Genomic DNA, 144,179 nt, shown 5'->3' on the forward strand with positions numbered 1-144,179 from the left:
GTTGGTTAAAGGTGTTTTTTTTTTCCGGATGGCATTCATTTTCTGCCATGTAATTCGTCCCCTTGGAATTATAAGGTTCTATCTGACATTTTTGTCAAATTGAGTTATTCACATATTCTTATTCTGTGACAACTTATTTACATTATGTGATGTTTTTTTTTAAGTTGTGTACATTCTGGGACTTTTTATTGAAAAAACAAAAAGGTTCGATCTACAAAGTCGAACTCTAACTTGGCTCTATAAGGTTCTATCTGCGTTAGCCAATCAGCACTTCGAATGAACAGAAGAGGACCAATCAGGATCAACTTTATATGTCGTGTCTCCGGCTTTTTCCTTGAATACAGAAAAGATCGCAGAAACAAAATATCTGAGAGGATAATGGCACGCAACGCAAAATTTTTAAGAAACCTCAAGATCGACAATGAAATACTCTACTCCAGGCCACTCCGCGAGTGCAGGAGGTAGACAATATGCACAGCCATATTGAAAAGGCAATGGCAGTGTCTGAATTCTATTCACCACTGTCTTTCTTGCGCATTTTACTAAAGGTGAACAGGAACAACCCATATGAAATCATACAGATGAAGAGAATAGATTTCTATGACTTTCAGGCATGTTCCAAGCTGTTTCAGTACAAACAGGTTCCATTTTTTGAAGTGTCACAGCTTGTGTTTGGTCAGTGTCCATATACTCTTCATTACACAAAATCACATGCAGAGCCAAGAGTTAAAGTAGACATAAGAGGACCAAGCAAACACACGAGAAGCCTGGCACCTACATCCATTTTACCCAAACCAAGGGTACTCCCCAAACAGAGCATCATCTCAGAGGCTGAAGATGAGTGACATTAAGTCCATGTTTAAATTCATGGCACTAGCAGATAGAGAGTATTATAAGTCTGTGTTTTAAAAAATGAGTCACAGGGAGTATTATAGTTCTGTGTTTTAAAAAATGAGTTTGTGATTTTTTTTATATAGTCAGTGTATAATTTTTCAATGATTATTAAACTTAATGAATTAATTTGCTGAAGCATGTCTGTTTTCTTGCAGTTTTTAAAGTCTTAAAATGTCTTAATTTTTACAATATTAAGCCTTAAAGGTCAAATAGTCAACAATTGAATTCATGGGGTCTTAATTACAACAATAAACGTTACCATGTTATTTCAGCCATACTGATGTCTAGAGAGAAAGCCATTTTACCTGGCCCACTATAGGTGGAATAAAGTCCTGCTTAGATGTATTACAGTAGCTGCTTTCTGTCTAAACAAAAGAAAAATTAAAGTAACAATTTCTGCAATAATGTGTTTAATTACCCACCAAATTGGTACCAAAAATTAACTGCTCTGGACAAAATATTTAGACCTACCTTGCTTAATTTGAAATGTCCTAAATGCATGAAAGTGCTAAAAATATGAAATAAATGTCATTATAAAGGATAACATTTTACTTTCTAACACATATTGAGAAATTGTTACAACATTAATTTTATTTTAATGTTCAAATAATGTTTTGGCAGATAGAACCTTATAATTCTAAGCGAAAAGTGTTTTTTTAGAATTATAAGGTTCCATCTGCATTTGACCCATTCCAAAAATCCCCATTTACAAATTTGAGAGGATTTTGATATTGTATATTTAGAATACATATAGGGTCCCTGTTATTTTCATGTTTGAAAGAAACTTGTTCCCCATATAAATTTTCCTATATGTAATGCAAAATCTTTAAAGCTCAATATCTCAAAACTGCTCAGAACGCAGATAGAACCTTATAATTCCAAGGGGACGAATTGGCTTAGGCCTCAAAATATTCAAAAGTCGTTGCAGTAATATTTGAATTCAAACTGAACTACAGAATAAAAACAGCTTACTCCTCTGTTGAACAATACAATCAAATAAGATCTAAATAAACTGAACATCAGCTTGGCCTGACCGGAAGACCAGCTAGGCCAGCCTAAACCAGCAAAATCCAGGAAATCATCTTAGGCTGATTTAAGCTCTTTTTACAGCAATTTAGAGCAATTTACAGCAATAAGTAACCTTGTTATGAGCACACTGGTAAAAGGGTTGTAGAGATATTCAGTTCATGGGCAGTTACCCCAGCATTTAAATCTAATATGTTTATATTGTCAACCCAGATTTGTAATCACTAGACCAAATACAAAAGAACACATTCACAAGTACAAAAATATACTTTCTTTACAAAAGAGTCCAAGAGAAAGACTCAAATACATAACACACAGCCTAGCCCACACCCTAAACCTAACCATAACAGAAAACATTTAGCATTTTTAGAATTTTAAAAATCATTATTTAATTTATGTATGGATTGTTTTTTCAAATGAGGACATTTCAACATGTCCAGGTTTGCTCACTTCTTGGAACACATATGATCCCAAACTATAGCTAAGTACACATGCCTACCTACAACGTCCATCCTGCATTTTCATATATTAGCCCTGAGCATTTGAGAAAGCATCTATTCCTATGCTTTATGAGAGAAGTAAAGTGAGAGCGAAAACACAGGGGAGCACACTGAACAGAGGCAAGGCATGAGAAATGTGAAGCTCTAACTAAAGTATGGAGGAGTTGTTCAGAAGGGAGGCTTCAGATGTATGAGATAGATTGATGTGAGTAGGCCCATGTAATATCTTTAAAGTGGCAGGCGGAGGCCATTCTTCATTTGTCTTCTTGAGAAATGCTCTGTCAGGGCAGCCAAAAGAAATTGGAAATGAATGTCAGTTCCCTTGCCTTTCAGAGACGCCTGTGTTATGACATCCCATCATACCCGATTTAATTATTATTATTTAGGATTTAGACTGCTTTGGTTTACGAAGAGTAGCTGGCTGCAGAGAAGGGGCATTCCCGCACTTTGTGATTAAGTGAAAGAGTGAGGGCAAAAAGAGAAGAGGAAAAATTGTCAAGGGAATGAAGGATGAAGTGGAGCTATTGAGCAATATTGCTGAGCAGCTCCCCAATTGGTACTTGAGTGAGGTTGAAGATAGGAGGTGCTTGGGTGAGAGAGCGACAGCTTGGAGAATAAAAGGCAAAAAGCAGACATTACACCTTCCTTCATTCCCCTAGACTTCATCTTGGCACATCATGAAAGTGTGATGTTTATCTCCTCTGCATAAATTCACATTTCCCTACAATCACTTCTGCATAAATTCACATTTTCTCTACAACTTTGTCTGAAAACAGGTGTTTGAAATATGCGTTTAGGGCTCCCGCTAAGCATGGGATTATGGCTTCTTGAAGAGGCAAGCAGGTTGACACCATTAGAGATTAAAGGCACGCATTGTATTCCTCCCTCTCCCCGGGGGCTAACTCTGTCATTCAAAGCTGTTTGAGATATCTGTGTTTACAATACAGGGACAAGAGCATCGCTCAGTCACGGCGATGCCGTCACTCATGCTTTAAGGCCAAATAAATCTCCAGCTTGAGGCACGGGGTGGCTCCTCCGAACCTATTATACAAAGTACCTCAAGAACACTGCAGTCAGTGCCATTGTATGATTGATTCTCTAATCAGAAGCTGATTATGTTGAAGCCCTCCTACGGAGAGCCATTAAATGAATGAAAAAGCACCTTTGATGAGAATCAATAAAACCGTCCTGAACATAATGCAGTATGATGATGCTAGGTGACACTCTCTTTTCTTACAGCTAAGATCAGATGGTCTATTTGTCACTGGGATTTAAAGGTAATAAGTATGGATTCACACTTAATAGTTTGCATGTTGCCAGCTTTTTCTCATCGCGTGGGCTAAACCTGAGGGATGCCACATTCCTAAGGTACTTAAACATTCTTGGCTGAACTGTTCTTATGATATGTGGCAATGTTTTGCATTGGGGTCAGCATACCTGTGGCTTGTACTTTTTTCAATAAGATAATATAATAATATAATTGGCTGTAGAGAACACTGTGGCAGATCTACTGGGATTGCCCAAATTAGACACATTAGAAATGGTTGTGCACTGTCCAAAACTGACTGCTGATATACCCAAAACCCATTATCACCAACCATTACAATGTCTGAAGGTTATCATATCTAATGTCCACATCAATCAATTGTTTGCAGATGCTTTTCTGCTTGTTGCTTGATAAGAAGCGGTCTTTGTGGTCTGATGGATGCTGATGGCTGCAGTTCTGTCACTGGCTATCGTCTCCGGGCTGCCTCCATCTGCTTGGAGTGGGGAATTGGGAGGAATGAGCTGGGTATTGCAGGTGAGATGTGGTCCTGAGGTTTTGGCATTTTGTCTATGTTTATCGTGTTCCCACGCTGTTCTTCCTCATTGCCTCTCTGTAAGGCTCTCCCTGGTGGCCTTGCCACTCTAATTAGGTGACAGACGGCAGCAAACAATATCCCTCATTACTGCTGACATGGGCGACGCACATAGCCACACACAATTGAGTTCCTTCTCATATACGGTACACAAACAGAGAAACACACATACGCAGACAAGGCTAAAACAAAGATACTCACAGTGACAACTATGTGGCCAATCAATCCAATGTAATTTCTCTCTTTTTCTCATCCTGGAACAATCATGCCAGAAGTCGAGCCCATCCTTAGCTAGGGTTAAGCAGATGTTGGAAAAGCTGCCCATTATTTTTGTTATGCACCTCAAAATAAATGTGAACATAATGCTAGTCCTTCTCCTGTCACTATGGTGATTGGCACAGTTGTGGGTACTGTGATATTTGTGGCATTTCAGAAAGCTAGCTTTACATTTAAGAAATAGTTGAATGTAAACACCCAAAAATGAAAATGCAGTCATCATTCACTTACTCTCATTCCAGTTTGATTTTATTTCTTTCATTGAACATAACAAGTAAAAGAATTTCCAGGCTGGGGTGCTTTTTTCCAAAAGCATTGTTAGCCAACTATGGTCGCATGTTCCATCGTTAACAAAGTTAACTGATTTGGTGCTTCTTGAAATCCAAATGTGGTTAGCAGCATAGTTCATTGTTTGTTGGCAGTGTTGACATCATTTGCCTTTGCTGAGGCTTCTATTTATTGTATTCCATATATAGTATATATTTCATTTTGTCAAGACCATGACCTTCAGAAAACTGCTTACTCAAGGTTTTTGCAGAAAGTGGTATTCTGAAAAGTAACGTAAACACAAATTCAGCCTTTTAAGTAATTAGAGGGCTTTTAAAAGAAAGCACTTAAAACACAATTTTCTGACATTAAGCACAGCTCATGTGTCCATGTTAACATATAAGTGAAGTTCTTACATGCTTTTGATAGTGCACATGTGCGTATATGTATAAATGCTTCCGGGGAACCCCCAAGTCTGATTTAGTGGGTGATACAAGTGGCTAGAGACCTTATATTTTACTTATATAGAGATCTTATATTTGCTTATTGATACAATACAAGCATATTCATGTATCAACATTTACTCAACAATAATCAGAATATAATCATATACTTCACATTCATGTAATCAGCTTATATGACATTGTCACTGTTAATAATTAATTTTCCCTATCAAAAGCTACACTTAGGTGCTGCGCTTGATTTATTGCTTTGGGAACATCTCTTAGGAGAGACCAGCTGTGAATATGTGTGCAACACATCAGTGAAATTGACTGGAATTTATAGCCTCTGCTGGTAACATCATCAGGATGCACTGGTACCAGGGGCTATAAATAGATGCACCACAGGTGCATCATCATGTCTTTTGTCTTCAGACCATTCTGTGTGTGTTGTGCTTCTCAAGCCCGTCATACTTTCTACTTTCCTCTGATAGGAGTTAGATTTGTTAGGCAGTGTGCAGAAAACCGTTTTTCCTCCTAAATATGAAAAATAAGACAAACGGTGTGTGTTTCCGTGTTTACGCCATATTAAGCGGACGCACACTAGGTTTGTTTTGTGTGTTTGGGGGAAGAGCATGCTGCACTTGCATTGGGGCAGGGTGGGTGCGACCATTGCAAGCTGTTTACAGTGAAAATGCTTCGCACTTGTCTTGCTTACTTCCGAGAGCCAGCGGCCACCCTTCCATCATTGCGCTCTCGTATGGATGTGGCTGAGAAGCGAGAGACGGGTCCGTCCCTATCGCTTGTTCTCTCTCCAGATCCAACTGGTCCTACTCATGATCTCAAAGCGTGCCCCGGTACCTCTTCAGTTCATGAGGGGGATGTTGAATCTCTTGAGTCTGCAGACTTTGAGCTACCTACCTCTGAGCGTTTCTCACATGATAGTTGAGGAATTACTCAAGGTAGTTACTCATGCAGTGGCCAGATTACAGATAGACTGGCAACACGAACAAGAGACCCCCAAATGCTGTCTGGTAGCTTGGGGAAGGGAATGCAAAATCAGTCCTTTCCCTTCTTTGATGACCTCCATTATGAGCTTTCTCATTCATGGGGGAAACCTTATACTTCCCATATCTTTGTGTCTTCGACGTCAACATATTCGACCATAATGTGTGCTGATGCATGGGGGTATTCGATGATGCCGCAGGTATAAGAGACACTCGCGGGTTATCTCTCGCCTGGCTCGGCCTCGTCATTAAAAACACCTACTCTCCCCACAAAGCAGTGCAGGACCACCCCTGCGCTTGTGGGGAAAGCTTATCAGGCAGCAGGTCAGGCTGGTGCTGCCCTACACACCATGGCAGTGTTACAGGCATACAAGGCTGATCTGTTGAAGGACCTGAGTGCGGGCAGTATGATCGATGAAGAGGCTTTTTCAGAGCTTCATCGATCCACAGATCTGTCTCTCCGTGCGGCCAAACAGATGGCTCGCACCATAGGCTGGTCGATGGCTGCTTTGGTTAGCATGAAGAGACATTTATGGCTGAACCTTTCGGGCATCACATATAAGAACAAAGTGTTCCTTCTTGATGCCCTGGTTTCAACTTCAGGCCTGTTCTGTGACTCGATGAACACAGTCATCACCAGGTTTCAGGAGGTGAGGAGTCATGAGGAAGCCTTCGGACAATTCCTTCCTCACCGCACTCAGGGGGAGGGGCCGCCAGCCACCCACCCTCATCCTGGTCCTTCTAGAAGGGAGGCTCAGAAACAAAGCGTGGTGGATCGCGCTCCCCCTTGTAAGGACATGGGGATAGGTTCATCACCAGCAGCAGCCTCCAAAGCTTAGGACCATTATCTCCAGAAAGAGAAAGTCCTGACGGTCTTGCGCCCAGCCTTGTGGGGGTAGCCCTCCTTGGGACAGGTCACGTGAAACATTCACATTCACCTTCCCGATACCCCCACGAAACCTCTCCATTCCCGCCGGCTCTGGTGTTTCGGGAGTTAGCGGTTTCCAGCAAAATGTTGGGTGTTCTTTTGCTTCCTGCTGTAGTCCAGGACACGGAACACTCGACATTCCCTCATCAGGAAGTGTCAAAATGTATACCCATCTCAGAGAACCTGGCAGCATGGAAGCTTCTACCGGGTGTTTCTATGAGGGTCCTAAGGACAGTAGAAAAAGGTTACAGAATTAAAATCGTTCGCCGTCATCCATGTTTCAACAGCGGGCAAGCTCCTGTCAATCAGAGCAGTTTATATCCCTGGATGCCTGAATGTGGGAGTGGATTTACTGTCCAGATGAAAATACCGATGGGGGAGTGTAAACTCCACCCGAGGTAGTGAAACAAATCTGGTTAAGATTTTACAAGGCAGAAGTGGACCTCTTCACCTCCCTCAGACAGCGCAATGTCCCCTCTACTTCTCCCTGAGTCACCCAGCCCCACTGGGTCTGGACGCGATGGCAAATACATGGACCAAAATGCGCATGTATGCTTTTTCTTTGTTTTCTCTGCTCCCGGGAGTTCTGGCCAGAGTTTGCCAGCAAAGGTCTTGCCTCTTACTGATAGCGCTACATTGGCAAACAGGGTATGGTTTTCGGAGATAATATCTCTCCTTGACGGCTCGCCTTGGCGATTCCGGACAGGAGGGACCTTCTGTCACAGGTGCAGGGGATGATTCATGTTTGGCCCCTGAAGGGTACCAACTAAGGGACACTGGGCTTTCACCTGAAGTTATCAAGACCATTCTCAGGGCTCCTTCCACTAGGAAAAGTTATGCCAATACATGGGGTGTCTTTGAAAGGTGTTGCACTGCACGTAATGCAGATCCTGTTAACTGCCAGATTGCTTAAACCCTGAGAGTGGCGGGGCGTGTGCCTGCTGATAATTTCTCCAGCAGGAATTCCAGAACTTATGTGTCCGCTCTGTCGGCTTGCCACGCCTGATTGGCGGGGTACCACTGGGGAAACATCCTTTGCCCGCTCACTTTTGTTCATGAGGCAATGCGACTGAGGCCTCCCATTAGAACCACGATCCCTTTATAGGACTTAGCTATAGTCCTTGAGGGTCTGGTTGAGACCCCCTTTGAACATCTAGAGTCAGCATTTTACAAGCTTCTGACTCTTAGATGGTTTTCTTATGGCTATTACTTCTTTAAGAAGAATTGGGGATTTGCAAGCTCTGTCCGTCTTGCCATTCTGCTTAGACTTTGCCCCAAATGCCGAAAGTGATATTGCATCCTCATCCTGACTACCTGCCTAAGGTTCCTTTCTCGACCATATATCTGGTCACTCTTGAGGCCTCCTGTCCTCCGCCGTTTACAACGTCGGATTATGAGAAATTTCACAGACTGTGTCCAGTCCATGCCCTTCAGGCTTACGTCCACCGCACTAGCCAGTGGCGTAAGTCAGGGCAACTATTAATTTTTCATGGGGACCGTAACAGTGGGGCGGCCACCACCAAACAAACAATGTCACATTGGGTGAGGGATGCTATTGCCCTGGCCTATTAGGCATGTTTTCAAGCTTCACCAGTAGGTATCAGGGCTCATTCTACCAGGGGGGTTGCTTCCTCTAAAGCTTTGACTGGAGGTGTCCCTCTACAGCATGTTTGTAATGCGGCAGGCTGGTCCTCTCCGCATACATTCATAAGATTTTATAGTTTGGATATTCATGCCACTCCGGGCTCTTACGTCCTTGAGTCAACATCACAAGCTCATGTCTGAGACCTCTTGCGTTCTTGTAGGCTAAAACTATACAACCGTAAGTGATCCAGACATTCGCAGTGTGGCGGCATGGGTATTCTTGTTCCAAAAGCGCTAAATCAAGGGCAGCATCAAAGTGTAGATTTTGATATGGAACATCTCGGTTACTTAACTGTAACTCTTGTTCCCTGAAAAAGCGGAACGAGATGCTGCGCTTCATTGCCGCACTGAGGATAGCCCAGGACTGCTCTTCAGACAAAAATACCTGACGATGCACCTGTGGTGCATCTATTTATAGCCCCTGGTACCAGCGCATCCTGATGATGTCACCAGCAGAGGCTATAAAGTCCAGTCAATTTCATTGATGTGTTGCACACATATTCTGGTCACTCCTAAAATATGTTCCAAAGCTAGCGCTTCAAGCGCAGCATCTCGTTCCACTTTTTCAGGGAACAAGGGTGACAGTTAAGTAACCTGAGATGTATTCCTTCTAGGCCCATCTTTGACTCCTGTGTTTATACATGCATGTTTCCAGACTTAAGCCTTATATGTTCAATTTGTGTGTTAGAAGATTACTTCATGCTCCTTCTCTATCCTTGTAAATGGTTTGTGCTTTCTGTGCCCAACGTTTCCGCGAGATACTGGAGCGCTGTATGCGACAAAGTATATTCATTTTAGACTCTTAGTATATGAACTTGTTGCCCTTTTGACCAGATGAGGTTTCAAAGCAGGGTTTCAGAGAGAGCTAAGTTTTAAAGTTGTTATTGTTCACAACAGTCTGCAAACAGACAGGATGCCTTTTTAGACACCTGTGTGTGCACTTTGCTGAGCATGATATTTACGAGTGCTTTGGCAAGAATATATGCACAAATTATTCTGGAACATATTCCTTTATGGAGCCATAAATCTGACAAAACAATTTGAATTTGAATTGTGTAAATTTGAATTATAGACTTTTGAATTTGAATTATAAGTGATTTGTCCAAATTTAATATTACTTTGTATTTTAAATATGTTTGAATTTAAAAATGTTAAATGCCAATCCTGGACATTTCATATTTAACAAAGTTGAATTTTTTTTTTTTATGGCACAATTTTATAAATGTGTATTTTCAAACAACACATTTTTAGTTCTGCATTCTTACACTGTAAATATTCAGTTTTAAAAAATACAGCTTCAAGTTTTCAAGATGAATGATCATTCGTGATGTTTATGTCTTGAGCTCAAAATGCACTTACAAATGCCAACAAGTGTTTGAAATAAAATCAGACTTGGATCTGATGTGGATTCCGATCACAGAATGAAGCAGAATTAATGTGATGCTAATCTTATGCATACTTTCATACTAAATATAACTTTTTTAAATGTAACTTCCCTTTTGGCGATATGTAAAAAACATTTGAATGATAATCGCATTTAAAATATCAATATTATATGGTCAATCCCCAGGGTCAGTGAATATTTTTGCCTTATTGATTTTGCTTTAAAAATGTTATTAATTTATTGAAACACAACAAATTTAAACAAAATACATTTCTAAATTCAAATTGAACTTTATACGAAATGAAAAAGCCATACAAAGAATTAAGTGATAAAAATAATGAAGTGATGAAAATCCTCTATATAACCACCTCCCCAAATTCAAACATTAACCATCTTGGCTCCATTTACCCTCACGCAAACATCAGTATGCAGCGACGGGTGAAAATTACTAGAATACAACTTAAGAACTAAAGACAATTATAAATGTAAACATAATTATAATAATCATCATAATAAATAAGCCTAATAAATTTGTGTGTTCCCAAAAAATGTGTGTTCTTATCAAATGTGTTTGTATTCCGTTTTGGTCATTTATGCTGCCTAAAGAAAAAATATAGAACTTAATTTAGATTCAAGCTGAACGTGTCATGTATTACTTTATGATTTAATCACTTTCGTCTTTGTTTATTTAATACAAAGATACCTGTATATATTTCTGAACTTGCAGAGTTGCGTTCACAATGTGTAAAAGCGAACTGAACTCGCAGTACCTCGAAGAGATCATTTTCAGCATTCTCATAGACTACATTATTCTTGCAAACAGTTTTCAGTTGGATGAAACAGGGAAAAAAGAGTGATAACTCTTTACATGCGCTTGTTTCACGAGACAGGCTCCAGTTGCACGCCTCTGAACAGTGAATCAGACACGGGCATTGACGGCTTTTTTTTTATCTGTTCTTAAAAATAGAATAAAGTGTGTTTCTTCAAGCACGTCAGCATTTCTTGTCACTCCGAGACACCTTTTGCAGGTAGATGAGCAAAATTACTCGTGCATGAAATGCATTTGGAAAGAAGCTCGCAAACTGTATTGAGTCTCGTCGCATTTTGCGGGTGCTATATCACACCCTGGTTGCACATAAAAATAATGAACGTTCATAAAATCGCTTGAAAATGCTCTTAACAGCTAAGATCAATAGTTATTGGGAAACGAGTCCCAGAACTCTATGAATGTTCGTGTTTTGGAGAAGCGCTTTCATTGTACTCAGAGCTCACTGCACACACATCAAATCAGACTTGCATCGGCGGCTTTTCTTTCGTCTGGTCGTCAAAATATAAATCACGTTTCGTCAAACGTGCATTTTTGTGTCTTAATTTATTGTAATATAACACTCCAATAAGTCTTACAGGTCACCTTCCACAGGTAGTGGAAGCTGGTACATCAGCAAAATACTCGGCATGAAAAATCCGCTTTTGGCGGGTGTTAATTTCAAACCTTGTTGACTAGAAGTAGGCTTTAAAATTCGTGGGAAAGGAAATCAAAACAGTGTCATTGACTTCAAGCTTTGCAATTGCACCCACACTTTCTGTTGGAAAAGTATCTCTATAAAGTTTTAAACGTTCATGTGTTGGTGAGAGACCCAGCGAGCCACCTGATTTTTAACAAAGAGCCACATGTGGCTCGTGAGCCATATGTCACCGACCCCTGGCTTAGACAAATGTGTCATGTGCTGAGAATGTGCTAACGTGCTAACCATAAAAATATAAATCATAAAAGTTTAAGAACCACTACATGTTCAGAATGGCGACCTTTGAATCACGCTGGCTCCAGAGAATTATTGCACCTCACCTGTAATTTGCTAAAATGCTCCGTTCGAATTTTCCGAAACCCTCTACTTTTCCCTGTGGAACGGAATCTTGAACTCTGACCCACTTTCTGTAGATCTGAATTTATGCGGTTTGAATTTGGTGTTCTGAATTTCTTCTTCATCTTGAATTTTTTTTTTTTTGAAACTGAATATTTACAGTGTAAGAATGCAGAACAAAAAAATTGCTGTTTGAAAATACATATTTATAAAATTGTGCCATAAAAAAAAACAAAAAAAAAAAAACATTTCAACTTGGTTAAATATGAAATGTCCAGGATTGGAGTTTAAAAATTTCAAATTCAAACATATTTAAAATACAATGCAATATTAAATTTGGACAAATCACACTTATAATTCAAATTCAAAAGTCTATAATTCTAATTTACACAATTCGAATTCAGATTGTTTTGTCAGATTTCTGGCTCCATATTCCTTCCACTTAACTGCAGCTTTCGCACTTCAATAGGTCATAACAATATGACCTGACACCTTGAGTTACAACTGCATCAATTGTGCAGAACCCACTGTACCAAAAAAGGAAGTCTTTCTTGGCACAGCCTCAAGAAGGTATAAAGACCTTAACTTCAATTTTGATCTTCAGACCAACATCTGAACCCTATAGCTCTTTGCTTCTGATCTCCGAATTTGAGGCCTCATCTTGACTCTGTACTTTAACTTTTTTTTCCATTTACTTAGTTCATTAGACAAAGACAAGACTTTGTATTATTAGGTTTATTCCAGGACTTAGTCCTTGGATATATACTTAAGATATATCTACTGAACATTATATAATCCAAAAAATATTTTTCTGTATTGCATTTATTTTAAAATGATTTAATTAATTTTTACAAATTAAAGATTGTTATTCCTTCTACAAATCATCTGATTCATTGAAGTCATTTTTCATCTGATGGATCTCACTGCATCTGTGGGAAAGCCCACTATTGCACCAATGTCTTCATCAGCTTCTGTGCATTAAAAAGCTTTCTGAAGTATGTTTAAACAAGCTATTAAAATTTGATATTTACAGAACTTATCACCCCACCCACTGTATTAACATCAGATATATTGTTGGACCAACATGGTTTGATTGATTGATTGATGTGAGACATAGTTTCTATGATTTCAGGAAACAGTTATGACTAGTTAGTAGATTTCTTCAATGATGCACCATACTATCGTTGTTAAGCAGTGAGTTATGTTGTTGTACAGGAAATGCACCCCTGGTCTTTTCAGTTAAATGAAAGTGAAAAATTACAGGGACAAAAATAAAGCATCATAAAAGTACAAGCATTTGTACAGTATATGTGTTATACTCTGAATTTCATTGAGGAAACAATGTTAAACATTTTTTTTAAATCTAGTTGAAACCTTTCAACCTGATTTCAGAATCATGTTACTGTACCTGCATAATAATTTTTAATTTCCTCATTGTACCTATTGCTTTAGTTCCCTGGTTAAATGTCTGATATTTATTTTTCCACTACATAATTAACTAAATGTTCAAGCATGCTCAGGTGATCAAAGTGTTAACAGTTTGTTAACAGTTTGACAACTGGTACAGTGTTGCACTTGGAATGCATAGGACTGAGCTACGGGTCAAAAGAGCACATCAACACATTAGCTGAAAGTATCATAGAAGTAGTACAAAATGATGTGTTCGCTTCAGCAATTGCGTTTTCATGTCATATTTGCTTTTTATTATACTATAGGGTAGGTTTAGTGTCAGAGCGATAGTGAGACACGACACGTGGGCATAGACGAGGTATCCTCTGTGGAAACCCAGCTCACACGCAACAAACTGGAAGGCAACCACACAACCGACATACGGGCAACCAACAGATACACGAGACAGGACCAACTAGGTAGAGAGCGAGGTTAGTTACTTAACACCAAACAACACTCTATCAAAGGTACTGATAACACGGGAAAAAGGGAGAGAATTAGAGGGGAACCAGGGGTTGCTCGGCACCCTAATTAGTGGCATGATCAGCGTTCACCTGGGAAAAATGTATGTTCCCATGGAAACACTGATCATGCATGCCGGCCGCGCCTGCGAGACATGACAGATTAGGCTTACGGTTTAGGGTAGGGAGGTAGGTTATGTTGATTTAAAACTCAATGGTTCATTATCTTTCAAAACCGTTTTAGCACCACACAGTGGATAGTACTCAAATTACTCTGTACTGGAATAGGTGCTCCGTAGGTCGGGCCTCCATGTGGACTTGTCCCCCTGTGTGTATTTTCCGTGGTACGGTCCCCTTGCGAGCGGACCCGCGTCTCCCTTGTGCAGTCCTCAGTGCCACCCGGTTGCCATGTTTGTAGCAACTCCTCCCTCCCAATGAGGATGAATCTACCACCGTGCCATTCTCCACATGCTACCTATAATCCCATGTGATGTATTCCACCACTCTTTACCTCCCCCAGCCTGAGCAAGTGTGGTCTCCGCAGGGTCTTTCCCCCCTGAAAGAATAGAAATTGGGAAAGAACGCCTTCCCCGATGCGTGTGATAGCGTTAAGATGGCCCCAGCACTTTAACTCTATGCGAGAAACATAGAGAGAGAAAAGGTTCAGCTGGTGCAGCTTGTTCCCCCCCATGTTGGGGTGTAGGGAACCAAAAGGTTATGACGATCTTATGGGGCTTTGGGGAAGGGTACATAAAGTCTGACATGGCCTGTTGTTTTGGCACGCAACTGCCTGCCCGCACCTGTGTCAGCAGAGCAAATACACGGTTCAGCTTATGGCGTAATTAAAATTGGACCCCTAGTGTCACTTCTTCGACACAATGTCGAAGTGAGCGACATACGGGGAACGTCTAGGTTACTGTTGTAACCTCCGTTCCCTGATGGAGGGAACGAGATGTTTTTCATAATTTTTTGGTTTAATTATTTAACTATCTATCAGTCCCTCTTTTTACAATGATGTGTAGATGTGAACATGTGGCTTTTTGTTCATCTGTCCGTCACAAATTTATCTTGAGTTTGGTATAATGTGCTCTGGTAGGTAATGCTTTTCCAGTCAGCCTGTCTTTCACACATTAATTATGTCTATTCTCTGCTAACATGCAATTTGCATCTATTGACCTTATGACAGAGGAGGGTCTGTTTATGAAATGTGGTATTATTATAACCTATGGAGACGGCCCTTTCCTGCTGTTCCTGCCCAGGCTGCCAGAACCTAAAAGACTCCTCAATACAGGTTACAGGGTATCCAGTGCTGATGGCCATTTTGGGTTTTTTATGGTTCCTGTTTTCTGTGACAGGTTGTGCAATGTCAAGGCTGTTTGTTTTGCTGTTATACACTTGACATACAGTAATTTTTCAATTTATTAAAGAAAATTGGCAAATGCTGCAAAACACCTGGGTTTCCAAACTCTACAGTAAAGTAGATGGGAAAAAAGCATTCAGCATTCAGAAAAGCCCAAGAGAAGAAATGCATTGAAAATATAGTATATTAAATTTCACACCATAAAATGTTTTATTGCATCTTATTTTTGCCTCACACTGATTGACAATATGGCAATCATTTCAATAAACCATCCCTACTCAATGAGATTACACCAATTACATTGCAATGGTTTGAGGCTGTCTATAATGTTGACTACACTGTTTCATAAAAGTATAATTTTATAAAAATAAAATCACACTTCATGTTCAACAGAACTTTACTGGTATAAAAAGTGACTTTGAATGGGTTATGTTAAAATAGCTAAATAATTAAAAAAAAATAATATATCATATAATGTTAGTATTGCTAAAACTGTTAATACATGTGGTTACAAACAAAAGATGATTTAAATTACAAGGGCCACAGACAAAACAAAAAAACACTGTAATAGAATAAAAGAACACCACCTTTCTTCTGGTAAAGATAGTTCTCTCTATGTCTGAGAGAAGAATAGAGAGCACAGCTCTGTCTCATGCTGCGAAGCTTGTCCTTGCTTCTTTGAGTTCCTTTATTTTCTCCGTGAAAGGAAATGTTGCAAAAAAAGGCTGAGACAGGAAGAATTCAAAGCCTCCAAAACCACAACATCAGCCACTAAAATAGCTCTTTTATGAATGGCGTTCAGGGGCTGTTTGCTCCCTGAACCACTTTAGCATGTGGTATTTCACATCCTGTTTACCAAGAATACACAATCCAGTTCAAGCAGGTGCAAAGTGCGCTGTAATAGCGCTGTGCTGTGAATATTTTTTCCATCAAAGTTTTGACTTGTGCTGTTTAGTCCTAGTAAAATGTGCGCACATCGAGGTAGTTTACAACCAAGCACTCTGAAGCGAACCCCAAGACTGGAAATTGACTGTATTTGCACCATTAACTTATTTGCATAATGTCTTTAGTGAATCGATTAATACAACAATACAGACAGCGTGTGTAAATAAAATATGCCATCAGCGGGCAGAATTCATTCTTACTGATTTCTCTCCTGTATTTATTTATTTTACTTGCTGGCTCATTCTGCCTCAGTTATCAAACATACAATTCCAGATTATATTTGATGGTAAGATTCCACACATTATACACTGTGAACTACATAAGGCTGTTTTCTCATAGTCATTCTCCAAAGCTCCTTATTCAGTTGCCAGGCCACACAAACCTAAATCTCAAAACTCTTAGCCAGTGGCATTATGAATAAACCGTTAGTCAAAACAAGGACTTATGGTCAGAAAATATATTTCTCTTTGATCTTTTATTTTCTCATAATACTCTCCCACAGCAGTATCATGTAAATCAAGGAGTGTAATGCTTTTCTGATTGACTGAACATGCTCAAGCAGATGGGAGGATGTGTGCTCTTGTGTGTGTGAGTGCATGTATATGTGTGTGCGCTTGTTCTCCAGGCGGCTGTTCTGGTGGCATACAGACCCTCAGGCTGTGTGTGTGACCTTAATGTCTGCAGCATATGTCATCAGTAATCTGATTTGGAGATTGGGAAAGAAGAAATGGGAGGAAAAGCAGAGAGAGAGAGAGGGAGAGGGAGGGATAGAATGAGAGCTGTTACTCTGGATCTTTCTCTCAAGGGACTTCCAGATGTAATATTCAGATCTAGGTCAGGACTAAGTATATAGTTCTTGCCAAAGCATGAAGTAAACATAGTGTTTACTTTTAATTCATTGTTTTATCTGTTGTCTCAACAATACTTTTTATGTAAAAAAAAATCTTAAATGATTTCTATAAATACAAGTTGAGTCAAAGCATAAATATAAACACAACTAAGTTAAGTTGTGTCAACACAATTTCTTTACCTCAGAAAAAATTAACTTTTAGGGCAAAAGGTTCCCTTAAAACTTGTCCAGGCTTATAGTGTATATATTAATGTATAGATATATACTGTATACACATAACTTTTATGATTAAAAACATACTCGATGAAATTAACATTAAGATCAAGATTATAAGTGATGTAAAAGCATTATTCATTGTAAGTTCATGTTAACTAATGCTAATGAATATAACCTTATTTTAGTGCTACTGTATTTTTCATGTTCCACAGGGAAGTTCCAAGTGCTTGTTGACAGAAAGAAGATTATGAAGTTATTGCAGCAGCATAACTAAACCTATCAATGCAGGTATTGCTATTAATCACAATAAGGTATTATGTGGTATTTTGCATTCACAATCAAATAGATGTCAGTTGCTCAATTCTGAAAATAGATAAATATAAGGAACATTTATGTGTTTTGGTGGTGCTTGGATGCAAGTTGATCAAAGGAGGTACTTGGCCTGATATGTTTGAGAACCATTGGAAAAAGTCTGAAATTGTGTAGAGCTAAGATATAAAGTTGTTAAGTATAATTGTGTATTGTGTACTGAAGAATAACTGGAAGTGTTACTGTAAACTATAATTGTCTACTAGATTGTCTAGTTATTGTATTCAGTCTATAATTACATAACCCAATAAGCAATTCTTATGCATACTTTGAAACAATTTACAATTTAATTGTGCACATTACATTTATAGTGCAATAGTAAACATTAACTAACATTAACCAAGATTAATAAATGTATACTAATCATGTTTTTTTTTAGCTATAAACGTTAGCATTAGTTAATGCACAATTACCTAATATGAACAAGCAAATGCACAGTTGCATTTTAATACATTAACAAAGATTCATAAATGCTGTAAAAAAAAAATGTATTCAAGAAACCTAAACCAGCATTAACTTATGTTAAAGAATAGAACCTTATTGTAAAGTGTTATCCGTACTGTAATCCGTAATTGTTTTGATAAATTAGTCTGTTTTTCTCTCTATTTCATTGCAAACTGGAGTAGGAAGACAACAAGCTGTCGCAATAAATACACATTCAGAGTGTTATATCACAAGCTTGCTCCCCATCTTTCCCCGGAAAAAAATAAACAGGGATTATACTCTGCTATGTACAAACAGTTAATCTAAAGTAATCCCGCACATTAGATAGCATTCAACACCCCTTTCCCTTTAGCTGGCATTCAGCCACTGTGCATAATGGCATTCTGTGGATTAAGTACACTAACAGTAAGCCATTTCTTTCTTTAAAACCCTGTGACTGAAAAACAGCAAGTAAAGACCGGAAAAAACATATACAGAGCTTTAATCCTAAATGACGAAAGAAATATACATATTAAAAGCTAATAAACAAGAAACTGGAACATACAAATTGTGTTTGTGTTATCTGTTGACAGCAAAGTGGGAACAGAACCAAAGTGGCTTGTGGAAAACAGCTATGGCTTACCTATACAATGTGTTTAACCTCAAAAATACAACATTTTAACAAAACACACATTCCATATTACATCAAAGGGACTGTGCTGACCTTGGAGTGGTGTCTGTGAGCCTGACAACTTTTTTAATAATTACAATTGGTGAGATCATCTAAAGACAGGCACATAAATACGGTATTGTTGCCCAGTTCATGACATGTGACACACACCTGAGGCTCCTGGTATTGGTGTCAGGGCCAAGGTCAGCTACAAATAATCAGCCAATGCCTTTACTCCAAGCAAGGAAGAGAAGTAAATGCATCTCATTAGTTGATCTGGATCGCTGGTTTTCAATCCTTTTTCTCAGGGCACCCTTAACAGAATGTTTTTGTTCCTCTTCTAGCCTTCCATGTCTCACTCAATTAATCAAGTGCCGACTGAAGGCTTGAGATTGAACCAATTGATTTAGCTGTGTTAGTTTAACACTGCAACTAAAAGCGATGTCTTGGGATGGGCTTTCAATTTAAAAACCGACAGATTTAGACACATCCTAGCACTTCTTTCAAACACATACAAGTGCATATTCCATGTAAGAGCTGTCTTTTTAAGTCAACATGAAACTGATATTGACTGTATATCCTTAATGCATATTCCAATTGTGAACAATTTATTGTTAGTTTTATTCTAACAAATAAATAAATACAAATATCCATCCTTCTAATATTTAATCTAAACTTGCTCTTCCTCTAAAATTATGTTTCTTTTTAACTGATGTCACTCAGGACATTAGATAATTTGAACCAATATTTAAATATCTATTAAGGCATTGCTTTTGCCAGCTTGCATTTGATCTGGCTACATTCTGGAATGCAACGACCACTTTTCTCAATCCACTTTCAATGTTCGATTACATTCAGTGTATGATTACAAAACCCAATTTTCAGCATTTAATACTCAAGTCTACTATGAAAACAATGTCACATAACCTTTAAGAAATTATTCTAATGTGCTAATTTAGTCCTGAAAAACTTTGGCAGTAGAAAATGGTTGCAACTTAATGAAATGTGGAAATCCCATTACAGTCTTTTTTCAGTTGCTGAGGTGTTGAGTACACTCAAGTCAATTCAAGTCAAATTTAGGTTTTAAATATGGTCAAAAAGCAGCTTGGATGTGTGGCTTTCACTTCCCAATCTATCACACTGGCCAGGACCATCCGACTCGGTTATGCAATACAGTTTGCCAGATGTCCGCTTTACCGCGGTGCATGACGAAGACGTCAAGTCCCTGCGCACGGAAATCGTGACTCTCTTACTCAAAGACGCGATAGAGCCTGTCCCTCCAGCCGAGATGAAGAAGGGTTTCTACAGCCCTTACTTCATCATACCCAAGAAAGGCGGCGGCTTATGACCGATCTTGGACTTGCAAGTTTTCAACCGGGCCTTGCACAAACTATCGTTCAAAATGTTCAAGCAAAGACACATCTTAACTTGCGTCCGGCATCTAGATTGGTTCGTAGTGGTAGACCTGAAGGATGCGTACTTTCACGTCTCAATCTTGCCTCGACATCGACCCTTTCTACGGTTCGCGTTCGATGAAATCACATTACAGTTTTTCCAGTTGCTGAGGTGTTGAGTACACTCAAGTCAATTCAAGTCAAATTTAGGTTTTAAATATGGTCAAAAAGCAGCTGACAGCTACAATGGACAGTACATGCCATACACCTGCATTGCTGAAAGTAGAGGATTCTTGGATGAACAGAAATTTGGAAGAAAACAGCATGCATTTTAACTGAAATGTGTAACATTATAAATGTATTTACTGTCATTCTTGATCAATTTAATGCACCTTTGGTAAAAAAAAAAGGCATAATTTTTTTTTCAAGAACAAAAATGTATTAGTTTTCTAACACTTTTTATCACTACCGTGTCATATTTGGAAGAAAAATGGGTTGTGAATGGCAATTCACATTGATTTTGTTTCCAGTTGATGCTCTTCTTTGTAAATGTGGCTATGCCTACAGTATGTGGTGAAGCAGTTTTGTCTGTGCTAAGCACACTGTAAACACTTGCAGCAACTGTAATTTTAAACAAGAGCACATATCTCTGAGAAGTTTGTTTTTATTATGCCTTGTGCTTACCTTGTCTAGAGTGAAGCATGTACTGAAAGGCAGACTGTCAAGGTCAGACAGTGATGCTTTAAGGACATCTCTATTTCCTCTACGTTTTCTGTCAATCCATCCTCCATCTCTCTAACTCACTCTAGCTTCTTCTTTTTTATTCTCTGTCTTCGTATGTCTTGGACCCAAATACAGATTGACAGCCTACAAATTGCTTCAGGACTGGACAGTGAGGTGTTTTAATAGACATCTCTTTTTAAAAAACAACTATTGAAATTACTCCTGTGTGCAGATGACTGCTTTAGCCCATATTAAGACTTTCTTTAAAAAATGCAAAACAAGTCATCCCCAAGACAAGCAGTATAAAGAGTGTGCAAGGGGGGTCTTATTCTCATAATTGTCTTATTTTCATGCAATTTGTTGTTTTATTACTTGGGTTGGTGCAAAATACACATTGAATACTCTGTAATTTGTCAGCTTTATTTTGAATTCAGCATTGTTTGTTTAAAATTACATCTTATTTAAGGCTACCATTCAATAGGCTACTGATATGATTTTATTGAAATCATAGACACATCTCTTTGTCATTTATGACAAAGTGGCATAATTATATTGATATTGAAAACATTAAAACATTACATTTTGGAAACCTTAATCAAAGCAATAATGATAAAATAATAATAATAATAATAATAATAACAAAAAAGCCTCTGCAATGGATCATGAAAAAAAAAAAATCGAACTGGTGTGTAGATGCATTGTTGCATTGATTGGTTTTTAAATCCTATCGTTCTTGTTTTTAAAATGAAAATTAAGACTTTTGTGTAAATGCTAAAACCAAGAATGTCAGATTTGGTTGCCGGTGTGAGCTGCTTTTTGAGACTATTGTGTTCCCCTCAATTGGTATTTGTTTGTTAAGTAAGGCCTGCTATTTTAAATTGTGGACATTTTTAAAGGTGCACTGCATTATTTTCCATGCAGCAAAAAGTTTTACACAGAACAAAATGAAAATTAATTTCAATACATATGGTACAACGGGGCTAAAGGAACTAAATAAAGGAAAATTATATTTTTTTCTGTTCACAAAGTTATCAAGATTCAAGAAATGCATTTAATTTTATTTATAATGACAGAAGATTGTTTAAATAAAATTAAAACAAATAAAATAAGGTGGTGAGGGGGCCTTTTACCCCATACTTCTGTGTACGTGCGAGCTTTGGTTTATCTGTATGTTTTGTTCTAGCAGAGAATGCCAACATTCAGCCTGGGTCTCTATGACATTCAGCATTAACATGATTGGGTACAATTTACTGATCCAATTACAATGGAGATGTGATTGAAATGAACAGAAAATGGTTAACCCTTAATTTGTTACTCGACAAAGCATCTTGCTGTCTGAAATGCATTTGCATAAGTATATGCATTGGAAAACTGTGTGACTTAGCTAGAGGAACTGAGCTCTAAGTGTATATAAGAAGAATGTTCTGAATTTATTATTCACCTCTGAACCTTATCTGCTGACCAACTGAGAACTTAGCGTTTCAGAATAATCAATGTCATGTCTCTAAGTAACAGCATTTGAAATGTGGAGAACTGTCTTCAGTAAACTATCTCTCAACTGATTTAAACTCAACTTTCACTCCTGGTCTTAATTGTTCATACTGGTCTCCTTAATAGGCCTAGCTACATTCCCTAAGGGAATACAGCTAGCTAGCTAGCTAGACAGACAGACAGATAGACAGACAGACAGGCAGGCAGGCAGGCAGGCATACATACAGACATTTAAAAGGTACTTTTTATGCACTGAGAATATACTTTAGTTTAGAGTATGCTTAATTTGTGTCCACAGGAATCATAAGGCTGATATTTCATTGACACTTCTCTGCTCTCCTTTGTCTTTCATCTTTACAACATGCCAGTTACTAGAGCTGAGGGGATGATCAAATTATCCATTGAAAATCCTTTTGAAGTAGCTCTATCAAATATGAGGAGATTAAAGGAAGACAAAGAAGTGTTTTTCTCTTTCACTCTCTTCTGACACTGTACATGCTATGAGCCATTTAAAAGGAAATGGACACTGGAACCAACAGAGACACTACATCTAATATCACATAAATTTGAACTGAATGAATGGAATAATGTGAATAATTGGGAGGTAGGGATAAAGTATAAGGGGTGGGATAGATGGGTGAAATACCATGAAAATTAAAATAAATGGGAATATCTAATTTCCTGTATTAAATTGGATTTAGTGTGCCTGAGGAGTATCTTTTGCCAGATGACCAGTCCCTCATTTTACAAAGCTGGCTCACTTTAGGTCACTATTAGATAAAAACCACTTTAAAAAAAAAAAAAAAATCATTTTTCTTTCACTTTGTGTTTCACTTCAACAGAAAAAGAGAAAAGCTCAGCACACGCATCTCACAAAAACTGTGAATCAAGAAGCACATTTTTCTCCTTCCCCACTGAGTCTGTCTCCGTTCACAGTTTACACTCATTGCCCTTGACATCCTTGACATGGCTTCAGGACATATTACATTCTGACATCTCACTGTATTCTTAATGACACAGTTTTTTTTTTTTACTCACCTCGTCTGTCTGGTGTGTAAAAACAAGAAGTCTATCAACAGCTGAACATACACAAGTTAATATCCCCAGAGATTACAGAAGCTAGTTTGTGAAATGTGGTAGCACAAAGATGAAAACATAAACTCTTTCCTATTATTGATTAACACATTGGGGTCATTCTAGTGTACCTCAGGGCCCTCATTTTTTTTTTACTGTAGTTAGTAGAGAGAGAGAGAGAGATACTTTAATTTGAAAGCTTGTACACCTTCTATAACTCCTTAAATATCTAGCATGCCCTTCAAAAAACAATACATTGACATTGCTTCCCTGAGACGAATATCAGTGTACTTTTACAATACAGTGTTTGTTGTGGACCGTTTCAGAGTCAAGTCAATCTCGAGTTTGAATCAAGCAATCAAACCAAATGTGAAAACAACTTCAGGTTAGTAGTCTTAAAATCTACTCAAAATCAATACGTTTTCCTACCAATTACAATATATATTTTGTCATCTTGCTTTAACATCAATCATCCTGCATCCTCGACCTTGGTAATTGTAGCTTTGGACTGTACTGTGGTCTTGATCCCGCTATCCATAACTATGAGCTGTAAATCGCTCCTTATTTGTTCAGATTTCTTTCTCCTCTGTTTATGCCAAAAAATGTACAGCCTCCCTTAAAGTCTACTAAGCCTTATATTACAGAATAATCAGTTATAAACAGCTCTTACAGCTAATTCGTCCCACTGTGTGTGCAACTGCCACTTACAGTTAGCATATTAGTTTAGTATGTGGCCTTTTCTTTTCTAAAAAAGAAACATCCATCTCTGGGGTATCTAGCCTCACAGTTGTACATCAATAGTTATCTCCCTCTTACACAAAGTATATTCTCCAGACACATTTGGATACTGCATACCTGTAATATAAATTTAAAATCTAACATATTTTAAATTGACGTTTTTACCTTTCAGGAAAAAAAGGAAGATAGAATTTGAGCTACTCAGACCCTCTTCCTTTCATATGTTCCATTTCCTTTGTACTCTTTTATGAAAATATTTCAGCTGTGTCCTGAAGAGCCATCAACTGTCATTATCTGCCTTCATCATATCCAAGCACTCTGCCCTTGATTTGCTTTTAAGAGATAAAAAAAACACAAGGCCAGATCAAAGCTCTAATATTGTAATCCCTGCATATTCATATCTGCCTGAGGGTGGCTTGCTTAGGTCCCTGAAGACCTGGTCTTGAACCTTTTCTGTTGTATGTTCAGTTTTAAGCAATATTTTAATTGCAAGCATCAGGACTCAAAGTCTATAAAGCAGAAAGCATTTTCTCCATCCATCATTGCTGATTACTCTCTGCTGGCCTTGGCAGGCATACCATCCCTGAAGCCTTCTTAGGGTGCTAAACAGACCACCTTGCTATCTTAACTGCACCATTACTGTTATCATATAACAGTGCATCCCAGGCTAAATGCCTTAAATTGTACATTGTATACAGGCACCAGCCTAAAGCCAAATCTCAGACCACATGCATTAGATCCATAAAGCCACCCCTGAACAATATTTAAATAATGTGCACTACTAGTGGAATATTTGTTTTGGGGTGAACATGAACAATTTGCATTTCCCTTTTGGTCATCCAAGGAAGCATTAGCCTATTATAAATGTTTATTAAAATAAAATAAAAAATAAAAAAAACAATAGCTCACTGAGCAAACTGAAATTATGAGGCCATTTAAACAATAGTGGCCTCCTACTAACAGCCGAATCACAGCCATGCTAAAAAAAAATCAGTACAGTGGCACTATGTGCATGTGATATTGCTTTCCTATATTTATTTGTGTTGTTCCATAAACAATAACTTAGTGTTGAGCAACTTACATTCTAGACACAATATGACCAGTTACTTAGTCTTAATTTTGATCCGCTAATGAAAATAGTTTCAAATAAAGCTAAACCAGAATCAACCATTGCATGCAGGACTTTCACAATTATGACATTTAGGATAACAATGAATTGTCATACAGATAATTGTGATTAACAATTCAATTGCCTGTGTTATTTATCTTATTGACACTGTGAGTTTTGTACACATACAGTGTATTCATATAGTTCGTTCAACTCTGACCAGTCCCTCCATCGCTGCAGCCGAAAAACACCCAACACCATGATGCTACCACCACTATGCTTCACCGTTGGTATGGTATTGTGCAGGTGATGAGCGGTGCCTGGTTTCCTCCCAGACATGTGCTTGGATTGAGGCCAAACAGTTCAATCTTCATTTCATCACAGTCTGAGAGTTCTGCACCTCAGAAGTGCTTTTTTGCAAATTCCACATAGGCTTTCATGTGTCTTGCACTGAGAGGCTTCCGTCTGGCCATTCTGCCATAAAGCCCAGATTGGTGGAGTGCTGAAGTGATGGTTGTCCTTCTGCAAGTTTTTCCTATCTCCACACATGATCTTTGGAGCTCAACCATAGTAATCATAGGGTTCATGATCATCTTTCTTACCAAGGCCTTCCAAATCTTGTCCAATCAATTGAATTTTCCACAGGTGGACTCAATCAAAGTGTAGAAACATCTCAAAGATGATCCAGAGAAATGGGATGCACTTGAGCTAAATTTCAAGAGTCATAACAAAGGGTCTGAATACTAAGGTCAGTGTGATACTTCAGTTTTTTATTTTTAATACATTTTCAAAGTTATCAAAAATCTGGATATTGCTTGTCATTACTGGGTATGGAGTGTAGATTATAATAATAATAATTTGAAGCATTTTATAATAATTAATCATTTTAAAGCAAGACTGCAACATAACAAAATGTGAAAAAAATTAAAGAGTCTGAATACTTTCTGAATGCTCTGTACATTTATATGTCATTTATTCATATTTATGTTTATGCATTTATGTATTCATAATGATATCATATAATCAAATAAGGATATTTGGTCAACTTTAGTTTTATTCCACTTTAAATTCACACTTTTTGAACCCAGACAACCTATATATTTATATTATATTATATTATATTATATTTCTGACATTCCTAGTTCATATGGAGCACTCACATATTGCTCAGCTGCATTGGAAAAATAGACACAGAAACACACCATTTATAGAATTCCTATATTCACAAAAATTCCCTTATTTAGATAGCAAAATGTTCAGAATTAAATGTGCAAAATAATTACGGTTATATATATATATATATATATATATATATATATATATATATATAAAAAAGTGGTTAGATCAAATAAACATGACAGGCCTAGTTGCATATCTCAGAGCAATGCACAAAGTGACTTTCTGGCCGCAACCATGGACAAGTGGAGTCATACAAACAGTGAAGCGTCCCAGTACTGTTAAACTTATTATGAGCACTCTTGCATCACTGGTTGTCTAGTCTGATTAGAGGACCGGAACTAAATGTTGTATAATAAAAAATAAAAAATATTTTTGGTGTTCTATTTTTCATGTTATGAGCCTAAATTAGTCCTTGCAACTAACAGGCAATTAGTCACTCACGCACTGCCTTACACCCCATGGTCAGTCAGACGGAGGTAGATTGGGTCAAAGAGCATTCTGGTGTTCAGTTCTGGCTCTTCATCAAACACTTAGCATGGCCAGAGCAGTTTGACACCTACCAGCTGCTGTGTGTCATCTTTTGCTCTCTCTTACTCTCTCCCTCTTTCTCTCTCTCTCTTGCTTGCTCCCTTGTTCATGGACATAGTAGGCTCTACTCAGATTACTGTTACTTTGGCAAACCTTCATCCATCCAAAGCTGTTTAATCTTTTCCAGTAGTGAATCTCTTGCAGCAGCTTCCTGTCCTGAGCTACTTTGATCACTGGCAAGCACAGTGTGTGTTTTTTTACGCCTTTTCTGATCACAGCTGTCTCTATTGGATGTGTTCTCTAGTGCTGATGAAGAGCTCGGTCCATAAATCCTGTGAAGTATACAAGACTGCATCCAAATTCACATTTACATGACTTAGTTATGTTCCATTGTGTGCTGAACAAGATTTAGTACCAAGAACCAGTTCTTGTGTGCATTCTGTCCATTCTAAAATAGTATGAGAGTTTTTCCTGCACTATTATTCGGTGGCGCTAAAGCATGAAAATCTATGACCAGTGTAGTTTTATTGCTGAACAAATTAGTAATATAAGTCAGTTATTTTTAGAGAATCAAAAACAATCACTCTTTTACACAGAAATGTTTAATGTGGCACAGAGGTAGCATAATTGCAAATAAACTGTCCTAACTATGTATGCTGTATATATAGAAAATGTGCCTCTCTGTGCTGCATTATAAATGTCTGTGTAAACATACTCTTTGCAATAATTGTATTAAATTGAATTAAAACTATGTTGAAATATGAAATTATCTAATCTTAGACAGACTGATGAAGACAGTAAATACAATAAGAATTGCATATCTTATTTCTAAACCGTGTAAAGGAATTATAACCAGAGTTGTTAAATAGCTTATGCTTTCTAATCCTAGCACTGTACTTCAGAGGGTCTGGACTATGCTGTTCCTTTTTCAACCTTTTCTATTAAGGCCTAAAACCTCAGTGCAGCTTCACAAGTAGTTTTGAGCTCCAAACCAAGTTGTTGCGAACCCTTTCCTAAAGGTAATATATCCACTCTTCAGCCTTTGAAGCCCTGGCTAAAAGGGGACTGACTTTGAGAGGAGAGCTATCGTTTGAGAATAGTCTGTTCAAAAGTATTACCTCTATCTACTAAAGGCTCTTTCAATGTCTCCCCGGAGCCTTTTCCCTTTCCCTGTGCTGACCGTTGTGTCCAAACTAATCAGGGTACCTGTCGTCAGCATGGTCAGTCTCAGTCTGTTCATTTGGTAGATCCAGAGACTCCTCTGTCAGCCAAGTGACAGAAAAAAACACCCCAAACACTCTTTCTTGTTGACATCTGGCTCCCTGGCCCATCACAGAGACAGAGTCCAATTTCTGGTAATTCATCAACAAGGTTGGCAATCAATGAATCTGTTAAAAAAAAAGAAAGTTTTTTACCCCTGGAACTTAAAATGTTGAGATTTTAACATGTAAAATATTTGTATGTATTAATATAAACAAAAACTCTTTTTTTTTTGTTTACCCTGTCTACTTTTATTTAGACCAAAGAAAAAAAAAATTATGGAAGTGGAGAGTATTCGTCTAGTCATGTGATCTTATCATGTTGCCCAATATGAGGCAGAGACTGAGCACACTGTGAATTTAGCAACAGTAGGTGGAAATTGTTGCTGCTGAAATGTGTCTGTGGTAAACAAAATGTGAATCACTGCACCCCAGTCTAATGACTAAAGCTGGAAGTGTTGCTGAATATATGGGAACGTGTGAGCTCCAGTTTCCGGTTGAAAAGTAACCCCCAGAATCAATTTTTCAAAAGCACAATGCCTTAAAGGAGTGGGGAACATAATACTTAAGGTGAGTTTTTGAAAGATGGTGGGGTACCACTTTGTGTGAAAGGCCATCAATGTCAGTTCTGTCTTTTTTTGTGTATCATCAGAAGCTTTCAAATATTCACAATTGTTTCTGCCTCATTCAGTCTTGCTCGTTCATTCTTACTATTTGCTCTCTGAAATGAGGGATGGGTCACTTCCATTTATTTTGGTTTTACATCATTGCCCCTTCACACATTCCCCAACACTCCAAAGCAATTATATTAAAGACAGTCTCTAACCTCTAGTAAAGTGTCCATTTGGGTCACAAACATAAAAAAATAGCTGTAATTACTTTTGAAATAATGAACGCTTGGCCCCTATGGCGCTTCATAATTAACATTCACTTTGCATATCTTAGTGTTTGCCAGCCAGCTCTGACACTTTAAGCGCTTTAAGCTCCTGTCTGTGTCTCTCTGTGTGTGGAGGAGGGTCTGAGGAACTCTAGCTGATCTTTAGAGTGGTTGTGTATACTTCCACTTCTTCCAGTGAGGCCAGAGGGTCTGTGGGCCTATTCTCCCCTAAACCTTTGTCCAAGTGTCACCACTACTCATCAGGACAAACTCCATCTGACAAATGAAATCAAACTACCCCATCATTCCTGAGTGCTGGTGTGCTGCTTGGATCCCTCCAGAAGGGATTTGGAAACTCAGAAAATTTTCTTGTCTTTCATCAGTAAACATTATAAAACAGCAAATTAGTACAGTTTGTGGCAGAATATATCTGTCCATTTTTAAGATAGTTTCATGTTGAAGTGTGAAATTTCTGCTTGGCTAGCAACAGCTTTGCAAAAACAGAGAGAAGCACTATTATAGTTTCTTGCACTTGACACATGTGCACAGCTCATATCAAGTCAAGTGTTTTTTATTGTCGTTCAACCATATACAGTTAGTACAGTACACAGCAAAATGAGACAACGTTCCTCCAGGACCATGGTGCTACATAAAACAACATATGACAAACACAGAACCACATGAGACAACACAGACTAAATAATATCTCTACATAATATTTCTACATAAATTGCAGGTGCAAACGTGTGCAAAAAAAGTACGGGACAGTACAATAAATTGTAGAATTTTCTCATTATAGTGGTGGTGGCGTAGTGGTCTAAAGCACATAACTGTTAATCAGAAGTTCGCTGGTTCAATCCCCACAGCCACCACCATTGTGTCCTTGAGAAAGGCACTTAACTCCAGGTTGCTCCGGAGGGGATTGTCCCTGTAATGTAATGAATAGTGCAAAAAAATTACACTTTCTAAAAATGCCATAATGTGTGCAAATAATGTGTAAACATAATATACTATGAAATAGTGTTCTATGGACATCGCAGTTATTGAGGTAGCAGCCAGGTAAAGTGACAATGAATGTGCAAAAGTTGGATGGTGTACAGGTGTGTGTGTGTGTGTCAGTCCAGTTTCTGAGTATTGAGGAGTCTGATGGCTTGGGGGAAGAAGCTGTTACACAATCTGGCCATGAAGGCCCGAATGCTTTGGTACCTCTTGCCAGATGGCAGGAGGGAGAAGAGTTTGTGTGAGGGGTGTGTGGGGTCATCCACAATGCTGGTTGCTTTGCGGATGCAGCGTTTTGTGTAAATGTCTTTGATGGAGGGAAGAGAGACCTCGATAATCTTCTCAGCTGTCCTCACTATCCTCTGCAGGGCTTTGCTGTCAAAAACGGTGCCAGTCCCAAACCAGGCAGTGATGCAGCTGCTCAGGATGCTCTCAATAGTCCCTCTATAGAATGCGGTGAGGATGGGAGATGTGCTTTTCTCAGCCTTTGATGAAAGTAGAGACGCTGCTGAGCTTTCTTGGTAATAGAGCTGGTGTAGAGGGACCAGGTGAGGTTCTCCACCAGGTGAACACCAAGGAATTTGGTGCTCTTGACAATCTCCACAGGGGAGCCGTCGATGTTCAGCGGAGAAGTCAACAACCATCTCTTTTGTTTTGTCCACATTCAGAGACAGGTTGTTGGCTCTACACAGTCCGTTAGCTGCTGCACCTCCTCTCTGTATGCTGACTCATCGTTCTTGCTGATGAGACTCACCACGGTCATGTCATCAGTGAACTTGATGATGTGGTTCAAGCTGTGCATTGCTGCACAGTTGTAAGTCAGAAGAGTGGACAGCAGTGGACTGAGCACACAGCCCTGGGGGCCCCAGTGCTCAGTGTGGTGGTGGTGGAGATGCTGTTCCCAATCCGGACTGACTGAGGTCTCCCAGTCAGGAAGTCCAGGATCCAGTTGCAGAGGGAGGTGTCCAGGCCCAGTAGGTTCAGCTTTCCAATCAGGTGCTGAGGAATTATTGTGTTGAATACTGAACTGAAGTCTATGAACAGCATTCAAACGTATGAGTCCTTTTTATCTAGGTGGGTGAGAGCCAGATGGAGGGTGGTGGCAATGGCGTCGTCTGTTGAACAGTTTGGACGATACGCAAACTGCAGTGGGTCTAGTGAGGGGGCAGCTAGGTCTCTCAAAGCACTTCATGATGTTGGGTGTGAGTGCGACAGGACGCTAGTCGTTGAGGCAGGACACTGAAGACTTCTTTGGCATGGGGACGATGGTGGGGGCCTTGAAGCACATTGGAACAACGACGCTGCTCAGAGAGATGTTGAAGATGTCGGTAAGAACATCTGCTAGCTGGTCTGCACATCCTCTGAGCACTCTGTCAGGAATGTTGTCTGGTCCAGCAGTCTTCCGTGGGTTGACTCTACGTAGAGTTTTCCTCACATCAGCCGTGCTAAGACAGAGCACTTGGTTGTTGGTCTTCCACGCCACCACGTCGTTCTGCATCTCAAACTGAGTGTAGAAGTTGTTCAGCGCATCTGGAAGGGAGGCATCTTTGTCACAGGCAACTGATGTTGTTCTGTAGTTGGTGATGGCCTGGATGCCCTGCCACATGCACCGCGTGTCGCTGCTGTCCTGGAAGTGACTGTGGATTCTCTGGGCGTGTGCGCCCTTTGCCTCTCTGATGGCCCGGGTCAGTTTGGCCCTCGCTGTTCTTAGGGCTGCCTTGTCGCCTGCTCTGAAGGTGGAGTCTCTGGTCCTCAGCAGTGCATGCACCTCCGCAATCATCCATGGCTTCTGGTTGGGGCGTGTGGTGATGGTCTTGGAGAAAGTGACATCATCAATGCACTTGCTGATGTAGCAGATCACTGATGCTGTGTTTTCTTCCAAGTTGGTAGAGTCACCATGTGAAAATGTGCCAGACACTCAAAACAGTCCCGAAGAGCAGAGATGGCTCCTGCTGGCCAGATTTTCACGAGTGGTCTGTATGCTGGGATTGATAGATATGGTCTGTGTAACCGAGGAGGGGGAGGTACATGCCTGGGATGTTTGTGTAAACAAGAGCAAGCGTGTTCGCCCCTCTCGTTGCAAAGTCCACATACTGATGGAATTTAGGGAGCACTGTCTTGAGATTTGCATGGTTGAAATCTCTGGCAACAATAAACAGTCCCTCAGGGTGAGCGTTCTGCAGTTCGCTAATAGCCCCATAAAGATCACAGAACGCTTCCTTAGCATTAGCACTTGGGGGGAATATAACTCTGGTTATAATGACAGTAGTGAATTCCCGTGGTAATTAAAAAGGTCTGCATCTAACAGTCACAAGCTCCACCAGCGATGAGCAGTAGCTAGAGACTAGCATTGAGTTCTTGCACCATTCCGTTTTGATGTAAACACACAAGCCACCACCACAAGTCTTACCAGACAGAGCTGCATTTCTGTCGGCACAAAACAAGGCGAGCCCGTCTAGCTGACTGGCGCCATCCGGAACACTGTCGCTGAGCCACGTCTCCATGAAAACAAAGACGCAACAGTCTCTAAACTCACTCTGCGTAGTCTGCTGGAGTCGGATGTAGTCCAGTTTATTGTCAATGGAGCAAACTTTTGAGAGCAGGATAGACGGGCGAGCCAGCCGTCTAGGGTTTATTTTTAGCCTAGCATGGATCCCTGCCCTCTTGCCGCGCTTCCACTTCCTTGCAAACCACTTATGACATCCTCTCCCCAGGCCACCGGCATCAGGCGACGCCAAGGACTGGAGGCCTGGTGTCCTCAGCAAGCCGAGTTTGCATAGCTTCTCCACAGATCATCATGCAGCTTGGTTGTTGCGTGAGTCTTATATTTTAGCCGTGTCTGGCAATAGTAAACATGAACTCCGGTTGCTCCGATGTCCGTGTGCCGTAAAAGTCGGGCTAAGTAACATAAAATAGCACCATTTTGGATCCGGAGTGCCCTCTGCATGCTACCGTGCTACCATCATTGATCTAATCCATATCCTTATCCATGTACTTGCCTTGGATCTAATACATATACTTGCATTTATGTCCTTTTTGGAGCTTGAACGTTTTGGACCCCATTGACTTGCATTGTATGGACATAAACACATAATACATCTATGTAAATATCTTAACTTGTGTTCCACAGACAAAATAAATCCAAATGAGTTTGAGACAACATAGGGGGGAGTAAATTATTATTAATGAGCCATTTTTGGGTTAATTATTCTTTTAAGATTAGACACTCCATTAAAAAATAGGCCTAATCTTCCTGTAAATATGTTTTACAGGAACACAGATCTAATCTAGTTTCATCTAGTTATAAATTCCATTAGTTATGTGAGAGTCATTAGCAGTCCATCAGACTTGAATGCTATCCACACATTCAGAACAATCCCAAATATCCATTATCATTTTAAATATGATCTTTATGTGACTATTCTCTTAATGGCTGAAACTGTTTGGACTGACAATTCAACAAAAAGCATTTCAAGTTCTGAGATGTGCCACTCAATGCAAACACTTACACATTCCACACACACACACACACACACACACACACACACACACACACACACACACGTGTAAACATGTAAATGGATGATAGTGAAAGGAAAACCTCATCTCATTGGCAGTATTGGTAATATAATACAGCCGGTTAACAGGATATTATGGTTGTGGTAGGTGGGCTTGAGGCTCAATAGCAGGAACAGGGTACCGAGGAGAGAGAGAGGGAAGCAGGCTTTAATCTTGTGGCTGAGTTAGTTTTGAGGTCTGTCTCCCAGGGCCTTCAGGCTAAAGATAGGCATCATGGCATCTGCTGCATTGGATGTATGTAGTGAAATTCAAAGCTCTCTGGAACTCGTAAGATGAACATCTGGTTCTCAACACAGTGCTGGTTGCCTGTTGGTGAGTAAAGCATTGCTTTCCTATCAAGATTTTTATTTATTTTTTTCCATTTGCAAACTCAAATTGGCAAGCTGCCATGTTTTCAATTCACAGTATGGGATTAAAAATGTATATATTTAGTTGGCAGCATGGACTGTAGCTATTAACACAATACACTGGTATTGGAGTGGAGATATACAATGCATATATGGATGTCAAAGCAGATATTTTAAAGGATCATCATGATGTTGGATGGAATAAGTAAGACCACTGCTTGGCCTGTGATAATGGAGAAATGATACAGAGCAAGATAGAGACAAAGAGATAAACAGTAATGCATAGTTGCCATTTTATAAGTGGCTTCACTGGAATCATGAATAGATGGATCAGGGAGAAAAGCCAAACCAATGTGTGCCTGTCGGTCTCTGTCCAGCTGATAGCACATTACAGATCGTCATTTAAAGAAAAGTCCTCTGCTTCCTGTAGGAAAGGCAAGAGCCATAAAAGAAACTGAGTAAGAGATAGTGTGAAAGAAAATCTTTTGTCTTCATTCGTAGTTTTTCTAACTATCCAAAGGCAAAGAAGACATTTTTACCCCCGCTGTTGATCATATGGGAAGATTGCCGAAGCTGGAACATCATTAAGGCCCATCCAGCATTCCATTGATCATCAGAGTCCTCGGAAAACGAAATGCAGACGTTGTGTTCATTACTGAAAGACTTCCTCATTGCAGAAGTGGCTAGCGGCTGTACTGTGTGGAGGGGGAGGAAAATGGAAGGAAATCACTGAAGTCATTGATCTTTGAGCCGTGACAATAATTAGCATACCATTAGCTTGGCGTGTAAATATTAAACATGGCACAGAACGTGCCATTTTCTTTTCGTCATCGCTCTAATGATAGTAACCCCAGCTACAAAACAATATCAACCACAACTCGTAAAAATACAAATCAATGTGCAGATAAATCATAATTTCATTAGCCGCCTGCCGGAGTCTGGCTTCATTGTAGAGCACGATGGATTGTGCGATTTGTAATTAAAAGAATGTGCTGTGTAGCATTAACAGCATAGACTCTCGTCCATCATTCATTACAGGCCAAAATCATAAGTCGACATGCCCGAAGCAGTGTAAATAAAGTTTGGACATTTTCTATGTTATAAAAAATGGTCTTCATAAAAACACAACTAGAGGCAGCTCAGTTACGTTATAAATATCCATTGTGTATTGTGTAAGATGTGAGTCACAAAATAGGCAGACAATAACCAGAGACAAAATAAAGCAAGGAACAGAATATACACTGTAATACTTTAAAAAATCGTTTGTGCATATGTTTCTTTTTGTGTATTTTTGTCTTTGTGTAAGCATATGCACCTGCACTTGCCAAGGCCATGACTACCTCTATAATTTCACATAAATGCTGTAAAAGAAATCAACTGTGCTCTTCTCATTCAAAACTCTTTGTACATCTGTTAGGGCCAGCAATCTGTAAAAGCTATGTTAGTTGGTTTGGCTACATGTACCATCAAGATAGATTAACTTATGGATGAAAGTTATTTCTTTCAAGCTGTGACTGGGGTCAGCTGTTGTTCTTGGCTTAATCTCAGCATGCCACCTGACAAAATTCAAAGCAGCACTGTAAATATATGAATCCAAACATAATAGTGAGTGTGTTTATATGCACTTTAAAAGTCTGATTACAGTCGAACAAAAACAATAATGTAAATTGTAAATGTGTTAGTCCGACCGAAATTGTACCAGTCCGTTTTTTGCAAAATCATACTAACAGACTAAGATAATGTGATTGGAGATCGGCTCTGTCCAGCATGTACAAATGCCAATCAGACCACAATAGGCCTTTTGCGAAATGCGCATGCTCCTCGAAACAGAGGTGCCGCAAGACATGTATTTAACACAGTAGTTGAATGCAACAAAAAGCAGAGAAGAAGAAGAGCAACAGCAAAAATACATGTGTGCTTTTAATTCAGAAGTGAACATCCCTATGCCCTATACACTTCAAAGACTTTACCATCAACTGATGGTTTGTGTGGGGCTCAAAAATAGTGTTTATTCTGAACTCACCTTTAAATTCATTTTTATTGGAAATTTTGTTTGATGCAATCTTGTCATGGCTGTCATGATTGTTCTCCATTTAAAGTGCCCTTCGGAGGCTGATATATCTCGTTTGTAATGTAGGAACACAAGGGAAACACTAGAAATGTTAATTTTTCAACAATTCAGCAGTCTGTAACTGGGGGTGTGCAGCAAAGTCATTATCTGTGTCTGTTTATGTGAAAAAAAAATATTGAACCGGAAGTGTGTCAAAACTAAATGAAATGCCCATTTTACATGCTACTCTAACATTTATAGTTTCTATTAATAAAATATATATTAGGCCTTGTATATGCCTATTCATAATAATAGCCTAATAATTATTAATTATTATTATTAGTAATTGTTATTATTATATAACTATTATTTAAAAAAACTAAAAAAATTCTTAGCAGATGAAGCTGAATTTGTAGGCTACTTTAACTGTGGAATATGTTGTTCACTGTTGTTTCTCCTGGTATTTCTGATTAATATCTGCATGAAACAGAATTTTTGATTGTCTGTGAATGTATTATTCTGAAGGCAGGATGTGTCAAGCAAAATGTGAAATGACAAACACACATTTTGCAGTGAATAATAAATACAAATTCAACATTAATAGAAGTGAAAATAAAATCAATATAGCATATAAATAGGTGAATGTCCCTGTGGCAGGGCGGAGGGCGGGGCTGGGTCGTTATCATACACACCCGGTCCCTTATCAGGCTAATCAAGCCTCCGAGAGGGATAAAGGCTGACTGCGGAGGATTGTGCGGGGGAGAGAGATAGTTTACGGACATGTCCGTCATGTCTTTTAAGAGATAGTTTACGGACATGTCCGACGTGTGTTTGTCTTTTAAGTTTATCATTAAAACTATCATTTATATTGTCAAGCCGCTTCCCACCTCCTCCTTTTCATTGAACTTCTTTACAGTCCCATTTAAATCTATCAGGTATTTTTACGATCAGACACCATTATTTAGTTAAATAATAATAACAATAAAAATAATAATAATGATAATAGTAATAAATAAATATAGCTGCAAGCAGCAATTAAGGGGCCAAGCACATCAACCATTATTAAGCACAACAATGGCAAAAAAAATATTAATTAAGCAATCTGGTCATGATTTTAAGCAAAATGATTGAAAAACTTCTTGGTTACTGTTGTAAATTCCATTCCCTGATTGAGGAAACGAGACTATGTGTCAATGTAGTGACACTAGGAGTCACTCTTGGGAGCCCCAAAACACCTTCAAATCTTTGAGAAAAGGCCAATGAAAATTGGCAAGTGGGATTTGCATGCCACTCCCACGAATTTAGAGGTATAAAAGGGTACTGGATTGCAGGATTCAATTAGGTTTTGAGCTGAAGAACCAAGACAAGGTCCCAGACATTTCAGGGGATAGTACAGCATTGTGGCAAGAGTGACACAACAAGCAGTGATTTAGTGACACAAGGGGTCCTTAAATGAAATGCCACAACAGCTGAACTGTGTTAGGTGAACTGCCGATGCAGGTGTAAGCAGGCTACTGCGAGCATAAGAACAGATGCACTCGGGCTGCACGTAGCCTCCCCCAACGCCCCAAAAAACTTTGCGTAGTTCCCCACATCCCTGCCTATGGGAGCCTTTTCTCTCTACGTTTTTTTCTTTCCACAGAGTATTAGATTTGGCTGGGGACTTTTAATGCTCATTAAATGCGTGGGGTAATGTGTTCTTTTCCTTTCCTATTGTTTCAGGGGGAAAAGACCCCACGGTGACCACACCCTGTTGTTGTGCCAACACAGGCGTGGTCATGTCCAGGAATCGGCAGCTGCATGCCCTTTGCACATGGCACCTTAGGCTGACTTGGAGGCATCTGTTGTAACACACGCCTGGACACTTTCTGTAGAGAGACTCCCACCCGTCTAAATGCAAGGTCTGTCCAAGGGCTGAAGAGGAAGAAGTGAGGGGACAGGGACAGGCCGAAGGGGAGGACCTTGTACTGATACGCCCAACCGCCAAATGTGAACCATAGAAAGGGTCTGTGTCGAGGTAAAATCGAGACATGAAAGTACGCGTCCTTCAGGTCTACCACCGTGATGCACGTCAAAATGTGCCTCTGCATCAGCATCTTGAACAGGAGGCTGTGCAAGGCCCGGTTCAGAACTCGGAGGTCAAGGACTGGCCGCAACCCACTGCACTTCTTCGGAAAGATGAAGTAAAGACTGTAAAACCCTTGCCTCCCCTCGGCTGGAGGGACAGGCTCTACTCTTCTGGAGAAGGACAGCAATCTCCGCACGTAGGACGGTGCCGTTCTCGCCCTTCACTGATGTGAAGTGAACGCCATGGAACCGGGTGGTCGCCTGTCGAATTTAATCTCATAGCCGTGTTAGATGGTTCTGTCCAACCAGCGCGGCGGGTTGGAAAGCGACAGCCTCGCATCCAAACGCTGATCAAGTGGCACTAATGGAAGGATCACATCTGACGTACCTGGTGGTGGGGCCTCGTGGTGGGGCGGGGGTGCAGAGAATGCAGCATTGGGGAGTGATACTCCGACCCAAGGCGGCTGCCTTGTCTGGGTCCCTAAACTCAACCAGATTCAGCTACAGGTGGCACTCCTGGACCATGAGAGGGGACATTGTCTGCCCGAGTGCGCAACGTGACCCTGGTCACATGGAGGGCGAGGTCGGTCGCCAAGTGCAGTTCTTGTAGCACATTGGGATCAGGACTACCCTTGTGCAGCTCTTTTAGTGCCTTGACCTGATGGACCTGTAAGAGGGCCATGGCATACAGGGCAGCGCTGTTTCTCTCTGGCAGTCAGTTCCATGTTGGCCTCAGACTGAGTCCGAAGGTGCCAGCCCGCTCGTGTCCTCTGCATCTGACATCACCAAGGCACTCTCCGATGCAGCAATCGACATCCCATCCAACCCGCGAGCTCCGAAAGAGACAGTGAGAACATGAACCATCCACAAACGTTTCCTCAATGTGATTACGGTCCAGACACGTAAGGCAGCATTCATGGCCATCAGAGGTGGAGAGGTAACATCTGCACCCAGGAACTACACAGAGACGGAAAGGCATCTTCAAAAAGACGTGTATTTATATACACGTAAGGCAGCGATCGTGGCCGTCAGAGGTGTAGAGGTAACATCTGCACCGAGGAACTACACAGATACGGAAAGGCATCTTTAAAAGATGTGTCTTTTTCACATCAGTGTGTTTGCTGTAATAGAAACAATATACTCTTTAGAGAAAAAATACACTATTTTAGTGCTGTCAAAGCACCCAGGGGCATTGCTCTGCACTAAGCATGCAGATGGAGAGAAATGCACCATATATCAAACAGCAATCGCATCTTAAGAGGTGAATTGGAAAAGCAGTGTCAGCTTGCTGATACACAACCGCTCGGCTCAGAAGAAAAAATCTGAATGAATCCTGCATTCCAGCTCCCTTTTATACACCTATGTCTGGGGGAGTGGCATGCAAATTCCACTTGCCAATTTTCACTGGCTTTCTCTCAAAGATTTGAATGTGTTTTGGGGCTCCCAGGAGAGACCCCTAGTGTCACTACATAGACACAACATCGAGTGAGTGACAGAAGGGGAACCATGATATTATCAATTGCAGTGGGACATACAGGCTTATTACTTTTGACCAACAGGTTGTGCTGTCACCAAATTGATATAGTGTGGTCAAAGTGTGGTCATGATGACACATATAAAGTTTCATGTCAATACGACAAAGAATTGCCGAGATGTGCCTGAAAACCATTCTGGCACCATGCCATCAAATTCATTGTTGTGTTAAACAAAAACATCAACATCAACATGTTTGGTCTATCAACATCAACAATAACTTTTTGTTAGGTGGTCTGATTCGATTTTGGTTAAAATCTGACAAACATTTACATTTACATTTATGCATTTGGCAGACGCTTTTATCCAAAGCGACTTACAGTGCAATTATTACAGGGACAATCCCCCTGGAACAACCTGGAGTTAAGTGTCTTGCTCAAGGGCACAATGGTGTTGTAGGTGTTGTTTGAAAAGTAGTTTTTTAAAGGATTTAAAAATGGCGGACAGGAAGTTTAATCAATCATGGCATAATTGGTATCCACGTTCTTGTCATAACCCATGGAATCTACCAAGACTGGTCACATGACAATAGCTTTTCAAAAGTAATCAAAAATAACTAGCATTTGAAAAAAAAACATTTTACCTTTTACCTTCAGGGCATTGTGCCAATGACACATAACAAGTTTTGTAACGATTTGTCAGTGCATTTGAAAAATAAAGCATTTTACAACACAATTAAAATGGGCAATGCCCAAAATGGCAGACATAGTAAAATTTGCTATCATTCGTGCATCCTGCACAGAATCTAGCAAGACCAGATTTAAGGTAGAACCATCTAGAAGTTATAAGCAAAAATATGCCTTTTTCATATCTCGTGACCACTTGGTGGCACTGTGTCAAAACTGTGCAGGTACCCTCCGGTCATGGTTGTCATAGTCTACACCATGTTTGGTGTGAATACGCTAAAGCGTAGTGGAGATATAGCCTCATGTCCAATTTGGCGTGTTTTACGTCAAATGTGCATTATTCGAGAACCATTTGACTAATCAACTTGAATTCCATAACTTATTGTCAGCCTGGTGTGAAGATGATCAGATTAAATTTTTGTGCAAATAGGACAAATGGTCTAGCATTTTGAAAAAGTAGGTTTTTTGAAAAAATTTAAATGGTGGAATGATGGAAAATTACAACATAGAGTGCAATCCATTCAAGTCAAGGAATCAGAAGAAAAAACTATTTGCTCCAGGTAATGTTCTGGCTGTCCTCTATCTGTGTGCCCAATTCCCGCATATGGTTCTATGGGCTGCCATAGATTCAATGGTGGAAGAAGAAGAAGAATAAAAACAACAATACCGATTACAAAGGTGCCTACACACTTTCAGTGCTTGGCTCCTAATAATAATAATAATAATAATAATAATTAAAATTGTATAGTGCCTTACAAGAGGTATTGCACTTTAAAGAAGAAGAAAAAAAAGACAGCAAGTTTCAGTTTCTTAATTTTACATAAGGAGGAATATTAGATGAATACTATATGGAGCATTTAAAACTTTATGGAGCATTTTTATGTATTTATTTGTTTTTTATTTAGGAATAAAGTCTTAAACAGTTAATTACCTTAATCGCTGATGTGGACATACATGTGGTCTACTTTAAAAGATGGATAGATGGGCTCTGATGTGAAATCATCACTGTTATGTTATGTAGAAGGACAAGACAGGAGTAAAGGATCAACATATACAATGGCTGTCTTGTTTCGAAGACTGCATGCTAGGAAGGACGTGTCCTTTGAAGGCTGCAGTATACTGAGCATCCTCCTTTAAATGAGACGGCCTTCATAGGACAAACAGAAAAGGAATGTAACATGGTTGCTATGACAGCACGCCACTCTTTAACTAGCGCAAGCACTTTGATTAAGAAGGGAACAAAGTCCCTCTGGAAGGGAATGCATGAGGTACATAGGAGAGTTATAATGATTTAAAGAGAAAAGAAAATAGATTTTACAGGTGTACTTTTAGTCTAATGCTTTATTGTAATAATATATTAATATAATTATACATATTATATACTCAGCATCCATCTACTGGGGTACTTCAACTTGGGAATTAACATTCCTTGCCTTTGAACCTCATATATACAGGCAAATTGGCATTCTTTTTACATTTCTGTTGAAGCAAAGAATTGTGAGTGCCCACGAAGGATACACCTCATGCGTCCTCTGAATTCTCGTGAAAGGTCACATTCGAAGGCTGCATTCGAAGTGTCCTACTCACTTTTATGAAACGAGACGTATGCTGCTGAAAATTGCGACCTCCGGAGGACGCAGCCTTCCAAACGAGACACAGCTATTGGTTTACTTCCTCTCTGTGCATCTTAAATTACTGTCCGGGTAACATCATACACTTAACAACTGTTCCCTTTACAGAACAATCACTCCGTGTCAGGAATTTAACATTGCGCTCAGGTTTAGGCTATTTATAAATGAATACATGGGAATCACGTGTGAATCGTGTGATACATTAACATAGACATTTCAAGAAGTGGGAAGTGTATACAATGTCGTATCTTAGTTAATGTTACACTTGATAAGCTCCATATGTACACAATTAACAGAGACCGCAAGTGGAGTCAAGACCGCACCCATCCGATCTGTAATCACAACTAGCACATTTTAATTCATACGGTTTACACTTTAGAAATAATGGCTGCACAGATGCATAAATTCTTTATAATTTTGTATATGTTTATTTACAATGTCGCTTTATCCTTGAGCCTCTTGAATAATCAGTCACACGAATATTTTTTATATTATTCCGATTAATCAGTTATTCATTTCGAAGTCGTTATTCGTGCCTTTCCGAATAAGGTATTCGGCTTCGGACACATCCCTACTGTAAACTATTCACACGTCTTTTTACTAACCGTCCTAACTGTCTACCATATTAACACATCTAAACCTATGTCACACAAAAGCAATCTTTGCAGTAGTAATAAAGGTCTTTCTTTAATTAAACAAGTATAAAAACTTTTCCATAATTTTGTTAACTATTTTCACACATTCCATCATAAAATACAATGAAAGTGGGTAACAGATACATACTATGGCCAAGGTTAATATGCATAATAATTAGCATTAGCAAAATTAATAAAAGAAATACACATTATCTACTGCATGTATATACTTTCAATTATCATTTAGTGATTATAACAGCTTCTTTTATTGATCACATTTGGATTCCATTTATAGATTGAGACAGCAAGCACCAATTAATCATGTAAGAAATGGATGTGGCTGTAAAGTTTTCCATGTTGTTGTGACTTTATGTGGGTCTTGCCGTAGCTGATTATTCAACACGCTACTATAATGCAAAAGGAAAACATCTATGTCACCTTCTCAGCTGACGTACCTTCTTCGACTGCACAGTATGTATACTGCATAGTTTTTTAGTAAAAAAAAAAAAAGGTTTGCGTGATATAAGCGTGAAGCGATCATCTGCGCAACTGCTTTCAGGTCTTTGAATATTTTATAACGTGTGAGTAAGGGCAGCCTGTGGACTTTCTGGTGCCCTCCTAGGGTAAGATGGTGCCCCCCTTGGGAGTTGGTGGCCTACACAGATTGCATAGTCTGCTTATAGGGAGAGGTGGTAATGAATATGTGAAACAGTAAGCAATACGCAATAACAAATGTTTCAAACAAGTATGCTAAATTTGTCACATGACCTCACTATGTTGCATGTTTAATTCAGAAAGCTGTATCCAATTATCATCTCAGAAATACATATGATTATGTTGAATTTTTACTCCAAACGTTATGGAATTTTAACTCATATTTGGTCAGTCCAATACAATAATGTTACAGATTTGAAACCATGTGTGTTGAAACTACTAAGAATTATTCAAATATTAAAGAAGAAAAAGATTAAATGTATAGTTCACCCAAAAAATGATTTACTCATCCTAATGTCGCTTTGAATCAGTATGGCTTTCTTTCTTATGTGGGACACAAAAGGTGAATTTTATTTAATGTGTTTATCTGGTTTATTTATAAATTTTGATTTTTAAAAAAGATTTTAGAGTGAATAATGACTATGAATAATGTTTTGTTCATCACACAAAGTGATCATAACTCTTCAGAAGTATTGGAATATAGTCCATGAGTCTTTTATTTTTTGTTCCTTTTTGAGATTGACAGACTGGAGTAACCATTCACTTGCATATTATGTAAAATAAACCTTGTGAAGACTTGTAAAGAAAATGTATCTTTTGTGGTCCACCAAAGAAAATTTCATACCAGTTTGGAGCAGTTAATAATGCCATTTCATAAAAAAAATATTTTTTTAAGCATATTGTCAAGCATATTGTCGCCAGATAGATTCCCACGCAGTGCGCTTTCATTTATACTGCACATTTTGGCAAATGTAGTAATTCATTGACATTCATGCAGAAATAAAATGTGCATACTGTACACAGTATATCCCACATACTCTTAACTGCTAAACTAGTGTGAGAGGTACAGTAATATGACAGTACAAACATAGCTATACACATCAGCAGAAAATGCAACTGACTGAAGCAGGGTACCTTAACATGTGCCGACATCATTCGACTGGTTGTGTTAGAGAAGAAAATGTTAATGCCTGATTACTGCATGGGCTCAGACGGAAAGATCATGCTCTAACTGATAGCTGTCATGCTTAACAGCTGCCTATCATACTTCTCTGATTGACATAGAGACACAAATAGTATCCGCTGCTTGCTTGATGCCTTTTTGTTGTTGCCATGGAAACATGTCAAGCCTTTGGGGTGGCTCACTAGAAGTTTGTGAACAGTGGTGGTTTGCAAGCTTATATCCATGTGTCTTTCTACCAGTCTGTCTGCTTTTGCATCTGTCTTTCTCCCTCCCTTTGCGTTTCTGCCTCTGTTTTCTTTATTTTGTTTTCCCTCTCTTTAATCTTTATAAATGAAGCAGTTGTGGAATGCAATGATCTTGAGTGATCACAGTTTGAATGATGTTGCCATGTCCATATGTAAAATGTTGCATTAAAGCATGTAAATTGGAAAAAGAAGAAGAAAAAATGAATTGTGCTTTGAGCAAAAACTCTCGATAAAAGACATCACATAGTCTGCCATTCTCAGTACCACATTGTGTCAAATTCCCACATGAAAGAGCTTTTTGAAAGGCAAGAGGGGAAAAGTCACTTTTCTTTTCACTTTTGAAGTAGATTAACCACTTACCTAGATATGACAACATAGCATGGTTGCTTTAAAGTATGAATAAATAATTGAATCAAACAATAAAATTTCCTCTCTTTTGATTCTGATTATTCTTATTTCCATGACAGCAACTAAAATAAATTTTCTGGATAATACAAGTTCAGTGAATTTAAAAAATAAAGAGAAAGAAATAAAACAACAACATACAGTGTTGACAATATACATGACTGCAGGATGTAATCGGGTGGAGTAACAAAGGACTTCAAAGGCAGAAGTGTGCAAATGAAGTAAAGCTTTCATTTTGAATTAAGTCCCCCTGTTGCTTTAAGTCAATTGTTTCAGAGGAATCAAACAAGAAATTTGCCCTTGCAACAAATTGTCAGGTTGAGAAAGCCAAAAAAAAAACACAGAGTGGGAAAAGAAACTCGATATAAATAAATAAATAAATAGTACATGGTAGGTTTCGAAGTCTGTCTGAGATTTGTTCAATTTGAAATGTATATAGTAAAGTATATGGTGTTAAGATCTCCAGCCTCCCTGGAGAGTATCAGATCAATTTCAATGGTTAATATAAATGCATTAGGGATGTTCCGATCAATCAGCCAATCCAGATCAATAGGTATCGGAGGATATTCACGTCCTATGACTCTATCGGTGATCGGTAATTTGGCCGATCGCATAAACGAATAACTCATCAAAAGACATTGCAAAAGACACGCGGCTCCTTGAAAACATCAGCGGCACTGTCTTGGCATCATGGAGTGTGGGAATACTGGCAAAGTGTTGTAAGACAATAAACTGTATTCAGCAGTTCAGAACAAAGCAGCGGGAGAGGTATGGTGAATATGAAAATGTTGTGTACCGTACTGTAATAACCAAAAAAGTCACAATAAGTTTAACTGCACCTATGGGTTATCAATTTGTCTTCAGTTTGACACTAATAATTATATATAGTACAAAAAGCTTTTATTAATAAGCCTTTTAAACTTTTGTTTTTCCAGCAAAAAGTAGGCAAAGTGATATTACTGGGAAGAGGAAAATTCAATTAAAAGTGACAGTGTGCAGAAAGCTTACATATACCAGTTATGACAGAGATCCCGATAAAAGGTGAAATGATTGGGATCGGTATTGGTCGATCAGGTGACAACATGATTGGTGATCTGTACCGGCTGTAAAAGTCCTGATCAGAGCATCCCTAAAATGCATCTATACTAGGGCTTTCGATTTAACATGTTAATTTAGTGCAATTAATTATATAAAAACAAGAATGCTTTGTAAAATGAATGCAGTTAAATATGCTACTGGAACGTAATGATAATAAAAAGTGTACTACCGAAGCAATTCAAGCTTGAAGTACCACCTTCATGTGTTTGTCTTACTGTCAGCAGGGAACAGTAAGTGCAACTCCAACTTAATAGGCAACTGACAGCTGTACAGGCAACAAAATCCATTACTGACAGCAGACAGCAAAAGAAGAAGACGCGTTCTTGCATTCAAAGTAGAGTTGCCACCCATCTCGTAAAATATGGTATCGTCCTGTATTTCAAGATAAAATTATGCGTCCTATCGAATCAAGAAGGGATGTAATTTGTCTCGTATTTACACGCTCACGTCACTGTGAAAATCATTCAAGATCGTTAATTTAACCATGAAATTAATTGGAAATTTTTCCAACAGTGGCAAAATGTTTTGAAGTTTAAAAATATGTATCACTTGACACGGTGTCCTAAAAATGTTGCGTTTATGATGCGAAGCAACCAAAGAGAAAAGCCATTATAATAAGTCCACATCAGACAGATTGACAAATTGAATTGTAAACTGGATTGCACATTGTTGACCGTAGGCCAATCATAGGCTTGATATATAAATAATCAATATATGACCTGTAAAGCCACTTTTTGTATTGCCTAATCGTTGCTGTACTTACCTGCCACAATAATGTTATATATTTAATTATCCATCCATCCATCCATCCATCCATCGTCAACCGCTTATCCTGTGTACAGGGTCGCGGGGGGCTGGAGCCTATCCCAGCTAACATTGGGCGAAAGGCGGGGGACACCCTGGACAGGTCGCCAGTATATTTAATTATATATTAATTTAAAAATGATATTTGATTGACTGGGCAGAGTGCTCAGAGGATGTGCAGACCAGCTAGCAGATGTTCTTACCGGCATCTTCAACATCTCTCTGAGCAGCGCCGTCGTTCCAACGTGCTTCAAGGCCACCACCATCATCCCCATGCCAAAGAAGTCTTCAGTGTCCTGCCTCAACGATTACCGTCCCGTCGCACTTACACCCATCGTCATGAAGTGCTTCGAGAAGCTCGTCATGAGGCACATTAAGACCCAGCTGCCCCCCTCACTAGACCCACTACAGTTTGCGTATCGTCCAAACCGTTCAACGGACGATGCCATCGCCACAACCCTCCATCTGGCCCTCACCCACCTAGACAATAAGGACTCATACGTTTGAATGCTGTTCATAGATTTCAGCTCAGCATTCAACACAATAATTCCTCAGCACCTGATTGGAAAGCTGAACCTGCTGGGCCTGGACACCTCCCTCTGCAACTGGATCCTGGACTTCCTGACTGGGAGACCTCATTCAGTCCGGATCGGGAACAGCATCTCCACCACCACCACACTGAGCACTGGGGCCCCCCAGGGCTGTGTGCTCAGTCCACTGCTGTTCACTCTGCTGACTCACGACTGTGCAGCAATGCACAGCTCGAACCACATCATCAAGTTCGCCGATGACACGACCGTGGTGGGTCTCATCAGCAAGAACGACGAGTCAGCATACAGAGAGGAGGTGCAGCGGCTGATGAACTGGTGTAGAGCCAACAACCTGTCCCTGAATGTCGACAAAACAAAAGAGATGGTTGTTGACTTTAGGAGAGCACAAGGTGAACACACTCCGCTGAACATCGACGGCTCCTCTGTGAAGATCGTCAAGAGCACCAAATTCCTTGGTGTTCACCTGGCGGAGAACCTCACCTGGTCCCTCAACACCAGCTTTATCACCAAGAAAGCCCAGCAGCGTCTCTACTTTCTTAGAAGGAAAGCACATCTCCCACCCCCCATCCTCACTACATTCTATAGAGGGACTATTGAGAGCATCCTGAGCAGCTGCATCACTGCCTGGTTTGGGACTTGCACCGTTTCGGACCGCAAAGCCCTGCAGAGGATAGTGAGGACAGCTGAGAAGATCATTGGGGTCTCTCTTCCCTCCATCAAAGACATTTACAAAAAACACTGTATCCACAAAGCAACCAGCATTGTGGACGACCCCACACACCCCTCACACAAACTCTTTACCCTCCTGCCGTCTGGCAAGAGGTACCAAAGCATTCGGGCCCTCACGGCTAGACTGTGTAACAGCTTCTTCCCCCAAGCCATCAGACTGCTCAATACTCAGAGACTCACACACACACACACGTGTCCTGAGTTGCACTTTAATTACTGTCACTTTATAACTGTCTGCTACATCAATAACTGCTATGTGCATAGAACACTATCTCATAGTATGTTATGTTTACGTTTTTTGCACTACTGAGTACTGGTCAGCGCTGCACTGTCTATTGTCCTGTTCATTGTCAGTAATTTGTTGTACTGTCCCGTACTTTGCACATGTTTGCACGTGAACTTTATATAGGTATATATAGGTATTTTATATAGGTATTTTATTTCGTTGTGTTGTCTCATGTGGTCCTGTGTTGGTCCTTTGTTGTTTTTATGTAGCACCATGGTCCTGGAGGAACGTTGTCTCGTTTTGCTGTGTACTGTACTAACTGTATATGGTTGAAACGACAATAAAAACCACTTGACTTGACTTGATTCATAATTATCTAAATATAAGTATATATAGTCACTCTATTTAATAATTATATACTGAATTATTTTTATTTGTGGGCCTTCACTGTAAATATTGATATATGCTAATAATTGCAATTAATTAATTGTACTTAATCAGTATATCATGTAATTAATTTAAAATATTTTAATCAATGGACAGCCCTAATCTATACCTTTGCAGATTGGATGAATTTACCATAAATTTATGCACTGCCAAAATTCTACAAACTCAATGTACCCTTTTACTGCACAGTTACTAGATGTGTTTTATTTAAACTGAAACGATGTGTTTTATTTAAACTGAAATAATGGTGTATTTAAAATACATATACTGTACTATGCTTTGTAACTATAAAAACCCACGTTATCGGCTTAGCTCTCTTGCAGTCAAGCTTTGACTCTGACTGACATCTGGAAATCTCTGTTCCTTCTTCTTGTGCAGCCCACAGACTTTTCACATGTTATGTTAGAAGAGTGGACATTGCTGGCCTTGAAGTGTTTAGTCAGACATGCAAACAAAGGCTTGATTTTGTGAAATACTAGTTTAAGTTTAAAGCAAAAGTCTCTGGTCTGTGTTTCTACCAATGTCCTATTAAACAAACCTATTTTGATGCCCAAGACACCTTGCATCTGGCAAAGATCTCCCTAAAAGTCTCTAATCATTAAATGTATTGTTGTCACTCCAACAACCTGCCTGTCATTTATTGGTGTACTCTGAACAACAAACACACTTTGTCATGATGCGACCAAACAAGAATCCAGTCAACAATGCAATCCAATCTATTCACTGGAGTAAATTTTCCTCCCAATTGACTAGCAGAAAACACAACAGTAATTGTCACCTGCAGATAAAATTATTCAAATCCTAACAAGCACTAATGCCAAACTTTTCTCTTGAACCTCATTTTGCAGAGTTGCACCATTTTTGTTGCCTTGCTTTCTGTAAATTACATAGGCAGCCGACAGAAAACATACACCCACACAGACATCCACAAAAAGAGCTTGTCTGTGTCTGTTTCGCGGCACTTGAAGACAGGGCACTATCATTAGTCATTCTGTAACAGCAAGTTAATGGAATTTTCCACAGATGAGCAAGACTTGTCACAGTATTCACAGTGCTGTAGCCTATGAGAGAGGGAATGAGAGTCAATGGACAGCTTACCTAACAGAGAATGACAGTGCTGAGAGTCCTCAATCCGCTCAGATCCTTGTCTCTTTCTCTCCCTGTCTTTCAACCAGAGTTGTTAATGTATACTAAAACTAATATATATATATATATATATATATATATATATATATATATATATATATATATATATATATAATAACTATGTATAATTATATTTAGATAATTATGAATTTAACATAGGCCTATATATTTGTTCAATATCAATTTCATTGGTTCCACATTGGATTTCTTAACAAAAATTTCTATAACAATTGTTTTTACTAAAACATATAAAAATGGAATAGAAATATGTCCATTTAAACAAACTATAACCATAAAAAAACATTGTTAAATCTAAAAGTAATCTGATATGTAAAGTACATTTGAAAACAGTATTAAAATTACATTTTTGAATTTGAAAATGACAAAATCTTATAAAAAATATAATTATTATTGTAGTAGAGGTATAACCTAATTTCTGTGGTGCCTGCAGCTGTACGGCCGTACGCACTGTGCATACCATGAGCGTTTCAACTGACCTGAGAACTATTTACTCTCAGAATATTTAACCAATCATTAAATGTGTACCATATTTCTGTTGGCTGTTTAAAAGAACTAGCAAATTAATAATTCTTTTGAGACAGTCTGAATCGATTCGTGAATTTGTGCAGAGTGCTCTCTCACTGAATCATTTGGTTTCTAACACTGTAAAACAATATCGGGATCTTTACGAATACAGCGCTGGATACAGTGTAAATTTACCTACAATCAACTGAAACAAAAGTTTGTCTTTTTGAGAGGTAACTTTGAGAAACTTCAGCTAGTGTTGTGCCATGTGAACAAGGGGCTGTTCAAACTGAATGTGTTTTTGCGTCCACTCGTGCTGTTTTTCAGTAATTTTCCATGTAAACATTCACTAAATGGATGTCTTTTGACAACTGTGTTACGTTTCACTGTGTTTCGAGCATCTCTCATGGGAGTGCTGCATTTTTAGATGCTGTGTCAAGTTCAGCTGATAAAAATGCATCTCGATACACCTGTGTTCTGCTCTATTCGTTGTGGTGCGTTTTGCTTTTTTAGTGCAAAAACGCATCTGTCTGAACAGTTATTGGAAGAAATGCTTTAGCCAATAGTTACATGAATGCTACTCATACTCAAGAAAATAAAACAAATGCTTATCTCAAAGTCACCAGAATTGAACGCTTTGGTGTTGTTGTTTTAAAATAAATGACAACCAAACCGTTGTTGATTTGGGTTTTATTACGGACTCTGTTGTTTTCCCTTTTTGCTTGTAGACTCTGCTCTGTTCGGGGTTTCTTTACATAGCAAAGCTGTTAAAAACCATGCTTATATCTTTTCTTGAAACTCCTTTTGATTTGTGAGTCAATTTATTGGTCATTTAAGGGTTCCAGCCTCCTAAAACACAGAGGAAAGTGGCTTTGCTCTACTAAAAGCAAGCCACCCTTCGAATTAGCATGTTTTCCGAGAAGCATGTGGAATATGTGTGTATGTCTGTTTGTGTGTGTGTGTGTGTGTGTGTGTGTGTAGGCACAGTCTGGAGAATTTATCTCCCACCATGTGGAGGGTTAAAATTATCCAGAGCTTGTTAGCTAAAGTCTCCCAAGAGTTGTTTAGTTATCACATTATAAGAAGTGGGCTGGGCTTCCACCCACAGTCTGTTATTTAAATAGAAAAATAGGTTTGCTACTCCAGTCATTGCTTTGGCCACTCCAGTCCTTATCATTGAAATCCTGCCTCAACAATGAGGCACATTAATTAATATCCTTAATTTAAAAAGAATAATCATCCTCTGCATACTAATTCACATTTACATTACTGCTTCATATACCTGGTCCATAAAAAAAAGAGAAAACAAAACAAAAGTATGTGTATTTCTTTTTGTTTTCTATCTAAGGCCAATATAAATATAGCAGGGCCTTATGGTTTCCGCGTTGCGGAAAACACGGAAGGAATCGCAGAATCTATACATAAAAACAGAATTTAATTATAAACACATAATCTTGCAGAATTTGTATATTTTTCTGTGTTGGTATTCCAAACCTAAGTGTTTAACATAACTCACGATAGTTTAAAATATTAGCAAACATATCCAGTCAGAGACATTTGAATCCAAATGAGTTATGTCGCATGTGAATTGACATCATTGATTAGAAAGATATCTAAACGACTTGCCTCTGGTAAGAAAACTGCAACCAAAAAATTAAGAAACACATACAGGTGAAACTCGAAAAATTTGAATATCGTGCAAAAGTTCATTTATTTCAGTAATTCCACTTAAAAGGTGAAACTAATATATTATATAGACTCATTACAAGCAAAGTAAGATATTTCAAGCCTTTATTTGATATAATTTTTATGATTATGGCTTACAGCTTATGAAAACCCCAAATTCAGAATCTCAGAAAATTAGAATATTGTGAAAAGGTTCAGTATTGTAGGCTCAAAGTGTCACACTCTAATCAGCTAAACACCTGCAAAGGGTTCCTGAGCCTTTAAATGGTCTCTCAGTCTGGTTCAGTTGAATTCACAATCATGGGGAAGACTGCTGACCTGACAGTTGTGCAGAAAACCATCATTGACACCCTCCACAAGGAGGGAAAGCCTCAAAAGGTAATTGCAAAAGAAGTTGGATGTTCTCAAAGTGCTGTATCAAAGCACATTAATAGAAAGTTAAGTGGAAGGGAAAAGTGTGGAAGGAAAAGGTGCACAAGCAGCAGGGATGACCGTAGCCTGGAGAGGATTGTCAGGAAAAGGCCATTTAAATGTGTGGGGGAGCTTCACAAGGAGTGGACTGAGGCTGGAGTTACTGCATCAAGAGCCACCACACACAGACGGGTCCTGGACATGGGCTTCAAATGTCAAACGTCTTACCTGGGCTAAAGAAAAAAAGAACTGGTCTGTTGCTCAGTGGTCCAAAGTCCTCTTTTCTGATGAGAGCAAATTTTGCATCTCATTTGGAAACCAAGGTCTCAGAGTCTGGAGGAAGAATGGAGAGGCACACAATCCAAGATGCTTGAAGTCCAGTGTGAAGTTTCCACAGTCTGTGTTGGTTTGGGGAGCCATGTCATCGGCTGGTGTTGGTCCACTGTGCTTTATTAAGTCCAGAGTCAACGCAGCCATCTACCGGGACATTTTAGAGCACTTCATGCTTCCTTCAGCAGACAAGCTTTATGGAGATGCTGACTTCATTTTCCAGCAGGACTTGGCACCTGCCCACACTGCCAAAAGTACGAAAACCTGGTTCAATGACCATGGTATTACTGTGCTTGATTGGCCAGCAAACTCGCCTGACCTGAACCCCATAGAGAATCTATGGGTTATTGCCAAGAGAAAGATGAGAGACATGAGACCAAACAATGCAGAAGAGCTGAAGGCCGCTATTAAAGCATCTTGGTCTTCAATAACACCTCAGCAGTGCCACAGGCTGATAGCATCCATGCCACGCCGAATTGAGGCAGTAATTAATGCAAAAGGGGCCCAAACCAAGTACTGAGTACATATGCATGATTATACTTTTCAGAGGGCCGACATTTCTGTATTTAAAATCCTTTTTTTTTATTGATTTCATGTAATATTCTAATTTTCTGAGATTCTGAATTTGGGGTTTTCATAAGCTGTAAGCCATAATCATAAAAATTATATCAAATAAAGGCTTGAAATATCTTACTTTGCTTGTAATGAGTCTATATAATATATTAGTTTCACCTTTTAAGTTGAATTACTGAAATTAATGAACCTTTGCACGATATTCTAATTTTTCGAGTTTCACCTGTATAACTGCCAAGTACTGGGTGGAACAATATCCCAATGACTACTATGAATCTGGCCAACAGCTTTTCTGTAAGTTTTGCGTTCAATGACCATCGAATTCAAGAGTCCATCTCAAGCACAAGGCAAAATCAACTACTGATAGCTCGCCTTCCAGGTTTCCATTGAAGCTACCTCATCATCAATAGATGCTAGATGTGAGTTTGTAGAGGATTTTGTTGCAATGTGTGTGGAGACGGACATAACACTTGAGAAAACGAAGAAGATGCATCCCTTTATTGTGAAGCATTGCAAACAGGAAGGCGCACTCCCAGAAAACGAATGTAGACTGAGACAGATTCACCTACTGCTCTTCTTTGACCAAAACATGCAAAAAGTGCTGCAAGAGATCCGTGGAAAGAAAATCTTTGTTTCTGTCGATGAAACCTCAGACAACTGAGATTGGAGTGTCCTCAACATTGTAATAGGTGAGTATTTATTAAATTAGCATCGGCTTTTATTGTAGTAACTTGATTGTAGGTTTAACAATGGCTAGGTATTCTATAACTTTGATTTAGATCACTGCTGCTCATAAATTATGTACATTTCTAATATTAACACCTAAGGCACATTAGCCTATTTGATAGAAGTATTATAAGTAATTTTTTAAGTAATTTAGTTGACTTTTTACAAGTAAAAATGTATTAAAAAGGATAAAAACTGATGAAAATAAATCCGAACAAAATACATTTCGAAATAATTTATAAAACTGATTTCATAGGGCCCTAATATAGACAGAATATAGCCCACAACAACTTTTATCTGCTTGCTTGTTTAAATTATCCATGTTTTTCCATTGGCTGTCGATTAGTTTGAGAGTATCTTATTAACCAAAATCATTAACTGATTTATTGATTGCTGCTTTCAAATCTTGCATAGTGAAAGGAATATCCATGACTGCAATAAACTAGCAGACCAAAGGCCTGTTAAACGAAGCTGGTTTCAGTGGCTAGGAAAGTTTGAGTTTAGTTTGAGCAAACTCTAGTTCCCCTTCTGTAGCTCTCTCCACGCTGTGTCAGAGAAGCGGCACTAGGGGTCTCTCTTGAGCACCGATATTCACCTCTGGACTATGAAAAAAGGCCAATGAGAGTTGGCAACCAGTATTTGCATGTCCCGCCCCCGGACATACGGGTATTTAAGCGGCGCAAATAGGGGAGTTCATTCAGAAAATTTCTTGACAGCGAAGGGGATGGCAGGGGGTGCAGCTCCGCCCCCTCGGACCACCCGCACCCCGACACGGTGTCCCCGCCTTCTGCGCCACGACTGTTCCCCGGCTGGCCGGTTCAGACGAGTCCAGAGGATGCCAACACCAGACCTCAGTCACGAACCCGCCCCCCGCCGGGTGCGCGGAGCAAGGTAAGTGCTTTGAGTTTATCCTCAGCACCAGAGCCTCGGGACGCCACGTTGCCTCCCGACGCCGCATTACCTGTTCCGCACCGCTGCGAAGCCCCGCCAGGTACGTCCAAAAAACCCGTCCCCTTGGTGCCCCTAGCACGGAGTTTAGAGGTGTGGCTTTCACTGCCCAACCCGTCACGCTGGCTGCACCGGACCATTCGACTCGGTTACGCCATTCAGTTTGCCAGGTCTCCCCTTCGTGGGCGTACATTTTTCCGCAGTACACGGCCAACATGCCCTCTTCCTGCGCGAAGAAATCGCCTCCCTCTTATTAAAGGACGCGTTAGAGCCTGTCCCTCCAACCGAAATGAAGAAGGGTTTCTACAGCCCTTACTTCATTGTACCCAAGAAAGGCGGCGGCTTACGACCAATCTTGGACCTGCGAGTTCTCAATCGGACCTTGTCCAAACTCCCGTTCAAAATGCTCACCCAGAAACAAATTCTATCTGGCGTCCGGCATCTAGATTGGTTCGCAGCTGTAGACCTGAAGGACGCGTACTTCCACGTCTCAATTCGCCCTCGACACCGCTCCTTCCTAAGGTTCGCGTTCGACGGCCAGGCATATCAGTACAAAGTCCTCCCCTTCGGCCTGTCTCTGTCCCCTCGCGTCTTCACGAAAGTCGCAGAGGCAGCTCTTGCCCCGCTCCGAGAAGCCGGCATACGCATACTCAATTACCTCGACGACTGGCTCATACTGGCCCACTCCCGAGAGTTACTATGCGCACACAGAGACCAGGTGCTCAGCCACCTCAGCCGTTTGGGGTTTCAGGTAAACTGGGAAAAGAGCAAGCTCTCCCCGGTCCAGAGCATCTCTTTTCTCGGTCTGGAGTTAGACTCAGTCCCAATGACAGCACGTCTCTCCAACGAGCGTGCTCAGTCAGTGCTGAAATGCCTCGCTTCCTTCAAGCCAGGCGCCGTGGTCCCGCTAAAATGTTTCCAACAGCTCCTGGGGCATATGGCATCCTCCGTGGCGGCCGCGCCGCTGGGGTTGATGCATATGAGACCACTTCAGCACTGGCTCCGGGCTCGAGTCCTGAGACGAGCATGGCGCAGCGGCACGCACAACATAAAAGTTACCTCTGCCTGCCGCCAAACCTTCAAACCCTGGACAGACCTTTGCTTCCTAAGGGCAGGAGTACCCTTGCAGCAGGTGTCCCGACGCGTTCTGGTCACAACCGACGCCTCCAAATTGGGTTGGGGCGCCGTATGCAACGGGCAGGACAGACAGCACCACGGTCGTAGCCTACATAAACCGCCAAGGCGGAGTACGCTCCCTCCACATGTCACAGCTCGCCCGTCGTCTCCTCCTTTGGAGTCAGCAGTGACTGGAGTCACTGCGTGCCACTCACATCCCCGGCAACCTCAATGTGATAGCGGACGCGCTGTCAAGACAAAGCTTGCCTGGCGGAGAGTGGAGGCTCCACCCCCAGTCAGTCCAGCTGATTTGGGACCAGTTCGGCAAGGCTCAGGTAGACCTGTTTGCCTCCCAAGAAACCTCCCACTGCCTGCTCTGGTATGCCCGGACAGAGGCTCCCCTCGGGGCAGACGCGTTGGCACACAGCTGGCCTGCGGGGCTGCGCAAGTACGCATTCCCCCAAGTGAGCCTTCTTGCACAGGTGCTATGCAAGGTCAGGGAGGACGAGGAGCAAGTCATTCTGGTAGCCCCTTACTGGCCTACCCGGACTTGGTTTTCGGACCTCACGCTCCTCACGACAGCCCCTCCCTGGCGAATTCCCCTGAGGAAGGACCTTCTTTCTCAGGGACGGGGCACGCTCTGGCACCTGCACCCAGACCTCTGGAACCTCCACGTCTGGCCCTTGGACGGGATGCGGAAGATCTAGCCGGCCTACCACCGACCGTCATAGATACAATCAATCAAGCCAGAGCCCCCTCTACCAGGCATCTCTACGCTCTAAAGTGGCATCTGTTTGCGGACTGGTGTTCTTCCCAAGCCGAAGACCCGCAGAAGTGCGCAGTTAGGTCAGTGCTCGTGTTTCTTCAGGAGAGGCTGGAGAGGAGGCTGTCCCCCTCCACCCTCAAGGTGTATGTCGCCGCTATCGCGGCCCACCATGACACGATAGACGGCAAGTCTCTTGGTAAGCACGACTTAATCGTCAGGTTCCTAAAAGGTGCCCGGAGGATAACTCCCTCCCGGCCTAACCTGTTCCCCTCCTGGGATCTCTCGGCCTGATACAGTTGTTCGTCCTGCACGTAAGAATACCTGCTCGCTCCTGTATCAGCAGTTCATGTACACGGCTCAGCGCATGGCACTTTTATAAGTGGACCCCTAGTGTCGCTTCTCTGACACAACGTGGAGAGAGCGACAGAAGGGGAACGTCTAGGTTACGTATGTAACCTCCGTTCCCTGATGGAGGGAACGAGACGTTGTGTCTCCCCTGCCACGTCGCTGAGCCGAGCCACTGTTGTGGCCGGACCATTTCCGGCTCCTCAGAAAAATCCTGAATGAACTCCCGTATTTGCGCCGCTTAAATACCCGTATGTCCGGGGGCGGGACATGCAAATACTGGATGCCAACTCTCATTGGCCTTTTTTCATAGTCCAGAGGTGAATATTGGAGCTCAAGAGAGACCCCTAGTGTCGCTTCTCTGACACAACGTCTCCTTCCCTCCATCAGGGAACGGAGGTTACATACGTAACCTAGACGTTTTTTAGTCTCTAGAAGGTGGGTCTGTTCGTCAGTGATCTACGCCAAAGCAAATTATGCTACACGGCTAACCTGCTGCAGAGCAGGTTTTATTCTGGGTTTCAGATCATAAAAAGATACTGAACCAATTATCTGTGAGTAAAGTGACATCTCTGATGCAATAAAGTCACTCCCCTGTATCTCTGCAAATTACAGCACACTACACAGGAAATGTTACATATCTAATTAATTTAGATGTGTGTATATTAGGATTTAATATATTAGATCAATATATTAAGATATTATAAGCTGGTTTATTTTAGAGATCGGGGAAACTTTTATATTTTGAGTAACACATTAAAAATCTATTATTGTGTTTCTTCTAATTTATTTACATATTGTACCTGTATGCAATGCTAAGAACCTCAGAAAAAAATACAGTTTGCAGTGTTCATATGGTGATTCTCACACTTTAAAGATGCATTTACTGTGTGACAAGACTTTCCACCTAAACAAATATACTGTTTAAATTGATATTGTAGGCTATCACACAAAGTGACATGGCTTGCACTTCATTAAATTATATTAGGCTTTTAATTTAAAAGAATATCAAAGGTTTCTTCTTTTAGATAAATCGTCTAGGTTACGTATGTAACATCAGTTCCCCGATGGAGGGAACGAGACGTTGTGTCAGAGAACGACACTAGGGGTCTCTCTTGAGCGCCGATATTCACCTCTGCACTATGAAAAAAGGCCAATGAGAGTTGGCAGCCAGTATTTGCATGTCCCGCCCCCGGACATACGGGTATTTAAGCGGCGCAAATACGGGAGTTCATTCAGGATTTTTCTGAGGAGCCGGAAATGGTCCGGCCACAACAGGGGCTCGGCTCAGCGACGTGGCAAGGGGGACACAACGCCTCGTTCCTCCATCGGGGAACTGAGGTTACATACGTAACCTAGACGTTCCCCTTCTGTCGCTCTCTTACGTTGTGTCAGAGAACGACACTAGGGGTCCACTTAAAAGCGCCATGCGCTGAGCCGTGTACGTGATCCGCTGATACAGGAGCGAGCAGGTATTCCTACGTGCAGAACGACCAACTGTATCAGCCGCACGCACTCTTCCCCAATGCCCCATTTAAGCCATCAGGACTCCTTATCGTTACCCCGGAGGGGGAACAGGGTGACGGCCGCCAACATGGGAACGGGCCAGCCTGGCTGGGCCTCTTTTCTCTCTATGTTTCTCGCATAGAGCAACTACGGCCGGGCCCTTACACGCATTGAGGGAAGGGGGTCTTAGCCCTTGGTAGGGCGGGGAAGAACCTGCGGAGGCCACACCTACCCGGAGGGGAGGCAAATTTGAGTGGCACATACATCGCATGGCCTATACCTAGGCCTTATGCTGAACAGTAGTGCGGTGGTAGCACCAGCCTCAAAGAGGGGGAGCATACAGCACGGCACCTGGGGCAGCTGTGACTGCCTAAGGGAAACATGGCGTCAACTCACGTGAGGGGACAGAACCGTGGTTTTACACACAGGGGAGTCCGAGCAGGAGGCCTTACCTGTGGGGCCCCTATACCAGTACAGGGTAGCTAGCGGTACCCGCAGTGGTTTGGGTCGGCGAGTCCCTCCGCAGAACTGCGACCCGCAAGGGCTAGGGGAGGAGCCAACCAGTGTCCCAAGCCTGGGATCTCCTGGGAAGAAGGCGCACTGTTTCCCCTGGTTAGGGGGAAGAGCGCTGGGTGCAAGCGATCCACCCGGTCAGATCGTCGGCGTGTCACCGAGTTCTCACGGGCTCGGTACCTGAGAGAACACGGGACGAAACTGACTCAACTCGGAGATTGTAGAATCTCGCAAAAGTGTTAGGTGTTGCCCAGCCCGCAGCTCTACAAATGTCTGCTAGGGCAGTGCCCCTAGCCAGTGCCCATGAGAACGCCACACTCCTGGTGGAGTGGGCTCGGACCCGCAAAGGGGGGGGCACAGCCTGGGTGTGATAAGCCAGGGAAATGGCATCGACAACCCAGTGGGCGAGTCTCTGCTTGGAGACAGCGTTCCCTTTCTGCTGTCCCCCAAAGCAGACGAAGAGCTGCTCAGAGCGTCTGGTGCTCTGTGTGCGGTCCAGGTAAATACGTAAGGCACGTACCGGACACAGCAGTGAGAGGGCTGGGTCTGCCTCCTCCCGGGGCAGCGCCGGGCACCTTTTAGGAACCTGACGATTAAGTCGTGCTTGCCAAGAGACTTGCCGTCTACCGTGTCATGGTGGGCCGCGATAGCAGCAACATACACCTTGAGGGTGGAGGGGGACAGCCTCCTCTCCAGCCTCTCCTGAAGAAACACGAGCACTGACCTAACTGCGCACTTCTGCGGGTCTTCGGCTCGGGAAGAACACCAGTTCGCGAACAGACGCCACTTCAGGGCGTAAAGATGCCTGGTCGAAGGGGCTCTGGCTTGGTTAATAGTGTCTATGACGGCTAAAGGTAGGCCGGCTAGACCCTCCGCGTCCCGTCCAGGGACCAGACGTGGAGTTTCCAGAGGTCTGGGCGCGGGTGCCAGAGCGTGCCCCGTCCCTGAGAAAGAAGGTCCTTCCTCAGGGGAATTCGCCAGGGAGGGGCTGTCATAAGGAGCGTGAGATCCGAAAACCACGTCCGGTTGGGCCAGTAGGGGGCCACCAGAGTGACTTGCTCCTTGTCCTCCCTGACCTTGCATAGCACCTGTGCAAGAAGGCTCACTGGGGGAAAAGCATACTTGCGCAGCCCCACGGGCCAGCTGTGTGCCAGAGCATCTGTCCCCAGGGGAGCCTCTGTGAGGGCATACCAGAGCGGACAGTGGGAGGTTTCCTGGGAGGCAAACAGGTCTACCTGGGCCTTGCCGAACCTGTCCCAAATCAGCTGGACCGATTGTGGGTGGAGCCTCCACTCTCCGCCAGGCAAGGTTTGTCTTGACAGCGCGTCCGCTATCACATTGAGTTTGCCGGGGATGTGAGTGGCGCGCAGCGACTCCAGTCGCTGCTGACTCCAAAGGAGGAGACGCCGGGCGAGCTGTGACATGTGGGGGGAGCGTACTCCGCCTTGGCAGTTTATGTAAGCCACCACCGTGGTGCTGTCTGTCCTGACCAGGACATGTTTGCCACGAATCATCGGAAGAAATTTCTTCAGGGCAAGACGAACGGCCAGCAGCTCTAGGCAGTTGATGTGCCAGCGCAGCGGCCTTGGTTCCACCGGCCTGCGGCTGCGCGCCCGTTGCACACGGCGCCCCAACCCAATTTGGAGGCGTCGGTTGTAACCAGAACGCGACGGGACACCTGCTGCAAGGGTACCCCTGCCCGAAGAAAGCAGAGGTCTATCCAGGGTTTGAAGGTTTGGAGGCAGGCAGTGGTAATTTCCACGCCGTGCGTGCCGTGGCGCCATGCTCGTCTCGGGACTCGAGTCTGGAGCCAATGCTGAAGTGGTCTCATATGCATCAACCCTAGTGGCGCGACCGCCGCGGAGGATGCCATATGCCCCAGGAGCTGTTGGAAACGCTTCAACGGGACCACGGTGCCTGGCTTGAAGGAAGCGAGGCATTCCAGCACTGACTGAGCACGTTCGTTGGAGAGACGTGCTGTCATTGAGACTGAGTCTAACTCCAAACCGAGAAAAGAGATGCTCTGGACTGGGGTGAGCTTGCTCTTCTCCCAGTTGACCTGAAGCCCCAAGCGGCGGAGGTGCTCGAGCACCTGGTCTCTGTGTGCGCATAGTAATTCCTGCGAGGGGGCCAGAATAAGCCAATCGTCGAGGTAATTGAGTATGCGTATGCCCGCTCCTCGTAGCGGGGCAAGAGCCGCCTCTGCGACCTTCGTGAAGACGCGAGGGGACAGAGACAGGCCGAAGGGGAGGACCTTGTACTGATACGCCTGGCCGTCGAATGCGAACCGTAGAAAGGGTCGGTGTCGAGGGCGAATTGAGACGTGAAAGTACGCGTCCTTCAGGTCTACCGCTGCGAACCAATCTAGATGCCGAACGCCAGATAGAATTTGTTTCTGGGTGAGCATTTTGAACGGGAGTTTGGACAGGGTCCGATTGAAAACTCGCAGGTCCAAGATCGGTCGTATGCCACCGCCTTTCTTGGGTACAACGAAGTAAGGGCTGTAGAAACCCTTCTTCGTTTCGGTTGGAGGGACAGGCTCTATCGCGTCCTTGATTAGAAGGGTGGCGATTTCCTCGCGCAGGGAGAGGGCATGTTCGCCGTGCACTGCGGAGGAATGAACGCCCAGGAAGGGGGGCGGAGACCTGGCAAACTGAATTGCGTAACCGAGTCGAATGGTCCGGTGCAGCCAGCGTGACGAGCTGGGCAGAGAAAGCCATGCCTCTGCGCTCTGTGCTAGGGGCACCAAGGGGACAAGTATTTTGGACGTACCCGGCGGGGCTTCGCAGCGGTGCGGAACAGGTAACGCAGCGTCGGGAGGCTCTGTGGCGTCCCGAGGCTCTGGTGCTGAGAATAAGCTCAAAGCACTTACCTTGTTCCGCGCGCCCGGCAGGGGCGGGTTCGTGACAGAGGAGGAGGTCTGATGTCGGCGTCCTCTGGGCTCGTCTGAACCGGCCGGCCGGGGAACAGTCGTGGAGCTGAGGGCGGGAGCACCGCATCCTGGGCGCCGGGACTGTTGAGGCCTGAAACAAAAGTGCCGTGAGAACGGCATTTGCAGGCCATGTGACCCAGAGGTAAAGGAAATAGCTCTTTTATTGAGAATTTGGGTACCGCAGCCCCCGTCAGGGGTGCGGCAAATGAAAAACACAGGATTCTCCTCCCGGCCCTCCACCGGGGACGGAGCGGTCTCACCATCTCCGGAGCTAACTTCTTGTCCTCTGGGTCCGCTGTCTCAGGGACGTTTGGGAGCCTTCCGGGTCCTCGACGGGGTCCGTGAGGCAGGGGGCGTACGCTTCCTGCGGTTTGCTCGACGCTGGGGCTGAGAGCTGGGCCCAGGTTGGGGCGGAGCAGAAGATCTTCTGGCCGCAGGAGGACGCCCTCGGCGAGCAGATGGGGCCGTGGCGGCAGGCTTGCGGCGCGGCATGATGTGAGAAATGGCCTCCGTCTGCTTCTTCACCAGGGAGAACTGCTGGGCAAAGTCCTCCACGGTGTCGCCGAAGAGGCCGAACTGGGAGACAGGGGCGTTGAGGAAGCGAGTCTTGTCAGCTTCACGCATCTCGACCAAGTCCAGCCACTGCTGACGTTCCTGGACCACCAGAGTGGCCATCGCCTGCCCGAGTGCCCGCGCTGTGACCTTCGTCGCTCTCAGGGCGAGGTCGGTCGCTGAGCGCAGTTCCTGCAGCGTGTCGGGATCAGGGCCACCCCGTGCATGTTGCGGAGTGCCTTGGCTTGGTGGACCTGCAGGAGAGCCATGGCATGCAGGGCGGAAGCGGCGCGTCCGGTAGCGCTGTAGGCCTTCGCGGTGAGCGAGGATGTTGCTCTACAGGACCGGGAAGGGAGTACAGGGCGGCCCCGCCAGGTGGTAGTGCTTCCGGGGCATAGATGGATCGCAACAGCTCTATCCACCTGGGGGATCTCCGTGTACCCATGGCGCGCTCCGCCGTCGAGGGTGGCGAGGGCGGATGAGCAGGTGGCACGACGAGTGGAGAGGGGTGCTCTCCACGAAGACGTCAGCTCATCATGCACCTCCGGGAAGAAAGGTACTGGGGGCGAGGCTGTGAGCGGCGCCCACGCCCAAAACCAATCATCTAGCCGTGATGGCTGCGGGGAGGATGGAGGGTTCCAATCCAGGCCCACGCTATTGGCTGCCCGGGAAAGCATATCGGACATCTGCGCGTCGGCCTCCTGCTGGGCGTGCAAGCCCGAGGCGGCAGCCCAGAGGAGCCCTCAGCGTCAGAGCCCACGCCCTCCGATGTCGCGGCGAACTCATCTGCTTCCATCGCCTGAGGGTAGGCAGACTGGCTGTGAGGCGAGTCGCCGCCACCTCGAGCGAAGACGGGAGTCAACGAGCGTGCCGGGCGCGGGTGGTCTGAGGGGTGTACCCGGCGGAGCTGCACCCGCTGCCATCCCCAAATCGCCTCCATCGCCAGCCGCATCGTCCTCAATCCCGTGGGAAGAAGGAGCGACACGGGGCGGCTGGAGTGGCTTGCTTACGATTGTAAGCAAGCCGCGACCGTAACGTTGTCATGGTCATGTTCTCGCAGTGAGAGCATGAACCATCCACAAACGCAGCCTCGGTGTGATCACTGCCCAGACACACGAGACAACGCCTGTGGCCGTCGGAAGCGGAGAGTACTCTACCGCATCCAGGAACAACACAGGGGCGGAAGGGCATCTTTAAAAAGACGCGTCCTTAAAAGGACGTTCACGCCGCTGTGTTTTGCTCTTTTAGAGGAAATTACTCTTAAATAAAATCACTCTTTTATGAATGAAAGACTCGTGAGAGATCTTTCTATCTGCAACTGTCGATGCGCTCAGGGGCAGGAAGTGCACAGCCGTGCAACCAGGAGAAAGCCGCTGTTGTGCACCGTAGAATCCAACAGCATGCAGCAGAGGATAGCAGGAACTCGGTGTGTAGTCACGCAGCAAACTGCAAACACGACCATCGGCTCCGAAGAAATTTTCTGAATGAACTCCCGTATTTGCGCCGCTTAAATACCCGTATGTCCGGGGGCGGGACATGCAAATACTGGCTGCCAACTCTCATTGGCCTTTTTTCATAGTACAGAGGTGAATATCGGCGCTCAAGAGAGACCCCTAGTGTCGTTCTCTGACACAACGTAAGAGAGCGACAGAAGGGGAAATATAGTTTTTAATCAAAAAAACGTCCAGCAAGTGGCATTTCTGCAGATGGAAATGCTTTGTTAATGAGAGAGGTCAATGGAGAATGGCCAGACTGGTTGGAGCTGACAGAAACGCAACGGCAGAATAGCATCTCAGAATGCACAACACATAGAAACCTTAAGGCAGATGGGCTAGAACAGCAGAAGACAATGTTAGGAAATTTATTAGGACCATAGTGTTCGTAATAAAGTGCTCGGTGAGTGTATACACCGACGAGCCAAACAATTATGACTACATACAGGTGAAGCAAATAATGTTGAACATCTGTTAACATGAATACATGTCAAGATCTGGGTAGATTAAGTGGTAAGCTAACAATCTGTTCTCATACTCACGTGTTGAATGCAGGAGAAATGGGCAGGGGTTAATACCTAAGCAACTTTGACAAGGGCCAAATTCTTATGGCCAGACGACTGGGTAAGAATATCTTTGAAATGGCATGGCTTGTGGGGTGCTCCCGGTCAGCAGTGGTGAGTACTACCGACAGTGGTCTGAGGAGGGGAAAACCACAAACCGGTGACAGAATGTTGGGCGCCAAAGGCTCATCTATGTGCTTGGGCAACAAATCCTACCCCGTCTGGTCCGAACTTAGAGAATGTCAATTATTGCACAAGTCACAGAAATATTTTATGAAATGTTTATTTCCTCCTTTCATTCTCACCTTTACATATCACTAAAGCCTAGTCTTTTTCTTTAAAGCTGTCCTCTTTTGCTCTCCCCCTTGTACTAACCATGCATTTCTGTTTCTATAGACAGTGTGACAGAAGTGTATTCTTGTGTATTCTTTTTTTTTTTATGATAGCTTGTTTATTTAATTGTCAATCACATGCTTCACCAGGCTTTTTTTTTTTTTTTTGATTTTGATTTGATTTTCTCAACATGCCGACTCTCAGTGCAGTTGCTTTCGTAATGCGAAAGGTGCTAGTTGGATTTGTATTCATTTCAGTAGGCTTAAAACCCAGATGGTATCTTTAACAGGGGCCTGCTCAATCGATAGAGACGAATGTCAGGCATGAAAGCTAGGATTTCCATGGTTTTAACCTTTTGGCTCAGAATGTCATAGACAGTGATCACAAAGCTTCCCAGGGGTTGCCAATCTCTTATTCATTCATCTATAACCTAATTGGTAATAAATTCACATTTAGCTGAACAAAGTGAACACACATGAATATATAGACACATGTGCGCTCATAAAAAATATTTTCCCGCTGGTGCCATTGTACCATACGTGCTTGTGAGAGATATGACTGGGTCATGTCATGAAACAGAACAGTGATTGATTTTGAGCTGGGCTTATTGATTGTGTGCATGGGTGGTAGGGTTAGGTTCTCCAAGGCCTATTACTTTGTACTGTACGGCTTATAAAACCTGTTAGTTTACTTTCAGAACACCATAAACACCAACACCTCCTCAACTTATTTAATGACAGCCAAAATAATGCATAAATGAAATATATATCTATAAATATGCCTGCTCACGTGCTTCTGATTCAGCTGCAGTAGTTTCAGGCCTTGCTCTATTTTAACTACAGCCATTATTGGCCAGACAAGTGCATTAATCACTTTGATGGACAGGTGAATAAGCCACTCATCTCTAGATCAATATAATTGATTTTAACATTTCTTTAGTGGATATGACATTTTCCAGTAAGAGTCTGGTTGTTCGGTGGTTAGAGTAACTCTCCCTTGTTGGAAGACATGCAAGAAATCAATCACCCACATATTCCCTGTCTGACCACCTAATTTCTATAATTTCACTTCAGCATACACACAGTGAGTGAACACTTTAAAAAAACTTTCTGTACAGCCAGAATTAATTAATAAAACACTTGGCTAAGAATTTGCTTGTGTAACACTTGAAAATATTGTACATTTGCATGTATGTCTAGTTTGCTATCAGTTAATAATTAATGTTCTTTAATTATATTATTAGTAAACAACTACAAACTTTACATTTAAATTTAAATATTTACAATACTTGTTTAGGATGTTTTCCCTAAAATCTGACCATAGACATCCCAAGGAGGAACTATATCATGAAGTTTACCCTTAAAACGTTAAAGTCACTGTATACATATCATTGGAAAGCTTAGAATCTGAAAAGAGATAACCATCACTTCTGCATTTATATTACTTAAAATAAAAAATAAGGCCTCAAAACACTCAAGTTAAAAAATAGCGGTAGTTTCACAAAAGTGAAATATAGGTGAAAGAAGCATTCAACTGGTCCAAGCATTGTGGGCCCATTTCCTCCTGACGGCTTTAGTAAAACAATGCATAAAAAAATTTGAAGCGATTTGTGTTAATGTAAATGGAATTTTTCAAAGAATGTTGTAAGGGCCACATTTCCTGCTGCCAGTTGGTGGTGCTACAACCGTGACCCACAGTAGATACATCAATGTGATCAGCCCTCAAGGCCAAACAAAAGGGTCAATTTTGATGTAAATCACACAATGCACGCAGAAGATATCAGCCAATTCTTTCTTTTTCTATTTCTAAATTTTTTTTTCTATTTTTTTTTTTTTACTTTATCATGTCACCATTTGAGACATCACAAATCCGTTCACAATTCATAATCTCAGATGAATTCCCTATGAGTATTTCAAATTCCAGAGCCATTCCATTTTCAAACAATCCAAAACGGCTGACTTCCTGTTACGCAGAGCTAATGTCTGTGGTGTGAAATTTGTCCGGCTTGATTAGAACTACATATAGTATGTACAAAGTTTGGTGACTGTAGCTGAAAAGGGATGTGCTACAGAGTCACCTGAACATGGCCATTTTCTATTTGGCACCACAGAGCCCCCCCTCTACATGCCCATGAATGAACCTTTGCCCAGTAATAATGGCCAACGATTCTGATGTGTGTGCAAAAGATAATAAAAATTAAAGCATGCCAAGTACCTCAAAAACATATTAATATACATAAAAAGGAATAACAGTGTTTAATGTGTTGCCATGGCAACAATAGTTAAGCTATTGAAATTCCCTTCATAATTTTAAATCTGTACTGTCTTGACATTATTATAAAAAATCTGAAGCAGTTCAGATAAAAATAAGGGTGCTATTCCCAAGTCTGTAAAAAGTTCCATACTTTCTATTGCCAGTTGGTGGCACTATGATCGTGCCCCACAATAGTCATATCATTGTGATCAGCCCCCAATACCAAACATATATCTCAATTTTGATTCAAATTGCACAATGCACGCCGAAGAAATGAGCACTTCCTCTTTTAAATTTTTCAGCATTAATTTATTGCCTCACCATGGCAACACTGTTTAAAATATCAAAAATATGTTAGCAATTTAGCATCTTCAATGTCTTGGCATGATGTTGCCCTAGTTTGGTGCCTGTCACATAAATGTTAATGTAAATGAATATGAGGTGTACTTCAAATTCCAACTTTTTTTCAAAAAATGCAACATGGCAGACTTCCTGTTGCGCAGAGCTTGTGACTATGAGGGTGAAATGTGTACAGCTTGATGAGATCTATATGAGTACAAAGTTTGGTGACTGTAGGTGAAAAGGCATGTGCTACAGAGCCTCCCAAAAATCAAACTTTCAAGGTGCCAGCAGACCCCCTTGAAACCCCCATGTGAACTTTTGCAAGCTCTAATGGCTGACGATTCTGATGTGTGTGCAAATTTTCAGGTGTTTTTGAGCATGTTAAGGGACCCAAAAGCCCCTGAAACCTTGAAACAAAGAATGTTAAAAGTAATCCTTAGGAAAAAAATAGGGTCTCTTGGGTCCTAAATATGATTTCTGTAATCATCAAATACAAACGTCTCTTTTATGCTCCAATAACTGCTGCAGTAAGCCCCAAATAGCTAAAAAGTTTATATCTGCTTTTACCTTAGGAAGTTGTCAAAAAATGTGCCATTGTTTACTTGCCTCTGAGCATACATGGGTGAATAATCAAAAAAAGATGCCATCCAGAAGGAAAAGCATGCAAAACAAATCATCAGAAAATACATTTTTGATTAATGATGATAAAATGTTTTATATCAGTGGAAGGGAGAGTATCAGTTTTCTAATAACACCTAGATTGGGCTTTTAGTCCATTCAGAGTCTAAGATATTCAATGAGATAACAAGGGTGGTGCTTGAACTGAAAATTAGTCTGAATGTTTATGGACGAGCACATCTGTGAGCGCTAAAATGTATTAGAGTATCACTTAAATTTCACATCTGTCGCTCACTTCGATGTTGTGACACTAGAAGCAACAATAGGGGTCTCTCTTGAGAGCCACACGCATCTCTGAACTTGAGAAAAGGCCAATGAGAAATTGGCAGACAGAATTAGCATGTCCCGCCCCCGAACATACAGGTATAAAGGGAGGGAAATGCGTCTGTCCATTCAGAATTTTACTTCAGAGCCGTTGTGTGATCAGCAAGCTGCATTCACAAGACTGTTCACTTCATCTCTTGAAAGAGATGGAAACTGTTTGATCTACTGTGCATATCAGCGGCTTTATCCTTCTCTGAACGTCTGACTTTTCAGGACGCGTCTTTATAAAGATGCCCTTCCATCCCTGTGTAGTTCCTGGATGCGGTCGAGTTCTCTCCGCTCCTGACGGTCACATGTGCTGCCTCGTGTGTCTGTGCCGCAATCACACTGAGGCAGCATTTGTGGATGGTTCATTTTCTCACTGCGAGAACCTTACCATGGCAACATTGCGGTCGCGTCTTTCCTTCCTAAAAAGGAACGCCACTCCAGCTGCCCCCCGCATCGCTCCTTCTTCCCACAGCCTTAGCAGCTGGATGATTGATTCCTTGGGTCTGGGCACCGCTCACAGTCACCCAAGGTTCCTTTCTTCCCGGAAGTGCATGATGAGCTGACGGGGTCATGGAGGGCACCTTTTACTCCCCGTAACCAACCCCCTCGCTCATTCGCTCTCACTACCCTTGATGGCGGAGTGGTCCACGGGTACTTGGAGGTACTGGGAGACGGGGGCGTTGAGGAAGCATGCTTTATCCATGTCCCACATCTCAAACAGGTTCAGCCACAGATGTTGTTCCTGAACCACGAGGGTGGCCATCGCCTGCCCGAGTGTCCGCGCTGTGACCTTCGTGGCCCTGGTGAACTTGCAGGGCCATGGCGGGGCCTGTAGTCTTTGGAGGTCAGTGACGATGTAATCCTACAGGCCTTGGAGGGGAGCACCGCTCTGTCCACCCTTGTGGTTCAGGAACAACATCTGTGGCTGAACCTGGTCGAGATTCGGGACGTGGATAAAGCACGCTTCCTCAACGCCCCCGTCTCCCAGTTCGGTCTCTTCGTCGAGGACTTCACCCAGCAGTTCTCAGCGGTGAAGAAGAAGATGGAGGCCATTTCTCACATCATGTCCCGTTGCGCCACCAGCATGGGCCATGCTCTATCTGCCCGCTGAGGGCTTCCTCCAGCAGCTTCCAGAAAACGTGCAGCTTCACCTCAACCTGGGCCCAGCTCTTAGCCCCAGCGTCGAGCGCCTCGCAGGAAGCGCACGCCCCGGTCTCACGAACATACTCCTGGAAGGCTCCCAAACGTTCCTTAGACGGAAGACCCAGAGATCGAATTCGCTCCAGAGCTGGTAAGCAGACCTCTCCGTCCCCCGGTGGAGGGCCGGGAGGAGAATCTTTAGTTCAGGTTGTTTTCTTTGCAGCAACTTCCCCCCCCCCCATCAACAGTTGGGCCAGTTGCCATGTAAAATCCCGGAACGATTTCTCTTCCCAGTCCAGCCCTGGTGTCAGAGCATGTGCACAACCTGCCAGGTCTAATTGAAAAGTTTTATTTGGCTCACTGAATACAAACACAATGATACATCATTGAAAACAAATTCTGATTTTAAACACATCACAACCATAAATTAAAGGTAAAATACCACCTACGGGAAGACTTCTCCAAAAAACTAGAATGTCTAGCTATATTTACGGAGTTACTTTGATAACTGGTTTTAATCCAGCATCCTAAATCGTATTCTACACTTACACTCTCATTAAAATTGGCAGCAGGCAATCATATTTTTCTCTGGTTATGATTGAGGCAGTCTCATTCTGAATTTTCTTATGTAGAGAAAATTAAGCACCATCTGATGATGTTTATTAATGATGCTGGCATGCAGAAGAATGTCTGGGATCTGTTAATGTTATGCAACACACCACTCTGGCCCCTACACAAAGAGAGAGTATGCCACAAAGCAGCTGGCCGACTATCCATATTTATACCAGCCTGCCTAATGGCCTCAGTTCCATAGCAATGAAGATTTTTTTTTTTTTGCCTTTTCCCCTCTCTCTTTGTCATCATCTGTATAAAAACATATGTGGATATCTAGACATAGCACAGTGTACATTGGACAACCAAAGATTTATAGATAGCTTACTTGGGGCATTGAAAGCTCAACACTTAAAACAGTGCACCTTCAATAGAAAGGTGTTCTCAAGACAATGAAATACAATGAAAAACTTGCAACAGGTTGCAGTGTTGGGGAATATATAACTAAAAGTAGTGACAGTACTCAGTCGTCCTGAAATCTCTCATATGTACTACTGGAGTATTACATGGTACTACTGCTATGTTTTTCTTTCTTTTTTTTCTTTTTTTTTTAAATGTATGTAAATGAAATGAATAAACATTTGACTAAGATTTGGAAAGTGTTTTTGTTCATTTTAGTGATTCAGTTCATTCAGACAGTTGTAAATGAGCAAGTTCAGAAATGTTTCTTTAATAGCTAATTCACAATTTTGGGAGGCAAAATATTTAGATAACTGCTGCTAATCACAATTTTTTGGACTTAATTTGTTACACTGTAAACCCTAATAAGTAAGCAGAACTCAAAAGAAATTAGGTGATCACTGTTACTGTAACAGGGTTCAAATGGGAAAGGAGGAGGCGGGAACCGGCTGAACAGTCAACATAATATTTTAATAAGAACTTAAAAAAAAGACAAATACACACACGGCAGCTGCGTGTGGCTCTCTCTCTCCCTCTCGCTCTCGAACTACCATGTCCGCTGCACTTATCCCTCTCCTCAGCTGATTATCCTGATTGGGGGCCAGGCGTGCATAGTCACGGCCCAGCCCTGCCATCATCCTCATAACAGTTATATATATATATATATATATACAATATATACAATATATATATATTTCTTTTTTTAAGTTCATAAACTCACTAGTTTAAGATGTTGTGCTGCACATGCATGTTAGTTGCTCTTAACTTGATATAGTGAGTATGATAACTCGTACATATTAATGGCACTTAACTTTATTTGAAATCTTTGGTTGAACTTAAAATTACCATTTAAGCTCATTTTAAATACATCAAGTAGAGTCAAGTCAAGTCATCAAAATGTATTTCTATAGCATATTTAAAAGCAACAGATTTGCACCAAAGTGCTGTACAATAAAATGTTGAGCATATAAAAAGAATTCAGTAAAGGAAAACATGCAACGTACAAAATATAAACACATTAAATAAAGTACAACCAGAAAAATTCTATATAATTCCTTAAACTAATCTTAAGCAAAAGCCAGAGAGAACAAATTAGATTAATGAGCTGATTTAAAACTGGCTAGTGAAGGAGCAAACCTCACATTTACTGGCAGACTGTTTCAAAGTTTATGCGCTGCAGAGAAGGCCCAACCACCCTTAGTTTTAGAGTGAAAATGTGGGACAGTTAAGAGAAGCTGATTACTAGACCTAAGTGCTCTTTAGGGAGAGTAAGGAATCAGAAGGTCACGAATGTATTTTGGTGCGGCACCAGATGAAGCCTTGTACACAAAAACAGCAATTTAAAAAAAGATTCTAAACTTTACAGAAATCCAATGTAAAGTCGCTAAAATGGGAGAAATGTGACCCCGCTTTTTAGTTCCAGTAAGAAGTCTTGCTGCAGCATTTTGGACAATTTGCAGGTGAGAGATCGCAGTTTGAGGCAGGCCACAGTATACGGAATTTTCAGTTGTCCAGGCGTGATGTTATGAGAGTGTGGATTACAGTCTCCAAATCTTTCGGGGGTAGTTTTAATTTCACAACTGATCTCATATGAAAGAAATTGCCCTTTACCACTGTACTGATTTGTTTCTCAAAATTTAGTGACAAATTAAATGTAACTCCAAGATTTATTAGATGAGGTTTAACACTGGCAGAAAGAGAACCTAAATTAGAAACAGATGGAGATCTGGAGGGGCCTAAAATCTAAATTTCACTTTTGCTTTCATTTAATTGCAAAAAAATAACAGCCATCCAACATTTGATCTCCTCAAAACAGTCGTAAAGCCCATCCAATGGATAACTACTGTCAGTTTTAGCTGGTAGATAAAATTGTGTATCGTCAGCATAGCAGTGACAAACTTAATAGATTGAATAAATCTTAATTGTAAAACACAATGCTTTGATTACCATAGCAATTCCTGTGAATTTAAAGATACAAGTTCTTTAAACTCAAAGAAAGATAATGGTCTAAATACTCAAAGTTAGAGTTTACAGTGTTTAAAACAGGGTGTTTTCTGGTTTCATTAGTTTATATTTAGTTTGCTGCACAGAGATGCAAATAGAAGCTTGGTGAAGAGGTCATAGCTGTGCTTTATCAATAATAAAAGCACAGCTATTGACCAATCAACATCCAGGACTGAAACGATCCATTTTATAAAGAAAATTAAGCTGTGTTCACATTGTGTCGGAATAACTTTAATTACGAGATTCTGCTTGGAGCTGTTCATGTCTTGAGACCTCAGATGTTATTCTATGGCTATACTCATAATGCCAATATGGCTTTGTTTTGGATAACAGTAAAATTATAATCATTTAATTCACCTCTATATGTTTTTTGTTTTTAAATGTTTAAGAACAAAGCACTCCAGATAATAAATGGCATAATAAAATGGCATATCAAACTGAAATGTGTGTTAAATGTAACTTTTGAGGTCACTGTCATATTGTCTTTTTACATGATTACATTATTTTTACATTAATTCACTACTGTCAAGTCGGTGCTTTCATAGTATTCAGAGTTTACAACTTGTGAGCGTTTTTTACGTCAAAATCTTGTTAATACAGTAATTCCAACACGATGTGAATGCACCAATAACATAATCTTGGCGCTTTTGTCAACCAATCGGAATCAAGAATTGAACAGTGATATGGTATAAAAACTACTTTATGAAGCTTGAAAGAAATTATTAACAATAGTAACTGAGCCAGGATATGAAGGATTTTCATCAAAATGCATAATGAACTAGCATAAACAATTCCATAAGGTAAAAATGTGCTTTAAAAATCATTGTTAGTACATGATACCTTTAGTGCATTAACAAATGTTAACAGTAGAACCTTACTGGTTAGGTGGACTCTTGTATAATCAAGAGATGTATTTGTGCAACAAAGGTGGTATATCTTTTAAGAAGTTATGACAAATTAATTGCTGGAGGAAAAATATTTATCCTTTTATAACCACTTTCCAACCAGCAAAATATTTTTTTCTCCTTTCCAGGCAAGTGGTATGAATGGAGCACATGTAGAAAAAAAAAAAAAGGGGGGGTGCAGACAGAATACACCACTTCATCTTGAGGAGTGTGTAATGTATACATGCCTGCAGGCTGCACACCACTGCTCCATTTCTTAATGTAACACCACAGGAGAGTCGCCTCTGTCACTGCTACGGCACACTCACCTCATTATCAGTGACAGCAAAAATATAAAAATAAGAGTGTAAAAAAGGAGGTTGGAACTATAATTGAGAGAACAAAATCTTCCCTAAGTTGCCTGACACTGATTTTGCTGCTTATTGCTTGCTCTCCACACTGGTTTGCCTTTGAAAAAGTAAAGATGCTGACATATTCTATGGGTTTATGTTACATCTGTGAACATTGGAAAATTGAAAAGGAGATCTTATGCTCTAGTGGTGGTGCATGTTCGTGCATGTTATTCTGTAACTGATATATTGCATCAAATATTTGTTTTTTCTGCTCATATTACATAATCTACACCAGGGCTACTCGGAAAGGTAAGGGGCCGCAAAACTGGATCCCTGTACTCTTGAGGACTGCACTCTTAATTTTTTTTTTTATTATAAATCTCCACTTTCACTTTCAGATGTGAAAGTGAACCCTTACGAAAAACGAGAGTTCAATTGTCCATTGTTGCCAAAGGTTTTCCGGAGGTTCACCACTACCGGCGAAGAGCTGCAAAATTCTGGCAAACATTTGCAGTGAATCAAATGCTAATTTGCATGTGAAAATAACGAGCTGAAAATTTGCGGCAAGTTTGCTGCTAGTTTAGATTTTTTGCAAGGAAAACTAAACATGCGCCACATATGACTTTCAGATATGAGCGTGAAAGTGAAATTTATAGTAAAAAAAAAAAAGTGGGACTTAAATATTTGGTCTGTTTCTCACCCACAATCATTTATCTTCTGAATACATAGATTTAACTGGATTAAATATGGATATGCTTTTTAAGCTTCAAAGTTCCGGTTGCTGAGATACTCTTTTAAAAATCGTCATTTGTGTTCTACAGAATGAAGTCATATTGGTTGGCATGAGGGTGAGGAAATGATGAGAGAATTTACATTTTTGGTTAAACTACCATTTTTTGTAACATAAGAGGAGTAACAGTTAAATTTTCTGATATAGATCAGTTCTGTTGTCACTGTGATTGTTGAATGAAAAACACCATGAGTGTTCAACATCACATACACTAGAGCGAAAAAGCATTTGCGTAGAGGCATTTCAACGGCATCAATCATAACTCGCCGCTCTCAAAACATCAGACATGCTCAGATATTTTTAGTTTTTATTTATTTGTTACATCCTCTCTAATGTGATTCAGCAATGTAGAGAACTAGTGTAAATCCTCATGAAAATGGACACTTCACAATTCACAAAGATTTGATAGGCTGCTGATAAATATATTTTTGATGATGATATCATAACGTGGGCCAGAAAGGATCGCTCAAGGGCCGCATGTGACTCACGTGTTAAGTAGAGCTGTTCTAAACCTTCATATTAGGCCTTTGTAGATAATAAAAGCATCCAAGTACAATCCTGTGTACAATTTTCACTCTCTCATTCATTTTTAGCACCCAATTATCTTTTAGATGTAAAACATGCTCTAAATATTCTATCTAAATAATGCATTTATGTAATGCGATTATATAATTTTACACAATTAAACAAAAGAGTGAGATACCAAAGGTTTAGAGCTGCTTTACTAAAAAGAAAGTAAGGAACATTAAATAAAGAATGGATATTATGACAAAACAACAGGTCACAAATGGCTACATATATTTTGATGAGACTCAAATAACCATAGAGACTAAACAGAAACTGTACAAATCAACTATTTGCAAACAAGAAAAAGAGGAAAAACTCAGCTCAGGAAAAACAGTTGCCCTTCTGTGCCCTTCCTGCAAATGTTATTTATTTGCACCTACTTATCTGAGCAACAACAAAACTGTCTCCTTCATGTTTCCCTAGGACTCTTATTTTGAAGTTTTCTCCCGTACTACATATCCCATAGTGCAATGCCCTCATCACTTCCAGCTGTTCCTCATCATCCTCACCTGTCTTCTATTCCTTCATTAATTCATTTAGTATATACTGTATACCCTCCAGTTTTGTTCATTCCTTTGTCAGTTCTCGTACATTTGTATTTATTTTTTTTCGTTAATTTGTTCTCAACATTGTTTGATATCCTCTTCGTAATCTTCATTAAAGTCTGCAAATTGATCCATCGCCTCTCGCTCCATCATCACTACGTGACACAAACTAAGTTATTTAACACAACTTATCCAAACCAAATTGCATACATGGAAACTGAACATGTCATTAAATAAAAAATAAAATGTTGTTGCAAAACATAAATCTGTGAAATGCTGTAGTGCAACATATATGCAGTTGACAGTTTCTTAAGATCATAATGAGCAGCAGAATTCCAACAGCTGAACAAATGTGCTCCATTCTCAGTCTTCTATGTGTTAGTTATTTGTTTCTGTAAATGTATCCATGGAGCTCAGGACTGATGAATGCTGGGTCAGGATGGGGTTCAATGCACACTATAGCTCTTTTCTTAAGCCCAAAGTGTGTTTGCTACCACTTCCATTCTCATAATGAGGCTCACAGGCTGGCAGAATGTAAATGCAGCAATTATATCATTTAGGAGCAACTGGAGCTCTTGTCCAAGGGGGTTGCCCTAAGCACTGAATGGTTGGTGTGTGCGAGAGCGATGTTGGACTGCTAACCTCGGTGATGGTGTAAACTGGTGTCGCAGTAAAGGGGTCAGATGTTAGATGCTCACTTTAGCATTGACTGTTTTTTTCAGTGCAATTATGTAAATACAATTATCTTTGTATTTTCACCTCACATTTTATTTTAGACTAGCATTTTGCCCATCTTTAGACTTTAATTATGAACTAATTTTATATTATTATAAAGTGAGGTTCAAAAGTCTGAGTCCACTTTTAAAATGCTTAAATTTTGCATTCCCTGTCTGCCACTCACTCACGTTGTGTCGATGAGTTGACACTAGGGGTCGCTAGTGCGGAGCCTAGACATCTCTGATTTTGAGAAAAGGCCAATGAGAATTGGCGTGTGGAATTTGCATGCCACTCCCCCGGACATACGGGTATAAAAGGAGTGATTCTGTGAATACACATCAGATATCTTCTTCGGAGCTGAGAGAGCAGTCACAGAGCTGCAATCTCTACAAGCTGTTGGTTTTATGGCGCTTTCCAGCGGTTCTCCCCTTCGCACATTACGTTGTGCAGAGCACACACCCCTGGGTGCTTCAGCAGCAGAAAAAGAGCTCACAGAGTGAATAATTTCGTTTATATATCTATTTATATTCCCATATATATATAAATATATATATATATATATAAAACACCAATAAAAGAGTATATTTCTCTAAAAGAGTGGCGCAAATGGTGAAGCGTCTTTTTCAAGATGTCTTTCCGAATGTGTGTATTTCCTGGTTGCGGTCGTTGTCTCTCCCCGTCTGATGGCCACAATCGCTGCCTCTCGTGTCTGGGTGCTACCCACACAGAGTCAGCGTTTGTGGATGGTTCATGCCCTCACTGAGAGGGCATGGCCATGGCTACGTTGCGGTCGCGGCTCGCCCTCGTAAGAACGCAAGCCACTCAAGAACGCAAGGTTCTCAACAGTGAGGAAGCAGCACCAACAGCAGCCCCGCCACAGCCCGCCCCTCACGGCCGGCCGCCAAGAACCCTAAGAAGGCTTCGAAGCGCCCCTGAGACGGGCAGCCCTGGGACACAGGAAACTGCACTACGGGAGCTGGTAAGCAGACCACTCCCTCCCCCGCTGGAGGGGCGGGTGGAGAATCCTTATTTCCTTTTGAATTTTATTTCGCCGCACACCCAACTGGCTGCGGTACCCACATTTTCAAAAAAAGAGCAGTTTCCTTAGCCCCCAGGCTTTATTTCTGGTCTCCCCGGCCGTCGTTATCATGACCGCCGGCCACCAGTTCTCTTTGGCAGGTACAGCGCCCTGGTCCACACTAATATGTTTTTGTTTGAAAGCGCATCTTTTCTATCCATTTTGGCCTTCTGTCCACACTAAGACAGCGTTTTTGAAAATGGATCTTTGTTTTCGCATTGTAGTGTGGACTGTGAAAATGGATGCTTTGGAAAACGATGACGCATTTTTAGTCGTGTGATATATCCAACCAAAACAATCAAGATGGTGGGTTATAGCTGGCTGTTGTGCCTGATACTCACTTTAATAGCGTTGTTAAAAAATAAATGTCACTTTGTACAAACTTCACATTGCATTTCTTCAAAGGCGAAGGGAAGTTTACTCCGAAATGGTGTCCGGCGACGGAACTCGAGGACAATTGCGTTTCAGACTATACATGCAATGGGGATTTTCCACATGCGAGTGACACGTTTTAAGCATTTTCATACATTTCAGTGTGGATGAGCAACTTTTGGAAAACACTTGAAAATGTTATTGTGGACGGAGAGCGTTTTGAAATGTCATTTTCAAATGTATCCGGATTAACGTAGATGTAGCCTCACTTTACACCAAAACATTTATGTATGTTTGTGCCCTAATTATGACTAAACAGAGCATGCTCACTGTCAGATGCTCAGTGCATTTAGACCCCATAACATTCCCCCATAGGAAGCCATGGAGGATGTGGCATCATTCCACCATAGTCGAGCCGACTGACATTTAGTGCCCAAAACTCATACCCATGGGGGAGCAGCCCTGGCTCAACTGCTGATGTATTATTTAGTTCAGGCAAAGTGCTTATTTGCATGCTGGCTGATGTATGAGGCTACGGATATGTGGCAAGTTTAGTGCCAGGGGAGAAGTCTGCAGAGTCCATAGGCCTTCCATCCCTGCCTGCTTGTCACAGCCTGTCCCATTACTGATCATCAGGACCAGTGGCATTACATAGGCAAACAATAATAAAAAAACACTAGGAGAAATCATGCACATTCTGTGATTCATGAAGCCAGACTGCCTTTATGAAAAGCCTGAGAAAAAAAAATGTCATGTGTGTAGGTCAACAACTTGACAGTAATTAATAATATGTTATGTTATGATGTATTTATTATGTTAGCTTAAATATACCACACTATAGCACTTTTGAAATTACATGAATTCAATGATGCATTAAATTAGTGGCTTTTTTATAAATGTGTTCAGAGCCCTTACAGTTTTTATCATTTTTTTTAAATATTACTATTATTATTAGTAGTAGTAGTATTAGTATTATTATTGCAATATGAGGTGTTTTCAACAACCACACATTGTCTATTCTATTCAGTGTAAGATACATCAGGAAGATTTTGCACATTCAGCTTGCAAATTGCCAGTAAAATAATTGCATTCAAAGTTCATTGCACACAGCCTGAAAAACCATACACTTTCCACTGATTTCACTTGGCTTTAAAATAACTAACACACACACACACACACACACACACACACACACACACACACACACACACACACACACACACAAACAGTGAGTCTTTCTGCAGCCTGTCACTGACTCATGTCACCTGCTCCTCTGTGAGGCTGTCGATTTTCTCTCTAATCTGAGGCACTGGGCTCTGGGACTGCTGTACTCAGGCTGCCAGAACTGCACCTCACGCCCTTTCTTACCTAGTATCATGCCAGCCAGTACTGCCTGCCCTAGGCCGATAGCCCCACTCTCTTCTCCTCTCCATATATCTTTTCAGCTTTTGCAACAACTCCTCCCCTTTTTTCCCATCACTGCTATGTTAAGCTCTGTGACTCCAAACAGCAGAGTTTGGTCCAAACCTTACTAAAAGAGCACACTTCCATCTGCAGTAGCTTTTAGCACTAGCACTAACACACAGTCAGACAGAGAGACAGACAGACAGACAGACAGACAGACAGACAGACCGATAGATAGATAGATAGATAGATAGATAGATAGATAGATAGATAGATAGATAGATAGATAGATAGATAGATAGATAGATAGATAGATAGATAGATAGATATACTTGTGTTTAATTTAATATATATTTCTCATGTTGGTGCAACTTAATTTATTTTAATAATCATTAGTATATTCCAGGTGGACAAGTGTGAGTACAGTGAAACTGGTACTGTCAATTTGATAGCAACTGCTTAAAGAGCTAATCAGCACTCAAATCAAACATCACTTGATAGTGAAAGTCCATCCTAGACCTAAGCACAAGCGTATCCTCAAGCGTAACAAGTATAATCCCCAAAACGTCAGCCTAACATATAATCTTTTTAAATACCAATATAATAGAATATCAAACGTTAACAAATCTCCTCCTTTTTTCAGCTTGCTCAAAATGCATAAAATAACATTTAATTTCAACATGCTGGAAATTGGAAATCAATGCTACAAAAAGTATTCATGAAGTCCAAACTAGATTAAGTAAACAACTTTAATTGAATAGAACACAATGAAATCAAGTTGTGACTAAATGTTCTAGAATTGTGTTGCTTTAGTTAATTTTAATTAAGTAAACTGAACAACCTGCAAAAATCCAATTTTTGAGTGTAGTAAATGACAATCAACTTAAAAGTGATAGGAAAATATGAAACCCTTTATGTTGTTAATTATAGAACCCCCTCCCACACACAAATATTCAAATATATGCAAATATACACTACCTGACCAAAATAAAAAAAATCGCAGTTTGGAGTAAAATAAGCAGATACTTAAGAGACTATGATTGGATCATTATTGCAGTGATTAATATGTTTCAGCAGGCAACAATTATTTTAATCCTAACTGATGCAGTGTGTAGCTTCTCATTTCTTAAACAACCATCTCTGAAGACGTATCCAGCGATCGTAGAAAATATGTTACAGTGTTTCAGAAGAGGCAAATTATTGACCTGCATCAAGCAAAGAAAATACATAAGGAGATTGCTGAAATCAGTGGAACTGGCTTAAGAACTGTCCAACATATTATTAAAGCCTGGAAGGATAATTGTGAACCATCAGCTTCATGGAAGAAATGTGGTGAGAAAAAAATCTTGAATGATCGTTTAATGACCGACCCCAAATCGGGCTAATCAGCCGAGGAGATGGATAAGTGCAGCGGGATGCGGCCGTTAGAGAGAGAGAGAGAGAGATCCACACGCAGCTGCTGTGTGTGCATTTGTGTTGTGTGTCTTTTTTTTTTCATCAAATATTATTTCGATTTTTCAGCCGGTTCACGCCTCCTTCTTTCCCTCTCCTCTGCTGATTAGCCCAATTAGGGTCCGGGTGTGCTTAGTCACGGCTCGGCCCTGCCCTCCTCCTCGTCACAGTCACATAGTAAAAAATCGACAGTAGAACTCACGGCTATGTTTAATAGTGTAAGAAAGAGCATTTCCACCTGCACAATGTGACGAGAACTTACAGGATTGGGACTAAACAGCTGTGTGGCCACAAGAAAAACACTTGGTAGTGAGGCTAATCAGAAAAAAAAACAACATTAATTTGCTAGGGAGCATAAAGATTAGACTGTGGAGCAATGGAGAAAGGTCATGTGGTCTGGTGAGTCCAGATTTACCTTATTCCAAAGCGATGAGCGCATCAGGGTAAGAAGGGAAGCACATGAAGCGATGCACCCGTCATGCATAATGCCCAATGTACAAGCCTCTGGAGGCAATGTTATGATCTGGGATTGCTTCAGTTGGTCAGGTCTAGGCTCAGCAGTGTCATGCAGCAATAAAATTAAGTCTGACTACCTGAATGTACTGAATGACCAGGATAACCCATCAATTGATTTTTCTTTTCTTCCCTGATGGCACGGGCATATTCCAGAACAACAATGCCAAGATTCATCAGCTCAAATTGTGAAAGAGTGGTTCAGGGAGCAAATTCACTCATGAATTGGCCACCACAGAGTCCTGACCTTAACCCCATTGAAAGTCTTTGGGATGTGCTTGAGAAAACTTTATGGAGTGGTTAGACTCTCCCGTAATCAATACAAGATTTCGGACAAAAATGAATGCAACTCTGGATGGAAATAAATGTTGTAACGTTGCATAAGGTTGTTAAAACAATGCTACGATGAATGCACTCTGTAAACAAAGTTAAAGGCGGTTAAACAATATATAAGATTAAGCAACTTTTTTTTTTTTACCAGGCAGTGTACAGTATATAAGTAGTTTTAGAGTGAATGGAGACTGAGACTGACGATTGCTCCATTAGCAGTGTTTCATGGGAGTGAGTGGTACCTGAAGAGCATTTATGGAGCACTTTTTTGGTCATAGAGGTGTAATGGTATATGAGATTAATATAGTACTCACACAAAATACTATGGAATCATGGTATCACATTCTTAAGGTGCGTTGCTTATATTATTAGCAGTTTAATATTTAGTTCCCCTTCTGTCGCTCTCTCCACGTTGTGTCAGAGAAGCGACACTAGGGGTCTCTCTTGAGCACCGATATTCACCTCTGAACTATGAAAAAAGGCCAATGAGAGTTGGCAACCAGTATTTGCATGTCCCGCCCCCGGACATACGGGTATTTAAGCGGTGCAAATACGGGAGTTCATTCAGAAAATTTCTTCGGAGCCGATGGTCGTGTCTGCAACTGCTGCATATTACACACTGAGTTCCTGTCATCCCTCTGCTTCATAACTGTTGGATTCCACGGCGCACAACAGCGGGTTTCTCCTGTTTGCACGGCTGTGCATTCCTGACCCTGAGCGCATCGACAGTGCAGATTTAAAAACTCTCACGAGTTTTTTCCCTAAAAGAGTGATTTTATTTAAAAGAGTAATTTCCTCTAAAAGAGCAAAACACAGCGGCGTTGAACGTCCTTTTAAGGACGCGTCTTTATAAAGATGCCCTTCCGCCCCTGTGTTGTTTCTGGATGCGGTAGAGTGCTCTCCGCTTCCGACGGCCACAGGCGCTGTCTCGTGTGTCTCGGTAGCGATCACACCGAGGCTGCGTTTGTGGATGGTTCATGTTCTCACTGCGAGAACATGACCATGACAACGTTGCGGTCGCGGCTTGCTTACAACCGTGAGCAAGCCACTCCAGCCGCCCCCGTATTGCTCCTTCTTCCCACGGGATTGAGAATAATGCGGCTGGCGATGGAGACGATTTGGGGATGGCTGCGGGTGCAGCTCCGCCGGGTACTCCCCCTCGGACCACCCGCACCCCAGCACGCTCGTTGATTCCTGTCCGTGCTCGAGGCGGCGGCGACTCGCCTCACAGCCAGTCAGCCGACCCTCTTGCGATGGAAGCCGATGAGCTCGCCGCGACATCGGAGGGCGCGGCATCTGATGCAGAGGTCTCCCCTGGGCTGCCGCCTTCGGGCTTGCACGCCCAGGCTGAGGCTGACGCACAGATGTCCGACATGCTTTCCCGGGCAGCCAACAGTGTGGGCTTGGATTGGAACCCTCCATCCTCCCCACAGCCATCACGGCTGGATGACTGGTTCCTGGGGTCTGCGCGCCGCTCACAGCCTCGCCCCCCCGGTTCCGTTTTTCCCGGAAGTGCATGACGAGCTGACGTCTTCGTGGAGAGCACCCCTCTCCACTCGTCACACCGCCACAGGCTCGTCCGCCCTCGCCACCCTCGACGGCGGAGCGCACCACGGGTACGCAGCGATTCCCCAGTTGGATAGGGCGACTGCGATCCATCTATGCCCCGGTACCCCTACCACCTGGCGAGGTCGCCCCGTACTCCCTTCCCGGACCTGTAGAGCAACCTCCTCACTGACAGCGAAGGCCTACAGCGCCACCGGACGCGCCGCTTCCGCCCTGCATGCCATGGCTCTCCTGCAGGTCCACCAAGCCAAGGCACTTCGCAACATGCACGGGGGTGGCCCTGATCCCGACACGCTGCAGGAACTGCGCTCAGCGACCTACCTCGCCCTGAGAGCGACGAAGGTCACAGCGCAAGCGCTCGGGCAGGCGATGGCCACGCTAGTGGTCCAGGAACGTCAACTGTGGCTGAACATGGTCGAGATGCGTGAAGCCGACAAGACTCGCTTCCTCAACGCCCCTGTCTCCCAGTTCGGCCTCTTCGGCAACACCGTCGAGGACTTTGCTCAGCAGTTCTACACGGTAAAGAAGCAGACGGAGGCCATCTCTCACATCATGCCTCGCCGCAAGCCTGCCGCCATGGCCCATCCCCCGTCTACTCGCCGAGGGCGTCCTCCCGTGGCCAGAAGACAAGCTCCTGCTCCGCCTCAACCCGGGCCCAGCTCTCAGCCCCAGCGTCGAGCAAACCGCGGGAAGCACACGCCCCCTGTCTCACGGACCCCCTCGAGGACCCGGAAGGCTCCCAGGCGCTCCTGAGACAATGCACCCAGAGTCCAAGAAGTTAGCTCCGGAGGTGGTAAGACCGCTCCGTCCCCCGGTGGAGGGCCGGGAGGAGAATCCTTTGTTTTTTCATTTGCCGCACCCCTTAACGGGGGCTGCGGTACCCAAATTCTCAATAAAAGAGCTATTTCCTTTGTCTCTGGGGCATACGGCCCGCAAATGCCATTCTCACGGCACTCTGCTTTCAGGCCTCAACAGTCTCGGCTCCATGGATGCGGTGTCCCCGCCTTCAGCCCCACGAGTGTTCCCCGGCCGGCCGGTTCAGACGAGTCCAGAGGACGCCAGCATCAGACCTCCTCCTCAGTCACGAACCCGCCCCCTGCCGGGTGCGCGGAGCAAGGTAAGTGCTTTCAGTTTATTCTCAGCACCAGAGCCTCGGGACGCCACATTGCCTCCCGACGCCACGTTACCTGTTCCGCACCGCTGCGAAGCCCCGCCGGGTACATCCAAAAAACCCGTCCCTTTGGTGCCCCTAGCACGGAGTTTAGAGGTGTGGCTTTCACTGCCCAACCCGTCACGCTGGCTGCACCGGACCATTTGACTCGGTTACGCAATCAGTTTGCCAGGTCTCCGCCCCCCTTCGTGGGCGTACATTTTTCCGCAGTACACGGCCAACATGCCCATTCCCTGTGCGAAGAAATCGCCTCCCTTCTATTAAAGGACGCGATAGAGCCTGTCCCTCCAACCGAAACGAAGAAGGGTTTCTACAGCCCTTACTTTGTTGTACCCAAGAAAGGCGGCGGCTTACGACCGATCTTGGACCTGCGAGTTTTCAATCGGACCTTGTCCAAACTCCCGTTCAAAATGCTCACCCAGAAACAAATTCTATCTGGCGTCCGGCATCTAGATTGGTTCGCAGCGGTAGACCTGAAGGACGCATACTTCCACGTCTCAATTTGCCCTCGACATCGACCCTTCCTAAGGTTCGCGTTCGACGGTCAGGCATATCAGTACAAAGTCCTCCCCTTCGGCCTGTCTCTGTCCCCTCGCGTCTTCACGAAAGTCGCAGAGGCAGCTCTTGCCCCGCTCCGAGTAGCCGGCATATGCATACTCAATTACCTCGATGACTGGCTCATACTGGCTCACTCTCGAGAGTTACTATGCGCACACAGAGACCAGGTGCTCAGGCACCTCAGCCTTTTGGGGCTTCAGGTCAACTGGGAAAAGAGCAAGCTCACCCCGGTCCAGAGCATCTCTTTTCTCGGTCTGGAGTTAGACTCAGTCTCAATGACAGCACGTCTCTCCAACGAGCGTGCTCAGTCAGTGCTGAAATGCCTCGTGTAGCGTGTAACACGTGTTTAGTGTGTTATACTAGCGTGACATTCAATATGGGCCAATTGATCAGAAGGAAAATGCGTCTACTGGAGAGAGGAAGACAGCACAACAGGTGAGTGAACAATCAATACAAAGTCTTGTTTCTGATTCAGTTTTTGGTCTTGTATTAGAAGAAATACACTTTTACTCAAAATGTGTGAATTACAAAGAAAAACAATTAAAATACAATAAATGAAAATATTCACACTTTTGTTTTTTTTTCCCAGATACGTGGACTCAGTTTTGAACAGTACTCTATTGTAAACAGATTCTCACATGCTTATGAATAATAAGATAAATAAAATAAAAATAAATCTGTGTCAGATTCCTTACAAACAACGAAATTAAAGAACAGATAATAATTTCACACAAAGTATTGCAATCAATAGCTCAATTACCTCAGAATAAAATCAAATGAACAATCAGTTTGATTCAATACACAGAATGAAATTCTGAACTTTCGCTTTCAGTTGCAAACGAATCACTTTCTCCTCAAAACTTAATAGTCTGTCCAATGTGAATCAGAGACTGAAGATTTGACAAATAAATTCAGTTAACCTGAGTTCATAACTCAAGTCGATGAGTTCAGAGAACTATTGATTCTTTTAGAATGATTCAGGATCACAATCAATGTCTTTTGTTGAGAAAAAGGAAAAATAGAAAAAACAAGACGATCTCAATGTGTCCGAGTCTTTGTCCAAAAGTAAAAGAAATAATTCTCCTACCAGTTTGATGGCTCAAAACACAGTTCAACAGAGAAAACTGTTCCATTGGTGGCTCGCCATATACAATATGCACCTCGTACGTCCAGCACGAATCAGGGAACTCACAGAAGAACTTGAATGAATCTCACAGAAAAACCCAGCCTTGTAAAACACAAGGCAGAACAATAATTAATCTTCAATTCAAAACAATTTCATCGTCAAATCACATGCATGCACTTCAATTAACACATTTAACATAACACTTTAACACTCAATAGCATGCTTCATTAGCTCATTAGCATTTTCACACGTGCATCAGCTTTAGCCCATGTGCGGTCCACTTCAGCTCGCACGGCCTATATAAACACTCTATATTATTTCTCTATTAGATCTGCGGCACTTTTTCCATAAACATCAAGTTAATGTTTGAGTTTTAACTCACCAAGGCGATGAATTTATAGATTTTCAACAAGGAAGTTCATTTGTGGCACATTGATGTTCCGTGTGTCTGCATCAATCTGTTTCACAAGCCTCCGTCTCATCCGCCTCTTACTCTGGCATCAGCTCCTTATATTACAGCATCAGATCAGAAATCCTGTTTTTTCTGTTGTATTCGATCACTTTTCTTTGAGTTAATCACTTGCATGGAGGGGTTTTGAAGATCGCTACGTGTAGCTGCCTCATCTCACTCGCTCCACAGTAGCAGATAGGCGGGGCTTGGCTCATTGCTGCTACTAGCTCTTAAAGAGCCCATCACCTCATTTAATCGGTGATTTCTTTGTTTCTTTCTTACTTATTTTTTACTTCCATTTTATTTTATTAGTAGCCTGGGTTTACCCGGGTTACACTCTCCCCGCCTTGAAGATATGCAGGTCTCACTGCATCTTCTAGGCTGTGAAATTACAGCAAAGGGAGATCCAGTTTCCATTTCTGGAGAGGCTTCCTGAAGGTAGTCAGACTCCTCCAGTGATGCAGTGAACGCTGTACTGAGTCCCTGCAGTAAGGACTGTATGACCAAGGAAAGGGGATTCCCTAATTGAGGGTACTGTAGCCTTTTGGTGGCTCATGGCCTTTGCTGAACGCCTCAGGACACCTTCTCCAACCTGGTCAACCACTGTCTGGTCACTCTGAGGGTTTCTCTGATCAACAACACTGTCTTGCGGCAGGACATCAGTCGTATCTTCCTCAGTGGAGATCTTAGATGCCGATTCATCCGATTCCTCTATCTGCTCTACTAGTCTTGGGTCATCTCCAACAGGTAAGTCACTCAACACATCTTCTCTTACGAGATCCATCACCCACTCATCCTCTCTCTCAGGCTCATCCAGTGGAATTCCCTCCCCAGCGTCAGGTAGGTTAGGCAAGCTCACTTGCAACTTCACTGGAGTAGGTTGCTCAGAGTCTGTATTAATCACATTTCTCATTTCAGGAGAAACATCTGCTGTCACTCCACCACTTAACTGCTTTTGAGGTCTGGAATTGGAGAGAATTCGGTTTCCAACACTTGGCAAGTACCTGGGTGTGTAATAATCCATACAATCATTTTCTGATTCAGAATCCTCAGTCACACTTTTGGGATCATCTGTACCAGGGTTTGCTCGAGTTCTAGGCCTCCGAGGTGTCTTTGGTCTTACTGGTTCCTCAGGTGTGTTTTCTCGCAAGTATCCACAGGGTAGTAGCAAGTCTCGGTGCAACGTACGAAGCGGCCCATTCTTTCCCTCTGGTTGAACGGTATAGACTGGCAAATCAACAGCTTTCTTGATCACTATGTATACCTCCTTCTCCCACTTATCTGCCAACTTATGCTTTCCCCTCAGCTTGACGTTCCTCACCAGGACCCGATCTCCGATTTCAAGGGATGAGGCGACCACTCGCTCGTCGAATCTCTTCTTATTACGTCTTGCCACTTTTGAGGCGTTCTCACTTGCCATCCTGTAGCTCTCCTGCAAGCGATCTTTCAAATTTCTGACATAACTTGAATGAGATGGGAATGACTTGGCAGGTAAACCGAAGGCCAGATCAACCGGTAGCCGAGGCTGCCTCCCGAACATTAACTCGTAAGGCGAGAATCCTGTCGAGTCATTACGAGTGCAATTATATGCATGGACTAATGGTTTCACATAGTCCTTCCAGCATGTCTTCCCCTTCTCATCCAGGGTCCCTAGCATCTGAAGCAGCGTCCTGTTAAAGCGCTCAACAGGGTTGCCCCGGGGATGGTAAGGTGTCGTCCTCACTTTACAGATTCCTGCTATACCACATAGTTCCTTTATCAACTTTGACTCAAAGTCGGGTCCCTGATCACTGAGGAGTTTCTCAGGAAACCCGTAGTGGATGAAGAAGTTCTCCCACAGGCATTTGGCCACAGTTTGAGCCTTCTGGTTCCTAGTGGGTATTGCCACAGAATACCTGGTGAAGTGATCAGTGATCACTAAAATATCCTTAGTATTGCTCCGATCAGGCTCCAGCGACAAGTAGTCCATGCAAACTAGCTCGAGGGGTCTGCTGGTCGCTATGTTCACCAGGGGCGCGGCACGCTCGGGAAGGGTCTTCCGTCTCACACAACGCTCACAGGCCTTTATCTTCTCCTCCACAGTCATTGCCAACTTTGGCCAGTAAAACCGGGACCTAGCCAGATCCAGGGTCCTCTCAATTCCAAGATGGCCCATGTCGTTGTGCAGGCTTGTCAAGACCATCTCCCGCAGATCCACAGGTAATGCCAGCTGATACAACACACTTCCTTGATCTTGTCTCCTCCTAAACAACACTCCATTCTTGAATTCCAATCTGTTCCACTCTCTCAGCCATAAGGCTACTTCTACAGGCTCTAGTTTTCCTTCAGGCTTCTGCCCATATTCAAGGTACTTAATGACTTCTTTGAGTTCTGGATCAGCTCTTTGACGTTCTCTCAACTCTTCTTCAGACATTTGGGGAAGAATCGGAAGGCCATGGGCGTCTTCCTGCTGGAACTCCAGAGGTACTGCACTAGCATTAATGCACAGTGACTCAAACACAGTGGGTTGGAAGCATGACAGGTCAGAATCATCACAGCTCTGATATACTTGGTGTCTCTCACAGAGGGCTCTCACTGCTGCTGGGAGAATTGTTGGCTGCTCTGATTCTGCTAAATGGTGAAGAGTGAATTGTTTGATTCTTTCACGCTCCTTTTGGGAGGCAAGGTTATCCACGGGCGTGCCATGAGGACGTCTGGAGAGTCCATCAGCGTCTAGGTTTTGTTTGCCTGCACGATATTGGATCTTGAAATTAAAGGTTGAAAGACTGGACAGCCACCTATAACTGGTTGCATCAAGCTTTGCAGATGTTAAGATGTAGGTGAGTGGGTTGCTGTCTGTTATTACAATGAACTCTCCTCCATACAGATAATCACTGAATTTTAAAGTGACCGCCCACTTGAGCGCGAGGAACTCCAATTTGTGCGCAGGATACTTTGTTTCGCTTTTGGTTAGACCCCTGCTTGCGAAGGCAATAACTCTCATTTGACCCTCCTGCTCTTGATAAAGGGCAGCCCCAAGTCCTGTTGTGCTTGCATCCGTGGTCAACACGTAGGGAAGTCTGGGATCAGCAAATCCAAGGACTGGAGCTGAAGTCAGCTTCTCTATGATGCTATCAAACGCCCACTGGCATTCATGGGTCCACCGGTCCCCAAACTGCTCCTTAGGATCCCAGTACTGTGCACTTTTCTTTGGGTCTCGCTTTTGGTTTTTCTGCAGAGGGGGATATCCAATTGTAAGGTCGTTAAGAGGTCTTGTGATCTTAGAGAAGTCTTTGACGAACCTCCTGTAATATCCCGCAAACCCAAGAAAACATTTGAGTTCTTTGAGATTTCTGGGCCTTGGCCAGGTCCTGAGAGCTTCAATCTTGGCCGAATCTGTCTCAACTCCATTCTGAGATACTATATGACCTAGATATCTGACCGACGTCTGGAAGAACTTGCATTTCGTGGGCGAAAGTTTCAGTCCATACTCCCTCAAACGCTTTAAGACTTGCAAGAGTCTGGTTTCGTGCTCCTCTAAAGTTTTAGAGAAGACTATGAGGTCGTCAATGAAGACCAATACTTCCCTCCTGTTAAGATCGCCCATGCACCGCTCCATTAGTCTCTGAAATGAACTCGGCGCATTTGTGACCCCTTGTGGCATTCGATTGAATTCATAGAAGCCTAAAGGACAGACGAATGCTGTTTTCTGTTTATCAGCCTCTTCCATCTCAATCTGATAGAAACCTGATTTTAAGTCGAGGACTGAAAACCATTTGGAGCCAGTTAGAACTGAGAAGGCCTCTTCCAAATTTGGCAGAGCGTCACGCGTCTTTTATGGTCTGTGAATTCAATTTCCTAAAGTCAATGCAGAGACGTACATCATTGTTCTTTTTCTTTACCACTACTATCGGAGAGGCAAAGGGTGATTCCGATTCTCTAATGACACCTGCATCTAGGAGTTCTTTGAGGTGCCTTCTAACTGCATCGACATCTTGGGGATGGATAGGCCTAGGCCTTTGCTTGAAGGGTGTGTTGTCGCTGAGATTGATGTGGTGTTTTACCTTATCAGTCCGACCGTAATCCAAATCGTGCAGTGCTGAATACATCTGACATGGAGCTCACTAGATCAGTTATTCTTTCCCTCCATTCACTTGATAAAGGAGAGTCACCGAAGTCAGGAACAATCTTTGCTTGTGCAGGTCTCACAAATTTGCACACAGGAGCACTCACAGGGTTTCTTCCCTCAATAACACTATGGACAGTGTGCACTTCAGCCAACACCGCTCTAGGAGGGATTGTTAAATCGACTTGGGTCTCGTTCTTCAACACTACTGGTATCTGGATGTTGCGCTCGGAGGTAGGGAATGCAAACAACTAGCCACTAACAGTCCGCTAGGCAAAGATGATGATGCTGATGGCTCCACGGTTACCCAAGTCTCTGACAGTGGCTTGATGATGTTGACACAGCCATTCAGAACCACTGTGCTTCCAGCCGCTACTACTTCAGGCATTTCTCCTTTCACTTTTACTTGGCCCAAGACACTCTCACCAGCTCTTTGCCGTCTTGCCTCTAGGACTCTTATCACAGCTCGATATCCATGGTAGCATGACTTAGCTTTGAGTGTGGTTTCTTGTATGTAATCAGCATACAAGACATCCAGAGTGTTAGTGCCAATGAGGATCTGAGGCACATGTGTCAGGTCTGGGACTACTAGGGCCAACGTTGGAACTTCAGCTTCTGTTCCTAAAAACTCTTGAGGAAACTTCAGAGCTAACTCAACATATCCCAGGTAAGGAACAGCCTGGCCATTTGCCCCTTCAACTTCCAACAGGCGATTCAATGGCTGCAGGGGATGGTGCGACAGGTGACTGTTGTAGAAGGACAGAGGGATTGTCGTGACCTGAGATCCTGTATCTAACAGGCAGTTTACTTCCTTCCCTTCGACTCCGACTTGCGCCGTGCATCTCATTCCTATTAATCTATCTGGTAGCTTCCAAGAAATTCCGGCACCGACATGCTCATTAAACACTAGTCGCTGCTTAGGGCTTTGTTTCTTACTTCCAGTCCCCATCTGCCCTGCGACAGAGACTGATTTTAATTTAAAGGCACCGTTGCGGCTCCATTTTGAAGATCCCACTCAGCTTGTCTCTCCTTCAACTTCCGCCTCTTCTCCTCAACTCTAGATGGATTGGGTGCATTCTCACAATTAGCGGCTAGGTGGCCATCGTCTCCACAGCGAAAGCAGTACCATGGCCGAGGACGATTGGATCTCATCTCAGTGCACTTTGGCCCTTCATTCTCCCTTCTGCTGACTTCATTGAAATTTGATCTGCTCAGACTGCTACTGAGATGAGGGAATCTTGCAGGTTGGTTTCTCTGTGCACTAGAAGCAGCAACTTGAACTTTAAGCTCCTTTATCTGGCTTTTCAATTCCTCAAACTCATTTGTCTCAGTACACGCCCTTCTTTCTTCCTGGTGTCTGCTTTCATGGCGCGATTTGTCTTTGAAGGCCAGCAATTTCCTTCCTTAAAATGCCCACTTCCGACATGTCAGGACACTGGAACTTGGCTTTCTGCTTAGGTGCCTTCTGCTCTGCATTTCTAGGAGCTGGGGTCTCTGCAACATCCTCTTCAAATGTGCTGAGCGGGTAAACAGACTGTTGGTGCGATGCCGTCCTCAGTTTGAGGGGAACTGATGGATACTTGCTCACACCCAAGTGCTTCCTCATTCTCTCCTCCTTAGAGGTCTGCTTATCCTCAGCTGTGCGAATGAGTGTTGCTAATTCAGCAAAAGGAGGTGGGTTTACTTTCCTCTTTTCAAGTTGCAGGTCAGCTATCAAGGTGTTGTCCCAACAGCCACGGCAGAACTGCTTCAACAGACATCGATCTCGTTCACCCTCTGCAACACCTTCACGTCTGATGGTAGCACTCAGGATCACGTGCAATCTGTGGAGGTAGGCAGATGATTTTTCACCGGGATTCTGCAGGGTGCTGATGAACTTAGCCAATAATTCATCTCCATCCTCCACTGAACCATAGACGGACTCTAGTAGCTTAAGGCACTCTGACGATGGAGCAATTGGATTCACATGTTTAATGATATCTGAAGCAGGCGGTAACAGGCTATCTAGAATTCTCCGTGTCTTGTGTGACTCGGGAAGGGATGGATCATTCAACAGGTAGTCAACACTTGCTCGCCAGGTGTCAAAATCAGGCTCATTGCTTGGGCGGGGGCTCCTTCCAGAGAAAGCTCTTAGGCGAAAAGGGGTATTGTGTGGAGACAAGGAGTCACTCGTTCTTACAATGTGTTCCATCACCACCTTCTGGATACCTGGAGGGTGTACAGCAGTCATAGGGAATTTTAATGATACCGTCTCAGTAGTGCTGTCATCGAGGTCCCTTGAGCGATGCGGTGATGCAGCGCCCATTGCTTCCTTGACTGGGTTTTTGAGTTCATCGTTCTTCGAAGGGTGAGTCAATGTCTCTGCAGCAAATTCCGTTCTCTGTAGTGGTAGTGATTCACACACTGGATGCTGAGGAGTGCTGGTGGCATGTGTCAGAAAACTTGATTTACTAGGACGGTGCTCTATTTCAGGCTCTGTTCTAGACAACGCATCAACTGAAGTTCTAATCTCACTTATCTTATTCAACTCTCGTTGGAGCACGTCCTGAAGGGATTCTCCACTGGCATCCGCTATTGCCTGTAACTTCGCCAAATACCCTGTGGTGGCGCTACTAGCGGTAGGGGTGTATACGCCGCTCAAGGTGCGCACGTGAAACACTGTGTCCGCATCAGTGGGACTTATGATGGTTGCGTGGTAGCTGAGGCTTGAGGTTGGACATGGCAGAATTGCATGAGAACTCTATTACTGCATTATGATGTAACTCAGAACATGGGTCATCAATTAGTAAGTTTTGTCGAATAGAGCCAAACTTCTGCAGATAAGCCTCAAGAGCTTCATCTAGTTCAGTTAGTGTTATGCCACTGACAATCACTGCATTTTGCACATTGACATTTTCTCGTTCCACAACATCCATTTTTGTCTGGTTCACTGTATGTGCTATTTTAATTGATTATTCACCTCAGCATCTGCTGCGTCCTCTCTCCTGGCTGGCTCGCCAATTTGTAGCGTGTAACACGTGTTTAGTGTGTTATACTAGCGTGACATTCAATATGGGCCAATTGATCAGAAGGAAAATGCGTCTACTGGAGAGAGGAAGACAGCACAACAGGTGAGTGAACAATCAATACAAAGTCTTGTTTCTGATTCAGTTTTTGGTCTTGTATTAGAAGAAATACACTTTTACTCAAAATGTGTGAATTACAAAGAAAAACAATTAAAATACAATAAATGAAAATATTCACACTTTTGTTTTTTTTTCCCAGATACGTGGACTCAGTTTTGAACAGTACTCTATTGTAAACAGATTCTCACATGCTTATGAATAATAAGATAAATAAAATAAAAATAAATCTGTGTCAGATTCCTTACAAACAACGAAATTAAAGAACAGATAATAATTTCACACAAAGTATTGCAATCAATAGCTCAATTACCTCAGAATAAAATCAAATGAACAATCAGTTTGATTCAATACACAGAATGAAATTCTGAACTTTCGCTTTCAGTTGCAAACGAATCACTTTCTCCTCAAAACTTAATAGTCTGTCCAATGTGAATCAGAGACTGAAGATTTGACAAATAAATTCAGTTAACCTGAGTTCATAACTCAAGTCGATGAGTTCAGAGAACTATTGATTCTTTTAGAATGATTCAGGATCACAATCAATGTCTTTTGTTGAGAAAAAGGAAAAATAGAAAAAACAAGACGATCTCAATGTGTCCGAGTCTTTGTCCAAAAGTAAAAGAAATAATTCTCCTACCAGTTTGATGGCTCAAAACACAGTTCAACAGAGAAAACTGTTCCATTGGTGGCTCGCCATATACAATATGCACCTCGTGCGTCCAGCACGAATCAGGGAACTCACAGAAGAACTTGAATGAATCTCACAGAAAAACCCAGCCTTGTAAAACACAAGGCAGAACAATAATTAATCTTCAATTCAAAACAATTTCATCGTCAAATCACATGCATGCACTTCAATTAACACATTTAACATAACACTTTAACACTCAATAGCATGCTTCATTAGCTCATTAGCATTTTCACACGTGCATCAGCTTTAGCCCATGTGCGGTCCACTTCAGCTCGCACGGCCTATATAAACACTCTATATTATTTCTCTATTAGATCTGCGGCACTTTTTCCATAAACATCAAGTTAATGTTTGAGTTTTAACTCACCAAGGCGATGAATTTATAGATTTTCAACAAGGAAGTTCATTTGTGGCACATTGATGTTCCGTGTGTCTGCATCAATCTGTTTCACAAGCCTCCGTCTCATCCGCCTCTTACTCTGGCATCAGCTCCTTATATTACAGCATCAGATCAGAAATCCTGTTTTTTCTGTTGTATTCGATCACTTTTCTTTGAGTTAATCACTTGCATGGAGGGGTTTTGAAGATCGCTACGTGTAGCTGCCTCATCTCACTCGCTCCACAGTAGCAGATAGGCGGGGCTTGGCTCATTGCTGCTACTAGCTCTTAAAGAGCCCATCACCTCATTTAATCGGTGATTTCTTTGTTTCTTTCTTACTTATTTTTTACTTCCATTTTATTTTATTAGTAGCCTGGGTTTACCCGGGTTACACTCGCTTCCTTCAAGCCAGGCGCCGTGGTCCCGCTAAAACGTTTCCAACAGCTCCTGGGGCATATGGCATCCTCCGCGGCAGCCACGCTGCTGGGGTTGATGCATATGAGACCACTTCAGCACTGGCTCTGGACTCGAGTCCCGAGACGAGCATGGCGCCACGGCATGCACAACGTAAAAGTTACCTCTGCCTGCCGCCAGACCTACAAACCCTGGACAGACCTTTGCTTTCTAAGGGCTGGAGTACCCTTGCAGCAGGTGTCCCGACGCGTTCTGGTCACGACCGACGCCTCCAAATTGGGTTGGGGCGCTGTGTGCAACGGGCGCGCAGCCGCAGGCCGGTGGAACCGAGGCCCGCTGTGCTGGCACATCAACTGCCTAGAGCTGCTGGCTGTTTTTCTGGCCCTGCAGAAGTTTCTTCCGTTAATTCGGCACAAACACGTCTTAGTCAGGACAGACAGCACCACGGTCGTAGCCTACATAAACCGCCAAGGTGGAGTACGCTCCCTCCACATGTTACAGCTCGCCCGTCGTCTCCTCCTATGGAGTCAGCAGCGACTGGAGTCACTGCGAGCCACTCACATCTCCGGCAACCTCAATGTGATGGCGGACGCGCTGTCAAGACAAAGCTTGCCCGGCGGAGAGTGGAGACTCCACCCCCAGTCGGTCCAGCTGATTTGGGACCAGTTCGGCAAGGCCCAGGTAGACCTGTTTGCCTCCCAAGAAACCTCCCACTGCCCGCTCTGGTATGCCCGGACTGAGGCTCCCCTCGGGGCAGATGCGCTTGCACACAGCTGGCCCACGGGGCTGCGCAAGTACGCATTTCCCCCAGTGAGCCTTCTTGCACAGGTGCTATGCAAGGTCAGGGAGGACGAGGAGCAAGTCACTCTGGTAGCCCCCTACTGGCCTACCCGGACTTGGTTTTCGGACCTCACACTCCTCACGACAGCCCCTCCCTGGCGAATTCCCCTGAGGAAGGACCTTCTTTCTCAGGGACAGGGCATGCTCTGGCACCCGCACCCAGACCTCTGGAACCTCCACGTCTGGCCCCTGGACAGGATGCGGAAGATCTAGCTGGTCTACCATCTGCCGTCGTAGATATAATCAATCAAGCCAGAGCCCCCTCTACCAGGCATCTTTATACCCTAAAGTGGCATCTGTTCGCGGACTGGTGTTCTTGCCGAGCCGAAGACCCGCAGAAGTGCGCAGTTAGGTCAGTGCTCGTGTTTCTTCAGGAGAGGCTGGAGAGGAGGCTGTCCCCCTCCACCCTCAAGGTGTATGTCGCCGCTATCGCGGCCCACCACAACACATTAGACGGAAAGTCTCTTAGTAAGCACGACTTAATCGTCAGGTTCCTAAAAGGTGCCCGGAGGATAGCTCCCTCCCGGCCTAACCTGTTCCCCTCCTGGGATCTCTCGGTCGTCCTTACGGGACTCCAGAGACCCCCCTTCGAGCCGCTTGACTCAGTTGGACACAGGGCCCTCTCTCTCAAGACCGCCCTGCTGATCGCGCTCACTTCCATCAAGAGGGTCGGGGACCTGCATGCGTTCTCTGTTAGCGACGCTTGCCTGGAGTTCGGTCCGGCAGACACGTTCGTGATCCTAAGACCGCGACTGGGCTATGTGCCCAAGGTTCCTACCACACCCTTCAGGGATCAGGTAGTGAACCTGCAAGTGCTACCCCAAGAGGAGGCAGATCCAGCCCTTTCACTGCTGTGTCCAGTACGTGCCTTACATATCTACCTGTACCGCACACAGAGCACTAGACGCTCTGAGCAGCTCTTCGTCTGCTTTGGGGGACAGCAGAAAGGGAATGCTGTCTCCAAGCAGAGACTCGCCCACTGGGTTGTCGACGCCATTTCCCTGGCTTATCACACCCAGGTCGTGCCCCCCCTTTGCGGGTCCGAGCCCACTCCACCAGGAGTGTTGCGTCCTCATGGGCACTGGCTAGGGGCACTGCCCTAGCAGACATTTGTAGAGCAGCGGGCTGGGCAACACCGAACACTTTCGCGAGATTCTACAATCTCCGAGTTGAGTCAGTATTGTCCCGTGTTGTCTCAGGTACCGAGCCCGTAGAACTCGGTGGCATGCCCACGATCTGACCGGGTGAATCGCTGGCATCTAGTGCCCTTCCTCCTAACCAGGGGAAACAGTGCGCCTTCATTCCCAGGAGATCTCAGGTTTGGGACACTGGTTGATTCCTCCCTAGCCCTCGTGGGTCGCAGTTCAGCGGAGGAACTCGCTGACCCAAGCCACTGCGGGTACCGCAAGCTACCCTGCACTGGTATAGGTGCTCCACAGGTAAGGCCTCCTTCGGACTCCCCCTGTGTGTAACGCCACGGTTCTGTCCCCTCTGGCGAGTGGACTCCCGTACTTCCCTTAGGCAGTCACGGCTTCCTCGGTTGCCGTGCTGTATGTTACCCCCTCTATAGGCTGGATCCACCACCACACCGACTTTTCCACATAGGCCCTAAGTCAGGCCTCTGATGGTTTTGCCACTTAAACTTGCCTCCCCTCTCGGGTAGGCGTGGCCTCCGCAGGGTCTTCTCCGCCCTGAATAAGGGCTAAGACCCCCTTCCCTCAATGCGTGTAAGGGCCCCGGCCTAAGTTGCTCTATGCGAGAAACATAGAGAGAAAAGAGGCCCGGCCAGGCTTGGCCCGTTCCAAGGGTACGTGCAGCCTGATACAGTTGGTCGTCCTGCACGTAAGAATACCTGCTCGCTCCTGTATCAGCAGTTCACGTACACGGCTCAGCGCGTGGTGCTTTTATAAGTGGACCCCTAGTGTCTGTTCTCTGACACAACGTGGAGAGAGCGACAGAAGGGGAACGTCTAGGTTACGTATGTAACCTCCATTCCCTGATGGAGGGAACGAGACGTTGTGTCTCCCCTGCCACGTCGCTGAGCCGAGCCACTGTTGTGGCCGGACCATTTCCGGCTCCTCAGAAAAATCCTGAATGAACTCCCGTATTTGCGCCGCTTAAATACCCGTATGTCCGGGGGCGGGACATGCAAATACTGGTTGCCAACTCTCATTGGCCTTTTTTCATAGTTCAGAGGTGAATATCGGCACTCAAGAGAGACCCCTAGTGTCGCTTCTCTGACACAACGTCTCGTTCCCTCCATCAGGGAACGGAGGTTACATACGTAACCTAGACGTTATAGTTAAATATAGACTAAAAAGGCATACACCCTACTTCAATGTAATTTTATGCCATACTGTCAAACACATTTTTTTAAGATTTAAAAAAATAAATGTAGCAAAAATAAAACAAACCAAATAAAAAATAAATGTAATAATAATAATAATTTGTAATGATTAGTGCCGAGGTTAACAGTTCAGGTGTTAATGTGATTCAGTAATTGCTTTTGAAATGTAGTTCTGAATAATACCTACTTAAAAATAAATGATTCAAAATTTGCATGTTTTTTTCCCAGTACTATTTCCTGTATACCTAAAGCTCTTTTGAAATGCTATTTATAACTTTAATGCTATTTATAACTTTATAAAAGATTATGTATAAAATATTATACATTGTAGTTCTACTGTTGCAATGCACTTAAACAAATACAAGCATGAACAAACACCATAAAGTTGCATAATATTTACTTAAATTATAAGTGCTTAAATCTGTATGCTGAGTTTTTGAGTGTTACAGAAAGCACAGATATGATGTTAGTCTACATATAAACCTAATGTGTAATCAATAATCATGTAAAACTCTACTGGATCTGGTGTGTTTTATGAAAGGGGATCAACAGTTTATTATCCTATAGACTGTATTTTCACTTACATTTAACAGATTCCAAGGGATGATGCTGGAAAAGATGATACTTCATGTTTGAAATGTTTCTTGACGGAGCCAACACTTTTTTTGCGACAAATCCTATAAATTGGGTAACTGAGAAATATTGGTGGTACCTCGTGGGTCTTTAAATTAGAGTATTCACACATTGCAGACTTCAACTGCTTTCGTGGGCAAATATAGGTATTAAAATGGAGTGACATTTAAATGTAAAATGAGGAAGTCGCAATTTTAGAGATTTATTTTATCACGTCAAGTTTATAAGATGCTGTGTAAATGTAGCCAGTTTTGTCTTAATTGAACTGATTTGGATTTTAGAAAAGTTCAGAAATTAAACTGACTTTATGTTTATGCAATAAGAATACCATGAATGAAATGTCAGTGGTATGAAAACCATCTCTTTTAAAACAGAGATATATGTTGAAACCATGAAACCTTAGTGTGCCCTGTTTGATTGGTGGATTTTCCCCCTCAGGATCATGTGTAGTGTTTTTTTTTTTTCTCACCAGGAATTCCACTATTAAACATGGACTGATGGCTTCAGGAAGCATTTAACATTTATAATCAACCTCAGAGCTCATGGTAGGTCTGACTTTAAAGGTTTATAAGTAGAACTGCATGCAATTAATTTGCAATGCAATTAATGTGTAATGTTTAACACTTATTTTAAATTTGTATTTTTGTTATTTTACCCAATTAACACATTTACCAATGTTCTGACATTTTATTTAATGCCATGTGAGTTCTAAACACTGATTGGAATAGGGCGGAACATTTCTGGGATTATTACACTGATGCGCACACCACAAAAACACACACAACAGCAATTCTGTGTAAATGATCAAGTGATGGAGAAAGATCTCTTACAAAACAAATCCAGATGTGATTTGTGCCAAAACATTAATTCAGTTACCACAGAAGCTTGTCAAGTCTTAACTACTTAATTCTACAATACAACTCTTACTATTTCTGCTATACAGTACATACAGTAGATTTGGCAGAAGCAGTAAGAGTAGTATGGGAAGAATGCAATTTTAAACTCTGCAGTTATGTGCAGTTCTTTTCATATGGAGTTCAAACTTCAAAGCAGCACTTGATGCCCTAATGTGAATCGTGTGAATTGCTGTAGCAAAGTGGATAGCCACAGCAAGAAGTTACTAAAATTGTGACAGGATAACAAGTATATATAAAGTAAAATTTAGGCACTTTCAAAATATGTGATTAATCGCAAATAACTATGAAAAATCAAGCGATTTAATATTTGAATCGACTGACAGTATTTATCAAGAAATCATTAAAACTCAATTTACTTATGGAGAAAATCTATGGGATTTTTTACTTTTGGAACCCAACCCACTGACTTGTCAAATAGTAAAAATTAGTAGTCGTGAAGTTGTTAGGTAGGTAGGTAGACACAAATTACATACATACATAATATCTAAATAATAGATTAGAGAAGTAAAAAATCATGGAATTTAATGAAGAAGAATGTAGCTACGAAGCAGCTAGACATGAGTGGACTATGATCGGGTTGTAGTTGTGTGGGGGGAGGTGGGGTAGCATTATAACAAGCTGTCCCTCCTCCCACTTTATCTGGCATCCATTTTCTCCTGCTCTCTTGGCAGTGGAGTAATTACCTAAGCCAACTCACTCTAAAGTGAGAGGGTCATCCAGGCAGCACACATAAACTGTAAAGGTGGCTTCAGATTGCCACTGCGGGTTTAAGTGGGCATTGGCAAACTAGAGAGTATATACAAATGGCAAGCAGTCCCACTGCCTTCCTACAGCGAAATCGATGAAAGGAGATCAATAGCACAGGTTCATTTTCAGGTATATGGAAATACCAGCATGGTAGGACAACATGTCACAGTTTAGGGCAATAGTATACTCACTAACACTGTGGGTAATGTGTTTGATTTACACAGCCCTAAAAGTCAGTAATTGGCACATTTATTGTTTGTTCCCGTTCATTTTACCTTCAAAACTCTCCATTCCACCACAGTTGAAGGGCAATTTAGTCTCTCCTTCTATTTCCCCCCAACAAAGTCTGTTCATGCATCATCATCACAATGACGAGGTGGCCAATGAAAAATCTGTTGATAGGATACCCTATCAGAGGTACTATTGAAGCTGTAATTGCAGACTATATTATTTCTGTACTTCTGGGGACTGTGCTCATAGAATGGTCTCTGAGTCTCACATGCATAGCATTTTTCCATCAATTACACGTAATAGAATCCCAATTTCTCCATTCCTGCATTTCCATGTTACCGCTGCTTATTTAATGGTGTGCTATCCAACACTTTCTGTCTATAGCCTATCGACTCTGACTGACATGTACTGTATGTTAGAGACAAAAAGTGACACTTTTTAAAGCTCAGCACACCAAAAGGACTTTATGCAGCCAACATGGTCACATGGGAAATTGCTGTTTTTATCACAAAAAATGTCCCCCATCAATTCGAACCCGAAGCGCCACCATGCAACAAATGTTCATCCACGCAAAACACCCATGCTCTCTTTTGATCTCTGGCTAGCGAGATACTATATTTGCAAAGAAATAAAAGAAAGAATGCTGTTTTGGTTAAAATCCTGTTAGGGTTTTGTTTACAGTTTGGGTTAGGAGTATGCAATTACTACTAAAAAGTTTCTCGAAAATAAAATGTGCTGGGAACTTCATGTAACATCTATTCAAAGAAGAAAGTGAAATAACAGTGTTTTGTCAGTACCGCGACTACCTATATGCATATAACACAGGGTATCAACTCCCTAGGGGGGGCTCCATCTTATCCAAGAGGGGCACTAAAAACTCCACCGGCTGCTCTATAGCAACTTTTATTGTAATAACAAAGCATAATGTAACAACTGCACATAATGTGATAAGGTAATCATTTACTACAAACATACAAAAATTCTGAGCACATAATGTTAAAATGTTTTTCAAATAATGTAATAGGTTATTTTATGGGAAATGTATTTAATTATAAACTCACTGTAGCAACTCATAATATAATCACAGTTCATAATATAATAACACCACACAATGTATAAGTGAAACAATGTTTATAAAAAAATATTTTCTCTCAATATAAAATTATGAGCACAAAAAATGTAAAAATATATATTTATATATTTAGCAAACTTTAAAAGGTTAATAACAATAGGATAATTATTATTAGTAGGGATGCACTGATTGTGAAATTCTGGGCCGATACCAATGTTTAAAATAACAATTTTGCCGATACCGATTTTTTTATTATTATTATTTTTTTTTGTGTTTTTGCTGTTATTTAATCCCCCTTTTGTGCAGGTGAAACAAAGAAATATTCATTATAAAAAATAAATGAGCTGTTTTTAAGTCTTTCAGCCCTGCATCACACCATCTTTGAACGAGCACAAATTCAATCATACAAATTTATGAAACAACGTTTAATATAACCTTATTTCAAATAAAGATTCTTTTTATGAAAAATTACTTTTTCAAGAGCCTTTTTAGCCTGCTATACACCTGCTATACAGCAGAATTTTTCACTAAATCACAGACCAGACATTAAAATACTCCCAAACTACCGACATTTTCTTGCACTTTTTTTAAAAAAACCACACGTGCACATGGCATCCGTTACCCTCTTACGTCATGCCAGAGTCGTGTCCAGCCAGTGGCTGTGGGTGGTATTATAGTTCCACCTGTTGGATCTTCTCCGAAACTGCAGCTGGGTAGGCAAATTTTGTCCAAGTCAACCGCAAATAAACAAGACATATAAATAGATAAACATCGGCCACTGCCATCGGTGAATGACATCGTATTTGCCGATAGGCCGATGTCAGTCAACAAGGCAAATATCGACCGATACCGATGTTTGGCCGATACATCGGTGCATCCCTACTTATTAGGCTACATTGTGAACTCTTATAATTATTTTGTGATTGTGATCTGCTCCATCATTTTGAGTCGTTTTGACCATGGAACACATTTTGAGCTTTATTCATAGAATTAAAAAAAGTCTCAGCTTTCTGATTATATAATTATTATTACTTCTAATTGTTGTCTAGATTTAATAATTTACATAGCGACTGTCATAAAAACAATCAAAATAGGCCTAACTTAAGGTCATTATAGGCCTAACTTCTAAGGTTTAAAGGTTAGCGTTAGGTTTATGGGTATGGGTTGGTGTAAAGTGTCTCTAAATAATTACAATAATCACACTGCAGCAATATGCATGTTAGATTTAATTAGAAGTGCAAATAGTATTACATAATTAAATAGTAACTCTATTTGCACTTTAGTGCCTTTCACATCACATCCATTCAAAGTAAAAGAACGCAGTTGCAAAGGTGAGCATGCAAACAACTGTAGTTTCAGCTTTGGCTCCAGGGGGCCAATTTGGAAAACATGCACTGATTTTAGCAGGCAAACCTTTTAACCTTCTCTCGCTGATTTTTCCGTGAGATCAGTCAGATGCCACATAGGCAAATACTGAGATTAGGTGACCACACCAACATGTGTTGTCAATACTGTTGTAAGAACAAGGCAGTATAGTACCTCTGTGAATAAGGGAGGAGGAAAAGGAAGGAAAAAAGTAAAGATAACTCCATGTAAGCTTGAGGGAGAAAGCGAGAAGGTCTTCTCGTAGCTGTGCTTCTAAATACATTTTTATTATTTAATGCTTAACAGATATTTTCAATAAAGAAAGTCATCAATAAAGCAATGTATAAACTAAACCGATAGAGGGAGAAAAGGAAAGGGAGATTGAGAGAGATAACTTACTGAACAGTTTTATGAGAAATCACTGTTGAGAAGGTCAAATATTTTCAGTCTATCTTGTTGGAAAGTGACTCTCCCACACACTCAGCCTGTGAAGTACAAAGCACTGTAGAGAAGCAACTGAGAGAGAATTTTTTCTTATTTTCAAGGGTTCTTTTTTTATTCAATAAAGCAAAATTCAAATTTATTTTAAAGCTAATTTTACATTTATTCAAAACTAAAGTCCATTTTTTTAACCCTATCATATGTACCGTCACATATGTGAATAACTGGGCCCTGCAGAGTAACGCCACACACACTGTATGTGTTTCTGCAACAGAGCGACACAGGCTATGCTGGTCAAGTGTCTATAATTTATATTTGCTCAAACAGTTACTCATATTCTGTTTTAAACCACAGAATACATCTAACTTGTACAGCTCTTATACACACAGTAAATACATCAAACTCGATCTTCCACCAATATGTGCTGCGATTTCTTTTTACATTAGTAGCGGTTGTCATTTGTCAAACAAACAGCTTCTCAAAGATTATTTTCTTAATATGTTTATTTTATGTTACAAACAGTCAACCACAATGTCAGTTCACAGTTTGTATATGCATAGCCATATCTAAATGCAATCTTCCCATGCACGCAGTCACGTCTAGTTATTATTAGGTTCAGATGTGGTTTTCATTCACACAAACAGCAACTCAAACATTCTTTTCAGGCATATAATATGTTTCTGAAACAGACAGCTAAACTATCACAAAAGCTAGATGAGAACAGTTTTCAAACTCATTTTTTCACAGTGAAAATATGCTGATCAAGTGTGATTATCTGATGCACACAGCCAAGTTGTTAGGTTTATGGACTAGTTTTGGCCACTAGAGGCCCTCATTGCATTTTATTTCAGTTTCCCACCTTTGTATCATGTGTTATTGTTTTCACCTGTGCCTCATTTTTTGTGAGTGTATTTAAGTTGCTCTGTTTCTCTGTTTTTTGCTCAGTGTTTGTTATGTTGAGACCAACACCTCTAGGCGTCTGTTGTTTTGAGGACACTCTGTTACCCTTGGAGGTTTTTAAACTTTGTTTTGATTTTTTTGGGGATCTTCTGTTGGTAACTTTTTGGGACATTTTTGGAGTTTTCAGTTTGGATTAACTTTTTGTATTTTTTGTGGAATTACCTTCTGGTCTAATTAAAAGACATTGAGTGTGTTCCCTGACTGAGCTCTCATTTCTGCACCTGGGTCCACATTCTCCATTTTCCCCGAGCTCAGTTCCCTTGACCTTGCGTCACCCTAGAGAGTCTGACAGAAACACTGAGCCACAAGATGGACCCAGCAGATTTGTCCAGTTCACAGGGTCTTCTCGAGGCAGTTGCCCGTCAGGGGGCCGCCCTAGCTCAGCATGAGACCCTGATGACCAAGCATGTTTTCAGTGACTGCCTACCCCCGATCCAGCCTTAGTTCCTGTGCATCAGTCAGGGTCACTTAGCCCCAGTCCTTTGGCTGAACCCAGATTACTTCCACCTCAGCACTTCTCAGGAGACCCTGACATGGCTTCCTCACTCAGTGTGCTCTTACTTTTGAGTTGCAGCCATCATCCTTTCCCTCTGACAGAGCCAAGATTGCTTATATTATCACCCTCCTCTCTGGAAGAGCCCTGTCCTGGGCCACAGCCGTCTGGGAGGCACGCAGCCCATTCTGTTCCAGTTATGCCTCATTTGTTGAGGAATTTAGACGAGTATTCAACCATCTTCTCCAAGGCCGAGAAGCCTCGAAGGAGCTCTTGTCCATCAAGCAAGGCAATCGTATTTTGGTGGAGTATGCCATTCAGTTCCACACCATCGCAGCAACTAGTGGCTGGGGCAAAGAGGCCCTTATCGTCAGAGGCCATCCAGGATGAGCTTGCCACCAAAGACCCACCTGACAGTCTCGAGGTCCTCATAGATACAGAGAGAGACTGTATAGCCGTCAGCTTGTCCGATCAGCCCCTGTATGCCCTTTGGCCCAAGTCTTCCAAGAACCCCCCGAACCTATGCAGCTGGGAAGTACAAGGATTTCCCCTGCTGAACGTGACCATCGCATGAGGGAACGATGCTGCCTTTTCTGTGGCCTAACAGGGCACTTTCAAGCTGCCTGTCCCGAGATTTTGGGAAAAGCCCCATCCTGTGCAGACAGGGGAGTTCTGTGACGGGAGCTTCCCTAACCACTCCTCTCACAAATTCAGGATTATTCCTCCCAGTCACACTTTCCTGGTATGATCATAACCATTCCATGCAGGCTTTGGTGGATTCTGGTGTTGCTGGAAATTTTATGGACTTTTCCTTGGCTAAGAAGCTCTGTATTCCCTGTGAATCCTTACACTTTCCTCTGGCTGTTACTGCTCTGGATGGACGGCCTTTGGGCCATGGAGTGATAACACATCAGACGTTCCCTCTTCATCTTTCCATTTTTCAGCACAAGGAGGAAATGGTTTTCCATCTCATTCAGTCTCCCAACTTCCCTGTAGTCCTTGGGCACCCCTGGCTTCTGCAGCATAATCCCCATATCGACTGGTCCACCAACACCGTCCTAGAATGGAGTCTCATTTTCTCGAGTTCCCCTGACACCACTCCCAATTCCCAAGAACGCTCTGATCTCTCTCGAGTTCCCCCTGTTTATCATAATCTCCAAGAGGTCTTTAGTAAAAGTAGGGCCACCACATTACCCCCCACCATCCCTACGATTGTGCTATTGACCTGCTCCTGGGCACTATACCCCCTAGAGGGCGTATCTTCTCCTGAGCGGGCAGCCATGGACAGCTACATGAAAGAATCCCTTGTCCCAGGATTAATCCGGGCTTCCACCTCTCCTAAGAAAGTCCAGACCCTTACTGATTGGCCCACCCCACCTCAGTGAAGGACATTCAATGGTTCCTAGGATTTGCAAATTTTTACCGCAAGTTTGTGTGCAACTTTAGTGCTGTAGCATCTCCTCTTACATCTCTAACTAAGGGTAAAAGTTCCAAATTCATTTGGAGTTCTGAAGCCGAGGATGCATTCCATGACTTCAAACACGTTTCACCTCAGCTCTCATTCTGACTCTTTCTGACCCAGAAAAGCCTTTCGAGAACGAGGTGGATGCCTCAAATATGGGGTGGGAGCTATTCTCTCTCAGCGAGGGGAGGACAACAAGCTGCACCCCTGTGCTTTCCTGTCACACCTGCTGAGAGAAACTATGATGGAGACCGGGAACTGCTGGCCATCAAGCTAGCACTTGAAGAATGGAGACATTGGCTTGAGGGAGCTCAACACCCATTCTTAGTCCTCACTGATCACAAGAACTTGGAGTATATCCAACACACTAAATGGCTTAATCCTCGCCAAGCTCGGTGGTCTCTGTTTTTCAACAGTTTTCAGTTTACTCTATCTTACCGCCAAGGCTCCAAGAATCTGAAACCTGACACTCTGTCTCGAGTCCACACACCCACTAATTGTGAGGATTCTGTGAGGCCCATCATCACTAGCTCTAAGGTTGTGGCTCCAGTCAGGTGGGAGATTAAAACCATAGTAAGAAGGGGCCCAACCTCAAGAACATGACCCTCGAAGCCCATGTGTTCAGAGTCTTTGGGATTCCACAGGACATTGTCATGGATAGAGGTCCGCAGTTTTCCTCTCGTTTCTGGTGTGCCTTCTGCCAACTGCTAGGGACGACGGAAAGTTTGTCTTCTGGCTACCATCCGGAGTCCAATGGCCAAACTGAGAGGTTGAACCAGGATCTAGAGACTACTCTGAGGTGTATGGCTGTGAATAATCCCAGCACCTGGGCATCCTTCATCATGTGGGCTGAGTATGCTCATAACCCTCTGTGTTCATCTGCCACTGGGATGTCTCCATTTGAGTGCCAGTTTGGATTTGTTCCCCCTCTGTTCCCAGATCAAGAGCAGGAGGTTGGGGTGCCTTTGGCACGATTCTTTGTTCGATGCTGCCACCTAACCTGGAGGAAGGCTCAGCAAAACTTCTCCAGGTGTTTCAGCAGTATCAGCGCCAGGCCAATCGTCGCCGCCGACCAGCACCTACCTTGCACCCGGGCCAACGGGTGTGGCTTTCAACAAAGAACCTGCCTTTGCGAGTAGAGTCCAGCAAACTGGCCCAGCATTACATTTGCTCATTATGTATTGCAAGGAAAGTAAACCCTGTTACTTACCGTCTATACTTACCCAGGTCTCTAAGAATTCATCCCACTTTCCATGTTTCCTTGTTAAAACCTGTTGTATCTTCTCCTTTTGTTCCCGCAGTCAACCCCCAAATTATTGGAGGCCAGCCGGCATACACGGTCAATCAGATAATGGATTCTCGACGAGTACAGAGGTCTCTTCAGTATCTGGTGGACTGGGAGGGCTATGGTCCAGAGGAGCGCTCCTGGGTCCCTTCCCGGGACATCCTAGACACAGAGTTGATCAGGGAGTTTCATGCCTGTTGCCCTGATCGTCCTGGAAGGAACGTCAGGAGCCGTTCCTAGAGAGGGGGTCCTGTTAGGTTTATGGACTAGTTTTGGCCACTAGAGGCCCTCATTGCATTTTATTTCAGTTTCCTGCCTTTGTATCATGAGTTATTGTTTTCAACTGTGCCTCATTTGTTGTGAGTGTATTTAAGTTGCTCTGTTTCTCTGTTCTTTGCTCAGTGTTTGTTATGTTGAGACCAACACCTCTAGGCTTCTGTTGTTTTGAGGACACTCTGTTACTCTTGGAGGTTTCTAAACTTTGTTTAGATTTTTTGCATAACCTTTGGAACATTTGGGATCTTCTGTTGGTAACTATTTTATACTTTTTCCCCTATTGACTTTTTGGGACAATTTTGGAGTTTTCAGTTTGGATTAACTTTTTGTATTTTTTTGTGGAATTACCTTCTGGTCTAATTAAAAGACATTGAGTGTGTTCCCTGACTGAGCTCTCATTTCTGCAACTGGGTCCACATTCCCCATTTTCCCCGAGCTCAGTTCCCTTGACCTTGCGTCACCCACGAGAGTCTGACACAAGTCTTTTTACAATAGCGTTTGACACACACACACACACACACACACACACACGTTGGTGCAGCCATCATTATGAGGACTCCTTATAGACATAATGATTATTACCCCTAAACCTAACCCTCACAAAAAAACTTTCTCTATTTTGCATTTTCAATAAAACATAGTTTAGTGTGTTGTTTAAGTGATTTGAAATATGGGTACACACACACACACACACACACACACACACAATGTCTGATTTGTCAAACAGATATTATTTGTTCCTTTGTTTTTTACAGCTAACAAATATAGTTCAAATAAAGAACAGCAGACATAACCCATTTGTTCACATGTTTACTGTATTATATACAGTATGTTGTTTTATTTTTAATGTAAAGAAATAAGTAAATTAAAACATGTCTACACTCTGCCCCTCACTACCAGCTGTGCAGTGTCATATGCAAAAAATAGCTCACTTCAGGGGGCGCTGGAGACAAATTTAGACCCTTCTCATGAAAAGGTTAACAAACTAACATACAGTATACAATAAAAAATTAAAACCACCTTTGCAAATAAAATGCACAGCACATTGCTAGAAACCATTAAAAGTGTGGTTTTATCAAACATAAATTTTTGTACATTCGAGTACATAATAAACATACAGTATTGATGTACTGACTGCATCTTGCACGTATAAACCCTTTCACATTTAAACATCTTTAGAGACGTGTTGTACAAATGTTCACAAATTTGAAATTTGGTTTCAAAGAAATCTGACATTTTGGAACATTTGCAATTGAAACACTTTTTGATATTACACTATAACACCAAGATTGTCTGACTCATACAGTATTTCATATATGTTGAGCTTTGATGATAATTAAATAGAGCCATACATAGAGTCAGGGACGTGCACAGACATTTTGAGGGGCAGGGGCTCAAGTGAAAAAAAGGGCACTTCTCATAATTACGTATTTTTTTAACTTTTTTTAAACAAAAAAGTATATATATTAACACAACTCTGACTTCCTTTTTAAAAGATTAATTTAATCTTGTGTACTTTTGTTCATTAAGAAAAAGCCGACAGCTAAAGCAGTACATACTATCCTTGTCAGGTGAATACTCCAACCGTGGCCTATTTTCATACCATGTCTTCTGAAATGATCGGCCTTCAGTATTTTTGGGAAATCTGAGAACAGGTTGGCATGGTCCTCTATCAACACACATTTTCACATAACTGGCATTACACTGGAGATCAAAAGCTTTGTTGTGTGCGGGATCTGTTGGATACTTTAAGGATGCAATTTTTGATATGGCCCCTTCTACACTACCAACAGTTTCCTCAACCTCATCATCTTCTAATGCTTCCTCAAACTCAACATTATCCACCGTTTCCCCCTCTATAGTCTCTTCCTCTTCACCACGAACAGTGATTTCCTGATCATCTTTGTAATCTGTGTCAGTCGTTGCCTCTATAACCTCCTTTTGTCTTTCAGTTATCGTTTTAGCAGGTGTAACACTTTCAACATCTGAGTTATCTGTTCTCTCTTGGGTTTTGCTTCTGATACCTGGTTTTAACCACGCATTTAGTGATTTGCTACCCTTGGCTGTTTCCTGGCGCTCCTTCTCCTTTCTTTTCTGTCTCCTTTCTTTTTTTGGCATTATGCTGCCTGCAGGCATGATTAAAATTAATTGTTTAAATACTTTTTGTTTCACAAGCAAAATAACGTTTTAGCTTCACACAACCAAGCATCAGAATACTGAATTGCCTGAATGTTTTAATCAAATACATAATATGTCATAATATACTATACAAAAATATAATATTATTATTGCTATGCATGTACACACACACACATACACAATAGAGTGCGGATCGGGCCGCGTTTTTCTCTCCGAGCCCGGCCCGCGTCCGACAGGGCAGTAACCGAACCCAACCCGAACCCGAACGTCATTAAGATATTTATATCCGAGACTGACCCGAGCCCGACACAGTTAAAAATCTCGTTTTTTTTCTCATACTAATGACACGTACGTTTGTTTGTGTAGAAAGCGCGCTTTTATTTAGCAACTGGAAGGCATTCGGTAATGTTTACAGATGTGCGCAACGCATCAGCGTGCGCCGCACCTGGCCAACAAAGCGCATGTTAACACAGGCGCGCACAAGAGGCCCAAACAAATAGCCAATTGAAATTAAATGAACAGAACTAGGTCTACCAAAAATTGCCCAAGCTAACAGAACAAAACATTAACGTAACACAAATGCAGCTTATTGAAATGAAAATCACTCTTACCATTTTTCTCGAAAACTGTGTGGCTAATAAAATTGTAACATGGGATCTATTCACATAATCCATCAACTTCTTTTTAACATCTTCCATCGTTGCGCTGCCAGCCACATGTAGCCAAATATGCAATATTTACATTTACATTTATGCATTTGGCAGACACTTTTATCCAAAGCAACTTACAGTGCACTTATTACAGGGACAATCCCCCCGGAGCAACCTGGAGTTAAGTGCCTTGCTCAAGGACACAATGGTGGCATCTTGGTGGTACTGGGGCTTGAACCCCTGACCTTCTGGTCAGTAACCCTGAGCCTCAACCACTGAGCCACCACTGCCCTATATTACAATATTATGCACGCACGTGTTGCACGTCACAGCAACATGAACAAATTTCCGCACACATGAAGATGGATGTTAGGGTAATATTTTAAATGTGTTTTAATCACAAAAATAAACATTTGCATCAAATGAAACAATATAATAAGCTGTTTTAAATTTAAACTGTTCAATGCCTTATCGCGCCGACGTGACCAAGCCCGACCCAAACCCGAACGTCATTAAGATATTTATGTCCGAACCCGGCCCGGCCCGTCGGGTACCGTCGGGCTCGGTTCGGGTATCCATCCTCTAATACACAATAACTGATGCTGACATGGACTTAGTTTCACATTTGAGGGAGGGTCATCAAATAAAACCTTCAAAATCCACATTTAGATGGAGTTTGTTTTAAACCTACTATCCTCCATCTGTTTGCATCCGTAGATTTCTTCTAAATTCACAAATTTAGATTTCTAAATTTCAGGGGGAATGACTTTTGATGTATGTAAGTCATTAACTGGGGACGTTCTGTGGTGATATGCTTTGTATGTCAATTAGATGCAAATATGCGCATTTTAACTAGTTGACGCCTAATTTGCATATCAGTTTATCGATTGTGATGATGTTATTAGACACACACTGTTTTCACCTGTAGGGTCCCCATTTAGTACAGTAGCACTGTGTGGCCATGATATATTTGCCTTAGCTAAACTGTAGCTAACTTATTACATTAGCTAGTAGCTCATGAGGCATGCATGCTAGCAAGACACAGGTTAACTATATTTGTCTTTGGCTAATCAGCAGTAAATTCGAGGCACTGGTAGTTTAATCTTTTGTTCATCGCCACCCACCTCAACACAAGCCAAGAAAAACACTGCTGGGAGGGGCCGCTGCTGCCTCGTGTGTGTGTGTGTGATGTGCCAATGTGCACCGCTGCGCAGAGACGAGGTGGGGGGGTTGAGAGGGAGCGCTTCAGAACTCCTGACCCGATATTTATATACACTATTCAATAAATATATTTGCTTGACAGGGAAGCTGTGCGCATTCTGCGCAAACAGGAATATACAGTGGGTACGGAAAGTATTCAGACCCCTTTAAATTTTTCGCTCTTTATTATATTGCAGCCATTTGCTAAAATCATTTAAGTTCATTTTTTTCCTCATTATTGTACACACAGCACCCCATATTGACAGAAAAACACAGAATTGTTTACATTTTTGCACATTTATTAAAAAAGAAAAACTGAAATATCACATGGTCCTAAGTATTCAGACCCTTTGCTGTGACACTCATATATTTAACTCAGGTGCTGTCCATTTCTTCTGATCATCCTTGAGATGGTTCTACACCTTCAATTGAGTCCAGCTGTGTTTGATTATACTGATTGGACTTGATTAGGAAAGCCACACACCTGTCTATATAAGTCCTTACAGCTCACAGTGCATGTCAGAGCAAATGAGAATCATGAGGTCAAAGGAACTGCCTGAAGAGCTCAGAGACAGAATTGTGGCAAGGCACAGATCTGGCCAAGGTTACAAAAACATTTCTGCTGCCATTAAGGTTCATAAGAGCACAGTGGCCTCCACAATCCTTAAATGGAAGACGTTTGGGACGACCAGAACCCTTCCTAGAGCTGGCCGTCCGGCCAAACAGAGCTATCGGGGGAGAAGAGCCTTGGTGAGAGAGGTAAATAAGAAGATCACTGTGGCGGAGCTCCAGAGATGCAGTCGGGAGATGGGAGAAAGTTGTAGTAAGTCAACCATCACTGCAGCCATCCACCAGTCGGGGCTTTATGGCAGAGTGGCCCGACGGAAGCCTCCCCTCAGTGCAAGACACATGAAAGCCCGCATGGAGTTTGCTAAAAAACACCTGAAGGACTCCAAGATGGTGATAAATAAGATTCTCTGGTCTGATGAGACCAAGATAGAACTTTTTGGCCTTAATTCTAAGCGGTATGTGTGGAGAAAACCAGGCACTGCTCATCACCTGTCCAATACAGTCTCAACAGTGAAGCATGGTGGTGGCAGCATCATGCTGTGGGGGTGTTATTCAGCTGCAGGGACAGGACGACTGGTTGCAATCGAGGGAAAGATGAATGCGGCCAAGTACAGGGATATCCTGGACGAAAACCTTCTCCAGAGTGCTCTGGACCTCAGACTGGGCCGAAGGTTCACCTTCCAACAAGACAATGACCCCAAGCACACCGCTAAAATAACGAAGGAGTGGCTTCACAACAACTCCGTGACTGTTCTTGAATGGCCCAGCCAGAGCCCTGACTTAAACCCAATTGAGCATCTCTGAAAATGGCTGTCCACCAACGTTTACCATCCAACCTGACAGAACTGGAGAGGATTTGCAAGGAGGAATGGCAGAGGATACCCAAATCCAGATGTGAAAAACTCGTTGCATCTTTCCCAAAAAGACTCATGGCTGTATTAGATCAAAAGGGTGCTTCTACTAAATACTGAACAAAGGGTCTGAATACTTAGGACCATGTGATATTTCAGTTTTTCTTTTTTAATAAATGTGCAAAAATGTCAACAATTTTGTGTTTTTCTGTCAATATGGGGTGCTGTGTGTACAATAATGAGGAAAAAAATGAACTTAAATGATTTTAGCAAATGGCTGCAATATAACAAAGAGTGAAAATTTTAAGGGGGTCTGAGTACTTTCCGTACCCACTGTATATTATTTTAAATTTTTTTTAAAAAAAAAGCACCCCAGAAAAAAGGGCACTTTCTCTCCAGGAATAAAAAGGGCAGGTGCTCAAGCCCCTTTTGATGTCTATGTGTGCACGTGCCTGCATAGAGTAGAATCATAATATTTTTATTAGTCCCATCTGGATGCCATTTATACATAAATATGCCATCAGAAAGTTCTTCCTCAATCAAAGTTTCTCCAACATTTATTGATAAATAAAAGTCCTCCTATGGGATTGTGACTAAGAATTGAACCAATTCACCTGCAGCGGTATTCTGAAGAAGGTTCCGGGAAATTCTGTTCTGATTAGCTGTCAGGGGATTCACAAAGATTTGTACAAAGATCTCTAAAGGTATACATATATAAAAGTGCTTACATTTTAGATGCTGTAAATATGATGTTATTCTACACTTCCTTTATCCAAATGTATGTGTACATCTTGCATATGAATATCTATTTGCATACAATGTTCATGAGGTAGTCCATTTATTATTTCTGTAATTTTTTGGGTCGAATATAATTTTCTTAGTATTATTTTTGTTTTATTTTATAGCATTGATTGATTGAAAAGCTTACTGAACATACTGAAAGCATATTGGACATGTTGAAAACAGTTATACATTCAGTAAATAGAGTAACTGTGGAAGAAAATCAGAGAAATCCTAAAAACATATTTGTTGTTTAAAACTTGTAGACTGTTATGGAATTAGTTAAGACAAGTTTATTTATTTATTTATTTTTACTAAATATCTGCAATATCTGTCAAATTGCACTTTAACTTAAAATCACTTACCTTTTCTGTGTAAAGTTTAATCACACTAAAATCCTGTTATACGTATGTCTTGTGACTATACTTTTGAAACAGTGAGTCATTTAACGTAAAAAAAAAAAAAAAAGCCCAATTCACCTCAATTGTAAGTGCCTCACTGAGCCCAGTTTTTTCTTTTTTTAAAGAAAAGGAGGGGCAACTCAAAATTGTTTTTTGTGGTATTCAATATTATGCCACAAATGTTGTTGATTGAGGGCTAATGTATAAAACCCAGAGCTATTTAGGCAAATGTACCCAAAGCTATAAAGCTGATGAACTTACAAAGAAAGAGAGCGGGGGCTCTATCATAATTAATTTTTATTTGATTCTTTTTGTATTTTGGTTATTAGGTTTTAATTCACAGCATTGTATAAAGGCAGTAGGTGGAATAATTTGCTCTGTTGCCTAGTAACATTTTTGTTCTCACATCTTAAATAGTTTATCCTTCTCTTGGTCTTTTGCCCTCTCTTTCCCACCATCTGAAAGTACAGAAAAAGTTAGCATAAAATACATATATGAACGTTCTGCAATTAGAAATATCCATTTAGAATATGTTAGAAATAACACCCCAAAGTGTTAAAAAAAAAAATCACAAAGAAATGTTTAATGCAGGTTGTAACTTTAAATATAAGACAGAAATTAAATATATGTTGTTGTTTTTTTACTGTATAGTCTGAATGGCAACCAATATCTGGATAAATAGCTCTTTTCTATCTAATGTAGAATCTCAAGAGTGTAGTCTGACTGGTTTCATTTGAGCTGGGAATAATCTATAACTGCCTTAATGCTTAGTTTCACCCTCTATTTTCAAGTGTGCCTGGTTAATAGCACTTACATAACATGTAAGTCAATAAAGTCAATTTAAGAAGCAAAGTTGCCAGTGTTTGTGAAAATGAGAATGAGAGAGAAAAAAAAAGTGTGCTTTTATTCAGCCACCTTGGTAAAATAAAAAATCTGAAATGTGCTGAATCAAAAATAAACAAAAGTCTTTCATGTCAGGCATCCACTATGTTCTTTTTAAGGGGAGGACTTATCCCATTGCACAGTCATCTGGAAATTGAGGCTACCTATTGAGAGCCAAATCCAATTAGATATTTATGGCAAGATATCTGACCTTCTTTCAAGTCTCTTCCAAACTCCTTTCATCAGCCTGGCAGATATCACCCTCTCATTTCCCCTAGAGCAATTTAAAACTACATTTAATAGAACAATAACTTTCTTTATATGTAATAACTCCCTTTTATTTTCTTCCAAGGAAATATGCTGATCTAGTCCATTTCCTACAATAAAGTGCATTAAATAGCCTTGTGTTTGAGTAAATAATGAAATAAATCAACCATTTTACTTTTAACAGCCTGGACCAGCGACAAACATGCTCCTTAAAAATTGTACATGCTTTTGCACAGTTTTCTTAAAACTGGAACATATATATATATATATATATATATATATATATATATATATATATATATATATATATGTGTGTGTATATACATATACACACACATATACAACAGTTGGTTCAGGTCCTCGAATCTGATTGGACGAGAGACGTCCCATGAGTACTGATGTCCTCACACCATCAGCACTCAGAAGCTTCACTGTGTGTATTACGCTGTTGTGTTTGTGCCCTTCTAAACTAAAGTGTAAGAGCAGTGCAGATGTGTTAAGAGCCATCTGTCTCTATACATATTTTAGCCAGCAAGTGGAGGCAAAAGAAAATTTTTGTGTGTAATATGAACCAGTTGGTGACGTGGAATCAGAGTCACGCAGTGTTAACATTCTACAACACTCTGTGATCGCTCGTATTACTACTACACTACTAAAGCTAGAAAATAGCTTTAAATGGCTTTAAACTAACAACTTCAGCATTAAGGCTCATCACAGGCAAGACACAACAGACTGATTAATTACACAAATTCAAGGCGCTTACCTTTTACCAGATTTTACAAACCGGAGAGGACAAAATAGCGGAGGATACTGCATTTTCTACAGTAGTGAATGACTCTTGCACAGCGGCTACTGCGAAATAGAGAGGAATAGCCGGCTTGAATGTCTTTTTTTCCACTGACAAAATATGATACATTTAAAAGAAATTACATTATCTTCAGAAAGCTGACTAACATACAGCTATCATCATCATCAAAAGGTGATGACAGAAAGCATCATCAATAGTTGAGTGCACACGCTCCATCTCTCCCTCTCACACACACACACACACACACACACACACACACACACACACACACACACACACACAAACACACCTTTGTTTCACCAATAACATGTTAGAAACAGCCCAAGCCGTGATACTTGTAGTTCTGAAGTGATGTTTTAGAGAGGCTTGGATGCATCATTTGGTTTGGATCCATTGTTAATTACGGTACAAGGCCTTTGCCACAGGGCCATTGTACTCTTGCTCCTGTGATATTGCTTAAATATATAATTTATATTAAGAAAACTGTGCAAAATCATGTACATTTCTAAGGAGTGGCCATATAGCTACTAAAATGATCAAACACTCAGCCTTTAGTAATACATGCATTTTATTGCCACTATCGTGTGTTTATGCCAGCAAGTTTTTTACTTAAGAGAGAAAAAAATACATATTGCAGGAGAACTATGTGTGGGTGGAAAATTGCCGGATTAATGTGTACGTATGCTTTTCACACTTAAGAATTATCTAAGTATGTTAAGTCCAGCCAAAGATCAAAAGGAGATCTGCTGTAGATACTCTGTGAAACTAAACTGCTGGCATAAATTCAGGGCACAACAAATTCCACATTTTCTAATAGACTTCTGTGTAGTTTACCACTGTTTCTTTTCCCTGCAAATACTTGTAACCCTGTCCTATTTCCAGAGATCTCCGCAGCTTTCTTCACACACTTATATTCCTAAATTTACCATGGGCTTTCCCACAATGAATACATTTTTTTTGTTTTGTGCCATTGATCTCATAACCACCTCAAAAGAGCTTTTAATATGAGGAATGGGCTGTCTGTGAGGACCATCTTAGTAGCAGATGCACAGCCTAGGGCTGGTTGCTCTGGCATGCTCCCTTGTTGTCCCAGTGTGGATGGGACTAGTTTGGGATCAGGTCCAGCAATGACTGAAAGGCCTGTATTGATCATGGAGGCCTGAGAGAGAAGGTCATACCGTTGCCCTGAAGGCAAGTCTGCTCTCTGTACAGCCAAAATCCCACTTCTTAAGAGTTATTAAAGCCCAGTGGAATGTCATCTGGCTTCATTTTTTTTTTTTATTTCGTTTTTTAACTTTTGTTATTTGTTTTTCTTTTCTTTCTCTTTTTTTTCCCTTTTACATTTTGGTCAGTTTTATTTTAGCAATATACTTTAGTTTTTATTCTACTGGCCTTTTGATTGGTTTCCAGCTTTTGAATTGAAGTGCTTTGAAAGATTATCCTTGGTGAAAATGGAAGTGCACCCTTAAGTGGGACCGAGTTTAAATATATCATATAGAAATTATTAATATACAGCATCTAAATGCAGTCTCTCTATTTATGTATCTATGTATAGGGCTGGAGTGGGAGTACGAATTGGCCCTGGAAAAATTCAGCCTATCCAGACCACACGTTTTCTTGTGATCATTTCACATTTGATAGTAAAGCATTGCATTTGAGTTGGAATGCAGATGGAAATTTTGTGATATTAACAAAAATAATATCTGTAAATGTATTAACACCTCATATATGTAGGGCCATGTTCAAACATTCTGACAGTACTTCTTAACCGATATCTTTCATCAGACTCTTAATTGAATTAACACTTTTCTATAATTAAAGTTCATTAGCACTGAACATATTTACAGATGAGAAAAACTCAGCTTTTATTGGTGTCTAGGCAATAAAGCCCCTTTGTTTAATTTTCTTTTGTGTTTGCTCTTATAGATATGTATCATAATTTAAGTATAGTATTAAGCATTTAGAGTTTAAATATGGTATAAGTTGGTCTATGCTTCTCATTATCATGGTTAGATGTACTTATGGCTTCTAAATAAATAAATACATACATACATACAAAAGAATAAATAAAAATCAACTATGGAATTTGTAAAAAGAAACAATAGATAAATTAATCTGTCTGTCTGTCATCTCACAGAAAAATTCTGTCTCACCCTCATGACATGATTTATTTCTGTACATTTGTGATACACAAAAAGATAAATTGTTATGATTTGACAGTGAATTTTCCACATTTAATTGACTGGGGACTGGAGCTTTTGGGGCTGCAAAAGCACAATAATAATTTCATAATGTATGAATGTAGTAGTCATAACTCCTTGGATAAATTTGTATGAGGAACTGGCAGAAATTAAAGTTGTTATTTATAAGTTAGGTTTATTAAAACATTAAATGATTATATAATTTTCATGTTTTGTTTATAATATAATAAAATGTAAGATATAGCAAATATGCGAAATCTAGGGGGTCTCATTTAAAATCATGCAATTCACCTAATCAGAATCAGAGCTGATCAAGATCTCTGCTCCCTTACTCTCTGTGTCTCTCTCTTCCTCGCCTCCTCATAAACACGTACTCTATTTATTTATCTATGGACAGAGGAAAACGGAGACCTATAAATGTCAGTGTGTATTTCACACCCTGTATATGGTGAATGTTGTTTGACATTTGTTGTTCTACTGTTGTTGTTGGTGTGGGTGTGTGTGTGTGTGTGTGTGGGGGGCAGGTTTAAGTGATTTACGATAACTTTTTTTTAGGTTTCAAACTGGTAATTAGTAGGGATGTACCGATTCCACTTTTTGTCTTCCAATATTGGAAATCTCTGTATTGTCCGATACCGATCCGAAACCAGTGTTGTTTTTTGTATAATCAGTTTAGAATATCTTTTACATTATTGTGTTGCACTAATTGGGTGTGCTCTTTCATATGTAAAGAAACACAAACCTCTAATTACACATTATTTCAATATAAATGTATAGCTTCCCTCTGAGCAAAGATACGTCCAAAAGATATCTTTTGGACAACTTTGCTGCACGTTAAAAAGACATCCCCTGAGGAGCCAGAATGAAAGTTTTTATGACGTCCTCTGAACATCCAATGTTGACGTCCACATGACTACTTTACAAGGTTAAAAATTAGTTAAAATGGGGTCATTGTGGATGCCATTTCAACATCTTATAACGTCAACTGCAGACTCATTTTAGAGGTAATTTATTCTGCTTCAGGACCAAATAAAGCTTTCCACTACATTCAATTAAAACTAACTTTAAATAAACTTTTCATTTGTAGTTGTGAAGCAACTGTACAGACCCAAAAATCAGGAAAACAACTGAAACTGCTGTGGACAACAATTAAACCAATAACCTTAAACAAAAATAAAATATAACTCATAAGACGGCCACAAATTTAAAGAAATAAAAAGTTCTTTAAAGTTCATTGAGTGTGCCCCCTCCTCCCATGCTTAAGGTGCTCCGAAGCATGTTGTTTTATCCTCTATTCAGTTGCATCTTTGCCCCATGCCATTACTGAAGCTGCAAGAGCGAAAAAAAAAAAATACATACAAAAGTGCAACCTGTAGTTATACACCACGTCTACAGATTTGTATCAAGGTTTGATTCCCATCTCCCCAGCTTTTTCCCCAGTCAACATTTGAATTGATCACTGATCATCATTATATCCAGGGATGTGAGACAGTAGATCTTCGTAAATTATAGTATGACAGGGTGCACACCCGGTCCCTTATCAGGCTAATTAAGCCTCCGAGAGGGATAAAGGCTGACTGCAGACGGTGGTGTGAGACAGAGAAAGAGACTTTTAAGGTCAGCTGACCGTATGTGTGTGTTTGTGTCTATTGGTTTATTTCTTCATTAAACTATTATTTATATTGTCAAGCCAGTTCTCACCTCCTCCTTTCCATTGATTTCCTTTACACTGGTGCCGAAGACCCGGGAAGGAGGAAGGTTACGCCGTAGTGGAGTTCTTGCCGCTACCATCCACCCCAACAGAGGAGTCTGGCCGCCAGGAAGCAGAGGACGGCCGATGAGGCAGGGATGATCTGCCAGCAGACGGGGCTTTGGGCACGCCCTCCCTCAGGGAAAGGCGTGTCCACCATAGACATCTATAATATGGCAACATTGGACAAAACATGCAACTGCAGCAAAAGTTTATCACATTTGATAATAATTATTTCAGACGGCGTTATATAGTTGCCTGTTGTTGCATATAAAGAACAACTGACAAAGCATCAAGTAATTCACAATAACAGAAATATTAATTTAATTTGATTCAGGGACCACAATGGGACCACCTTTGGGTAAATCCCCATGGGCATCCCATTCCCCGGCACGCTTATTTGCTCCAATTAGGTGCTCGGATGAGTGCGCCGGCTCATCCCAGGGCGAGTTCGAACTCTTGTTCGGCACCCGCGAAGGTGATGAGCTCTCAAGCACAGCGTCAGAGAACGGGCTCGTCCAGTCTAACGCAGAAACCCTTGCTGGGCTTCACCTCTTCGGGTTGGTCACCCAGTCACAGGTGGACACCGAAATGACGGACATGATTTCCTGGGTCGCTCACAGCCACGCCCCGCCCTGCCCCAGCGCCTTTATTCCGGGAGGTGCATGAGGAGCTGAAAAGATCGTGGGAGGCACCTTTCACTACCCGGTCCCGATCTATAGGCTCCCCCGCTCTCACTACCCTCGATGGCGGAGCGGCCAGGGGTTACTCGGCGATGACCCCAGTGGATAAGGAGCTTGCGGTGCACCTATGCCCACAGACTGCCGCCACCTGCCGTGTGCACCCGAAGCTCCCATCCAGAGCCTGTAGGCTTACGTCGTCCCTGACGGCCAGGGCCTATGGTCCCGCTGAGCAGGCCGCCTCTGCCCTGCACGCAATGGCCCTCCTGCAGGCATACCAAGCCAAGATGCTGAAAGAGCTGCACGAGGGTAGTTCCGCACCGGGATTGATGCAGGAGCTGCCCTCAGCGACCGACCTCGAATCGAGATGTGGAAGTATGCGTCCTTTAGGTCTACCTCCGGGAACCATTCTTGATGGTTCCCATCAAGATTGCCCCAGCGTCAAGCCCCCCCCAAGGAAGCGGCCCCTACTTCATTGTACCAAAAAAAGGCAGTGGGTTGCGGCCAATCTTGGACCTATGGGTACTGAACCGGGTTTTACACAGTCTCCCGTTCAAGATGCTGATGCAAAGCACATTCTAGTGTATTCTAGCATATTCTAGACTCGATTCTACCTCGACGCCGACCCTTCCTGCGGTTTGCATTCAAGGGCCGGGTGTACCAGTACAAAGTCCTCCCTTTTGGCCTGTCCTTGTCTCCTCGCATCTTCACGAAGTACGCAGAGGCCGCCCATGCCCTGTTAAGGGAAGTGGGCATTCAATTCTCTACTACCTCGATGACTGGCTAATCTTAGCTCACTCTCAAGATGCGTTGCTTCGCACTGGGACATGGTGCTCTCGCACCTCACCCGGCTAGGCTTTGGGTTAACTGGGAAATGAGCAAGCTCCTCCCGGTTAAGAGCATCTCTTTTCTTGTTCTGGAGTTGGACTCACGAACGAGTGTGCCCAGTCGATGCTGACCTGTTTGAAGGTGTTCAGACAGAAGACGCCGGTTCCACTGAACCTATTTCAGAGTCTCCTGGGACATATGGCATCCTCGGTGATGCCATATGCCCCACCAGCAGAACTCTGGCTTCAGCACTGTCTCCAGACTTGAGTCCCAAGCTGGGCATGGTGCTGCGGGACACATTGCGTGGCCATCATGCTGATCCATTGCTGCCTTTTCAGCCCTTGGAACGACCACGACATTTCTACAGGCAGGTGTTCCCCTAGTACAGGTCTTCAGGCGTATCATGGTTACGACCGACATAGCCAACTCTGGCGAGGGCTCTGTATGCACTGGGCATGCAGCCGCCGGCTCCTGGACGGGCCCATGGCTACATTGGCACATCAACTGGCTCGAAATGTTGGCAATACTGCTCGCCCTGCGGAGGTTCCGGCCGTTGATCCAGGGCGAGCATGTGCTGGTTCGAACAGACAACATGGCTACAGTAGCATATATCAACTGCCAAGGCGGTTTGTGCTACCCTCGAATGTCACAACTCACCCACTGTCTCCTACTCTGGAGTCAGCAGCACCTTAAGTCGCTGGGAGCCACTCACATCCCAGGCAAACTCAACAACACAGCGGACGCACTGTCACAGCAAGTCTCCCTCAATGGAGAGTGGAGTCTCCACCCTCAGGTGGTCCAGCTGATCTGGAGAAAATACAGACAGGCACAGGAATACCTGTTCGCCTCCTCAGAAACCTCCCATTGCCGCTCTGGTATGCCCTGACCGAGGCACCCCATGGAATAGATGCGCTGACACACAGCTGGCCACCTAGACTACGCAAGTATGCATTCCCCCAGTGAGCCTGCTTACACAGATCCTGTGCAAGGTTAGGGATGACGAGGAGCAGGTCATCCTAGTAGCACTCTACTGGCCCACACAGACTTAATTTTCGGACCTCACACTCCTCGCGTCAGCCCCTCCCTAGCGAATTCCCCTGAGCAAGGACCATCTGGCACCCGCGACTAGACCTCTGGAACCTCAATGTCTGGCCCCTGGACAGGACACGGAAGACGTAAGTGGCCTACCACCTGCCGTGGTAGACACCTTCACTCAGGCCAGGGCCCTCTCTACGAGGCGCCTTGAAGTGGGGTCTGTTTGCTAAGTGGTGTTCTTCCCAACGGGAAGACCCCCAGAGATGTGCAGTCAGCTCAGTGCTTTCCTTCCTGCAAAAGAGGTTGGAGGGACGGCTGTCCCCTTTTACCTTGAAGGTGTACGTAGCTGCTATAGAGGCACACCACGACACAGTGAATGGTAAGTCCTTAGGGAAGCACGACCTGATCATAAGGTTCCTGAGAGGCACCAGGAGGTTGAATCCCCCAAGACCGCGCCTCGTTCCCTCGTAGGACCTCTCTGTAGTCCTGCAATGCCTACGAGGGGCTCCCTTTGAGCCCTTAGAGTCAGCTAGACCATGTGACATAACTCCACTTGAAATACACCCCCCCTCTGGGCAGGGTGTGTTCTCCGCGGTGTCTTCCCCTTGGGAGTGACACCCCCGACGTAGACACTGGTGTCCCAGTCGGATAACACTTTCTCTCTTCTTTTGGGGAGAAAAAGAAAAACGAGGGAAGAGGCACGACTGGGCTAGCATGTCCCTATCCTTTGGGTAGTCAACTCGTCCCCTAAGGTCTATTCGACACACATACTAGCGTCAGGGGAGGTTGCATGCTGGCACGGTGCGCTATCTATTCGGCACACAGTAGTCTGCCCATCTCGCACCGCCAATCCAGATAACACAGTTCAGCTAGTTGTGGCATTTTTAGGGGACCCCTAGTGTCACTACATCGACACAAGTCGAGTGAGTGACAGATAGGGAACATCCCAGTTACTTCCGTAACCTCCGTTCCCTGAACGGAACGAGACTTCGTGTCCCTCCTGCCACAATGTTGAACTACCCACTGAAATGGCCGGGACCTTATGCACGTCCCCTCTTTTATACTCGTATGTCCGAGGGAGTGGGGAGTCCACTAGCCATTTCCCATTGGCCTTTTATCAAAGTTCAGAGGTGTCTTAGCCTCTCAATAGCGACCCCTAGTGTCACTACATCGACACAACATCTCGTTCCCTCGAGGGGAGTAACCAGGATTATTTTCTGCACCTGTTCTGCACATCCACAGATATCCAAAAAGATTCCTAATCATACATTCAAATGTTGAACATCATATCTACGTCCAAGAGGGGTCGTAGTCAGACGTCTAGATACTGAATATGATTTGCATGTCGTGCAGACATACAGATATGGTCTTGGACAGACTGACGCAATATAGACATGATCTAAACATCTGGCTGAAACACTTAATTATTAACTAGTATATTGGATAATGTAGCAGCAAAATTAACAGTACTTCATGTATAAGTCATCAGTAGAAAAGCAGTTTGTTTGTTTTTTGGCAAAACTTCTCATCTTGTGTCTGGAAATGATTCAGTTCAGTTTAGTTATAAGACATCAGCTCACTTTTCATTCACACATTTATTTTTTGGGACCCATTCAACTTAAATAATATTATCATTTGTTAACACATAATGATATATTATAACAGTAATAGTAATATATCTCAATCATGCACCTTTAACTTTTAAACTCTCACACTATTATTTTGACATTCTGAACTCTCCAGGAAGTCCTGTAAGTGTGTCTGTTTGTAGGAAAGTTCTGTTTACACACACACACTCATGGCTATTTTTAGCCTTCACGTGGTGTGCAATATTTGAGTGCTACTCACGAACAACATCTCAGATGTAGATGCTCAAGAGTTTGGTTCACTTGTACTATGCATTTAGAATGTAACCGGAGGTGCCACGATTTGAATAAGAAGAAGCATTCACTGATGCGCTGGAGCTGCGCATGCATTTTATATACTTATTAAACACAGCCTTTTGTGATTCACAGAGCTATCGCACATCTTCAAGTGGCTTTGAATAAAATGCACAAGTCATATGAACTACTTTATTTGTGTTTTTATGGTTCTTTTATGTTATTTTTTAAACTTGACAGTAACAAACATGACTAACACACAGTATCAGATTTGGGTCGGGCTCATCTAAAAGCTTCAGTATCGGAGTCGATACCGATCCAGGTATCGGATCGGTGAATCCCTAGAAATTACAAGGGTATTATTCTATAAATGTGGTTTATGAGGACATTTCTAGTGTCCCCATTATTCAAATCGCTTAAAAAACATACTAAGCAATGTTTTATTGAAAATTTAAAAATGCAGAGTTTTTTTGTGAGGGTTAAGCTTAGGAGTAGGGTTAGGTGGTAGAATATAAAGTTCATACAGTATAAAAATCATTATGTCTATGGAGAGTCCTCATAATGATAGATGCACCAACGCGCGCACGTGTGTGTGTGTGCTTGTGTGTGTGTGTGTGTGCTTGTGTGTGTGAATAAACTGAAATAAAAAGATTCCACATCTGTCTATATGTTCAAGAGTCTGCCACTTGTGTGTCTTTGCCACACCATTCAAAGTTGAACATAGCACCTTTTTGAAAAAGTCAATAGAGGTAACTATGTTTCTCCAGACATATTCAGCAATGCTCTATCAAAACCCAAGCAAAGAATTAACACATGGCTTCTCTCTCACACATCCAGCAGTCTCATCAATGCTTTTTGATGTTGCGATGTCTGCCAATTCAGCTTTAAGAAATCAATGCAATCTGTTTTACTAAAAGATCTCAGAACAAACATTTGCCAGCCTCTTGTGGCCCCCTGCTTGCCCCCTTTGCATCAGACTTATAGAGAAAGGAAACTCTTCGACATGGAACCATGTTTTGAAAAGATCTGTTTTCTAAAGTGTGCTGCTTTCCATTCACCAAAGAAAGCACAAGGCATAATATGGACAGATTGGATCTTTGAGCTTCTTTCTCCTCCGCTATTCACAGAAGAATTATATCATTCTTAGCAGGGCTTTTTAAATATGAAAGTGCACAAAATAGCATGTTCAAGTTAGCTAGTTTCAGCTTTACTCTGATTTAGTGACCCACTGTGAAGGAAAGTATTAAACTTTGGAGTCAAAGTTTTTGGAATTCTTTGGTAAATGAACCTAGATTAAATCTATTAGTTTGGTGCTAAACCAAAATGCTTTACAGTTTTTCTTCAATCGCTCTGGCTTATTTCTCTAATGTTTTTTTTAGTTTAGTTTTTTTGTATGGATGCCATTTTGTGGCAATTTTTAGTTCACTATATATGACTTTACATGTAAGAAATGTGTAAAAATGGGCATGCAAATGTGAATTTTCTGTTTACATGTAACAAATTGCTACAAAAATGTATTTACTGTATTTATACAAGTGTGCATATCCTTTTCTGTGTACTACAGTATTTTACAGTATTGACTTTTCCCAGTAAAGTTTTACCTACAGTTGAAATTGGTATCTACAAAGCTTAGTGTGATACACAATAGCATTCAGCTAGTCAAAATTGACATTCTTATATAGTACAATAAGCAGTCAGTGTCAGCAAAAAAGTAGAACAAAAACAAAATTTGTATGGAACAAACATTTCCAGGCTTGACCGCCATGGTGAAAAAACATCACCCTATGGCTCACTCAATGACAAAAAAAAACGTTTCATTTTGGTGGCATTGGCCAATTTACTGACAAAATAACTAGGCTTTGAAGCATGAATTAAAGGCTTTTAGTGAGCTACTACATTTTGCAGACATGCACTAGAGTTCCCCGTCTGTCGCTCACTCGACGTTGTGTCGAAGAAGTGAAACTAGGAGTCTCTCTTGAGAGCCTGTTGCATCTCTGATCTATGACAAAAGGCCAATGAGAAATTGGCAGACAGAATTTGCATGTCCCGCCCCCGGACATACGGGTATAAAGGGAGGGAAATGAGTCTGTTTCATTCAGAAATTTACTTCGAAGCTGACTGGTTGTGTATGCAGCGAGCTGTGAGTCACACACTGTTCCTCCCATCTCTGAATACGATTGCAATTGGATCTACAGTGCATATCAGCGACTTTCTACCTTCTCTCACGGCAGTGCTGCTTTGCCCCTGGGCCCTTCGACAGCGCAGTAAAACAGTTATTTTCTCTAAAAGAGCATATACACAGCTGGCGTTGAACGTCCTTTTCAGAAAGCGTCTTTATAAAGATGCCCTTCCCCTGGATGTTCCTCACTGCGAGAACATAACCATGGCAACTTTGAAGTCACGGCTTTCCTTCCTCAGAAGGAACGCCACTCCAGCCTCCCTCCGCGTTGCTCCTTCTTCCCACGGGATTGAGGATGACCCGACTGGCGATGGAGGCGATTTGGGGATGGCAGCGGGCTCGATTTTGCCGGGTACGTCCCCGCGAACACCCGCTCCTGACACGCTCATCGACTTCCGGCCTCACGGCCAGCCTGCCTATCCTCTTGAGCCCCCAGAGCCAGATGAGATTGCCGCTGGATCGGAGAGGGGTCTGGCGTCTGACGCGGATGACTCGACTGGGCTGCCGCCTTCGGGCCAGCACGCCCAGTCTGAGGCTGATGCCCAGATGTCCGACATGATTGCCCGGGCCGCCGTCAGCGTGGGGCTGGACTGAAACCCTCCGTCCTCCCCACAGCCTTCACGGCTGGATGATTGGTTCCTCGGGTCCACCCCCGGTTCCTTTTTTCCCGGAAGTGCATGATGAGCTGATGAGTTCATGGAGGACACCCTTCTCCACCCATCACGTGCCTCTCGCTCATCCGCACTCAGGGCCACAAAGGCGTGGTCAATCGGGCAGGCGATGGCCACTCTTGTGGTTCAGAAACGTCATCCGTGGCTGAATATGGTCCCTTGGGGAGTCCTCACGGAACCCCGGATGCCGTGTTTGTAGCAACTCCTCCCTCCCAATGATGTAAGATCTACAACCGCGCCATTCTCCACATGTGACTTAAAAGCCCATGTGATGTATTTCACCACACTTTACCTACCCCAGTCTGGGCAGGTGTGGTCTCTGCAGGGTCTTTCCCACTGTAAGAATGGGATAACTGGGAAAGATCGCCTTCCCCGATGCATATGATAGCGTTAAGATGACCCAAGCCTCTTCACCTTTATGCGAGAAACATAGAGAGAAAAAAGTCACGGTCGGCGAGGCCTGCTCCCATGCTTGGCACGTCGCCTTGTTCCCCCCTGTTGGGGGTAAAGAACTAGAAGGCTTTGACGATTTTATGGGGTGCTGGGGAAGGGTACATGCAGCTTGGCACAGTCTGTCGCTTTGGCATGTGAAATACCTGCCCGCTCCTGTGTCAGCAGTACACTTACACGGCTCAGCCCATGGCGTGATTTAAATTGGACCGCTAATGTCACTTCTTCGACACAACGTCGAAGTGAGCGACAGACGGGGAATGTCTAGGTTATGAACATAACCTCCATTCACTGATGGAGGGAACGAGATGTTGTGTCCTCCCGGCCACTTCGCTGAACCGAGCCACTGTTGCGGCCGAACCTCATTGTAGGCTACTCAAAAATCCTGAATGAAACAGACGCATTTCCCTCCCTTTATACCCGCATGTCTGGGGGCGGGACATGCAAATTCTGTCTGCCAATTTCTCATTGGCCTTTTCTCATAGATCAGAGATGCGAAAGGCTCTCAAGAGAGACACCTAGTGTCGCTTCTTCGACACAACATCTTGTTCCCTTGTACAGAGCTGGTGGTGGTGTAGTGGGCTAAAGCACAACTGTTAATCGGAAGGTTGCTGGTTCGATCCCCCCAGCCACCACCATTGTGTCCTTGAGCAAGGCACTTAACTCCAGGTTGCTCCGGGGGGATTGTCCCTGTAATAAGTGCACTGTAAGTCGCTTTGGATAAAAGCGTCTGCCAAATGCATAAATGTAAATGTTCCCTCCATCAGGGAACGGAGGTTACATCCGTAACCTAGACATTATGTTGTCCTATAAAACAGTTTGAAAATTGCACTTACACTTTAGAGAATGTCAGGACATTCTGTTCCAAAAATTAGCCACAGCGTTTAAGAAAAACGGTAAGTCTTAAAGGGCATTGTTCAATCTAAATTTTTGTATTTAAAAGGTGCTGTAAGTGATTTTAGCCATTCTGGAAACTCCACCAGACTAGCCGTTGAATTAGCCATGACCACTCTTTCCACACGTGCACACACAGACACATAATCTTATATTAGATGAGATGTCCTCAATCAAACTTTTGAGAACTTTTCTATACTTAGCCTATGTTCTACATCTAGAACAGGGTTGCTCATTACATCAATCACGATGTTGATCTAGATGAAATATAAAAGATTGACTTTTTATATTGTGACATCTGTAGCTACGACCTGTTTGATTGACAGGTGGCTAATGTTTGTTTTTTAATAATACCGACCTCTGATGTAGAGTGTATGTTAATTGGTATAATATATTAACAGGATAGTAGAGATGATAAAATAATTTATAATTATGCTTAGCCTTTATAAAGATAGTATCAACATTTGCAGAGCAATACTTCAGCAGAACATTCCACCAGTCACAAACTTCTGAAAATTGTGCATCATGCATTAGAATGAGAAATATTACCGGGCTTAAAATATTCAAGAACTAAATCAAAGTGGAACACTGTATCTCAAAAGGAGGACAATGTGGCCCAACCTGTGCTACTTAAAGAAATAATTTTCATTTTTGTATTGATTATCTTATAATTTATTCACCCTCATGCCATCTGTCTATGACTTCCATTCTTCAGAACACAAATTAAGATTTTTAAGAATATTTCAGCTCTGTAGGTCCATTCAATGTAAGTGAAGGGGTGCCAAAATGTTTACGCTCCAAAAAAGCACATAAAAGCAGCATAAAAGTAATACATACGACTCTAGTGGTTTAATCCATGACTTCAGAATTTATATGACAGGTTTGTGTGAGAAACAGTTCAAAGTCTATTTTTGCTGGAAATTCTTCTCTAATCATGGATTAGACTACTTATATGCTGATTTATGTGATTTGTGGAGCTTCAATATTTAAGCACCGATTCACTTTCATTGTATGGACCAAAAGAGCTGAGATATTATTCTAAAAATCTTAATTTGTGTTCTGCAGAAGAAAGTCATACACATCCAGGATGGCATGAGGGTGAGTAAATAATTAGAGAATTTTAATTTTTGGGTGAATTATTCCTTTTTAAATGTGATGTAGCCCCTGTACCAAACAATGTTTCCCATGACTGCTCTACCTCCTCTATTGTGTAGAACATTAAGTGCCAAGTGATCGTGCTTATTTAGCATTTTTTTTGGCATTCCTTGCATTGTTTGAACATGTTTTATGAACAACATTAACGCTCTGTCGGCATTAAGGGAAACTTAGACTTTACACATAAACTGATTTTAATGTAATTGTTTCATACAGTACAATTTTAAATGGTGATCCGTGTATTGAAAATAACATTTTAATCTTTTAATTTCTGTTATCATGTCTCCCTTTTATTTTTTGGAATCAGATTCATGTAGTGTTTATCATAGATAAGTAATGTATTTTAAAATTTGGCATACAGTGTTAATTATAATGGGTTTTGCAACTTACTCTACTTGAGTATGATTTTTCAGTACACTTTCCACCCCTGGTGATACTTCATGGCACCTATTTCAGTGATATCTGACATGTAATAAGGGTGTTTTCTGAATTTAGTTTAATAAAAAATAATAATAACATACAACACCTTTAAAGGGGCATTTAATAGTTCTCTAGCTAGCGTTAGCATTTCTCTTCTTCATGTATTTATGTATCACTATGACAGTGGTGTTAGACACTCTACCGCCACCCTGTGGCCACCCCTAGTATGATTTTTGCAGTGGGTACTATTAATTTGAATACATAATGTAAATTCACAATAGCTCGGGAAGTGAAATAAAATAAAATAAAACACCCGCTGCAGCTACAAAAAAGATTGTAGATTGATTGGCGCCGGCGCCACCACCAGAGTTTCACTGCCCTTCCCCCTCTCCAATCCCGTCGTTGACTGCTCAGTCAGTGCAAGAAGCAGGACTGGCTGAGTGATTCAACCACAGGAGAGCATCTACACTTTTAGGAGAGATGACAAACGGCAACGGGTATGTATGCCATAACAGTAGTGGCTTATATTGAAGACATGAATGTATGTTCTAAGTTAACTTTTCCTCAGTAAAGTTTTACAGTGTTGAATTAACATTAGCTGAAATTAACGCTAGCGCTGATAAGCTGCAAAGTTAGTTTACTAGCTATGGCTAGTCACACTGTGCTATATCAATTTGCAGAGGATGAAGCGAAAATCGACAAGCATCTCAAATTATTTAAGAAGAAATGTAGCACAGGGGAGTGTAGGTCTGAGGAAGAAGGCAGGTGTGAGAACACACTTGAAGATAATGTCCAAAGTGAGGCAGAGCAGCAAGCCAGTGAGCAGGCAGGGGCTGCTACAGGGGATCTTGCAGAGCACAGCGAGGAACAAGCAGAATCAGTGATGGGTCCTGGGTCAGCAGGTTAAGTTAAATAGACAAGACTGTTTAGGTTACCCTTAATGAAATGGATGCTATGTCCTGACGTGACACACACACACATACATGTGACACACACACACACACACACACACACACACACACACACACACACACACACAAACACAACACCAGAATCGAGTTCTCTTTCGCACTTGAACGAACAATAACACACATAATTATGTCAAAATGTCAGTTTTGTCGAGTATTCTCATCAGAGCGGTCTTAAACGTGTTAAATAACGTCTTAAATGAACGTAAAGAGTTGTGAGAAAATAAGATGCCATGTTAGGCAGCGGCAGATCTTAAAGTCACAGTAGCCTAATAAACCAGTTGCTGTGATGTCTGTTATTAATGTTAATAAAAGAACAAAGTATCAGAAAATTGTAGCTTTAATAAGAATTAATCTATATATAATTTATTTATGCAGGGCAGAATGTTTGATAACTTTATTCAATTTCTATATATTTCCTATCTGTTAGACAGGTAGGAAGGCCACAGGTAAATACAACATTTATTCTAATGGGTTATGTGAAGATTGTTTTCAGTTCACTTAAATTAAAAGTTGTTATTTTCCATAGCCTAATAAATGTTGAAATCGATATAGCTTTCAATTATACTGTAATGTTGAATGTCTATCATTGATGTTTTAAAAAAGCAATTTCATAGACATCAGTATTTGTATTAATATCATTCATTTATTTGGTTTGCACATACAGTATTTGCTGATGTATAATTATTTTTAAGGACAAGAACTATACTATGTAAAGAATAATTAATTGCCAATTAAAGCTACAGTCTGTAAGTTTTGTCTCTTTGTCTCCATCTCTGTCTGAACCCTGAAATTGCAGTTATTTGCAGAGTTATCTTCTTTTCTTGGGTTGTGCATTGGCACGGCTCCTCAGCGCAGAAGAATCTAATGTTTTGAGGTGTATCAATCAATACACCAGTTGTTTTGAACTTGCTGGATTACAAACCGCCATCATAATGACAAGTTTAATTACATTCCAGCTGCTGTAAGAAGAGGCTACAAACGATTAGACACCGGCTGCATTTTCACACGCGACAAATAGATTTTTTAACCAAAAAAAGTTACGGACTGCCGCTTTAAAGTCATATTGTTACATTAACCATAAACAAATGTAAACAAGTATAACACACATTACACTGAATTTTTTGTTTGTTTTTGGTGCCACCCCAAGATTTTGCTGTGGCCTCCACTGGCCACCCCTATTCAAATTTTGTGGGGGCGCCACTGCCTCCCACCAGAGAGCCCCAAGGGAGGCGCAGCGCGGGTTCGTACGGTCATTAAAATCCTGGAAATTTCATGGAATTTAGAAAATGTGTTTTCCAGGCCTGCAAAAGTCATGGAAAAAGAAGTTAACACTGGATGTTTTGGAAAAGTCATGTAATTTAAAAAAAAAATATTTTCAGCAGTACAAGTGTGCTAATAAGATACGAGAATAAGCGCTACTCAGAGCCCGCGTGGAGCAGCAGTATGCAAAATGTATTGCTGCGTAAACTGAGAAGATTATGAATATGCAATGGCAGACAAGTTCGCTCACGATTGCTCAAGTTCATATGGATAGTAAATTTCATATTTACATTATTGTTTGAATATATTAAGGCTTTAAATGTTTTTATGTAATAACTTGCCATGTTAATTAAGCTTATGGGGGTGTTTGCTTGTGAGTCTGAGCAGTGTTATTATTCACTTCTTGAGGAGCAATCATTAAAAGTCTCATTATCGCACACATTCTCCTGTTTTTAATAGAAAACATGAGAGAAGACCTGCGCTGGTTGTCACTGATGTCCCTTGATCTTTCTTTCAAGTTTCGCATCAGTGTACCGGAGAAAAAGCAGGGGGTTTCACACTGGCAATTTAGTCCAAAATAGAGCACAGTTCACATGAAAATTTGTTTATGTGAAAACTGTTTTGCAGACCGCAGAACAGAACACGACAATTATGTGCACATGCGTTTTTGCCTATTTAAGCATGATCAGTTGCACAAAAACAAACACACTCGTTTCTCATTTATCCTAAAAACATTTTTTTCATTGGAGTTATCTTGCATTGGGACTTAACACACCTCCACCATTAAAGTCTGCTGTTTTAATCTTAATTAAGTTAATGTCAGTGTTACTGGACACTTTTATTTTCTTTTTTTCTTTTTTTTTTCAAACATTCGTCCCTCTGAGTCATTTATGATTATGAAGGCTACACAATGGAGTTCTCAAAGTATGACACATTATATTATTGAACAGTCATACTGGTGTGTCAGTGAGCGTTATTTAAATAAATGTTTATTTTCTAGTAAACCACATATCTTGTCATTTGTCATTTATTTTAGTTAAGATATGCTGTGGTACATTTTTGCATGGATTTTTCTTATTTGGCATGTGTACATAGATGTTTTTGGAAATGTATGGTCACGAAAATTCGCCTCAAAGTCATGGAAAATGATTGTCAAAAATGTGTAATGAACCCTGATAACGGTTCACGTCTGTACACATCTGTCCTGCTAGCTTGCGTGTTAAAGTGTATGAAATTTTCATCCCCTTCACCTCCACTTTATGTGAGTGCAGGTTTTCCGCATTGACCCTGCTTAAAAGCAATGTACCGATCAAGGCTGCAGGTGGAGGACGATTTACGTTTATTCCTTTCTACCGTGCAGCCCCACATCGATCACCTGTGCACATCAAAAAGCCAGACTTATTGTTCCAACTGATGTAGGGACGATGAAAATGAAGTAGGCCTATATTGAAGTGATTTTTATGCATTTGATTCTGTGACAAAACAGCACTGTCCAACTTGCTGATGTCGTTTGATATCTGATGTTGATGTTTTCAAAGTTGAATTGGCTTAAGTAGCCTAAAATCTCAAAAATAGCTCTTATTTGGTTGAGATAACATTAGTAGTTAATGAACATGTTTCCAGTTTAGTTATTTGACCATCGAGGGTTATTTGTTCAGTGATCAGAAAATAGAGCTGTTCATCATGTTGATTTCATTATATGTCTGATTTTGTTTGCTCTTTTTGTATAGGGCTGTTGAGAATACGTTATTTAGTTTTTTTGACTGTGGAGGATTTTGTTCAGAAGGCTAATTTTAACAGTTTCCCAATTGCTTGAATGTGGTAAAAATGTGTTGCAAAGTGTGTGTTCACAATATATTTTAAAAAGACAAATGTGTTAGATTATATTTTTTCAAAACTTTTCAATCTCAAAATGAAACTGAATTTAGAATGGAATGTTGATAGCTTAATAAAAAGTTTCTTAATAAAAATAAAATATAGTAATTTTGTAGTAGTAGCCTAGAAGTACCAATAATAATAGCCTAATTAGTGGTTGTGGAGGTGTTGGGGGGTTGTTGGTGTTGTTGTTCAAGTTCTCTAGGGGAGGCTCACTTTAACCCAATTTGAAAACCCCTGGTCTAAACAATTAATAATTTCCTACCTGCCCAACAGAAAAGAAGCAACATCGGCATCAAATACTCTCTGTATTCTCCGTCATCAACTCTTTCCACCTTGTGTATGCCATACCGGTGTTAACTTAGTTTTCTTTCTATCTTTTTGCTTCAAGCCTTTTTCACTTCTTCGGCAGTACAGCAACTGCATCTATCATTGTCTCAGCTTCTAAAGCACAATAACAAGTGTTTTCCGATCTTTGCATCACCAAACAACACTGCGCTAGGCATAGCCAAGCGTATCCACACAGGCTGCAGCCAATTAGCGCGAAGATCTTCGTTGTTTAGGGAAACACCAAAGGCCATGTCATTTCAACATGGCGAAACACACTGAAGGGCGTGACCTGCACCACGTATAATAAAAACACTTTTTATAGAAAACTATTATGAGTACAGTTTTCATCTCATGTGAGTGTAAACCTTTCAGATCACTCTTCACAAAAACACAATTCATTTGTTAATGTGTTAAACTTTCTAAACTAGCCCCGACTTACTGAATGCACTTACTGAATTAACTATGACAAAGCAACCTGATTTGTTTTTGGTCTTGTTGTAACAATTAATACTCTAACCTTTATTATTTTAAAAGGATAGTTCAACCAAAATAATTAAATAAATAAATAAAACTCATCATTTACTAACCTAATGTTTTTACAAACCCATTTGAAAATCTTTCTTCTATGAACACAAGAGGAGATGTTACAGTATGCAGAATGTTAGTCTCAGTCACCATTGACATTTGTTGCATCTTTTGTTGTCCATACAATGAATGTTGACTGAGGATAACATTAAGCCTTACATCTCCTTTTGTGTTCCACGGTAGAAAGAAAGTCATATGGGTTTGGAACAACATGAGTGTGAGTTATTTTTATTTGATTTCCCTTTAACCAACTTTTCTTTATTTGTTTTGATGCTGGGTGTCTGTACCAGAGAACCGATTGGACCATGCATACAGTGGTCATAGAGCCTCTATTGTTTACTAGATTTACTACACATTTTTACTCGAAATATACATACCATACTGTATCTATCGCTGGCAATAAAATAACAGACAATGCGTGAGACCAACTCATTGACTAACTCTTTCACACATACTGTCCTGGTGATTAATTTATTGAAATTTCTCTAATTTTATCGCTCATTCCTTATAGGCAGAGTCTCAAATGTGAGTCATTGCGGCCTACCAGCTTATTGTATGTCAGTGAGGTGTCTGAAGTGAAAATTAAGACTCCTGAAATAGCTCCAGCTCACTCTGTGGTTATGAACTGGGTCTACACTTAAGCTCACCTTACAAGGATCAATTTCTCATATTGATTTGAATTTGTTGGACAATAATAGTCCAGGTGTTTGAGGCTAATGCTGAATGCATTTTTCTTGCTTGCAATTTAAGTGTTCAACTTGGGAACAATATATCACATAGTCATGGCGTTTCCCACTGTGTAAGGCCTTTGGCAAGAGTTAATTTCTATGATGACAGAAGTACATTGTATAATGAACAGTCCAAAAATAAAGTTATTTACACTTTAAAATCAAATCACTGATCAACTCATGCATATGTAACTAGGACTTGGTGATATGACTACAAAAAAATCTCAGTATTTTCAATAAATATTCAATAGCCTACTGTATCTCGATTATCATGAACATTAAGTTGAACATTGCATAGTACTAATTTTATACTGTGGAACCCAGTCACGTTCATCATTATAATATAATATTCAATTATCATTATTATTTTGAGGATTAGATTTGTTTTATGTACAAATAATATAGTTATGTCTTATTTACTTCATCTTCACCTGGGGCTTTTATTTTGACACTGAAAGTCCAGTGTGTATTTGACATTTCCTTTTATGATGCAGCATGTGAACTGCTCTAAAATTGCTTAATCGCAATCCTTTGCCATTTAATTATCACATATGGCCCTATCACCATTTTTATGTTATTTTGATTAATTGTGCATCCCTGAAGGATCGTGATATTAGTGTACTGATACACTTATACTGATAAAAAGCACATTAAAATCATTGTGATATTCACAAAATTGCTTCATTTTATATAGTCAGCAAAACCATCCCAGTTATATTGTGTATAGTCGATATATCGCCCAGCCCTATACAGAACCCAAATCAAATACAGCGGCATATCAATAGTATCAAACCTCATTGCACATTTCGTGATCAGACATCATAACGTCAAGATACAAGTGCAAATTAGATTTTATGTTATTGACATGTCAACATATTGGATTTGTGCTCTACTGTATATAAGTTGATCAGTTATTTAATTTCAGAGTTAATAATTACTTAAATTTCAGTCTGTCATCATACAGTGTTCGTATGTTTTTAGAAGACTTGGAATATGGCATAAGATACTTTTGGGTGCCTTTTTAATTTTAAAGGAATTCACTATCAGCTTCATTCTTCATTCTTTAAAATATATCCCTTTGTGTGTATATAATTTATTTATTTTATTTTATTTTTTTCACAGAGGAAAGAAACTATAGATTTGGAGCAATAATGACAGTAATGACAGTAAAACATTTTGGGCAAACTATTTGTTTAAAAAAACTGATTTCTTTATTTGTACCAAATGCTATGCCAGGGCATTTCCATATCCTTTGTGTAGGCTACACATCAAAAACAACTTGATAACTGTGTTCCTTACCTAATTTATAGCTGTTTTACATATTTGTAGATCAAAACATTGCCTAAAAGGTGATCGGTGGCCCTCTAATCAGCATGATAAACTAAACTGTTAATTTTAATAAATTATACACATAAAGTGTAAAAAAGATGGTCTATGATTAGGTAGAATGCTCAAATGCTGCAAAAAAACAAACAAACAACAACAAGTTTTTGATGGAGTACAGGAGTATACTTCAATGGAATGCTGTAATCAGGGTTGGGAGGGTTACTTTTGAAGTGTATTCCACTACAGATTACAGAATACATGCTGTAAAATGTCATTTGTAACATATTGCGTTAGATTACTCAAGGTCAGTAACTTATTATAAATACTTTGGATTCATTTTTCCACTTGTTTTGACTATAAAAGCCAGTACAAAATCACAAAATACAATACATTCTCTGAAAAACTTAAATATGTTATGCAGTGTTGTTTCTAAAACAAGATTGTTTTAGAAACAACACTGCATAACATATTTAAGGATTTTTAGAAATGTATACAGGAAATCATTAAAATTATTATTATCAAAAATATGATTTTTGCCTTAATATCAAAGGTCTTACTAGAAAAAAATAAATCATCGTGCCTGGTAACATGTGCATGTAAAACGGCAAGAAATAGCATTTTAGCTTAGCGTAAAGCTGACAATTTACACAAGGTTTATTTCTATTTCTTCTGCTCTAAACTTACTTCTCTGTCTGCTTGTGTGAATGTAACACATCATAAGAAAGTGTTTCACTGCTGTTCAAATCCACTTTAGATCATATCATTTATATGTATAAATCCTTCTATCTGAAAGGACAAAATATTAAATGAAAATGACATTTTTGAATGTAACTATTCTAATTACCAATGATTTAAATTGTAACTGCAATGGAATACAGTTACTTACTATAGATAATCCTGTTACATGAATTCTGTTACTCCCCAACCCTGACTCTAATTGATGCTTAGTTAATTGTGGCAGCTGTAATTGTAATCTTGATTATTTACTACTGTATGTCTGCACAGTACAAATTACTGCAAAACTTTTTTCAAGAGTTTGAGGCTAGAGAATGATCTATGAACCTGTCTGTTCAGTAGATCAACAGTCAAGGATGAAATATGATCCTGCAAGGCCCTGGGACATCAGCTTCTGTGGAGACCCCCTCTTCTTGTTGCAATTGCTAGATGTACTGTAAATAATTACAAATTTTATTGCAAATATGGCACAAATAATCACAATTTTGTAACTACTAGAATTAATGTACATTTACATTTCAATACATTTTAATATACTGTGCATTTCAACACAATAGCCACTGCAACACATTCCAGCAAAGTTCATATACTGTAGTAATATAAATTTTACATCTGCAATTGCTTGTTTACAGGTGTCGGACAGCTGCAGGCCTCTCAGCTGGTGGCCCCTGACAGTTAAAAGCCCCAGGGTTTGGCCCCATTGGCCCAGTCCATAATCCATCCTTGTTAGTAGCACATTATATTTTACACTGTTTACTGAAAAATCAAATGTCTTGCCCAAAGACTGCGGTTGTATTGAACTAACTGCATGATTAAAATGTCAATTTCTTAATGTTAGTCTCATTCCTATGTTGTTCTAAAACCATATGCCTTTCTTTTTTCAGTGGAACATAAAAGAAGATGTTAGGAAGAAAATGTACCTCAGTCACCATTCACTTAAATTGTATGGAAGAAAATAAAAGTGCCGTTGATAGTGAATGGTGAATGAAACTAAAATTCTATTAACATTCTCATTATTCATAATTAACTGAGTAAATGATAATAACATGTGTATTTTAGGTGGACTATCTCTTTAAGATTTGAAGGAAGCACACAGGTGTAACTCCTCATATGGAATTTTGTATTCTTTGCCACATTTGCCTTCAGCTTGCTCACAGGGGTTCTAAATACAATTCTTATTTAATTATTTAATTTATATACACATTTTACAATCATATTTAATCAAACTACACAATGATCGCTGTAAGACATTATATATATTACAATTTCATTTTTTTTTTTCGTTTTTGTTAGTGTTTGATTTCCTTTAAAGCTGCTTTGAAACTATGTGCATTTTGAAAAGATCTATACAAATAAAAATGTACTGTGTAGTATACAATCTAGGAGTAAGAACATACAAATAAATAACATTATACTGTCTACATGTAAAGAAAAAAAAACATTAAATAGAGATAATTTTAGAATAATGTCATACATCTAGACTACAGCTTAAAATTTGGAGGATAGCACACTGGCTTGCATATGGCTGACATCTGTATATAAATACTGGATTTCTAGTGGCGGAAATATTTTGCAGCTGTTCTATCCTTTCTCGTCATTGGTTGTACATTTAGGGCCTCAGGTGAAATCAAAGATTTAGGTCAGCCGTGGGCTGCTTGCATATTTGTGTGGCATTCACTTACAGGATTTGGGTGCCGGAGGCTAACTTGCACTGTTTGACTCTAACTTGCCTGGTATATCACCTCCACCCCCTCACTGAGTCAGGCCATTGTGTTCCTTTTTTCCTTTCTTCTTTAACGTCTTTTCTTTCTCTCATCCACTCTCTCAGGGCTTATAGCTCAATATATTCTTGGGAATCCCAAATTTCTAATTTATTCATGTGTCATCCCACTCTCTTCATCTCTCTTCTTCATCTTTTTCCTCCTTGCTCCCACACATATTTCCACTTTATCTTTCTCCCTCTTGTTGTAGCCTTGACTCAGAATTACAGTCTGTAATTGATGACTAAAGCACAGTTTTTAAAGCCAATGTTCCCCTTGGGTCACCCTCCTTTAGTTAAATCTATCAATCATGCGCACACACACTGACAGTATGACTGCCAGAAGCAAAGGTTTTGAAGAGGAGCGACTGTTTAAACTTGCCAACCACAAACCTTGGTGGAAGAAGCACCTATGTGTATGCAAAAAGAACAAAGTAACGATTAAAGAAGGGTCAGGAAGTAAAAGAAAATGAGAGAGAGGCTATTGCCGTACACCTCATATCCTTACAACCTGAGGCTCATGTACTTACAAACATCTCAAAGAGCTGACATCTTTGCCAATGCTTTCCAATTGCCTGTCCTCATGAACTCATTTCACAAACAGCAAAGACAATCACTCATGTTTTTCTTGTTCCCCCTGACTTCTCTTTGTTGGAGGGATCCTGCTGGAATGAGATTACTGTGGTTGGAGTTGGTGGATTTTGCCTGCAGGGGGTCAGGGTTTGTGAGAGGATAAGATATGAAGGGAAAGATGGAGACACACAGGGACGTTGCACACAAACGCCTCCCTATACCACATACACTCCACACAGCTCTGTTTTGACACAGCCCTTTGTAAGTGGGCAGAATGACAATTTACAGAGAATCCAATTTTATTACACTTATACAATCAAGTACACCAACCGCCGATCACTAAACTCACTAAGCAAATGGCTTCAACTCAACATCAAGATGTCTTCATTTGCCTTCAGTCCCTGAAACCAATCCAAAGACACTCCATATACCACCTTCATAAATAAGCAAAAGCACAAATAAAACAGATAACATGAATTATTCAATGTTCTACAAGCGATACAGAGAGGCAACCTAACAGACTTTGACAGAGGACTCAAGACACCGAAGTGGGTGGGGGAAATGTAATAAAGATTCAAATAACCTTGGTTAGGCTACAATCAGCTCAGCTAAGCCAAAAGGTGTTGTGTTTTTTCTATACTGACATGTACTGTATGAGACTTTAAATTAGTAGTGTGCAGCACCCTGCATTTTAACAGGCTGCATATAGCTTTGCAAGTAGCACATTGATTTACTAAGACTGCGGTAGTCTCCCTCGGCACTTTATGACTTACTCTGGATGGTCTTATATGTACTATTCATAAAGGATAAATCAGAGAACTCTGATGTAAACCCTACATTGGATTAGTAGCCTCCCAGAGGTGCTCGACTTCTGATTTACAGTCTGACATTACTAAGAGCACCCTCTTAGTTTTCAAGCTTAAAACTCTTGAATGGGATGTTGTAATGAGGGTGACGCCAAAAAATGTGGTCATGCTAAATGGGTCCTGTCCTAAAATCAAATGAGCTCATGTCTGAATGACGGAATGGCCTCCTCCTCTAGACTGTGGCTCCATTGGAAGCAATATGGTGACTGGGTCGCCCGACAGACTACAACTCTTTATTCAGGATTTATTGAACGTGACCTTTGAGTTATTTATTTTTGATAAATCCAGCTCTCACTCTCCAACACCCTACAAAACATACATACAGACACACTCACACCAGAGCAGTCTCATAAGTAAAATGTCATTATAGCAACTTTTTGTCTGCACCACGAAGAGGTCACTATTATAATATTCTAATCTCAGCTCAGTAATCTTCTTATCATCATTTTAGCAGGCAGATAATTTACAGTCACAGTGATTTAAGCTATATTACACTATATTACACCTAACACCACCCCAACCCCAAAACCTAACCATTACTCAAAAATATAAAAGATGAAAATTGCAGAAAAATAAAAGATACTTTCAGAATAGTTTATTTTAAAACATGACTAAATAATAATACTAATAAATAACTATAAGATTATTCCAAAATGACTGCATTGTAATAAATGTTTAGTCAAGTAACCTAACATAAAATGTGCTTCATGCCGTAACACCTAAATTAACTATACAATAGCTTTGTGTGACAAACAGAGGAAAACTTTGGATTTGGAATTTGGAATTGACTTGAGTATTATAGCGGGTGCAGACAATGATCATTGAAAAAATACTTAATTTGGGTCTGTCCCTCACAAAAGTCTCTGGATAACTTACAGCAGACAATATGAATGATAAAGTATGCATAAATAGTTACAAAATTTTCAGTTGATTTTTCAGGTGAAGTAATGGAATCCTTCTAAATGAGTGAATACGGCACCAGAATTACTTTTAAAATAGTGACCAATGGTGAAATTTTGATTATACAGGCAAAAAGTCGCTTGACATTTTGTTATGAGAATGTGTTGTTCAAACACACATTAGTAATGAATCTCCTCCTTTCTCTTTTTTACTGTATGTGCATTGCAATGTCTGTTTTAATGAAAGTGACAGTTAGCTGAGTATTTATGACTGAAGTGATCCCACTGGTGTCAATTACTGACCAAAGGCAAAAGTTAAAACAATCTCAAAACAAAAGAGGCCAATTACGGTTTATCATAAATATTTCAGGCAATTTGCATTACAAGGGAGATGGGTGGAATATGACCCTAGAGAGGCAGAGAAGGCAATGGTAGCAAGCATGCAAAATAACAAGAAAGTAAACACTGAAGTTTTAAATAAGAGTGTGAACAATGTTGGCTGCCTGACTTAATTAGTTGCACACACAGCATACCAAAGGATGCTTATGTAATCCATTAAAAGGAACATGTCAGCTAATGAGTTTATGGAATTCATTAGTTCTTTCTTATAAAAGTATAATTGTACAGTATTACAATGGTAAATTGTCAAAATTACATGAGTGTTTGTATTTCTCCTTAGACCGAGTAAAGCCATAGTAGAATGGTCTGTTTTATTGCTATCACAATGTACTATTGTAATAAAAGCTAAATTAATAAATGAATAACTTTAATAGCTGTACAAATTGGCTGTTAATGAAAGAAAGGGTGGTTTTAGACCAAGTAGCCAACTAAGAATTTTCTTGTTTAGTCTTATTTTATTTCTGAAA

Source organism: Xyrauchen texanus, chromosome 19 (assembly GCF_025860055.1).
Source record: "Xyrauchen texanus isolate HMW12.3.18 chromosome 19, RBS_HiC_50CHRs, whole genome shotgun sequence".
Classification (NCBI taxonomy): domain Eukaryota; kingdom Metazoa; phylum Chordata; class Actinopteri; order Cypriniformes; family Catostomidae; genus Xyrauchen; species Xyrauchen texanus.